Source organism: Strongylocentrotus purpuratus, unplaced genomic scaffold (genome assembly GCF_000002235.5).
Source record: "Strongylocentrotus purpuratus isolate Spur 01 unplaced genomic scaffold, Spur_5.0 spur5_scaffold_6, whole genome shotgun sequence".
Lineage (NCBI taxonomy): Eukaryota > Metazoa > Echinodermata > Echinoidea > Camarodonta > Strongylocentrotidae > Strongylocentrotus > Strongylocentrotus purpuratus.
In genome coordinates this window covers 33,011,671-33,144,258 of record NW_022145612.1, presented here as the reverse complement: position 1 = coordinate 33,144,258, position 132,588 = coordinate 33,011,671, and the positions used below count along the sequence as shown (strand labels likewise).

Here is a 132,588-nt window from a genome sequence, read left to right as displayed (position 1 = left end):
TTCTTTAAGTTAGATGGCGATAACATAAGGTCTGATTCGTAACAGCTGCACTGCTAAAGCCAGGGTAATTATGCTGCATTATTGTAGAGCTCTTAGAGACTTCTGATAAAGTAAGTGTTAGGCGCTATATAAGCAAATATAATTATTATTATTCGTTACCAAACCCTCCCGCTCTTTTATGGAAAAATGTCATCTTTGGGTCGGTTTTATTCAAGGTGTTTGAAAGCCCACTTGTTTTCTAAAAACAGATTTTTTAAATATATTTTGTCAATTGTTCCCTTTTGATTGATCGACTTTCACGCCATTTTTAAAGGAAATGGACATGTAAGAATTGGTTAAATTTTCTCTAATTTCACGAACGCATACAACAGAAAATATTTTTGTTTGCAAAACTGCGTGTAATCTTGTGTAAACAAAAATATCGAGAGTAGTTCACATAAGCAGTCATCAATTATTGCAATTTTGTCACGAAATATTGTGACTTTCACGACTGCAAAACTGTACAAATCTCTTACTCTAGTTTAATTTCTAAAAAACTTATATTGGTCAGGATTTTTGTTCGAATCAACTTGTTGCAGGGTGTACTTATTCTTCAACTGAAATAAAATAAGCACTATCTCTTCGCTTGATTGATATACCGTTTTACTAACATGTCATCACCTGCACTTTATTCAGTATCTCAAAATGAGTTCATCTGTATTGAGAATATTACGAGCGCCAATGGAAAAGTAATATATTTTGTTATCACACAAAATTATATAAAGACTGTATTATGTGAATATCTATTTTTAATCGTCTGTATTATAATCTAGGTCACCTTCGTCATTAACAATTGATCCTAATAATCCAATTTATTTATTACGCGCGTTTCTGGTAATAGCTTCAAGAACAATATCGAAGAAAGTCAAGTGATGTTACAATCAAACATAACAAGTTATGATTACTTACTCATGATGTCACTATGACGCCTGTCTGACCAAAACAAATGTGTTTGTGTAAAAGTATAAACAAAGTACTTGGGCCGAGAATTGCATATTTTTAATGATCTGATCATGTCTAAACTTTAACTACGATTCTATTTGGTTTGTTAATATAAGACACACACACACAACCACACCCTCACAAACAAACAAACACATACACCCACACGCACGCACACGCACACACACCCAGCCTTAGGCCTGTGTGCGTCAGGTTCATACTCTTCTCATTCATTTGAATTAGACAAACATGATGATTTACATTAGTATCTCAAATGTAAATAAAGAGAATGCAGATGCGGAAATATCAGCAATCAATCGATTTGTTTATTATTTTGTTTCACTATTTACATCGTAAGTGATATGGATCCATAAGTAGTAGGTAAACGCTGTAACATTACTGCGCATAGCGCTATATTTTTTATAGTGTGTTTACATCTTGTGCAGATCATTGTGATGGCATGCAGGAATCAATTTGTTTATTTCATTTGTAAAATACTAAAATAGTGTAGATTACCATTTATTTACAGCCTCCGTGACAACCAGAAAGCGTTTAACATAGTGACATTAAGATCGCGGCCAGCAGAATCTTATTATTTAGTGAGATTATTGGATTTACAAGCATAAAAAAACCCGAGATTTTCATATCGATTGGAACAAAAATAATAATATCAAATTTTAAATCTCACAAATAAGTTTGCATGTAAATGCCCCTATCGTTAAACTTTTGAATAAAAGGAGTGTTTCTTCATATGTAGTTACATAGTAACATATGTGGTGAGTTAAAAATTACGACGATTGGTTCATTAGTCTAGGAGGCAGAATTTAACAATATAACTAACAGTAATGTTGTGTTTTTTTCACTTCTAAGTCATATTCATATTTTTCAAACGTAAAGTCAATAAATGTTAACTGTAAATGTTCATTATTTTCTATAAAAAAAGTAAATTGAGTATAATTTAACTTAGATATGCCGAAATGATCTATTTATGATTATCATTTTGAATTTGATTGAAATGAAATGCTGAAAATTGTTCAACCAAATGTTACTTCATATATAGTTTTAAGTTGCGAAAAATGTAATCCATTCTAAGCTGTATTGACAATCAACCATGTGTCTCTTTTTGTCGTATTACTATTCACTGTTGAAGACTGAGTTTCAAATTTCCCAAATACTCAATGTAGACGTTATATTGTGATAACATTCGTGATAATGTTATTAAGAATCATTAGGATTATAGAAGATAATGCGTTCGTCAACTGCACCAGATGGAATGAATAATTGGCTCATCTGACAATGTCAATGATAAATGGGAGTCGTTACAACTACCAACTATTTCGACATTTTATAATATGTATAATGTATCAGTAAGGTCGTAGTTTATTTTTGACAAAAGATTTATCTAAATTATTAACTTCCTTGAATTAAAATCTATTTTTATATAATCAATTTTCCGGGCAACTTATATATATCAATATTCTCTAACAAAAAGAATGTAAAAATATGTTTAGTTTAACTTAACGACTGTGATTTTATGAATGGTACATTTTTACAAATGCGTGTTTTAGAGCCGGTATTTTGTTTCACCTGAAAAGCTGTTAATGTAAAGGGACAGAGTAGGGGCAAATCCTCGGAATACAAAAAAAAGAAGAAGATTATTATTTTGTCCATGCAAATACTGATGGTTGATTATAAAGACTCAGGGTAATTATGGGCCTCAAACAATAACACCATATGGGATTTCGGGTATTTTTAACGTCTCTAGACTAATATGTTTAGTACTCATCTCGTACTCATTTTACTTCTCAACTCCGTCATAAATCACTGCATGTGATTTTAAAAGATTGCTCAGGTTCATTCCCTATTCGTCAAAAGAATCATCGCTATGTATGTGGAACTATAATCCATTGCTTTGCTCTGAAAAGCACAATACAAGAGACGATATATATATATATATATATATATATATAATGAACCGATTTGATTTGAAGAAAAGGAAATGAGATGTGGACGGTTGTTATGTGATTCGTACAGTCTCGATTGAGTGAGTAAGGTTTAAGTTTAAGTAAGATAAGCTTTATGGTGATAACCATGAATATTTGATAACAGCCATGATCACATGCTGGGGACCAGTAGAGGAGACAATTGCGATAAGAAAAAACATCATGATTTGAAAACCTTAGGTGAAGATCAAAAACATATATCTCATCCGAGGTGAAGTTCACCATCTTCTGAGCAGAGGCGGATCAGGAATTTTCAGAAGTAGGGGCGAACATTTCCGACGATAGTTCTCGCTGGAACATAAAGGGGAAGGAACGAGTAAAAAAAAAAGGAAACCCCGAAAAGATATTCCAAAAACAAATGTTTCGAGGACAAAAGTAGCCTTCTATACGTTCTCTTTGCCGGAAATGGGGGAGGGGTGGTTGGAATTTCCTTGCCTATGTGATTCGGGATTCCAACCATTGAAATAAGTCACGTTGTACACAATACAAGGTTCTTTTATATCACAAAGTGCCAACGCCAATGATATGTAAAGATGAAAGTTGCGGATATTTGGAGACAACCTCCTGGTGATGGGGAAAGCCTGTGAAAATTATAAAATTGTCCTTGTTGTTGTGCTCATCGATGTACACCAAATACATGGAACGCATTTTGTTCCAAAGCTTCTAATATTAGTTCTGTAAATCTCTTGTGATGATACTAATGATGATGTTAATGTATTTTCATCTGCGAGGAATAAATATTTATTCACCAAACTACATGTACACCCAACTTAAGTATGAGACAACTGACCAACACAAATAAGAATATTCCAATATTAATTACCTAGTGTATAAAAATGGAAATATTTTTCTGCCATCTTTTCTGTACTTCCTTCTCTCTCTCAAATATCCTTTATTACAATTAAAACTAAAACTTGTTATGATATAACCCTTACCTTTTTTAAACGATAATATACATCAATGTGATTACTAAACGTTCAGCTTGTCGTCACATCTCCATGGTAACATATTCCAAAGCCTTCCTGCCCCTCCCCCTTTGCAAAAGGGTAAACACTTGACTGTTCTCCAGTCCTCACTCTTAATTATGGAGCGTTCCTCCAAAGTTGCCGCCTTGGGGCTCGGAAAACACTACTCGCAGTTTGTAATCTTTCAGGAAAAGACATTTTCTTCATGCGGAGAAGTAAAGTGCATTGCTTATACTGACAAATCTGGTCAAGAGAACACGTCTGCATTAACCAAATCGTTCCGAATGAGGCTGGACTATTTTATGGTCATATTTATTTTATTTCATTTTAGGTGATGTTCAATGTATTAATACATTTGATGAATTCTTTTTAAGGAGCATAAGTCTCTGTAAGTTCTGAAAGGTATACATGTACTTTCTACATCGATTTAAATGAGAAAAACGTAGAAAACTTGCAAAGAAGAGGGAGTCGTGTTCCCAGAGAAACAGGGTAATATTTAGTGTATGTTAATCGTTACTCGTTACTCATTTTTAAAAGCTTCGTAATTCCAAAGATTCATAAGTTCCCAAACACAAGTTTTGCATAATCAGGAGGTTCATAATTCCGAACATTTGAATCATTAGTAGTTATTCCGAAGGTCCGTAATTTCTGCAAATTATACAGCGTTTTGTTTCCGAAAAACGGTACAGGGTTCTTTTTATTATGTATATGAAGTTGTATAGTTAATAGCCTGCTCTGGAAGACTTCGGAAAATATAAAACACAAATTGTAATAATATATATATCACATCACTTATTACATAACAAACTATATAAGCCAACAAATTCAGAATTTCCCGCTAGTCGAGGTTGGATAATAATTCTAAGTTTGGAGGTTAATATATGTAATATTGAACGACGTAATGCATTCAATATTTGTTATATGATTGAGGGTATTTGCGAATCAGCCAAATTAAAAAAAATGAATGATTCCGTGTAAGTTAAAAGTTGGAATCTTCGCTTATAAGGCTTAATCGGGAAATGAACGCTTCCAACATAGTCCATAATTCTCGCTGGCTTTCTCATACATCGTTTAATGTGTTTTCTATTTTAATTGATGAGCGGTTAAGAGTGCCTTCTTTAGTGGTTATAACTTAAAAGGCAATATATCCAAACCGACCCTGAATTTAGGCCTGACCTAGATTGTATCTTTCACAGAATGTCTGATTTCATAATATGACACTTTCGCTCAAGATAGGAAATTCTGAGGACCTATCATCTTTCTTTATTATGTTAGAAAATATCCCGTCAGTGGATTGAACTGTGAAATGTGCACCTCACCAGCAGCTAGAGTGAAGCGTAATCGCGAGTCGAAATAATGGTGAGAAAAAATGTTAACATCAAACCAAACTATATTTAGAAATAATTAATGAGCTATATTTGCCAATTCTTATAACTGCTTTTTAATGAGCAAAATCAAGCAAAACGACTCAACCCACAAAAATCCCACACGGTCTCATACTGAGCATATACATTTTTGCTTGTCAGTGAATGGGACTTTATTATTTCTTGTGTAGGTTGTCTGTTCAGACGAAAAATCGACTGGATGAAACCAATCAAAATTAACATTACGCCATGCATTCCTCTCAAATCCGAATTCCATTTCCAGAACTGAAGATTAGTTTTAACGTATGTCACATGACCGATGTAAACCATTAGGTCAAAGATATAGTCATACTTCGTGATGGCTCAGATGTGCAAAAATGCTAATTACACGAAAATGATTCTTTCTACCTTTGAATTAACGTTATACCATATCAAGTATCGCACTTGAGTTCTGTAGTTGTTATCAATACGGAACCACAGCAGGAAAGGACTGTAGGAATGAAATCAAGCCTTTTCGACTGATCACATAGATACAAAATTTCCAGAAGTGGTCCGTTTTTATCCCACTGCGTGTAGAAATGAAATCTAAAACTATCATGATGCCAGCATAGTTTTCAACCAATAAAAGTAGCTTGCTGCAGGTAGATCATATGATTAGTAAATGGTGTCGTATATTCGCATCATTGTCATTTTATGAGAAGAAAAAAGGGAATAAAAGAATCGCATTCATATGTTTTAATACAGGAAATGATTTATTGTGCTAGTAAACAATGCCTTGTAAACGAGGAAAGCTGATTAATTTCTTCAGATTATGAACAAAATATAAGAATAGCACGATATAGAGTAATAGATTAATAGATCAATGTATCATTTATATAATTTTACGATATCAAGTGGAATTTTTGATATATCCTTCGTTTTGAGAATCCTGCCAACAAGGTCAATTTCGTAATTTTAATAGACTTTCTGTCAGGAGCGACGTAGTTCGTCCTAGTTCTGTGGTGCTTCGATGACAGTTTGCCCAAACAATCAAATTAATGGGGGAAATTACCGCTTTGCCAGCCAAACAATTCAGGCTGGGTTCATGGAAGAATTAATACATTAATACATCGGAGGTCCAAATCAACTGTCTTTAAACAAAAATGATAATAGAAAAAACTTCGTTGGTGCTGGGTCATGTTGATAATGAAGTCCACTCCTTTTTATTGATTGTTATTGAAGTGTATGATACATGGATCTTTTTAATATCTTAACATTTATCTAGATTCAGATACATCAACACACTTCATATACCAACTAGGCCTAATCATTCTTAGTAGGTCCATGGCCTAATACAATACCAAACTGGTAAAGGTGGTTTCCCTCTCTCATGATGTATTGGCGCGTCCAAGAAGGCAGATCAATCTCTTATATCCTTGACATTGGTCGCTATTGCTAGCCGATAAACGGATTTACCAGGGATTAATCGTTCTTTGGACTCTATATCAAGTTATTTCTGGGTCAGTGTTTGTAAGTTTGTCTTTACGTGACCTGGTCATTTACACGCCGTTCACGGTTTCCCAAATCTGATTGTCTATGCTTTGGTTATTTCATTATACTTGGTGTAATGTGTTGCATCCAGAATCGAAGCATCCCTACACCACTTTAATGTAAAACAATGGCATAAGGCGTTAACAAAAGATGTTGTATTGCTCTTTGCGACCGACCCCAAAATCTTAAAATCTACGGTCGGCTTTAAAAAAAAAAAAAAAATTACCGATTTTTTTTTTGAAAAAAATGTTTAATGAATAAAAAAGAATATGTATTAAAGCATTCAAAACTGAAAAATATCAGACCAAAGAGGGGAAAGAGGGAAAAAAGGGGGAAAAACCCGACCGACCCATGTTTTGGCACCTAAAAAGCAATACAACATTTTTTTTGTTTAGGCATGTATAGTTAATGCATATTTACCGTAGTCCTTTAAAAGAGTAACTGCGTCCGATCTTGTATTTTGAAATAGTTTGTATGACTTTTATGAACATGTCCCCCCAAAACGGCTACAGCCAACGAAGCAGTCGCAACGGCTCAAAAGACCAATATTGTTGGTATCGTGGGCTGTTGGTATACTGGCCCGTTAGATAAACCTGATGAAAGCGATAACTCGTGATTACCCCTCCTGATGTTTGTCATAACAGATTTATGCTGTTTGACGATATAAATTCACGACTTTACCTGAAGTTACCTTTACCTGAAGACACCCCCACATAGTATTTTTTAAAGAAGGAAAGGAAAAATAAACAACAACAACACCCGATATGAAGCAGATAATTAGGATAATAGGAACTTATGATATGGTAAACCCACTATACTTCTAGGCCCTAGATACTGCTGCTACTACTACTACTACTGAGTACTACAGACATCCAACAACAATGATGATTTTGATGGTTAATGATGATAATGTTAATAATATGAATAATAATACTAATGATAATAATAATGATAAAAGTAATAATGATATTAATAATAATAATAATAATGATAATAATAATAACAAAAATAATAACAACAATAATAATTATGATTATCATAATGATAACAATGATACTACTATACTACTTCTACTACTACTATAGTCTACTACTATTAATAACAACATTGATAATAATAATAATAATCAGAAGGATAAAAACAATACTAAATAATACAGCAACGTGAGTAAAATCCAATAAAACTTTAATACCCGCAAAAAAGATTCATACAATCTTGTAAATGTAAAATCGAAAGTTCTGCTGATTGTGATGATATAGAAGAGCCAATAAGCTATGATATTTTAGTGAATAGTAGATCGTAATCCAGTTAGAACCGTAGGAGTGTTATACAACACTGATGAATATATAAATGCAATTTAGAATAGTTCCTTCGTATTACGTATAGGCCTATGTGCTTGATTATTGTGTACAGGGTGTATATTGCTATAGCCTATTTTAGTTATAGTGATATTCATGACATATTTAAAGGTTACAGTAAATAGACGGGAAAGAAAAAAAGTTAGATATGAAACATGGAAAAGATAGAGTGGGATAGAGAGAGGGGTAGATAAAGATAGATAGAGAAAGAGGGGGCCGGGGGAGCACAAACACTTCATACAGGGAGTTCTTCGACTCTTGTAAACTGATTTTTTTGTTTTGTGTGTGTGGATTATTTAACGCATTTACAATTATTCTTTACTACCCATTTCCCCTCTTTTTGGTATATAGGGAGAGAGAAAGAGAAAGAGGGAGAGAAAGAAAGAGAGAGAAGGAGGGGGAGGACTAAGGTGACTGAGAATCGGTCCAATGGAAATCTATAACTACACATGCTGATTAATCTACGGGGGAGGAACACGAAAATAAGAGAATAATTTCCAATTCATATCGAGAACCGAATGATTTACCCCCAAAAAAGGAAAAGAAAGAAAAATGAAAGTGATAAAGAATGATTATATTTTGAAGCGCGGTCAAGTGCTTAATCAGGGATCCATGTAGCCGTGAAATTGCCCGTCGTAGACTGCACTTCACGCCAGACGGAGAACAAGTCCAACTCTCTGATTAAAATTTCATATTTTCCTACCCGATTTTCCCTCTTTCATTCAATAATTGATAATATTCGACGGAGTCGGAGCAAAGCCATCGGTTATCGAATTAGATTCTTATGTCTTTCTATTTTCATACCTGTTTACAATGAAATCTCTTTGTTTATAAACTTGAAGCATGCACGTCATACAAGTAGATTGTTTTTACATATTAGTTTTTGTTAACTATAACTGCTTAGAGTAAATTTTAAAACTGATAAGAAAGAACTTATAGAAGAAAATACATTGACGTATCATGTGCAGGTTTAGAGACATTTTTTAAACCAGAAATTTGTGTTCGGATTTTGGCGCTGTTCTCTCGACATTTTCTTGAATGGTATAAAATAAAGAAATATGCATTGTGAGACGTTTTACATGGCATCAACAGTTGTTAAAAAGAAACTTGGGAAAATATAGCGAAGGTGGAGGGGTCCTAATATTGTAACAATAATGATATTTGATCTTGTTCCACTTCAATTTAAATTTACACTTGAAATATTAGTTTTCTTAATTATGGCAGCTGCTAATTTGCATATTATTTAACTTTTGTTTCAAGTGACATATTTTCCCATAAGTTTAGCAAATTGTTAAACGGAAACAAATCAAAATGCACTGCAAGGGATTTAGATAAATCATATTGTTTTAAGATTTGGTGTAATTTTTAATGGATTAATTTGTCAATTTTCTGTATTAGAGGACATCACTGCTATTTATGATGTATATAATGAATGGTAAAGAAATCTAATACTGTATAATAATTATGGTAATCGACATGTTTGAATGCGACTTCGTTTGCACAATGAATGAACGTGTTTGGGTCCAAGTTACAGTCTGCATCATGCTTTTACAATTATGTTTCAACCCATCTGTTCATCTTTGCCATTTAATATTTATCACGCTTCATTCTTATCAACACTAATTTGATTTTTCTCTTCTTCCCTCCTCTAGTAAAAAAAATTACCATGGTACACGGTTTTTTGGCCACGGTAGGTATATAAGGTACTACATTCGGTAGTAACATTACAATTATTACGGTAAACTAATAGAGCCACGGTACTGCCTGTAGCATAGTAGTATTGTACCATGGTAATACTATGGTAGTACCACATTTTTTTGCAAGGGTAATTTCTTTCTTTCCTATTATATTATGATAAACATTTTTCTTACTTCTCGCGCTCTCTCTCTCTCTTTCCTTCTCTCGTTTCTTCCCTCACTCTCCGTCTCCATCCATCTCTCTTTCTCCCTTCCATATCTCTCTTTAACCCCATATCCGTCTCTCTACTAATCTTGTTTACACAGCATGATACATGTATATGTACATCATGACGGTTCTGAAATTCATTATCTCTTGCTACCTCGTTTTCATTTTGGGGATCAGGTGCACTTTTGGACAATGGAATAATCCGCGATTTTTTTTTTTTTTATACACCGAATACGCTATATCATAATATTTAAGGGTATTTTTGTTATCCAATTTACTTTCACAAATCAATCAAAATACAAATGATACATTGTCCAATTGAATAATATTGAATTATCAGCCTCTGTAGAAACTCTGATATAAAAAAAAAATCGAAAGTTTCCAAAACAGAAAAAAATTGTGTCAGATTTTTTTCCCTTGAAAGCCTATAACTAATGTCACTTATTGTTTCATCTCTTCCTCCACCCGAAAGTTTGTAGCTACCAGCTGTATACGCGTGATTTGCTGAAGAAGACTGTTGTGTAAGAAGAAAGATTAATGTTATTTCATGAATATTAGAAAACAATGAAGCGAGTCATATCAGTCTAGTTGAACATTATTTCAATGCGTCGATTGCCATTTTGAGGTTGAACAACATTTTATAAACAGGCAGAATGATCAATAATGCTCTGCTGCCCTCTTCGTCCATGTCCAGGATATGTTTACAATTATTTTTGCGAACCAAAAACGGAATCGTCAGCCACCAAAACTCTGGTAAGCTTAGCTGAGCTTAAAAACTTGAAACTTGAAACATTAAGCAGCATTACAGTTTTACGTAATGTTGAAAGAGTTGTATGTTTTGTTTATAGTATAATTACTAGCTGTTTCATACACCATCGCTACTTTGTTAGTGACTCGTCGCGCGAGTCTTTTGACTTTTGACTCGAGTTCCGCTGGCCTCGGCTCTGGCCCTGTTGTTCAGGGAAGTTCGCTCGGCCAGCACTGGTATACTAGTGCTAACAATACCACTATCAATACCAGTGCCAGAGCCACCCACTTGCCGCTGTCCTTCAGCGGCCGCAACCGCGAGCCAAGGTAAACTTCGATCGCACCTTTTTGAATAGACACTATAGTACTCTGTGGGCGGGGGACCAGTAGCTCCATGTTTGATTTCCATTTTTGATGGCTAAACTTTTAGAATCAGAAACTAATTGTCTGGTCCTCTGCATGCGCATAGAAATTTAGAATTATTTTAATAGCGTAGGGTAACGGTTTATCTAAAAGTTAGACCTCTAGGCAATGCCAGAGTTAGTGTAAGGTTTTGAATTAGAATAGATCTAGAGATGGAAAGATTTAAAGTTAAGACACAAGGATGGTTGAGTACTTGTCATGATTGTGCAGAAAGAATACCACCAGGCACCAAACAGTAAAATGCAATCTTTTCTTCCACATACATGTAGTCATAGAGACCTGGTCAGGGATCTACATGTACATCTGTGGTACCGTAAACTCTCTCATTTAGTACTGATATGACTTGGAATTATTTTTTGCTATACCGGTAAAATTCTGACAATAAAAAGGGGAAAATGGAAACCTGTTGTAGATGTGAAGTTTTGATTGGATAATATTGAATTGAAGGGATGATCTTGTGCTTGTTAAGATATAATTCTTTCTTAATCATTCAAGGATCACCAGGGTAACTTTTTCAAATTAAATATATCTTGTGAGCACCATGGATGATATTTCTCTTTAATCATTCATGTTACAACATATTTGTGATGATTGATTAGATCAGTTTGACTTGTGATCTGAAATCATCTGACAATATTTCACAATTTTATACTTCTACTTCTACGTTGGAACTTGACAGGATCCATCAGTCAGGATATAACGTCAAGGTTCAAATGTCTGGCAAGGTGCTCTTGTGCAGTGCAGTCAGTTGGTGTATTATGTACGGAGTGCAAATAAAAACAATTCATTATTATTTCTGCAGTTTTCTGAGGAGCCATCATCAGTGGGTGATAGAAGCATTAACCTCCTGGAATCCAACATGGACGAAGAGCATATATAACATGAATGGAAGTACTGCTACATGTAGTCATGTGATGAGCTTTTGGGGGCATGTCACTATCACACTTGACCATGGAGCATGGTGATGTAATCGACATTGATGACCTCCTCGGGGAGTCATCTCCAGAGGTCAGTTCTGATACATACATACTTGAGTGCAACTCATAGTCTTACTTGGTACTTGGTATTTTCACTTAGGAAATAAAAATAGCTTTTGTTTTCTTCAAAAGACTTTTATTTTGAAGATATTACATGTACTTGTTCAGAAAACGTTTATTGTGAGGAAATTTACATGGATTGCATTTAGTGTATGAATTGATATCAACATTTTAACTAATATGACCTATTGTTACATTTAAATACACCATTATACTAGTAAAGCATCTCAAAATGATGGGAAGCCTTTTGAAAATTGATACATTGAAGAAAAAAATGACTGGTACATGATATACTGAGGAGGCAAGTTGGCTCAGTTGGTAAAGCGTCTGCCTGTCAAACCAAAGGGTTCAAATCCTACCCAGACGGATGACTGAAGCCTGCGTTGTGGGTTAACGTCCCCCTCCTCTTGTTTCATAGACGCGGGGCTATGTTAAACACTATGTGAAAACACTGCATCTTACATCTGCAAGAATCTTCAGTGTTGAAGGAGGCAGATTATCCATAAGAATAAGAAGATTATGTCACTGATTTATAAATATTTTCATGTTCACTTTACCCACTTAATTTGAGCTTGTGTCGTTTCTAAAAATTCAAAATGATTAACCTTCATGGTTATATATTTAATTTGACAGCAGTCATCCCTTCCCTTAGAAGAGTACAACCTTGATGACTTCTTAGACACTGCTCTACATGAAGGGGACAATGGAAAGTCTGGCAAACAATATTCAGGTAAAACGGGGTGTGTTAATTATGTTGAATGCAGTTGGTCTCTATATATACTTCCTGATTTAGTCTCACATGTATATATGATTTATGGAAGTTGGTTTTAAACAAGTGAGCTGTCAAAGGTCCTTAAAATTCATCTGATATATATACTTTTCATAAGAACTTAAATTGTAAAAATTTAGGGGGTTCATTTTATGCATACTTCTGAGTAAATTTTTCAAATGATTTTTACTCTTGTATAGTCACGTAAATGAATATTTAAATTTCAGCATCATTGATAAAATAGAATTGATGTATAACCTATTTTTTTTTATTGAAACAGGCAAGTCCCGGCTCCATGCTCACAAAAGCAAAAGAAATCGATCTGGACAAAGTGGCACAGAGGAAGGAAAGTTACCTCAATACCAGCAGGATGATGCTACCGAGGTGTTCCTAGAGTCTCTTCTGAGTACCATCAAGCCATGTGGTGACAAGAATGACGTCACCTTAGACATCAACTCAGACGAGCTGAGGAAATTCATTGCTGAATATCAGGTACATGATGGAGAGTTGGTCACCATACAGTTGGATGGGGCAAGGCGGCCAACAGAAGACGGGGCCTCACTTAGTTCAAGCGCTTCAGAGTCACTGGACAGTTCACTCTCCGGAGAAGGAGTTGGCGGGTCGAAGGTCAAGCAGAATAAGAAGATGATGAGAGGAATGAGGCTTCTGGTTGCCAACCTCCTCCGAAGCAAGACAACGGCCATGGCCAGCCCGACACTGGGGAGTGAAGACGAAAGACAGAAGGAGATACGTCGGCAGAAGCTCAAGGATAAAAGCAAGCGGAGGGAAGAGAAAGCCTTTATGAATCATAGTAGTGATGGACAGTCATCTCAGAGTGATGTCTCGATAAATCACACCACACCTGCTGTATTGAAAAATCCCACCAAAATAGATGCTACTACTGCTGTGTGTAATGCAGGTGGAGTGAATCCAAGGAATAGCCAATGTACTGACAGACATGAAGCGTATGCATCAAGAACAAGTGAAGAAGTAGCCAAGGTCTTTACATTTGCAGTTGAAGAGGACAAATCGAGTTTGGTAAGAAAAACTTGGTGAATAGGGAAATAATTGTATTTATTTGATGACTTAGAAGGAAAAAAACCTGTAAAAACTTAATGTGGAGTGGAAGTGGGTTAAAATTTGATAGCCTGAAAATGCAGACATATGAAATGATTTTATTGAAAGAAATAAATTCATAGTAAAATCTGATTGTATCAATAACAATCTAAATTTTTAAAGAAAATCAGTATTAATCTTTTTGAAAAATTAAAAATATAAATGCTCTTGTTTGCTAATGCAGAGGGTAAAATATATTCTATATTAAGAGGGGGACTACAATTTTATATTTTAAATACCTCTATCAATAGGAACACTATCTTAGAAGCAACCCTAGCATCAGGGACTCACGGGATTGTCATGGTAACATGCTCCTGCATGTCCTGTGTCGTCATGGCAAACTTGAGAGCTTACAGTGGCTGGCGTCTGGACTGTGTGGACATCACGTCAGTCTGGAAAATAATAACTGCTTCACACCAACTGCCATTGCTGTCAAAGTAAGTGGTAATTGGGTTTTAATCACACATTGAGGCCTAAAAAAGAACGATGTTGAATTGCCCTTTAGGAGCCAAAACATGGGTTGGTCGGTCAGAAATGTTTTTTTTTTTTCTTTCTTTTTTTCCCCCCTCTTTAGGCTGATATTTCTCGGTTTTGAATGCTTTAATATTTTTTTCTCTAAAAAACGGTAAAAAACGGTAAAAAAAAATAATTTCAAGATTTTGGGGTCGGTCGCAAAGGGCAATACAATATCTTTTTTTTTTTAGGCCTGATGAAAAGTATTATTTAGTCTTTTCAATTATGGTTATTGATATACATTGGTGTCCTTTTTTGTTTGTTTTGTTAATTGTGATTGATTTCAACCACACTGAATTTTGTAGTATCACTACAAGCTACTGAATATTTTTTTGTGCAATGTATAAAGTTATAACTTTTTATAGACAGTCCTGATATTTAGATTATTACAGATGTGTCTGAAAAATCCTGTTGTCAATTGAATTATCTTATTCTCCTGAGCTCAATACAATAAGCACCAAATATTGTAGGTAGTATGTTATACAGTTATATTCAAGAAATCAGAATATTCTTGTTTTACATTATGGCAGAATACTGCTGTTTTGAGTGTTTCATTAACCTTTAGTTGTATTTCTTATAGTTTAACAGACAGAGTGTATCGAGTGGTTTTTCATTTCTACATGAGAGACCTAGATTTTGTTTGTGAATCGTGATTGATGGTAACAGTTTGGCAAGCCAGAATGTATAATTTATTATCACCTGTATTTTCATACAGTATGGCAGACTGGATTGTGTTGAGTGGTTGATCAATGAAACCAAGGCCAAAGATGAGCTTCACTCTCAAGATAATAGGTGGTCCTTGCTTCATATAGCATCCCGTTATGGACAGGTGAGATAGTTTGTCATGTAATCATTGTCAAGAGTAACCTTTGAATTGTCAAGGGATTTTGGAATGGGAACCTTGAGAGAAAATATGATGCAACATCTATTGAAATCTAATAGACCTTGCATATGAAAACTTGTATCGTTAAATGTATTTGGTTTGACATAATGCATTTATGCTCATCATCATCAAGTGATACATGTAGGTCTGTTACAGACATCGGCAGTCAAGGCCCTCCATTTCTGTCTATTGTCTGCTATTCTCGGAAAGCTGATAGTGCTGATTTCATTTTAGTTGCTCATTTTTTTAGGCTTTGCATACTACATGTATGTGAGGCGTTTCCTTCCCTGCGCCTATTTACCTGTTAACATTGTTTTTTTATGCCTCCGCCACCGAAGGTGGTGCCGGAGGCATCATGTTTTCGGGTTGTCTGTCCGTACGTCCGTCCGTACGTCCGTCCCGTTTGACCGTTATCACAATATCTCAAGAACCATTTAAGATTTAAACTTAAGACTCGGGAATAGTATTTATCACCATAGGAAGACGATCTGATTAGATTTTGGAGTACGTAGGTAAAAGGTCACCGGTCACAGAGGTCAACTTATGAAATTCCTTGTATTGAGTTTGTTAGCGCGATATCTCAAGAACCATTTGAGATTTAAACTTCAAACTTAAGGATAGTATGTATCACCATAGGAAGACGATCTGATTAGATTTTGGAGCACGTATGTCAAAGGTCAAGGGTCACAGAGGTCAACTTATGAAATTCCATACATTGAGATTGTTATCATGATATCTCAAGAACCAGTGGAGATTTAAACTTCAAACTTAGTGATAGTGTGTATCACTATAGGAAAACAATCTGATTACATTTTGGAGCACGTAGGTCAAAGGTCAAGGGTCATAGAGGTCAACTTATGAAATTCCATACATTGAGATTGTTATGATATCTCAAGAACCACTGGAGATGTAAAAACTTCAAACTTAAGGATAGTATGTATCACCATAGGAAGACAATCTGATTAGATTTTGGAGCACGTAGGTCAAAGGTCAAGGGTCACAGAGGTCAACTTATGAAATTCCATACATTGAGATTGTTATCATAATATCTCAAGAACCACTGGAGATTTAAACTTCAAACTTAATGATAGTGTGTATCACCATAGGAAGACAATCTGATTAGATTTTGGAGCACGTAGGTCAAAGGTCAAGGGTCACAGAGGTCAACTTATGAAATTCCATACATTGAGATCGTTATCGCGATATCTCAAGAACCACTGGAGAATTTTCACTTCAAACTTAATGATAGTATGTATCACCATATCATAATATCTCAAGAACCACTGGAGATTTAAACTTCAAACTTAATGATAGTGTGTATCACCATAGGAAGACAATCTGATTAGATTTTGGAGCACGTAGGTCAAAGGTCAAGGGTCACAGAGGTCAACTTATGAAATTCCATACATTGAGATTGTTATCATGATATCTCAAGAACCACTGGAGATTTAAACTCCAAACTTGTTTAAATTGCTCTATGGCGGAGGCATCATTTTCGACTGCGCGCAGTCAAAATTCCATCTAGTTTCTTTTCTAGATGATCTTTTCTGATATATGACCAACAATTTGCATTTGCCTATTTCTCATTGTATTGATGAGTGATGGTTTACTCTTGCTTTTGTGAACACTTCTTCATTTGTTATCTATTCTGTCCACGATATATTGATAATTATTTCTCAAGGTCAGGTCTATGTAGCCTCTAATCTTCTTTCAAACTCTTTGTTTATTGTTTCTTACATGAAATATTGAATATGTATTGAGAGTTACAGGATTATTTTGATTAAAATCCATGGCAGGAAAAGATATACTGTTTATGCTTGCATTATAAATACAGTTATTACATAACATGAGATTATATTATTGTACCCAATTTCGTACCAGGAATCATGCTTGCGTTGGTTGCTCCAGTTTATGCAAGATACCAGCATCGATCTTGACTGTCTTGATCGTCATGGCAACTCGCCTTCCCACCTTGCTGCTCGACATGGTCACCTGACATGTCTACAGGTATGTAATCAACGCTCCATTCTTATCATGATCTAGTGACATATAAACATAATCATTCTGTAAGAGCAGAAAGGACGTCGTAACTGGAGAAAAGTTTGTTGACCTTGCACTCTCCCTGTTCCTGTCAAAGTAATGACAAACCCATTTTCATCCTTGATTATGCCATAGAACCATGAAAATGTTTCCCTTTCTGTTTACCTTTACAGACTCTTGTGGAGTTCACCTGTGATGTTACCATGGTGAATGGTAAGAAGCAGACTCCATGTAGCCTAGCAACCAAGTATAATCACAACACTTGTGCTCAGTTCTTGGTGGTGACTGAGACGTGTGTCTCATTGTCTGATCAAGTCACTCAACTCAGAAGAGACCTCAGAGAGTAAGTGCATTTCTGCTCTTCGCTCTCACAGATTTGTTAAGGGATGAATAAATCATTATTTCTTCTCCAGAAAGGCAATACTGATATTTGACTGCTACACTGTTCCGAAGAAAAGTCACGCATCTGAAATTGAAACATAAATGAATGTACATATGTTACAACAGTGTTGAAAAGTTTTGTTAAATCCTTACGTTGCTTTCTAATATTTTCTACATTTCTTTTTGAACAATCCATTTGACATATAATTATAAAGAATAAATTTGTGAGACATACCTCGACCTCTATAATGAGAAACCTTTTCTTGTTTGATTTTTAGGTACCACCAGGAAAAGGTAGAGCTGAAAGCAAGGCTAGATGATGTAAGTTCTTATGTAGAAATCCTAGTATATATTAGTAAATATCTTTGCATGAATGAAAACAGAAACTTCTTATTGAAATATACTATTTTTCCAGCAAATTGAGACTACTTTCAATACTATCTTTTGATATGCATGGACATTATCTTGTGTACAACCTACAATGTAATGTGTGAAAGTTAGTCAACCTGTGGAAGTGTCCTCGGCCTAGAATTGATTTTCTTGCATGTATCAATAATACAAATATGATCTTGTCTATTGTCCATAGGCCATACTATGCAGCAAGGCCCTGGTGCGCATGCATCCCCGGGATACCACCCAACGGATAGAACAGATCCAACTACAGTATGTGGATCTGACTAATCTCTTGGTGAGAAGAATCGATGAAATGCATCAAAAGAAAGAGAAAGAAGCGGCTCACAGGGAATCGTCATACGCAGAGAGTGGTAATGAACTAGGGTAAGTTTCTTCTCTGTAAACTGTTTATCAGTTCAAATGCAGTGTCACAAAGCGAATTGTAAAAATACACAATATTTGATCATATAACATTTTTTGTTATTGAATATGAACATGTTTTTTGCTCAGTGATAGATAAACAATATCCGCACCCAACTTGGTTAATAAACTTAACATATATTTGAAATTTTTTCTTGTAGTCTCTATCATACAACATGTGTCTACCTTTGGCTATAATATTCTAAATTCTAAGACATTTTTCATTGATAATACGATTGTCCCTGGTGAATCATCAATCATGACTATACCACCACAGCAGCCAGACCTTAAGAATTCTTCATTGAATTTGTTGATTCTTGTACAGTGATGGTGACATAGCGTTGTGTAAGCAGCGTGCCGAAGAGCTCCAGGACTCTTGCTCCTGGCTCCTGGAGGAGGAGCATGCTCGTCAAGCATCCAGTCAGGAGGGGGAGCTCTCCAGGATCCAGGAGACTCTGCACAAACTCCAGCAGCAGCCTCAAGGGTTGCCAAGCCATGTCGGTCAAAGGTCACAGCTAGAGGATCATTACAACTCAGAGCCTCTCAAAGACATGCGGTGAGTTCTTTTCAAAGATATATTTTCAAAACATTTACATAGAAAGAAATTTTACTTGTTCATTGCCAAAGGTTTATGAAGTGCAAATTTGATGATTCCTTATATGGTATAAATTTGTGATTTTTTTCTCCATGATAGCACCATTACCCCCTGCAAGATATTTGAATATTGACTGTACTCATGCTTTTGTGCTTTGTTTTGTTTTCCAAAGAGATTTAAAAGATTACAAGAGTATGTCAGCATTATTTTGAAATACAAACCCTTTCATTTTGTCTGCAGGAAGCGGCTAAATGAAGTGAGTTTACTCCGAGCTGCAAGTCCATCTGTAATGAACGTACCGCTCTCTGAGAAGCAAGACAGTGTTAGTTTGAGCAGCAGTTATACGTCCCTCAGCTCTTCATCATCATCCATCTCTGTGATGACGAATGGTCCACTGGTACCTTCAAGGCACACACTTCAGAAACAAGTATCATGGGAAGATCAACGACATCATATGGGTGCGTCAAGTGATGTGAATGGAGGGACGAGTCACAGTGAAACTGGAAGCTCGGCCTCAAGCGTAAGAAGTATAGAGCAGGAAGATCTGGCATCCAGAGTGAAAAGACACTTGAACGATTTAATCTCAGGGAAAAGTAATAGTCAGACGGATGCCAAAACTGTCAGTCTTCCCCAAATAATCAGTATTATACAAAAGATGAAAGAGAATATCGAACACCAACCAACCCTTTGCCGACGGATGGTGTGCCAGCAGCCAGGTTGAATGGATCTAATACTGTGACATCCGCCAGGATCAGCACACAACAGTCGCACATGAAGCAGAATCAAGTAAAGCAGTCTCTTGATGCTCTCATGAAGAGTACTCTACCAGACTTAATCAACTCTGGGGATGCTAAGACAGGTCAGGTTTCCCCGCAGAGTGATAGCAAGCTATCGACCTCAAGTGAAGATCTCTCCCATTCTTGGCATGGTGGTTCAGGTGACCAGAGTAGGAATGGTAGACCACTCCTCTCTAGATTAAGAACATCTCATTCTACCGACTATGCAGTGCAAAGTACAAATAACATGAAGCATCAAAGGCATAGCAGTGAGAATAGCCCACTGAATATGAAACTATCGTCATCCATCAAGAGCCAAGATGATGAGGTTCTTCATAGGCCTTTATCGAGCAGTAGAAGCACCGTCTTGTCTATGCCAGTCTTCATGCGGAAGCTACGACCAACAGGACATGTTCCAGGAGGAGAGGTATCCGTTCACGTTGATCTGATAAACCATCATGATGACATGGAAGGAGAGGTTGATTCTTTCCTACCTAGACTCAACTCAGACTCCAGTCTCAGTAGCACCACGTCATCTGATGTAGTCTGGTCTGATGTTGATCACCAGGACGGTCCAGATGTAGGCCCTATGTACAAACGCAGGGCTGGGATACTCAATCGAACTCGCAGAACCGGAGAGGGTTACCGCAAATCGCGTAACCGTCACATCAAATTTGCTTTGGATGAAGACAACTGCCCCTCAAGCCCTAGCTCGGATGCATCCTACCATCGTAGAGATCTCTCTCCAATCTATGAGTCTGAATCCCATCGGCAGCAGCGTGAGCAGAATGCAGCTGAATTCCACAGTCCTGTGAACAATGCCTCTCCTTGTGAATATAATCCTCCTATGCTTGGTCATCGTGAGTACAGAGTGAACTTCTACAGCAGTGATGATGATGATTATGAGACAGAGTCACCTCTGCCTCAAGACAGTCCGCCCATTTCAGGATCTAACTTATCACATGCTCAGGTAAATATTGATGGGCTTCATTTATTGAAAGTATTCCAGAAGTGTCTCTTCATATAATTAGTTTCTCTATCTTCGTTTTCAATTTTCTCCTCTCTCTCTCTCTCTCTCTCTCTCTTTATATATCTCTCTCTCTATCTCTTTCTCACTCTCTGTAATCTGTTCACTGCATTTTAATCTTAGATTCTATTCATAATTGATTGTTTGATTGATTGTCATTAATGTTACTGGAGTGCTAAGAATAAAGGCATTTGCTTTTATATTGATATTAAAAACTTGTAGCTAAAACTCTTTTCTGATGGACTAGTTAGATTAGAATGAATGATTTATTCAAGGGCACTAGTCTTGTGATTTTGTCTCAAATCTAATTCCTTGTTTTTAAGACCAGCTCTCTATCCAAGAGCCGTAAAATATCAAATAACATTATTCAGTAAAACAAGAAAGAAATAGGAAAAAGAAGCGCAGCAGCGACTTTAGTATTGAAATCTTGCAATCATTTTGTTTTGTAATAGGATCGTCCAGTTGATGAGATTCTACAAGATTCTGTCCTTGATGGTCAGGAAGAAACTGACAAGTTTTGGTAAGAAGCAAATATTATTTCCTTATTTTAAAATTTTGTTTTTGTTGTAAGTATAGTTATTTTGTTTTGAAAGGTGAAGTTCTAGTTGAAAATACAAATTGAATAGAACATTTTCAGGATAGTTTCAGATTGTTATAACAATTGAAATATCTTTATTTAGGTGTTTGAAATGTTCACGCATTCATCTAAAAAGAAACCCCATTTCAAAGCCCAAAATCAGCTTGTAGGGTATCACTAAACCCTCTATACTGTACATACATGTAGTCTGAGCTGTCTGTTGATACAGCTAGGCCCTTCCTGGCTAGAGCTCTTTACTGTCAAACATATGAACACTGCTATATTCTGTGTGACACAAGTTCTAACACATTATGGTACTTACACAGTATGGCCTGATGGATTTTCTCTGATGGTCTTTTAAAATATATTGAAATCTTTTTTGTTGTGTGTGGTTGTTGTTGTAACATGTCCATATTAAACAAAGAACGTCATGATCTTGGGATCTGATGACCTAGATTTCTGCTTTATGTATATAGCAGAACCTTGACTTCCTGTGAAAATGCTGCCATAATTACTTCAATAATTATTGACAATATCTTTTGTTCATATACTATGCTACATGGCAGTTTTCAAAGTGCATTCACCTGCATACATGTATGTTTACGTATTTCTGAAAAAATTGAAAGGTCACTTTGGAAGGTCTTTACAATAATTTGAAGTAATGAAACTTCATGGGAAATGTGTTGTTGGTAGAGTACCAGTGGAATATAATGTTGGTATCCTGTTTGATAATTTGCCTACCTGTTTTGGGCTTGAGAATGTGCATGCTCTAGTCTTTTGGAAGATGATTACTTACATGATTGGAGTACAGTTTTGACTGATGTGATAAGAGTAATATAGTGAATAGGATTATATTTGATTGCCTAAATTGAATAAGATTAAACTTGGTTAGATATACGTATAGGTTGAAAGTATACTTTCAGATTTTGATTAGTTAAGGATGGGACTTGCAAAATATGTATTTCATGAGAAGAGAGAGAGAAAGAGAGATTTTGATGTCTTTAAGAATTTGTACTCTAATCTAAATTTTGAAAATGTACTAAAGTATGAATAGGGTTCTCATGCTAATTATGTATCAACAACTTTGGGGGATACTCTACTTTTCTTTTTATTCTAAGGCAGATTAATCTAGACTATTCAAGTACTTTCTCAGCAAAATGATTAAAAATATAAATTGTAAAACAGTGTCTCTTTGACGGTTTCAAAAAACAAGAGATGCTGTTCATTTTACAAGCTACACGTAGGTTGTTGTTGTTTTGTGATTGGATGTTCATTTATTGAGAATATTTACGCTTTTAATTTGTTATTAATTTGCATGATAAAACTGTGGTTCATGCCATTTCACACTTTTTAAAATTATTTTCATGAAGACATTTAGAAATATATATAACTTTTAAAAATATTTTGGGGAAATATAAAATAGAATAAAGTGAGATCTTAGATCCACGGTCCATAGCATTCCAGATCACCAGGGGTGGACAAGTTATTGTATTGCTACACTTGTACATATAGACTACAATCCCTCAGAGACTTATTCAGTCTTCCGGAGGTTGTACACGATTCTTTTTATTGGTGTGGTCAGGGAGGTTTAGATTCGCTTAAGATACCCCTTATACCGTTCATTGATTCTGCTATTGTTGAGAGCTTAACTCTGAAGCAGCAATTAAAGATTTAAGTCCTCACCTACATTCTTAGATGGTGGATAGTACATTAGGTAGCCTTGTAGCTCCCTTTTATTGATTTTGTTATCTTGCTTGTAAGCTATAAAGTGTAAGCGCAGCTATTTCACGAATGCTTTTTTCTGACTAAAGAACAATTTTTTTCTAATGTTCTGCTCTTAGAAGGCCTTGTATGTTATAATAAGGCTGAAGAAGAGTGTTAAAGTGTAATGAGAAATAGATTAACAGGCCATGCCATTGAGTCATTGAGTCATTGAGAGACATTATGACAAGCATAGTAATTATGTTTTTCTTGTTTGGTACCTATTTCAAACAAAATCAATATTGCGCTATATTTGCCTGGAGCCTTGTTACAAACAATATAAAGGAATTTCTTCCATTTTCTTGAAGACGGTTTATCTTAGTAAAGCTACATGGAGTGCAAATTCCTTTTTCTAATAACTGTCTATCTTCTGTTTCTGAGAGTGTTCACAGGTTGCTTCAAGCATTAATCAATCACGTTGTCTATCTAAAATTGATTGTCCCTAACCTCCATTTTTTCTATAAAAAAAGTTAAACATTCCATTTCCATTTGAACTTTTGAAGAAGGACAAATTTACAGAATGTAAGAAAAGTAACATTGACATGGATATATTTTCATATGAAAAGCAACTAACAATTTTTTTGGATTTTTGTTGTTGCTATAATTCATGCGTACATGTTATGTATTTGATTACATGGTTGAATAATTGTAAGAGGACTTTGATCTTTGATGTGGACAGCTTACACAAAGGAACAGGATTATATTTGAAAATTAAATTGTTTGCTTTGTAATGACAAGAATGTCAAGAATGCTAAACTTTCACGGTCAATACCAACAGCTTACAAAAACATTTTGATTGCACTAAACAGTACATTTTACATGTACATGTATGTTGTTTGTATAAAACAGTGATTTCAATGTCACAATGAAAAAACTTTGCAAAGTATAGGCGTGGGTTTATATAAATTAAATGATTGAAAAAACAAAGGCGTAGTAAAGGATGCCAATCAAACAATGACTTATACATGTAGCAGCATTTTGAGCCAGGTTTCATACAGATTTTCATGCATTTGTTTCACGTTTATGGAAGAAAAAAAAAGTATTTTTCACGCCCTATAATTTACTTTGAACTTTAAAAGGTAAATCTTGTATACTGGTAACCACTGGTAAGGACAGAAAGGAAATTCTCACAGAATCAAAAGAAAATTATTGTGAACGTTCAAAAATACATAAAAAGGTACATATATGAATAGATTATATCATATATAAGCCAAACGATTTTGGAAGAAATGACCTCAGGAGCAACGTAAGATTAACAAATTCAGCTAGTCATCTTCACCCATTTCCAATTCCATGTACATGTATGTGCTTTCTGTTGAATTTAATTTCCAGTAAGTTTTGTGAATATATTGCTGGTCTAAAAACCCACCAATTGCCTTATACTTTCTCTTGAAATGTAATTCTATTATAACAAATAATCATAATTTGAAGCCAGTACTGTATGATTGAAACACATGAGAACAATGACGAAATTTTTAAGAGGAATCTTCAACATCGTATCCCAAACAACATGTTTATTCCCCAAATCTTTGGAATTTGTTTTTTGAAGACCCAGAGGCAAATAATTGATTTCCCAAACTCAAGAGGATGACACAATAGGTGTCAAGAAATTTGTGCAAAAACACTTCTGAAGTCTTCCTGTTTGAGGTTGAAACTCCTACCCGAGAATTACATCGCACTTTCTCATTTAAAATAACTGTAGGCCTGCTTTACAATTCAGTGGAATCATTTGCTTAGGGTTTTGTTTATTCAGCCTCCCATTACTACTCTATCAATTCTAGAATAAAAGGGGGTATACTGAGGGTGTATACTGAGGGTGTATTCAAGCTACCCACTGCCATTGTGAGAGTAGCATTCCATTGTTATTGAGTAGCCTAATCTGCTTTGATTGTTATTGAGGCTTGATGAATAGACTTCTTTTCTTTTTATTGAGTTTTCTATTCCTAGAGAGAAATAACTGTCAAATGTGAATACAATGACTGTGTACATAAGGGATGTAGAGGGAGGCAGAGGTGATCGTTTACTCGCTAATTGCTTGGGGTCACAGAGTGCATATAATGCACGCTTGTACATGTACATGGCATAACATGCATATCCAATGTAGAAATCTCTTTTATTTCTGTAATTGTTCACATCAAGCTACCATGAAGACAGTTGACATACAAATGTAGTTACATTGTATATGTATTTCTTTCATTTTTTTAAAGGTAACACTGTTTAGTTGTTAAATAGAAACAATCCCAACTCACTTTCTACAACATAAACTGTACCTTTGTTTCAATTTTACAGGCCTGATATACTCTAAAACTTCTAATAAGATTTTAAATTATGTTATTTTTATTTTGTTATATTATATATATATATATATATATATATATATTTTTTTTTTTTTTTTTTTTTTTTTTTTTTTTGGGGGGGGGGGGGGGGTTCAATTTAAAATAAATCAGAAAAAAGCAGTTACAAATTCAAAGTGATTACGGTAAGACTTCAAATTTATAGGATCCAAGTGTGCTTTGGGCAAATTGATTTTTGCTTTATCCTACGTTGTATTCACTGCATATACAGTGTAGTCTATATAATTTTTGTTCCATCCTGGAAAAAAAGACTGTGACCCATCTCACCTAGAGATATTTTCCATGATATGTGGAATAGATTTGCAAATGTTTCAGAAAAAAAAAAGTAATTTGCAAATGAGATGTCATAGGATTTAGAAATGGTGAAAAAGAAGGAAAGCCCTTTTAGACTGTGAAACCTTACCAAAGTTCTTCTAAGTAGATTACTTAAATCCCTACACTTTAATCTATAGTTGCGGAAGAAGGCCCTTCAGATCAGATATTAATCTAAAGTAGTTTTACCTGAAAATCTTGGCAAGACGGTCAACTACCTCTACATGAGGTCCAAATCCCATGTGAAGGGCTTCTCTTTAAAGGTAAAGACCAGTATTGGAAACGCCCCACTTTCAAAAAATGAAATGGAAGCTCTCATTACCAATCATGTGAAAGAATATGTTTTGACTAATACATGATGATAAAAAATTTGCCGGGAAACCGCCTACTAATTCATATATTTGGTAAATTTGTTTCTCTCATGGTCTGTGAGAGATATAGGGTAGTCCCATATACATCTTTCTGTGTATAGTGCTTGTAACTTTACAAAGAATGGGCCAAATTTCTTATCATTTTGATGATTCCAGAACCTTGCAGATGCTAGATGCTAGATGATCAACCTTTTCTGATCGATTCCACAACGTTTCTTTCACAATGCAATCGCATGACCATAACTTGTCTTTACCTTTAAGAAATGGTCCACATTCATACACGGAGCAGCAAGTAGGCAAGGTGTGCATGTACATGTAGATGAATCACTTGAATGTGCAGTTTGATTTTACTTGATTGGTATAAACTTGAGAGAATAATGAAAGGTTAGAAAGATTTTTCATGCAATTGTGTTTGATGAATTCATTATCTAACATGAAAAACATGAAATCAACTGAAAAATAGATTGTAGAAGCTGCAATTACAATGAAATTTAGTTTTCATGAATCCCTCAAATCCAGTGTACCATTCATTTCTGACATCGTGGCATGATAATGATTTTGCACATTCAATCTAAAAGTTTTGAACAGGACATTGCAGACATGTCTCCCAGTCTCATTGACTTACTTTCGATTCTTAGAACAATTAATTAGTTTATTCCAAACACTTATTGACAACCTATTTGAAACTGAAAGGATCTTTTGTGTTTGATTGGCTACATGTAAATGTTTATGATGTAAGCCTTCTGAAGTTATAACAAATGTTTATACAAGGTATCAGACTTCATAAGTGCTGCCATTAACTAACACATCTCAATTGCATCTAATCGAAACGACATACAATATACATGTAGGGGAGACCATAGAATTGTCTAAGAATTTAAAGTCAGTGATGACAATTTTCATTCAATTTCCCCATTTTATGATCTGTCCTCTCTCTATCAAATGGTATTTCATGCTTCTTAGAAATGTTGTAGTCAAGTTGTTTGAGCGCTTGCCTGGTTGTGGGTTCGATCCCTGATATGGCACTAATGTCCTTTGGGAAGGCATTAATCTACATGTACATATGACACTCCATACCCAAGAGAGAAATGGGACCTGTTACATGTACATATACATGTAGGATGACAAAATCCCATGAGTTAGTAATTGCCATATGCCATCAAGGTGACCATAATTATGATAGGAATACACCCCAGATGGTGGAGATGGTGCACATTTTGTGTCTGATAACTGGGTTAATAATATTTGAGTATCCCATAGATTTAGTGATCTCATATTCCAAACATTCCTAACTTTTATATTATTGCTATTTCAGAATTTTGCCATCCTGTACCTCTGATTTTTGTGCGAATGAACTTATTACAAGCTCGGATTGCCCTTTAAATCATCTTATAGCCACACACCTACTACGGTCTCAGATGTCCCACATCTTCAGAAGAGTGTAGTCAGTTTTGGAATTGAATTCCTGCTTGTCTTTATTCTATCTCTAAAGAGGATTTTACAGATTAGACAACTGTTCTGAATACCAGTGTTATTTTTTTCAATGATTCTGTTTCAGTAGAGATCTGGGCCTGTGCATTTTAAGACTGATTTACTTATTTAATCCTTTCTACATTTTGTATTCAATCTGATTCTATCAGAGAGCTGCTAAAAGGATAATACAAATAAAAATCTCTTCTCTATACTAATTATTCGCCCCTGTTCCATGCCTCACACCTAAGCTGCTTTTCCCTTTTTCTACAATGCATGGATTGAAGCCCTGTGAGATTTTTCCTTATCCATGATTATCCTTTTGACCTTTTCTTTCTCTAAATTTTATGGCTTAGATTGGAGATGAGTCATGAAGAACGATGACTAATGGACATGCGATGTTACATAATAAAAATAATGCAACAGACAAGATCATTTTCTAGTGAATAGATGCATCTGTTCATGAGAGTAATTTCTTCTGTATTGAACTAGAGTCTTGATCTATAATAATAATAATAATAATAATAATAATAGTGGGTTCTTGTACAGCGCTCATGTCTGTCAGACTTGACACTTCTGGCGCTCCATATTATTACCCTGGCTTTAGGATGGCTGTCATTACGGCGCTTTAGCATTTCAAGGAATTAATTCCTGCCAGGTACCCATTTACATCACCTGGGTTGAGTGTGGCAAAAGTAGATCAATGTCTTGCCAAAGGACATTAGTGCCGTGGCAGGACTCGAACCGTGGACCTTGTGATCGAAAGTCCGGTGACATATCCAATCGACCACAACACCTTGGTCTATAGCCCTGTTAAAGATATTTGTGTGCTCAAATTGCCATTCGATGTCAAAATCATTCCGCAATTTTTAAAATCCCCTCTCTACACTGATTCATAGTCAGAGTTAAATTAGTAAAATTCCATTTCTGGCACTTACTTATCAATGTCTGCGTACAAGTGCAAATTAAAGAGCTCTTCAAGTCTGTGATACCACTCCATGATTATTGAAGTAGATTTCCAAGCACCCTATCATTCCATGTTCAAGCATTGCGTTTCTGATTACGTGTATATTGAAAAACCCCTTAACCTTAGATTCTTCTCATTTTGATCTATTCTGCAGGTATGAGAGTTCTGAAGAGGATGATGAAAGTGCAAACGGGCAAAGCTTGAGTGCTTCCATTGGAGGTACAGCAGAGAGACACATCTGCTATCTCTGAAGACATCAACGATCAGGACAGAAAGCACCACTCAATGCACCTTGCTTCCTGGAGGGTTGTAACAGGAAGGGCTTAGGTGCATTCCATAGAAGTACAGCAGAGAGTCGCATTGTACTCGATCTGAAGATATCTTTCATCGTGTCAGGGGAGACCGCTGTACACACGTCTCGCTGTCTTCAAACGGTACAGTAGGCACAGCTTGAGGTAGTCAAACAGAAGTACATCACTCAGACACATCAGACATCTCTGAAGACGACATCATTCACCAAGTGTGAAACTGTTACTGGAGTCTACCGTGCAGTAGAGAGATACACACCTACTACTTCCTGATGGCCTCCTTCATCAGGTCAGAACTTCTGAAATCATGTTGCCCCCTCAGGGATGAAACTGGCAGAGGTGGAGTGCATCCCTCGGAGGTGCAGTGGAAAGACACATTTAATGTCTCTCAATATGCAGAACCCAGGTCCAAACATAAGCATTAATCTCCCCAACCATATTTTCTCTTATTCCTTGAATCTTAGATACCATCTGTTTGGAGCCAGTAGGACGTTAAGTATATGTATGTTTTAAGTATATAACACCCTTCTGGCTCCAAACAGACGATACATCATTTACAGGTGATAACAGTAACCGTGACTGCCTGCTTCCGGTATCTACAGTAAACATGCATGCCACACTGAGACAAGGTTACTTGGCAGGCCATCTCCTGAATGACATGAATCCACAGAGTGTCTTCAGCCATCTCCCTTTACCTTGAAGAAAGATTTGACGTGGGTTGAGAAGACCTGTAGCATGTAATGTAGCTACCATCAGTAAGGAATGACTGTGTTTCATGTGAAGGTGTACTGTAAATGTATAGGTATGTCATTTTGGAAAGGAGCGTATATCTATGTTGAAAGTTTGTTCCTATTTCAACCTCATTTGGCTCCATACTCTGGAGAGGAAACCTCATTTGTTTACCAAATTCCATTAGGTAAGAAACAGGTAGAGCACATTAAACCAATTGTACAGGTACAAGGAGTAGGAAACTGAAAATCAAACTAGGTATTAATTTCTAACTTTTGTTCCTACAATTTCAAATTATAGCTATAAGGGTAATCTTATGTTCAAGTTTAGCTGGTTGGTTTTGACCTGACTGCTAAGAAAGCTTGTTTTTGCTTGTGAGTAAGTAAGCAACCAGGGGACCTCTCAGATGGATTTGAAAATGAGGATTAAATCCTTACCAAAAGGCACTACCACCTTGACTCGGTTTCAAACCCGGGAACTCCCAGTTACGAGAACACTGCTTTACTACTGAGCCATCATGCCTTCAAGTACTGTGGGGGGGGGGGGGGGGGGGGACATTTACATAGAATTTAAAAAGAAACTGTATGAAATCTTCACAATATGCAAGCCTACAAATAAATGATATCTACCAATGAATGATTTTGGTGGAGAACAAGAGCAAAAAAATAGAATGAAATTTAGTTAGTGGTTATGACCACAAAAACATGTGCATACCATTGGTCCATCTCAAAATGCACTTCTATCACCAGAAGTCAAGATTAACTTGATTGACAGATTCAAAGGGATTTTATCATTGCCATACAGCCTCAAATAATGTCTTCAGATTATTTAGCACGCTGAAAACAGTTATCCATTTGTTTTGTACTGAGAATTATAAAAGAATACCGTTCTTGTTCTTGTTGGAAAAATGTCTGTAAACAAAAAATACCCAGTGAAATACGGGAAAATTGAAATTGAAGAAAGTTTTAGTATAAACCAAAATGTGAAGCAATGGAAATGAGAAAGGTGCCTGTTTGTGTTTGATAACTTTAAATCTGTATCACTTTCTTTTTATTCTTTATCAGATTCTCCTCCTACATTCAGAAATCTCTTGCTAATATTTTCTGCATTTTGAAGCAAACTTGATGTCAGGATGGACTTGCACCTTTAAGATTCAATTCACAATGTAAACTGATACTTTCCAAGATATCTTCCATTAACAATCCTGAAAAGGCATATATTGAATTATTGTTTGGGAGGAAGGATGGTATTGATAGACAAACAATATGATAACCATTAAACTCATTGTATGAAGTATCCCAGGGACCTATACTTGATATTGAATACTTAGGCATACTGGTAGACACTAAACAGAAACCAAATACTCTCATCTTTCTAAGGAGATAGGAAACATTGCCACTCAAAACTATACAACAGAGAAAGGAAAGAAAGAAAGAAATATCTGTGGTGTTGGTTCAGTTGTGCATTGAGTTTATCCAATATGAAGTGCTTAAAAAAGGTAGATTCAAAAGTTTACAGCAAAAATATTGACTTGTAGTATGTAAAAGAGGCAAGCAAACACTTATGAATTTGAAAAACCAGTGCAAGATGGAATACTCCACAATGTGCTATATTTAAAGGTAATATGAGTGGAAGCATTGTAATAGGCTAAAAGCACATGAAGCCGTAAGCCAGGAATTCAGTGATAGCACTGATTGTTAAGTGTGTATAGTTACATTGTCAGGGTTATACGTACATGCACACAGTCAATGTCATACAGATGCATCTGTTTAGGTTAGAACACTGCATATTAGGCTGAACTAAGTACTAATAATAATATTCCGCTTTTATATAGCGCTTGATACAAATGTCTCTTAGCGCTTTACAGATACTATTAACCCGGTCATTGGATTCAATACTTGCCTGCACACAGTCAATCTCCACTCCCTGGGGAGCATTCCAGCTAGGCGTTCCTTGACGCTCAAAATATGTTTGACCAACAATGACTGTCGCATCCTACCTATGCATCCACTCTTAAATATCCTTTGTTTCAAGCACAAATATCAAATCTACTGGATTGACTGATTGGCATGTCAAACTTATAATACTTCTGTAATATTACATTATGTCTTAATATCAATACAGCAGGCACAGCAATTTTTCTTTTAATGAGATCACAAGCAATATCACTGTATATCTTCACCATATTCCTTCATATGGTCTAGATGGTATAAAAGTTATCTTGTTTTCTTTTTGAAGGGATATTTTACTAGGTTTAGGAGATGAGCTGAGACCTTGATTAAAGGTAAAGACCAGTTATGGTCATGCGATTGCATTGTGAAAGAAACGTTGTGGAATCGATCAGAAAAGGTTGATCATCTAGCATCTAGCATCTGCAAGGTTCTGGAATCATCAAAATGATAAGATATTTGGCCCATTCTTCGTAAAGTTACAAGCACTATACACAGAAAGATGTATATGGGACTACCCTATATCTCTCACAGACCATGAGAGAAACAAATTTACCAAATATATGAATTAGTAGGCGGTTTCCTGGCAAATTTTTTATCATCATGTATTAGTCAAAACATATTCTTTCACATGATTGGTAATGAGAGCTTCCATTTCATTTTTTGAAATTGGGGCCGTTCCAATACTGGTCTTTACCTTTAACCTCAACATTTCTAAAGGAGAATTTTACTTGTAGTTCTATCTTTAACAGAAGAGCTACATGCATTTGATGGCTCAGTGATAGAGCAGTAGTCTCGTAACCAGGAGGTTCCATGTTCAAAATCAAATCAATGCGCCAGTGAATAGGAGTCAATGTGCCCAAGACCAACTTCCAATACTACAAGACCAGGGGGGTGTTTCACAAAGACTTAGATCAAATTTAAATTGGACTTAACTATGGCAGGCTGTTCATGCCACTAGTTCCTCTAAACCATTCCTGGCATTGGTTTCTCAAGGGATGTACAAATCATGGTCACAAATCTACAGAATTTACATGATTTTTTGATAGTTCATTATTGAAGGAAAAAATATTATCTAAAGATCATAATTGATGGACCAATGGTGAGAGCAACCAGTGCCATAGTTAAGTCCGACTTAAAGTCGATCTTAGTCTTTGTGAAACACCCCCAGGTCCCTTGGATAGGATGTAAGAACATATCTCCATTGGTTGCTTAAAGGCATATACTAGATTTCTAAACGGACTGCTACATCTTTCTTAAATGTAAAGCAAACATCATATAAATAAATTTGTATGAAGTGTCAGGGTTATAGGATCATGGTGAACTTGTGCTGAATTTTCATGTGCACTATAAACATAAGGAAAATATAGCATCATGCCAGGACGTACAGGCTTTGGAGAAAACTACCAGGTTAATTCTGCATTGAATGCATTGTCATACATAATGTTTAATACACATATTCATGAGGGTCCTTCAACTTATCATGAATACTGGGTTCGATTGGCAGGGAGACATAAAATTGAACATGCAGGCTATTAATAATCATATCAAAACATTTATATGCAAACTGCTGTGTCATGTAAAGGGTTAGGAAAAAGTATCCACAGTGTATATATACATGTACTTCATGTTTGTAAGTGCCTTAGTAAATATGAGCTGCACTCAGGTTTAAGCTACAGTCTCATAATGAACAAGACATGTTGAGTTCATATCTGTCTCATTTGTGACTTGACAATGTCTGAATGGGATTGACCACTTACAGATCTCACACCTATTGTGCATTCTCCACTCCTTGGGGACCATTCAATCAGTCTTCCTTCAAAGGTACTCGCATGCTAATTCAAACCATTCTTATGGATAGAAATGGAAAATGCGCAAAAACATATTTTAGGCTAAGGATTTGGAACAAAAGGTTGATGAAAAATTTATTCGGAGTTGAAACTATTTTTTTGTTTACTGTTGTATGTTTTGACAAGGGCAAGCCTATGCAAACGGGAACCAAAGGTCTCATGTTGGTATGTGAATATTACCATCGTATTCTTCTGCACTATTTATATGACATCTATATTTTATATGCTCACAATGATTTTGACATCCATTTCATGTGTAGCTAAGTTACAATCAATTCTTTATACTTTATCATGATCAGAGTTTGTTTTGATCAAGATTATGTAAGTAAGCCCACCAAGTATATGAGCTCTTTTATGATGAAAATATCTCTTACTACTGGTATATTTTAATATAATTTATTATTGCAGGGTGGTCCACAAGGAGTTTAAACATGAAAGAGCAACAGGTTGTGAAAATCATATAAAGGTGTTTGTTTTGAACATTAGCAAGAGGTTAATATTCATTCTCAACCAAAATTATTGAAATGTTAAAAAAATTAGTGCATCTAATAACCTTAGAACCCTTCAGCAAGGGCACGAGACCAGCACAAGGGGCTTTGTGATTCGCATACATCAGTTTATACTCCTTCCACATTCCAGTTTTACTTGTTTTAATTTTTGTGTGTGGACTACCCTGATGATTGCAATCAAGAGTTAAAAGATTACATTTTTAATGTAAATGACACATTTTGTTTTGAAGCTTTCTTTTCGATATACTATGAGTTTAAGAAATATGAATTATGCATTTGCCAAAAAATCGGCCTTGTAGAAAATGTTATGATACAATAATGATAACATATTGTTTTTTGATTGAATGGTTATGATTCCGCTTTGAATTGTGCCCACGCCATCAGACAGTGTTCAAAATACTTTTTTGTTTGCAGGAGCTCTTTTAGTATCCGGTGTTGTATAAGTGCGATTTTCTCACATTATTTTATTGTTATATTACCAGAGCTCGTTTTCAGTTTATCAGAGCTATTTTTTGATCTTTCCAGAGTTAAATCACTCTCAGATCCTGTGTATCTTTTTTTGCTGCCATCATATCATTATTTGTTGTTTATATGCAGAAAACTAGGTCAGTGATACACCTAACTCACACCGATTTAAGAGAGCCCAGACTAGATAATCACGGTTTGGGAATGAATCCTTTTGGAATGTAAAGAGTCAGGAAATGGTACTTTGTAACATGATACTTCAGAACTAGTGTGTTGGCCTCTTAATGAACTTTAGTCATGTGAATTGTGACATTCATCCATAGTTCAAATTGGAATTATTTGTTTGTGGAAATTGCTCGGTTACATGTAGTGAAATCTACAATGGATTTTAAAGTGTACAATCATCTATTTGTATACAGGTAGAATGTATAAAATCAGCCTTCAATATAGAAATTAACCTGGCATTCTATGGGTTAGCAGTTAAGAAGCATGAAGAAATTAGGATAAAATTAACCCTGACATATGCAACCCAAGTCTGACTTGAGTTCTGTGTGTGCACTATTCTGCTGTAAGCACATACATACAGGTATATCTATCAGTCTATTTACTAGTTGCCTTTGTGAGTGTATATGAACTTACAATGTTTCTTTATTGAAGCAATATCTGAGGCTCAAATTTTGAATATAGTATAGCAACATGGACCCCTGACTTTACACAGAGCAAAACATTTCCTGGTGATTGATACACCTTAAGGACATGAGAGAGATTCATTTCACATTGAGTGTGGAGATCAGGGGAAACACATTATGAAAGGTTGACAAATACTATCATGACATTAGGGTACATCAAATCAGCAGATTATTATTGAAATGTATGAAATGTTTAGATCGCCAAGAATTGACTCAATTCTCAGTCAATCTTCTTTTACAGATTAATTTTTTTCTTTAATTCAGGGAGAAATGTGTATAAAGTTATCTGGATGGCAGTGTTGTTCATGTTGTTTTTGGTTTTATATGTGCTTTAAGTAGACATGCGGTCATGCTGTAGCAAGTGGGAAGACGTTTGAGGCTGAAATTTTGAGTTGAAAATCTTCTTTTGAAATATATATTCCATACTATGTTCATCAAAATGTATTTGCGTTTGTTCACAATCATATATCATTTCCAACAGTGTATTCAAACTTTGTGAAAAGCAAAGTAATAATTGTATAAGTTGTATATGTACATACTTTATATAAAAAGTGCTCTTGTAGTGTACCATATTGACTTCAACCACCAAAGGTTTTCAAATGTTTGAAATTATACATGATTTGTATTTTTCTACTTTTCTACTTTTCTACTTTATAGATATATATGTTTAATGTAAGATCATAATGTTGTTTTATGATCATCTTTGATGTAATTGGATATGTTAGGAGGAAGAAGTTAAAATATTATTTATCATCACTTAGTCTGTAGACACCAAGACCCATTATTGGCTTGTAAGATTTATGCACTGCTCGTTCAGAATTGTTATGAACATTGTAACGTTGATCAATATTTACGACCCTTGTTATCTATTTCAAGGCATCTCACTATGTATGTATCTTAACTATGCACATTGATTTATTTAAATGTAACCAAGTATTAATTGTTGCAAAGTGACGACTATGATAATTCACATGATTGTGAATAATCATGGATATAAACTAATTAAATGAAAGAGCACTGTATTTAAGAACAGTATCAAATTGAAATGTAATCTCAACAAAAATATTATTTGTCATGTGATGATGAAATCAACAAATTCCTACTCCCGAAATATTCGTTTTTTCTTCTCAATCAAGGAAGCATACAATCATAATCATTATTTATTATAAGATGATAATCATCCCTGTAATTTTGATCTATGTTGATCATGTACTAAATCTTTCCTTCAAGAAATCAATATATACATGTATATGTCAGAATTGATACTGCGATACAACAGCATTATATAAAAGGCAACGTTATGTATTTAGTGTTGGATTTTATTATTATAAACAACATCAGGTTCAAGGTTATTAGGAATGTGTATCACTGTTTGTTCATCTTCTTCCTCCTTCTCATTTTAATCATTTTCATCTTAATGGTATTCATTATAGATATCCTCATCTTTATCAGCATCAAAATGATAATCAAAACTGTTATACCTTGTTCATCATCATCATCATCATCATCATCATCACTACCAGTGTTGTCATCATTATCACTGACATCATCATTATCAATATCACCATCACCATCACCATCACATCATCACCATCATCATCATCATCATCATCATCATCATCACCACCACCATCTTTTCTTCATCATGAAAATCAACAGCATAACAAATCTTTGCCACCTCTAACAGTGAAGGACATTGTACACACCAACCTTTATGAACCTCCTTATGTCTTCATTCATCTGCTTTTACAAACTTTGCATATTATATTTGCTGTTAAGATATAAGTATCTGTTGTTTCACTCATTACCTTTATAGAAGTGACCTTGAAAGAGTGTATTTCTTCTCTCACTGGGGGAATGGATTTACATGCAACAAATAACTGTTTACCCACCTTATCGAGCTAAGAAAATTACTGGTATTTATATAAATGTTTTTTTATCAAAGTCACATTGTAAGCAGCTGAAATTTTGTTTGAATCATGTGTATTCACTCGATGCAAAATGTTTCGTTTACTTTTTCACAATATATTTTATACGTATGTGCACAGCATTGCTTATTTAAATAAAATATTGACCATAAGGCGAATTCGAAATTTGTGTTTTTTCATTCTATGAGGAAAATGTTAAGTGTGTATTAGAAGTGAATTTGATGATGATATGAAGGAGAATCATTTGATACAATGAAGAGGGTTAACAGGGGCATAAATGGACAGAATATTAAATAGTATGGAATTATAAAAACCGCTGGAAACTATTAACTCGGCCCCTGATATAGAAAGCGTGTACATGACCTGTGTACCTCACACCGTAGGATATTTAGATCAAGCCAGGATTTTAAAAAAAAAATGTAAAGGGAGACAGGGGGAAACTTGACCCTCTATACCCCCCCCCCCCTAAAAAATAAAAAAAAAAAAAAACCTGGCACTTTAATAATTACCTTGTTAATAGCCTGATATCCCATTTTTATTTTAGAATCGTTGATATCAATAATCTAATAACTCTACAATAAAAATATATAGATTCATTATGAAAAAGTCTCCAGTCACAAGTTCGTCAATGAAGATATGATTTTTATTAACAATATAATTTGAGTACATACATTTATTTTTCATTTCAACATTTTACTGTAAGAAACATGTGCACCTCTTCAATCTGTGATAAATAAAAATGATTGCATTTCGCTCGATGTATGTACAATACATAACAATAATGTACACCAAACTATTGAAAGAAAATCTGTTCATAATTGCACTTAACTTTCCATCCCCATACTTATTGATTATCGCCTACTCGATGTTTCATACAAATTGTTGCAGCTCTGGATACATAAATAAAAAAAAACATGACGAAGATACATAAATACGTAGGTAATTAAATTCATATTGCTTTGTGACATGCTAACGACATATTAATATCCCATTACCCCGACCAATTAACGCATCAGTGTGGCACGTATTTGTACTTATGTCGAATATGGATACCCATAAAAATGTCATTTCAAGGTAACACTTTAAAAGTCTATTGTAAATTCTTTAATTACTTTTTTACATATCTATTGTAAATTCATTAATTACTTAATTAAGATATCTATTGTAAAATTTATTATCATATTTTATGCAGCTATTAACATAATGTGCAGCTTATTTCCCAGTACTTATACAGTGAATGAACCGATGTGAGTGCTTGCCATTTTTATGCCAATATATCTCCCTGTTCTTCCTTATGAATTGCTGTTATTGGCGATACAATATATTTTACTGAAAAGACACACCGCTTTAAGTGACCATTTGCTCCAAGATTGACTTTCGAATAAACAATACAATCATTTTATGCATTTGTTTACCGAAAATCGGTTTCCACTCATTATTATTCTCATGACCATCGTATAACAATGCACGTGCCATTCTTGGATACTACATCCGTTCAAAGCGGAAAGCCTATGAAAAGATCCAATCCTTTTCTACTGAAAATATGCCTTGTATTCCATGAGATTCAGTGGTAAATTAGGCGATCGGCACGATTTATAAATAAATGACTACGTGCAAGAACAATCAACTAAGAAAATGTTGAATCAATCCTCATTTAATAGCACAAAAATGCTAATCACAATAGCATTGTTGTAAGTTTCGTATACGTGGTAGGCCTACTTCTCTAGTCTTGTAACCATACTGGATCTCATATGACAACTTAAACATGTAAACCTCTCCAAAAAAAAGTATGATCAATCATATCTCTCTCGTCGTGGCCTTATCGTCGAAAGAAAAAAAGAGTGCTCTGCATTACAATACCAGTGCTTACCAGTTTATTTTGCAATTTTTGCTTTTGACCCTGCCCCTTATTCTGATGTACTGCTCACGCCATGGCTGCAAAATCATAAAAAATATGGTATTACTTAAGAGAAGAATAAACACACATTACACACTTTGTAATGATATCAATCAAAATAATTATTATGCCTTGAAAAGAGAGCTATGATCAAGCCAACTTTCGTTTCCAAACTTTCAAGCTTGCTTACAAAATAAGTAATGTGTATTATAACTGATTACCTCCCCTTGTTTTTAATTTATTTGTTGAAATATTTTAAATACTTTTGATCTTTTCAAAAAAGTAAACGAAATGAGAAATTGTAAATAGAATACCACGGGTGGTGACGATGTTGTCAAATCCATACAGAGACAACGCAGGAAAAGAAACAGTATTTTCATACGATATGACATAACGAATGAAAATCATTACTGCAGTCTGTAAATTGCCTCATTGTAAATAAAATGATATAAACATCCGTTTATTTTACATTGTTTATGCTATCCGGCGCCATCGAATTTTAATGATGACATACTTTTTACACGCTTCGTACAATGTATAATTCGACACTGCGTTATACACCCTTATTATCTTGCAGCCATGCAGGGGTGACGCCAAAATGCCGAATGACATTCCTCTTCATAACGTGACAAAGCACTTTAGAGTACTCCTAACCCTTCGTAAATCTCAGTGATGTAAAGGGTTATTTTAGCCTTTTTAAAGCTTACCAAAGACATCTCACTTTTTACCGGGCCATATGGACTCATATTGATCATCACGGGCTCTGAATTGTCTGTGTAGTAAGTCGTACTCCCCGTCCATGGGAAGGTTTTTACGGTTCTCAACTTTCCCATCAGATCTCTGGGCATTGCCATTGGTCTTGGTCGAATCGGCTTTATGTGCTTCTAAGTAGTCGTAGTCGTCCTCCTCGTCGTGACGTAGAGTTGGAGCTTGAGCTCGCTTGGTAGGAATATGGGTTAGTCTCTTTGCGGAGCGGTTGAGATGTGAGTATTCGCCATCAGTCTCTGCGGCCTTCACGGCGCTGCTGTACCCCGTGTTCCCTCGTGACGTCTTCTGCTTATCATCGGGACCAAGTCGACTACCGGTGTTCACACCTCTGTTCAAACAGCTATACTCTCCTTTCTGACCTTTTGACGGGGCCGAGTATGTATACGACCTCGTGAACCGGAACTGCTTGGGTTTGTCCTGATCCACCACTTCCTCTTCCAACTCATCATAATCACTGTCTTCTGTCGGCTTATACGATGTCCTGTTCGACGAGGCGTTCGAGCTGGATGAGGTGTACAAAGATTGATAGCCACGATCGCTACACTTAGAATCCGAGTTCGACATCGTCAGAGGCCTTTTAGATGGGAATTCTTTGCTCAGGGTCGAGACATGATCTACCGGTTCGGCGTAGTCATCAAAGTCATTATCGGGTGTGACTGTCTTCGTAACATACGGCTTCGTAACCGTGTTTGAGCTGGATCTGCTTCGAGATGAGCCTGGAGATGAACTCCCTTCATTAAGTGAATTGGTGGATTTGTTAAGACGGAGACTGTTGGCCCAGTTAGCAAAGACGTCGGTGGCCTTACTGTCTTTCCTTGGAGCTTCCAAGGTTGTCATGTTACTCAGTGATGACGTACGTAGCAGGTAGATCTCTTTAGTGATGGAACTAATGCTGTCTTGAGCTTTGAAGGACTCGGCTCGTTCTCGGGCTTTCTTTGCTAGCTTGTCAATCGTCTTGCTATTGGTTCTGTATCGACCTACAGTGAAGAAGAAAAAAGAGGAAAAAATTATTATAGTGAAAGTAATCACTGTCTTGTTTGATAAATGAAGAGTGAAACGTCTAGTCTGTTGAAATAAATGTGCTCTTAATGCATAATAATGTCACATATTCAGCTACATATACTTCATATGTCCCTTGGCACACAATCACGAATCAACGTTAACAAAATATTGAAAACTAATTGTGTTAAATGTGTCGCCCTCAAAACTGCAACATGGCGGCACATTCGAACAACAAATTATTGAATCTTTAATAGTAAAAGTTACTTCCTTGGGGTGATTTATCAATCGTATGATAATGTTACATAGACAGGGTGTGATCAGTGCATAATAAGGAGCCCGTACTAAGTGGGAAAAACATGATTAAAGTTAACATACCTTCATTTTCTATAGAATTGTTTTTGTCTGCAATGACGTGAATGTATTGGAATGCAAATAAAAAGTCATCAGGTTTTTCCATGCAATTTAATGCTAAAAAAATACGGGTTGCTTTAAAATGTTACGATATATCCGTTTAAAACCACGTGCTGGTATGGGCTTTAACTTCGCCATGGATATGCCCCCCCCCCCACACACACACACACAGATCACTGCCAGGCACAAGCCCGGATAGAAGAGGAGGATTGGGCAGAGAGCTACTATACTATCAATCATACCTTGTACTATTGTATTTGCTACATTAACATCAAGTACAAGCCCCCTAAATGATTTTTTTTTAAAGGCTGCCCTGTGAAACTATATTCCTGTGAAAAACATGTAAAGTATAGCAACTGATCCATCATAGCATCAGCTCTAGCGTTGTAGAATTTGTATAAGTCATAATTATTTAGGACAAAATCTCCTTTTAATTTGATTATTAAGTGCTACGCTACATGACTGTAAAATAATTATTATAACTCTAAGAAAATCCTTATTAATAAGTTGATATACAATTTTAAAACATATTCATGGCAGTATCAAACGAACATATTCACTTTTTCAACACAGGGAAGTGTATATATTAAGACCATAATACATGTGCATATAGCTTTGCATTGCCACTATCGTCATTAGCAAAGATTGTGATTGAATTTCGGAGAATGTACAGGCCCTTAAAATATTGTCTATTGACTCTATAACGATAACATTAGGAAAACACTGCAACTAATGTTGTTTCACAACATCGCAAGCTGGATGGCAAAAGAAAACATGAAATCTACAAATATTTAGGCATATATTATATAAGGCTCACCAACAAACGTGATCTTGATAGTAGAGAACTACAACGCAGGAAACTTTTTCTTTCCGGTAGGTGTATTTTTTGTTAAAGGACTTCCGCAATATATCAATGCTTTCTGCCTACACTATCTACCTGCTTTACACAATAGGCGCAATATTCATCTAATCAGCCTGTCATGTTAGATACGTTTAGATATATCATATTTAAGGGGGGGGGGGTATATTAGAAACGATTTCTACCTATAATGCACCCCGCCCTCTTAATTACAAAATTATCAGCCCAACCTCTCCCCAAAGTATCTCGCGCAAGGCTACACCAAATGTCAGCACTGCACTGTCATCATTTTGATATCATATTTTGTTATTAGCGCTTATCTTATATAGTGAGGTATAGACGGTTATTATCAGCCCCTTCGGAGCTAGAGGCGCATACTGTAAAGCCCCTTGAGCATCCCCGCAGAGATGTGTCTCCATTGGTATGTTAAAATGCCCCGCGCAAGCAGCGTATGGATATTAATTAAAGAATTCCTGCAGGGAACGTTATGGGAGAGGATAAACCTACATTAATTGGATGGATGGGTTTATCACACTATTAAAACTCAGACAGAATGACTCTCGTGTGTCTGCTACCACATTAAAACAAATAAGTTATACAGGGGCGGAGGAGCGTCTTTCAAAGTGGGAGTGCACCAGCAAATCAAAGCGTCATAACATCAACAGTACAAGGGGAACTTATCATATTTGAAAGGGGCACTTATCAGAGGTGAACAGGGGAATTTATAAGAAGGGGTATTCATTAAAAGGAAAAGCGGCATCTTTCAAAGTAAAGGGGGCACTTATCAGAGCTGAAAAGAGGTATTTTTCGTACCTATAAAGGGGCACTCATCAGAGATGAAAAGGGGCACTCATCAGAGATGAATAGGGGCACTTCTTGAAAGGGAAGATGAACTTATTACGAATTAAAAGGGGGACTTTGGGATACTCGAAAAAATATTGTAGGGGGCACTGTGCCCCCAGTCCACTTCCCCGCGGAAGCGCCGCCCCTGAATTTACAAACTTTTAAAATCAAAACCATTTGAATCCTGGGAACAATAAAAGACTGGTTTCTATTTCTCTGTGGTTGTAGGACACATGCTCCTGGGACAAATCCTCCGTGGTCCGTGGTGATTTCGTTCACTCATTGAATTCCTAACTTCAACCCTGAAACCAACCAACCCTATAGGACCGTTCACACATAAACATTAGTGCGATTTGTTGCAAAGATCGATTTCGTTTGCTACCGTTCATACATACAGATTTAGTGAGAACTGGATCGGGATGCAAAGATCGATTTTTAAATCTCACATATTTCTGTATAGGTGTAAAACCCCCAGTACCTCATCCTAAAAAATATAAGCCTAATCCTAATCTAAAACTAGATTAAAACCCTTAACCCTAACCCAGTAATTCATTTGACGAAATAAAACCTGGAGTAATAATATTGTAGCCTGAGTAAATGTCGGATCAACCTCACGGAAAGGGAGTAATTCAATGATTTAGGTTACCGACTGAACATTTCATCAATCTTAACGATTGTATATCAACTTGAAATTCCATTTACATCATCATCTCTATACGCTTTGAGACGTCATTAGAAATGATATACTTTTCTTAGTGGCATGATCAGAAATTGATGAAATATACAAAAAGAGGGTAGGGGCAAACTGTTTTTATGGGGGTGGGGGGTCAAATAGCGACGATATTTAGTTTGTCTTTTGTCTTAATCATTTTTGTTTATTCAAACTGCAACATTATTTTAGTTATACTCAACCCACACACCCTCCCCCACATTGATTGTTCTTTAAATTCCGATACATGGCATTGGTTTTAAATGGTAAGTGTATCTCCCGGAAACATTGCTTTCTTGTCTCGTATCCAATGACGGACATGGGTCTAAACCAGGATATGGGAAAGGAGACAGCCGAAGGGGAAAAACCGCACACTTCATAGAATACCATCGAATTTCGATGTGAAACCAACTCAAAATAATATTCCCATGTTGTTCGATAACCATTGACAATATACTTCCAATATTTCAAAAATCTTGTGATCACATTAGCAGAGTAGCTAGCTCAGAGTCTAAGGGTGATTTTTGTTTAATAGCAGTGCATGCTTGAATGACATCTTTCATAACATTTATACTTCGGAATCAGAAAACTGAATTGCTTTATTATTTTGGGTACCCGATTTTTACATATCATTAGCATATCATCTAATATATTGCACTTTTGTCAGTTGATTTGCAAACAAAATAAAAGGAAGCCGAAATTTAATGATCATTCGATAGAACTGTGGGAAAAGAAAGAAAAAAGATTACAAAAAGAAAGGGAAATCAACTAAGAATTAAAGAAGAGGAAACAACAAAATCTTTTTACAAATGATAAGGATGTAATGATTTAAGAGGAGAAGCAAACATATAAGAAATTATAGAAGTGAATCTGAAGACTGTAACTTATTTTCGATTCCCTATGTGATTATAGGACATTTTAAAATCTTAATATACCAAATATGGTTAAATGATTTTTATGTGGTTGGAGAAAGGGAAACTGTCGATTGCTAAACAGGAATAGCACAGATTTAATCATTCTCACGGATGGTAATACTGGCCTGGTAAAACACACGTGACAAAAATCATATACAGCTTGAAACCACGTTTTTCCTTCTACACGACCACCACCATTTCCGCACAGCAGGCCATCATTGAATTCAATTAGCAATAGAACCGACGTCAATCATATCAGGAAGATATAGTTTCCAACTTTTAGGTACATAGTGAAATATGGGAGAATATTCCAATGAATAAGATAAATGCGATAATAATGATATGGAATGTATATATCCGAAATAGAAAAAGACAGGGCAGAGTTATGAATCTGTGTAGATATAACCATGCATTAGTGAGAGTCATCTGACGCTCATTCAAGAAGGTTTGGTGCTTGCAGTACCATGATAAATGGTATAATTAGAAAAATCTAAATATAAAATATAAAGAAATCCTGAGTAAAGTCATACTGACGATGTCCAATCAAACTGAATGTATTGCTAAAAATAAATAAATATATAAATAAATAAATCTTTAGTATATTTATACTGATAATTTCAAATTAATTTCAAATGTATTACCAACTTTAAAAACAACTATCAAAATATAATAATGTTTTTTGAAACTTATACGGACAATTTTCAATCATTTAGATACCATGACAATTTATAAGAGTTATAAGTTTTAATGAATGTTACATTCATTAAAACTTCTATCTTTGATTGAGGTTTTAAGGGTTTTATGAATAATGTTAGTTATCTTTAGCGCAAAATGTTACAAATGTTCAGAGATATGATGAATTTGATCAGGAAATAAAAAATAAATGCTTCTCAACAGTCTAGTAAACAGAAAAAGAAATGGCTAAGTCACTATTCCACTTTCATCTTACACTATATTTTGTTGCAATACTTGAGCCTAAACGGTTCCACCTCTTTTTTTTACACAATTACAATCCATGGCTAAAAAGACAGTGTTAAAAAATTATAATACTTCCTCCGTATAATCATTTATATCTTATCCTATATATACCCCGAGACGCCAACAATCATATTGTTTACGTCAGAAATTTGATATCATATATACCAGGAAGCAAAATCCGATCTCGGCCTTCGAAGCAATGGGGGAAAACATAGGCGTACGGGATTATTCTCGCGAGGGGAGGGTGGGGGGGGGGGGGGGTGTAGACCCTCTTTTTACTAGTGTAATTTTGTTGACACTTTATTGTAAAGAAAATAAGAGAAATTATATACAGACATCTCTGTCTCAATATCACTGCCTCAATATGAGGTTATTCAAGAATCTCGCTGTCCGAACATCGGAACTTTTAAAATTCCTGGGATCTGTAGCCTCCTAGCTTGCCTGTACCCGCCTAGTACGCCTGAGGGGGAGGCCTATACATTTTCTTTTTTTCTTCTTTTTTACGTTTTTAAAATCCAAAATAAAAATGTTATTTCCTGTTCGCCGTCGTTTTGAATCTATCATTGTTGTAAATGAGTGTAAAATTAGTATAAAAGATAGACCCGCATGCATCCACCATTGAGTAGAGTAGGCGTATACCACCCCCTATCGTTCGAAGGCCCATGGAAAATGAAAACGATTTGTAATGGGTTTACAACACTCGCGGCCACCCTATTAATTAAAAATGACGTCGTCCGAAATAGATTCCCGACCCTAGATACAGGACTATCTTTCTACCTGGACGTTTAAATATGAAACCCCTGATGAAAATGAAACACTATTTTCATTGAACAAGCTCTCGGTGCCCCCAAATCGTATATATTTCAAAAGAAAACGAGACTTCATTAATAAAGTAAATAAACAATGAGCTACAGACTATACATTTTTATTTTGACGATGAACATCTTACACGCCCCCACCGCAACTACCCCTCGTTTCTGGATACACGACGATCGATCTATACATGATTTCTTTTCTTTTAATTTTCAAATCCCTGATTTAAATGAAACGGCTTCATTCATTTATCCCCCCTACACTTCAAATCATGCACATTTCACAAAGAATACGAGACCATTTATAAAATAAATGAATATTGAGCCACAAACTTTACATTCGTACTTTTGACAATGAACACTTTGCATTCACCCCCCCCCCCACTTCCACAAGTCCAGCCGCCACCATGCAGAGTGTGGCAAACAGGAAAAGATAGGACTTAGAATCACTCTCAACTGGAAGTGAACTATGTCGGACAACAAAGCTCTACCCAATTTATTCTCAGGAACATTAACATCACAAGATAAGATTGGAACATGTGGTTATCTCATAACCAAGGACAAAGTTTATTTCCCAAATTTTATCCTGTGAATTTTACTTTTGAGTAAGATCAAGAGCTAAACTATATTAAAGGTACTGATATTCATTTTGTCAGCCTTGATATAAGTTTCATAACATATGTAAAGCCGAAATATTAGCAATTAAAACCGTCACTTTCTCTACTCTGAATTGAAACAAAAATAACAGGTTTTTTCAATCGATGAACAATAGAATCATAGAAAATCATTATATAATCCAGGAATTTTCAAACGAAGCAAAATGATATTCTGAATATTTTTCAATGCAGTTTATTTTGTTATTTGGTTAACACTAACCGAGCGCTATCAAAATTTATGATAAAATCGCAGTTTACGGGAGAAAAGTCATCCAGTACGTTTGTTTTAAACCCATCTGCCTACAAGCCACAATATAGATAAAATAACACAAAATCCGAACTTGGAAAGTGTCTAGAATTCTTGATTGTGTCTAACATTAAGAAATTGCTTTAATGTCAGACTTTTATCTATAAAACAATCAGTTGTCTTTACTTATAATTTCCACAAGTTTCCTTTGTTTTAATAAATGTATGTCCCATATATTTAGAATGAAAACACTGCTCAAAAACTGAGATACACAGGTTTTAATGAAATTTGATCTAGAACCAGGAAGATTCTGAACGCCAAGTAACACTATATTCTTAACCCTGACAGAGGTTTTAATCACTCAGAATTTTAATTGCATGGGACAAGGCCTCGCATACAGCCTGCACGTCATCAAATTATTGCCCATATTCTTACAGTTTAATGAGGTGTAAATCAGTAATCCTATATGGAGATAGTCCCTCACAATGTAGAACCAGAAGTTTCAGGTATTTTCTCCCATTGCGTTAAGGTCTAATAGCTTTAGATTTTAATAATTTTGTTCGCCTTATCATAGCGTAGATCAAACCGAATTCGAAGGAAAATAATACCTCCGATCTAAGTTCTGTTCAGATTTTCGTTCAGTTCGGTAATGTATTTGGGACACAGAAGTACTACATAAAAACTGAACTTGGCTTTTTCTGAAACGATTTCCTTGTAATTTATTCTTTGTGCATTCTTTTTTTTCTTTAGTACAACTAATTATTATAAAAAAATGTCTTCGCAACTCCTGTGAATTGAATTATACACACAAAGGTTAATGATACATAATATCGTCTGAGCAGCAGTGAACCAATTGGATTAGCCTATGTTGGGCTCTCCACACCATCGGTCTATAATTAGTTGTTGATACCTGGACAGGCTATTTCGCAATTGCACAATAAATATGAACAATGTATACATTCAAGGTCTGATCTAAGGAAAAATGCATAAAAACGTCACATGGTACTGTGCGTAAGCCTAAATGTGGTATTTTAAGATCGTCATATTAAAAGATAGTTTAAAGACAAGTATCACCCTTAAAGCGTCTAAAGATATGAAAACAAAAATTATACTAGAAAATAAAATGAATTACTGTTCAATAATGCTTACCATTTGTAGATTCGACGATCTCATAGACGTTTGTATCTTCCAGTCTTTTCTTGTGTGTTCTGGGCAAACAGAATGAAAAACAAGAAAATAGATGCCTGGTATTAATACCAGTAGATTTATTGGACGGACTCTCCGGTTCCAGACCTCTCTTGTATGCCATTTTGATGGCGTCAGTTCTCACTATCAGATCCAAACGACCTAGAACCCGCTTCTTACTATCTCCTTACTTCCAACGAACCAATATACCAGTAGAAAGTGTTTTAAGAGAACTTTCAAGTTAGTTCCTCCTTCTGCTATGGATATGCTTTCGATCACCAATCGACAAAGGCCTTTATACCACAGGAAAACACGACAGCGCGGAAATGGTCGTTGGCATGGCGACAGCAACTTCCCGCCTTTTTTCTTTTTTGTTGCTATACCGGTACAATATACTTCAATAGCTGTTTTGGCACCAGTATATGCAATTCATAACTTTTGTGAAGTGTCAATGAAAGAAAAAGAAAACGAGCTTTCGATTTACTATTGGTTGTCATAGATGATTACCAGGCAACGCAAGTTTTGAAAGTGTACATGAGAGAAGTTTCTTGGCACTCCACAATGATGTATCGCTAAATGACGCAGCGCATCTCATTCTTTACAACGTCAATTAACATGGACCCTAGAGACGGTTTCGGTCTGCTCTGTTTGTTATTCAATTTCAGAGTATGATTTGTTATCGTATATATCATAGTTACGTGTATTTTAGTTTTGGTATGCTACATCTGTTTTGATATTATTGTGTCTCTTTGAAATTGAAATTCCGGTTGATTAAATACAGTCTCTTGGGTCATTACAAGTCACAATCATGAATTCAAAACTTCGAACTTATTGGAAGGAATAATTGATATAAGCGAACCCTAATTGTGTAAATACTACTTAAATAGCAATGACGACCTCCCCCCCCCCCCCCCCCCCCCCGTCGGTTGATCACCGCCCTGTTCTCTTCAACTTATAGATGAACCGAACATTCATTGTTTGCCTCGATCCACACCATCAATACTTAGGCTAGTACCAATGACAGCGATATGTTCATATTGCATTGATCAAGGAAATGGAATAAAGGAAACAGAATGATTGATTCGTAAAAATCTATACCACATGCACGAGGAAAGGTCAATGACATATGGTTATGCAGTTTCCATTTTTTTTAAAAACACGTAATTGATAGTAAGTGTGAGCTGTTTTGCGTAAATGAGTAGAGATTTGACATAAACAAAGTCCGACCTATATTTTTTGAATACTTGAGATGACTTTTCTCTATTATTTGAATAATTAGGTATCAGTGATTTTCTCTTTCTTTACTTCCTCCAAAATTCTCCATGCTTAAACAGTAACTGGAAGTGTTCCAAAACAAACCGAAAGATCGTGTCAGCTTTCGAGATTACGACATAATAAAGATGTCCAGACGTCATGGCATAAACCCCGTCTTTTGTTTACGACAATTAGAGACTTTCAAATAATTGTTTATCCAGTTTATGGTCCGTGTCAAAAAATGTCAAACTAATTGATTGTTTTGTGGTTTTGAATAAAGATAAATGTTACAAATCATAAGTACATAATCGTACTGATGGTTACAAAAACACATTTTTTTCTTCTTTCTTGTAGAGTGTTGGTATATTGTTTGCAGTACACTAGTGAGGTGCACTAGAATGAACAAATATTTCATTAGATATAAAAGACTAGACAATGAAAAATAATAGAACTCTGTAAACGTGTTAATTCGTCCAGATCACTACCAGTTCCTTTATTTGAAGACTGCGTCATTCCCTAAAAAATGCAGGTCATTAGATTTAACGGCTGTAGAATCTGGACAAGCTGAAATAACCATAAAGTACAGGGTTATGTCTACGTTTATGCTCAATTTTGAAGGCAGAATGAGCGATTTGAAACGCTCATCGTAATCGCAGTTCCACGGTGTACTGTTTATGCGCACTTCTCTGGCTCCTCCAGGCATGATTCTGCCTGGAGGAGACACCAAACATGGGCAGTAACGCGTGAAGAAAGTCCTCACACTTTTATTCGGATTAACGACAAAAAAAATCCAGTCTTTTTTAAGGGTTTCAGAAGCTTTTGAACTAAATCTACATCAACCAAGTAACACAGGTCAAAGTTAACAAATTTCCAACAGCCAGAAATGTAGTTTTGGGGAGGGTTACATATCCTTCTACCTACTGCTGTGGTTGAAGACTTTACTGTCCGTATGAATTGGGATGCGTGTTAAATATTAACAGTACTAGTTGTGAGAGCCATCTTAAAGACTTCGAAGAGGTCATTATGACTAGAGACATATACATATTATAAAGATCTGTTGAATAAAGCCCGACATAAAACTAAGTGTGATGGACCTTCTACACACTGTATATCGAAAGTTAATTCTCAAGAGCCTATACAAACTAAATAGTTTATTGAGGGCTTGAACATGGATCAATAGAGGATAGCGATAACTGCTTTTGTTGAAATATCATTATCAACTGGACACATCTTATCAGATACATTACAACACAAATGGCTTTGTTTAGTTTTCTCAACTAAGGAATTCATTGAAAAGTAATTAAAAGTGAAAGAATGGATCGAACGAGGAAATTGACGATTTGGATTTTGTCCAATAAAAACAATGCGGTTAATAAATGAACTGCTTTTACTGTCTTGTTTCGATACGGTCATTGACTTCAATCTTACCCTTCCACATGAACTGTTGATCCTTGATGTTGTCTCTTGATGAGGATGCCGATGAGTACGGATGCGACCACGAGCAGCAGGAGCGACGACACTGCGATGACAGCCCATAACGTCAAGGTCTCCCCTCTAGCAAGCCTCTCCTCTGACGTCGCCGTGTCACCCCCTTGGAGAGCGATCTCGGGTTTCGCCGCCTTGCTCGTGCTCGTTCCGTCGTTCGGATCCGCTGCAGGGTACTTGCTACCGGTCGTTGATACGGAGTGGCTGGACGATGAGGAGGAGGAGGAGGAGGCGGTGTCAGATGCGGTATCAGTGCCTGTACGTGGTCCTGACGGAGCGGGCACTCTTCCCGATGATCCTTTAGCTGGGTTAGCTCTCGCTGGAGACGCGGTCACGGGTAGTTTACGTCTTGGAGGTGACGCCACCACTGAAATAATGAATGTTAATGAAAATGTTGCCATTAGTTTGTCTACCCATACAATGTGACAATAATTCTGAAACAATGCAAACTCGACCTTTCTGTTTTTTTATATACAGGATACAGGATGTTATAGCCACAATCGCGTACCTTGGACAAAAATGCAATAATAATTGAGAACAAACAATATGTTAACACCGGCTTATGATCTCCTCTGCATAAGACCCCTCGCCGTCAAAAAAAAAAGAAGTAAGATATAGAGTGCATACCTTTGTTTGAGTTTCAACAGATTTGTTTAAAGAAAATGATTTAGATCATACTGGGCAGTGTTCAGCACTGAAGATAATATCTATGGTTTTCTAGGAGGAATGTAATACATTCGAATAGTGACTGCTAAAGAACAAATTATTGAGATAATAACCATGGAGATGTAGGAAAGAATTTGAGGAAATCTAACCTTTAAACCACCTAGTACCACATTACTTGCTTCTTAGTGGTATGTTAAAAGTATTTCTCACCTGGGTCTCTCTGAGTCGTTGTCCTGCTCGATCCGTCGCACACCTCCCCCTCAGGACATTCACAGTTCCCGCTGACGTCATTACACAGCAGTCCCGCGGGACAATTACACGTCTGCCTGCAGTAAGGTCCATACAGTCCAACGGGACACCGCCCCGTGCAGTGGTACATACTGTATGATGATGATGACGATAGAGGGTTCATAAATTCGTCTATGTCACTATCGGACGAGTCCTCATCGTACTCGGAATCGGACTCGTCCTCGTCGCTGTCCAGGTCACCACCTGATTGACTTGATCTACTTTGGGGAGGTTACGGTTGTGAAGGTTGAACGATGTTTTGTATTAGTTGATGGACGGGGTAGGTGCAGAGGTAAGAGGTAGGGGTGGGTGTAGAGGTAGGGGGTAGGTATAGAGGTAGGGTTGGTGGAGGGGTAACGAGTTGATTAACAAAGAGGAGGGCATGATGGAGCGAGAATTTTAAGCAAAAAGTTGTCTTTCGATTAATTATATGATAATCATTAGTGTGTACAAGAGTGGAATAAGAGAGGGCCAAACGAGAAAAGACTCGCTCAGATATGGCGCGGGAAATAAGCGTTAAAGAACCACAGCGGTTAAAAAAAAAAAAGCTCTGCGTTATAAGAAACAGAAATGGTAGGGGATACAATTTATGTCATCATTACAAATACCGCCGCGGTTTCGCAACGTCATATCGAGATGTGACAAAATAATAATTGTCGATTCATGTGAGAGCAATGTTACAATCTAGTTTTTAGGCAAATGGTGTTCGTCTAATTCTCAAAACTTCACCAGTGAATAGAACTCATATTTTGCCGTCTGTGCTTTGTTCTACATTATAGGATTATACTGAATATCGCTTATACGGTCATTTTAAAACATAGAACTATCAAGTTAAGACGCAAGCCAAAACATTAAGATATTCACAAAATAACACAACAATTAATTGCAAAATACATTAAAAAAAGTAACGAAGTATTGGTGCACCCCATGCACCAACCAAGCATCGCTTCTTACAGCATGCCCCTTCGTCCTTACGCATAGGTTTAAGGCAATGATGATCTTATATATAATTTCAATAATTTGTTTATTTTGTTTGAGAATTTAAGACATTGTTCTATTAAAGTTTAATTAATAAATCGATATGTACCATGCAACGGAAGCAAATCGAATCATAACAATAATAATACTACAGCATTATTATGCGCCATCGATCTAGTAAACTATTCTGAGGCGCAGAGGGAGATGATTACCCTGGCATTAGCACGGCTGCCATTACGGCGCTCTAGCATTTTAAGGAATTAATTCCTGCCAGGTACCCATTTACATCACCTGGGTTGAATGTGGCAAATATACATCAACGTCTTGCCAAAGGACATTAGTGCCGCGGCGGGACTCGAACCGCGGACCTTGTGACCAATAGTCCGGTGACGTATCCACTCGACCACGACACCTCTACAATAATAGATTAATATATTTTTTTTAAAACAGTGTACAACTTACGATGCGGCATATCCTGGGCACATACAGAGCCCTGTATCAGGCAGACACTTGGCTGTCGAGGAGCACTGACACCTCTCTTGGCAGTTCCTACCGTAGGTCCCTCCTGGACATGTGCTGTCACAGAATGTGCCGATAAAACCGTTACGACATCTGCATACTCCATTGGACTTACAGGTACCACCATTCATGCACTCTCCACCACAGACATTGAGAAAGCCTGCTTGGGTCAACGCACCCAGGTACATATCTAAGGTAGTTAGAGAGTGAACAGTAAAATGAAAGTTAATCATAGTTGGACAGGTCAAAGAGGCTGAGGTCTTTTGCCGAATTTCAGCATTTCTGTATCTGTTAGCGATCGAGTGAAAATGAAATTTCATGACCAAATATCGGCCTAATAGATCATATATACAAAGAACAATACAAATAGTTCAAGACCTATACCAGAATTATATGAGGTGACGGCTGCCGAATATAAGGTTACGAATGAAGAATGCCCAATTAGACAATTTCACAATAATTATGATGCTCGAGGTGGGGCTGTGACCCGAAGCCTCCCCCCTCGTGCGTAAAATGATCACAATGTTACTAATAGGTTAGTAATCAGCCTACGTCGTCTTCCAGACAAGTCTTTTCAAGGGGTTCTCCTTGATCAGATACAGCCTAGCTATACTCACTTGCAGGACTGGACACTCTGTTCCTTGGAGGCCTAGATCTGCACAGGCACTCTCCGGTATCTGCGTCACATTGGCACCCGGTCTTACAGTTACAGCGATGCTGGCATGTTGTACCCCAGTAGTTCCTCCTGCAGCGAGAGACACACCTGTGGTTTCGTAATAGAGGGCAGAAGAAAAGGAATTATGGTAGATTTTAAACTGGAAGAATGGAGACGTGCGGACGAGACTTAATAATATCGGATCAATGGTGTAGCTTGGGCCAGGAGTTCGACAGGCAATTATGGTCTTATTAGTAGATAACACACGCGCAAGAACTACCCGACAATGTTGAGAGCGAGAGAGAGAGAAAGAGATTAATCTTCCATATTCTCTTTTTCTCTCCGAGGAGAAGTGCCCGAGCCCTCTCCCGTATCTACGCCAAAAAATGGCAAGGGAACGCGGACAAATAAATAATGAAATGAAATGCCGTGGACAGGAACGAAAAAAAGTCTTTGTAATTGCCTTCTTTTGTAAATGATAAAAGAACTTTTCTTTTTCACATTAAGGCTTGTTAGAACAAGTATAATGGTTCAAAGAAAGCTTATTTATACCATTTAGGTATACGTACGAATACTTATATGTGATCTAGGTTTTTTTAAACTATTATCTTGCAATAAATAGTATTGTTCAAAATGAAACTCAAGATGAAAATATTTTCTTTTTAAGCGTCGAATGTGAATCCAAACTGAAACATAACAAGCAAGACTAAAAGTGAACCATGACTTTTAAAATCTGAAACTATGATGATCATCTGAATCAACGACATGCAACACGACCTACCTGTCTCTATCTAGACATGAACACACCCCTGTCATGGGGTCACAGCCTGCCCCCTCGCCACATTTACACCTCCTTAAACAACCCTGTCCGTAATACCCTACAGCACACGGCATGAGACAGCTCAATCCTCTCCAACCAGGTTTACAATAACATCGACCGCCATCTCGTGTCACAACTCCTCCATTCCGACAGGGGTGCGCTGATGGGGGAAGAGAAAGGAAAATAACGTCCAAATCAACTTAGTGCAGAAAGTTCGCTGGTTTTTAATTTGTTCACCAAAGCGCCTGGAGCTGCTAATGCCTCCCTGACATATACACTCTCACTACTTGGGTAAAATATTAACCTGACCCATCAATAGGTAAATGTTATTCCCAAACTTGGATACATTTTAGCCAATATTACGAATATACGATCTTACCCTACAAACATACCGGTTCCTACAGTACCCAATACTGAATGAAATTTTACCTAAATGTTTTTTTAGTGTAATGATTTCCTTGCAAATCATGGCATTTCTTCGAAATTCCTGCAGTTATATCTTTAAAAAAGCTTAGGGGCCCCTGGCGACTTACCCAGTCTACAGGGAGTGTTCGGGTAGAGCAGAGAGCAACACTCGCGGTACATTCGCCAATCGTTACTCAGGTAAACCGTTTCATTCCTGTTAGGAAGAGAACAAATACAAGAAAAGTTCGATTTAAAGGAGAAAGAAACCAAGCAAACATTAGCTCATAATCTTATTTGAATAATTCCAGATAAAAATATATCTAGAAATTACTTGTTTTTGATTATTCAGTCATTAAAACAATAACTCCAACATTTGCAGTTTCCTCGCTAGTCATTCTCCAAAAGGAGTCGCCATTTTGATTGAAATAGTGATGTCAGAGTAGTACAACTTGTGAGGTACCAACCGTTACCCATTGGTTACACCTATGGAGATCAATAAACAACTAGATGATTTGATCTCATCTTAATTTATATCACAGTACATGTATTCGTCAATCATGAGATAGTATATTGACAAGTGAAAACAAAAACGTATGACTTGATATATAACTTTAATAGCTCATGATAAAGTATTGAGATGATAAAAGTGTGGAATACAAATATTTCAGTTATCGACGATCTTTTTCATGTAAGTTCAAGTAGACTCATAAATTATACTATATATAGATCTTATGGATATTTTTATCGCATCATAAGCTTGTCCTTGTTTACATTTCAGTGTTTACATATTGTTGTTTATTTATCTAAGTTTGTCAGATCATCATGATGCCCCCCAAAAAACTAAGATTGATCAAGCATGGTTTGTGTATATACATTCCAGAGTGAAATCGCGTTTTTCATAATCGTACTTCGTGCTAATCGTCCATGTATTATTAGATTGAAGGTCCTCGCACTCGCAAAATACCAATTGATTAATAAAAATAGATCGTAGTTCTCAACACGGCTATCAGCTCTCCGACAGCCGATCCTTTAATTGATCGCCTGTAATTACATGCTCTCCTAGCTGCATAAACCCGTCTTAATAAACCCTCTCCATTTCTGTCAAATCACCGTTACCAGTGAAGTCTAGACGTAGACTCTAGGAATAAACCGCACAGGTGTGTACAAATCCTTATCTTAACCTTCCCCACGCAGTCTCAACCAATTGAGTGGGAGTAAACTTGAAAACAAAAATACTCCAATCGGAAACCAGGGCTGACAAAGTTATCACATCTTCTTTGCTGCAATATAACACCTTTGCTGTCTGATTGGTATTTCCGTTATTTCTATTTGTATAAATTAATGTGCAGATACTAGAGAGTAACTATCAATATAAGTCCACTTTTGAAGTACTCGATAATTTTTTTCCTGGCGTTTTCCTTCGATTGACAGTGACACCTTGTCGACTTGTTTTGATGCTGAACAAGCATTGCGGTTGATCGTCTGAAGACAGTATTGTCATCAGGCTTCTATGGTCAGACAAAAATGGGAAAAGTAGCAAATTATCATTTAATTTACCATCTTGAAAGAAGACAGGGAAAGGAAATGACATCAACTTTCGGTTTATATCTTTTTATCGAAAGGCTACCTGTCTATCCCATCCCTGATATTGCTGACCACAATGAGTTCAACAGAAGTAGCCGAACTCATTGGGTCTTCTGGACATAAAGTCATTCAACTGTTATAATAGAGGTGTCGTGGTCGAGTGGATACGTCACCGGACTGTCGATCACAAGGTCCGCGGTTCGAATTCCACCGGGGCATTAATGTCCATTGGCAATTCGTTGATCTACATTTGCCACACTCAACCCAGGTGATGTGACTGGGTACCTGGCAGGAATTAATTCCTTGAAATGCTAGAGCGCCGTAATGGCAACCGTGCTAGAGCCATGGAAATAATCTCCCTCTGCGCCTCAGAATAGTTTACTAGAAAGATGGCGCATAATAAATGCTGTAGTATTATTATTATTATACTGACAATGGCCATGTAGGCTCAGAAACTACATTAATTTATCTCACCACTTTAACCAATTACCTACGGGAACAGGATCACACCTGTGGGAATGAGAGTATTCGATCAGTACTCGATGGGTTAATATGTCATATTAATGATGAAGAATAACGTTCTCATTTGACCCATCATTGTGTCCCTTTTGCAGCCAACATCAGATTCTGTAGAACTTTGCAGGAATTATGAATATGTCATGTATGTCCTATCTGTGGAATTTAAACATTAGCAGTGTTCTAGTATTCAAATTATGCAAGAAAATCCGTTTACCTTCTATTCTTTACTGCCAGACACTATTGAGTGACTGACTGACGTCTTTTTTCTTTGGTGCTATCATACATTAAATGAGCTGTAACAGGTACATGAGCATTTGTTTACATCAATAACTCCCTACTTGTAATTGCCAATATTAAACAGATTGAATCTTTGTGCAGCACAAAACGTACGACCATTCGGTAAAAGGGTCTGAACATCAGACTATTACTTAAGTGATTGCAGTCACTTAAGTCGATTTGACAACAAATAGTCGTTATTTTCCCACTAAAAGCTATTTTCAAGCCCTTTCGTTTTGAGAGAAGTTCTAAATTAGTATTGTCTTTCAAATGCCGTTGGAATTTATCCTTTTCACTTTTTTGGCCTGTAAATGGGACATAGTACCTTTAAGTAATCCTGCAATCACCTCTTGCAACCAAGCATGTAGCAGGCGTGCGGAAGATCCCCATCAAGACCTTGATCATCCAGGTGCGAAGCGGGTTTAAGTCATGGAGGGGCCACTGACGTCATGGCAAAGGGGAAGGTCTGCATGTCTTACCAAGGAGATCTCTTTGGTCTTATCAAGGTAAAATGTATGAGTGTTTGGGAGAGGTCGTATTCTTTTGTTTTCACGTTGCCTCCCCGTCACTTTCTTTCCCTGTATTTGGAGGGATGGGTGTCATTCGATTGGGGACATGTGCCCCCCCCCCCACCCCCTGTTCCTGCATGTCTCCTCATATCCAAACCACCAGGAGGATATAGGCACACTGGTTCTCACCGAGGCGAATGACCCACTCGAAGATGGGATAGTTGTCAAAGAATTCACTGGGTGGTTGTGAAGACGCAAAGAAACTGAAAACAACTTTGCTTAGAATTTCCGACTTATAAACACATGGCTTAACGACATACACCATGCAGGATCTATCTGACCCGTCCCCTGGTTAGATAGGAGTGATATAATACAAAGAGGAACTGAAGAATCGAAAGTGTATGAAAAATATGTTAAAGGTATCAAACTACAGATTGATATCTTTAAAAGGTGAGGACATTGGGTCAACTGAATGGGGGACGGGGTCAAATAACCACTTGTGAAAAATCATAATCATTTAGTAATCAATATCGACTGGGAGTCATTGATTACAATGACGCGGGAAAAGAGATGAAAACATAGGCAACATGAACACAATGAGGAAGTTTACTATGCTAGTAAAATCACACCTTCAACCTATAAAAGTTTGAAATACTGTATTCATCGTAGATTAAGCTCTTTAATGAAATCCAAGCAAGAAGCAGATCTTTGTTTTATTTCTTATAAATCGGTTGAAAGTAATAGAATATTAAGTGGTATTATAGTAATAAAAGTAGTAGAAGTATCAGTGGTTAAGGTAGGCACGTGTAGCAGTATAGCGGTACTGGTACGGTCATGGTAGCATGTATCAACAGCAGCATCATAGTATATATATATATATATATATATAGCAGCAACATAAAAAGCATTTGTAGAGATAGTTAGGTATAGATGAGAGTATGAAGACGAAGACGGGGATGAAGAACAAGGAGAAGTTGAAAAAGAAGAAGAAGAAGAAAAAGAAGAAGATGTAGAAAAAGCAGAAGGCAGTAGTAAAAAGAAGAAAGAAACTATTTTTGTTAGGAGGATGAAAAAGACATACAGGTAGAACAAATAGAGAAAATATGATGCTATAAGCGTTTGTATCAGATAGAAGAGTCAGTGATTTTAATACCTCTCTTCAAAGGTAATTTGAGCATCGGCAGAAAAGGTGAGGTCACGTAATGAGCACTCTTCCAGTTTTAATCTAACCTTTTTCCGTTTTACCAGGTGCGCATCAAAACGGTTCCTCACACGCTCCGACATGGATTTGTAAAGATTGCTGTTACACATCAATTTACTTTCAATTTAGTTGACATGATTTCGGAATTAGTGAGCCATTCCGATTCGACATGAGGAAATTAGATAATATAGCCCAGCATTTCCCTAGGATTAAGATTTTAGAATCATAATTTATTTAGGTAAAATCGAATTATTCAGTTTAAACATTTAGTACGTCCGGCTGTCGATGTTTTTAATCAACGCTGTATAATAATATCTCCTATCACCTGTAAAGAGATTTTGCGCAATCATGAATGCAATTAGATGAAGGTAGAGAATTATGTACGACTTTAGTCGAATTATTATGGATATAATATTAGATGATTCCCGTCAGAAATAAAAGTCCAAATTATTTTCTTTAATTTGAGATGTGTGAGAGGCATTTTTCCCTATGATAATTTACTATGAATAATGTATTGGAGGTATAATAATGATAATTGACAATGATAATGATGGATCCCAAACCTTAAACCCCTTTCCAAAATCACTATCTTGTAAAATGGTGATAATCTAGCTTCCAATCTGCTACCGTTTACAACTGAATTTTCCTCAAATCTACTCTCGACCGAGAAAATGTTAAAAATATACAGTTATCGAGTGCTATATTGTAAATTGTATATTTCAAGTGGTAAAACAATTCTATATTTGTCAGATCTCAAGTGTAATATGAGACCATCAGATTATCCTAGGTATTGACGTGCATTTGGGTCACACTCGGACATTACTACAAACCTTGACTTAAGAAACAACAACCTCGAATAACATTAATATCTTATCGGTGTCAAAATCATATAGCGTTCTAGTTTCTGTAAGTTGCACACCCTGAGAAGCTTCAGAGAGGGAAGGTGAGGCAAAATGTAGTTTTATGCCCCGAGCTGATAAAATTATGTTGACAGAAATTTCCATACAATAGGCATCCATAATATTTCATCATGACGGAAGAGATTGATCCCTTAAAGTGTTCTTCGGGATATTGATATGAACATTTACGTAGAGGACGGAAGTATTAAAATGAGACGCTGATAAACTGAACCAAAGTTTTAAGTGGTGATTAAGGAAGAAAAAGTGATTCCATTTTCTTCTCAATAATTGGCCTACTATTGTTTTGACTATGCCAGCTATACCATCTTTGTTACATGTTATCGCATTGATGGTATTTTCTTGAATAATTGATTCCTCTTTGATTTCTATCCCATTACAAACAAAATGTTTCGAACTCAATAAAGACGAAAATATGCAAGGATTCAAATGTATACTTGAACCAACCGTCTCCTGTAAATGAGTATAAAGACTTAAGAATGAGGGTTATTTCACAACATCGTATTCCTTTAAAATCACACCCTTATTTTCCAGAGGTTTTTATGTTGGTTTCGTTTTCCTATATCATTGGCAGCTAAGATGCCCAAGACACTATTGTAGGCTTATATTGAGAATGATGAGGCAAAATAAATGTATGAGAAAGGGAAAGCGCATGTTTTTCCTGAGGTCTATCACTTTGATCACGAGTTTCACTTAGGAAAAAGGATATCCTACCAGTATAATAGGTTTGCACAAGATCACATTAGGGACTGTGATTATGATGTAAGTATGTATTTGCAGGATTGATACAAAAACTACATCAAACGCGGTTGATGGAAAGTTCATAGTGGAGGGGTGCCCTGGAAAACAATCACAACTCAATTCACAACAACTTGAGACTATTGACTTATTATAAAGTCTGTATAATGAATAAAATATGTGAAAGTATTCGCCTCTCTTATACTTCATCCAAACACATGCTGGGTATTGAGAGCTTTGGTGGTCCAAACATGAGACACATCAAAAAGTAAAATGAAAGAGTCAAACGAGTCATCATAACTCTAAACAATGCAGCCAAAAATATGAGAAAAATCTTTTGGTTTGAATTGTTATTCATATAGAGATGTAGAAGATTAAAGGCCTATTAAGGGATATACAAAGTGCCACTCCCAAATGAATTGTTTAAAGATAGAAGAATTCGTCATCCTTTTTAAATAGAGATGGAGAAAATTAGAACAATCTGCAGCTTAATATTTGACCCTTTTGTTGATAAGGTCCACAAAAGAACGCCTATCCTATTTACACGTAGCCCGGAAGTACGACATGGGTATAGACTAAATACATGTATATTAGTGCGCACACCTTGTTATTACCTTAGGGCATTTCACTTCAAGACAGACGTGTTCCCTAAGAAAATTAGATTTTATCACATATACAGATAATAAGCCTCATGCCCTCATTTACAAAAAGAAAATGCATTTAAACGAGTCACAGGACAATTCAAAGAACAAAATAAACACTCACTATCTCCCCCCTCAAGAAAAGGAGAGAGTTATATCCCCTATTGTTGTAGGAAAAGGGACGATGCGTTCACAACTTAAAAAAAAAACTGGGTCAAGAAAAGTTTGTCATTTATGTCAAAGTAGGGGCAATCTGATACGGTGTGAACCCTTCACCGTACCCGTCCGTCTTCTACTTCCTACAGACAATGATGGTCGAATTGAGCCAATATCCGACTGATTTATATAAACAGGCTTCCATGGAGGTAGATCAAGTTTCGTCTGATAATGGACATCAACAATGAACTTGGAAATACACCGTGACTGCGAGGCCCATGAGAGTTTCCCATTCACCCCTTTCCCCCCTCTCCTGGGGGCAAGGAGGGGGTTCACCGTGAATTTTTACCTTAAAACAGACGAGAATGAAATAACAATTCATATTGCTTTGCAAAAAACACCATGTGTCGCTCTATATCAATATGACGAATTCGTATTAGATTTCATTAAAAATTACCGATTGAAATTGACGGGTGTTATGGACTTAATCATTCTGTAATTAGCATGACAGTTGCATTATAAAGTAGTTAATCTTATTCACACACGTGCAGTCAATCAGGTTGTCGAATAATGACATTATAATATGATGTAACATTTGTGTTTACTGGACTGTTGTTGTTTTTAATCATTAGGTGCAACAGCCGGTCGGGGGGGGGGGGGGGAAACAAATTTAAAAAGCGCAGTTACTTGTCTTAGCCCCTTATCCTCCATACAATTTAACAGCTATTACTTCAAATTAAGCTAACCGATATAATATGTATAATACAACACTGTATAAACCTGATATAATTTTGTATTCTAGGACCAATACCCACTGAACTATTACCCTCCATTGACAGCAGCCCCGGAAAGTTACAGCGGAAAAGAAACTACCTATTATTAGGATAACTACCCCTGGACAACATTACTGCCACCTATATAGGTCGTTCTACGGCAGTAGTACTTCGGACAACTACCCCTGAACTTATAGTCATAGATTAATTTTAAGTACTCAATTGATAGTTGGGTATTGGGGAGTTGTTAAAAGTCCAAGCTAAGTGTCACAGGAATACTTGTTCTTGCCGGGGACAGTTTTTAAGGGAAAAGTCGCTCAGAGGTAATTGTCCCTGGGGTAGTATTCTGGTGGTAATATTCTAGGAATAGTCGTCCTGATAAATTATGTATTGCTGTTATACGTTGACAAAATTAACATCAACATCTTATAATACGCAATTTTTTTAGGGGGAGGGGGTATTTATCCTTTCTTTCAATGACCAGTAGTATGTGGTTTTATTATGAAAATACGCCAAATAAAGGACTTGCTATAGCAGCAAATTCATAGAACAAGAAATAATGCAGCTAAAATTATGAAAACTGTAATCATTATGGAAGTCTCATGAGTGTTAGATGTAAGACACGAATGCATGAAATATAACAGATGTATTGGAAAGAAGCACACGAGTGTAAGAGCGTGACAAAAAACGAAATTAAAAGTTTCAAACGAAAACCATCGAATTCAGATACGAAATATATGAGAAACTGAAGATTTCTTTTTTTTTCCTAAGCGACTTAGAGCTAAACATTGGAAATCAGATATTCCTGTGCTTTTAGGATTATTCTTATATCTTCTTCTCAAATCAAAGATTTGCTCTTGCAAAGAATAAACAAAAAGTATCTGCCCAATATCAACTCGGATGATTAGAAGGAATTGAGAGGAAAAAATGAAAGATTAAAACGCAGAACATTTTCAGCGGAAATTCAATTAAAGTTTCCTGTGCAGTCTCATAGTTGAGGAAAGACATTTTAAAGGAACATTTTGAAATACAGGCAGGAAAAACGTCTAAAACTAAGTACCTTGTGAAGCTAGACAATATACTATTCCAGACTAATGGATGGGGCTTTAACAAAAATACATTGCGAATGTCCTCCTGCATAAATGAACGTGAAAGTATTAAGCAATGCAATGGGGTGTAAACCATTCAATTAACATGGGTAATCAAAATGAATGCCAAAGTATATTCTATTGTATATTGAAATTGAATATGTCCTTTCTACTGTTACGTTCTCAAACGTTCGCTTTTATCTGTATGTATAGAGCGCAGAATGGCTTCTTGATAATTAAAAAAAAAATTATGTTTCTTGTCACACAGAGTAGTATCTCTATCAAAGCTTCTGATAAGGTCCCCCCCCCCCCCCACCTGATTTTATGATCAAATTAGATATGAACATATCCATTTAATAATTATTTTAAACATCCTCTAATTTGTGCATTTCTTTCCTATCTGCTCGCAAGCAGAAAAGGGCGCCCCTTTTTAATACTTGTGCCCCGGTTTCCAGGCCCATGCATGCTCGCTTACCTTGCATTAAGGTAGTCATTACGTTTTTAGGTCATAATTCTAAATCAAAATCAGTTTGCGTAAAAGGGAAAGTGCTTTTATGTCTTCGATCTAATATTAGACTACATCATTACGTTTTTAGGTCATAATTCCAAATAAATATCAGTTTGCTGACACCCCCACCCCTCTCTCTCTCTCTTTCTTTTCACAATCATTAAGCACACTTGCTCAACCAAGGAACAGTGCACGTTGTTGTCTATTTCTGGTACAGAAATGACGCACTCATGTTTCTTTTAAACTTCGCATGTATTCAGACGGTTGAGAAAATAGATTAACGCTTTCCGGGATAGGTTCATGGTCGTGCCACTTTTGTTCTTTAATTAAACAAAATCATAAGTATATTCTACTCTCTCCATTGTAAGACTAACCAGCGTATTTTAAGAAAGATATCAAAGTGGTATAGGTTATAACTTTTCATTCTATCAAATTTGAAGATCAATAATAATTACAATCTTGAAGATGCTGTAAATTTGGGCGAGCACCTAAACACTGAACGTTTTATATCAAACTAGACTAATACATGAGAAGATTACATGAAAATCCCATTGATATTTAACAAATATTAGGAGAAATTAGCGTGGCAAAATGATCGATTGAATCCATCTTCATCATGATTGTTTCTTTCTCTACTCAGCAACCAACTTCCATTATTGCATAGTCATGAACAGTGATATACACTATTTGGAAGTCAAGGAAATAATAGCCAAAATATGGGAAATAACAACAGAATGAATCCCTCGGAAACGGGGCATGACTAGGATATAAATCAGACGAATCACTGACATCGAGGAGACAAGTAAACATTTACTACAACCAATTAAGAGACCTTACTATTTCGTGTTTCTATGGTTACAGGGGATGTAGTGCCTCCCACATACCTCATCTACCAAGAGGCGAATGTTCCAGACCTCGGATGTGAATCACTTTCGCCGGTGAGGCGGGCGAGTTCTAAATCAGTCAGCGATTTACAATGGGCTCATGATCAAAACCTTGTCAAGGCTGGTTGTCTTTCTTTATTGTTAAGTTCTCGTTGGTGTATGACTCTGTTTCTTACGGAGGATGAAGCATCATTCATTTCAGGCATTTCTCAAATACTTTAATCACATAACAGACAGGTTACATTATCACGGCTAATACTATGATGACGTGCCGTCATGTTGCAAAAGAACGATCAACTATAATATGCTTTGTGTGCTTTTAATCTTTAGGTTGTATAAAGAATCTTATCTAATTTTGATAATGGACCATCCAGACATTACATCACATGTGTACAGCTTTCATCAATGATTGCAATTGGGGGAAAATTGAACAAAGAAAAAAGATTAAAGATACTTAAAGAACTGAGGAATGTATCATTTTTTAAATTAAATTTTTATTAACATCCTTCCAATTCGGAAATTGAGATTGATATCTAGGCCCAATGATGGTGAAAGCTATGTATGGTATGATAGGTTGTTTTATTTGATAGCGATGATTTTTCTGTATGCATGTGTACATTACTTTCGAAAGAGGACGGATAAAAGTAGGTTTTGTGGTTGAAATTGGAGGGGGCGTGCTGGCCGCGGGAGTGAAGTAAGGAAATGAATTTTGGCTGTTCTCAGTTGGTGAAGCCATTGCGTGAGAGAGCAAAAGTGGAGAATGCCAAGTTCGGGCAGCTAAATCGAGCTTATCTAAGCTGTTAATGGTTCTCAACTCTCAAACTTTTGCTCCTAAAGTTGGACACAACATTGACTTGGGTGGTCATCAATGATCACGATAATCTAAAGCACCCTGGATGATAATGGTCTGACCCACATTGACCCGGATGGGTATCCAGGGACGCTACCGGGATCACCAGGGAGGAATGCTGTCAGAGAAGGGGGAAGGGGGAGAAGCGAGGAGAAAGAAGGGGTTGGGCGTCGGATGGGGGTCACATTGACTCATCCTTCTACACACTCAGTTAGTCGAGACATAGACGGTGAAGAGATCACTGACAATGCAGACAATTCAGAATGAGGGCCTCTTCACTCAAGACAAGTTGAGATTAAACGCAACTCAGATCAGGCGGCTACACTCCTCAATTAAAGAGGCCACAGATTCTGTAATGAGCAGCTGAAACATTTTATCAGTCAAATGTCTGCATATTTGATTTCGTTAAATGATACCTAACGACGATATTACTAAGTGTATCGATTTTAAGAACAATCATCAGAAATGTTGTCGAACTTGAAAGATTTAACCCCTTCTATACTTAAATGAGCAGTTATTTCGCGCAGTTATAGAGGCTACCCTGGGTAAACAAGCCATATTAATACTATTAATATATTTGAGACATGGGGCGCAAATTTGGACAAACACACACAAAAAGAAGAATAGATTACTCATAGTTACAACTATTAGAGTTTCATCCACGTTGGACACAATATGAATACAATCATGGCTAAATATTGAGATCTCTCATGAGGCATGCAGGGGTACATCTGGGTTTTCTGTGAACTCGGTATGAAACAACCTGTTGACAGAGACGAGAGTGTGTCATGCAGGTTTGATGAACGGTTGTCAGCATTTGTGAATCTCATAGGATAAGATGTAACCAGGTAATCCCTTCTAGTCAAACTTCATAACACCAATCATGAGTGAGCAGAAGAGAATCAAACTTGGCACCCCCTCCCCAGTATATAGCCTGAGCTTATTTAAAGTGACCCCTCCCTGGGAAGGGAAAAATAATACGGACTTCGGTGCAGTGAAGGCATTTTATCAGCTAACACGGCTGCAATGATATAGTTAAATGCGTGAGCTAATAAACATTTCGTTAAAAAGATTATAATTACTTATGATGTTTTTTTTTTTTGGGGGGGGGAGAGGGAGTTAACTGCGAGTTTTGGGATGGCACCTCCCCTATCGTTCTAATTGCCTGTAGTCGTATAGAGAAAAGAACATGGGAAAAGAGCAGTTTAATTCAATGGAATTACACTGTTCATTTATTGACTTATCGGAGTAAAAAAAAATGATCACATAATTAAAACATCTACATAGGCAAAAGTTAAAATGTATTGGGTACAGTGAAGAACCCAAGAGAAACAATGTGTGTGGAGGGTGGGATGGGCGAGGGTAAGGAGCCTTATACTATGAGAATATAAAGTGATAAATAAAAAAATTAAAATTAAAGGCAAAAGAGAGAGTGCCTTCCAGATGATCATTGAGTCTCTCCTGATCGGGTGCCCCTGCCTGCCTGGAGTGGGTATAACCATGACCTCATAAGGACAACGTTTATCTACTAGGTAATACGAGACGCGATGTATCTAGGCGATGTTATTAGTCAGACTACTGCTGAATCACCCTTTAATGAAAGCTCGGGGATAGGTAAGATGTAAACGGACCCAGGAGAATGACATCTGAGGGTGAAGGAAAAATCGATGATCTACAAAGCTGCGCTTCTAACTTGTCGAATTATATACAAAACGAATTACAACTAGGAATATTAGTCACAGACTGAGGTCCAATCGTCCTTGAACAAAGAAAGCGGTGAATCAAAATGCTATAAAGAAAAGTTGAGATGTAATTACTTCTGAGTTTAATAAAGAGTTGGATAACGAAAAAATACATCGTCCTGCCTACAGCAGTTTCGATTATTTGATTGTTCTTTGTCTTTGATATGATCAAAAGTATGCTTAATCGTATTTGATCCTCAATCTTATCGAGTAAGATCACACTCACGTAGCCAACCAGAAATGGGTAGGGGTGGCCACACCCTACCCCTTACAATATTGCCCCCATGGGATAAATATAAACATTTTGTCAATCCAGTGAACATGACAATTTGGTCGGTTGGCCTTAACTTTCGTCGGAAAATGTTGAGTGTGTAGTCTCTACCTCATGCTATGATACGGTACATTACTTGAGCATCCTTTCTACAGTTATGAAATTAAATATTAAAGCCTGAGCTTATATAACACTATGACCAAGTGACTTATTGTGTCTCTATTAACTTCATTACCCGTTTTTAATCGAGCTTTTCGTCATATTTCAATAATGATACTCGATGTCTCTCATCAAATGAGGGTGGTGATATTTGCTCAACCCTGGGAAGACACCGTCAAAAAACCCCACCCTAGTCGGTATCCAAACCTGACCCCCTCATCGATTCTTTCTTACTTTTTACCCGTATCTCCTTTCTGTTTTTTTTTCTGTCTCTCTGTCTCTCTCTATCCCTCCATCTCTCTTTCTCTCCTACGGTTGTTCTACGGTTGTTCCTCTCCCTCATCCTACCATTCTCTTATTCTCTCTTCCTACTTGTTTCCCACCTTTTTTCGACTCTTATAACGTCCCTGGACAGGCATAATCGGTGGGATAAATCCCCTGTCGGAAAAGAAAAAGAAAAAGAAAAACTGAGGAAGAGAGGGTTTAGCTCATTTCAGCTTCACCCCTTTCCCCTTGTTTACCCCCTTGAGGTTCCCCGGGGCTGCCCCGGCTTCGATGAGCTCATAATCCAATTCATGTTCACGAATCAAGAGAGAATAAATGAAATCAAGACAATAATGCAAAGGTCAATAGAATGACTTTAATGGGTTGTCAGAGATCAGTCACATCCCATTAATGTGTAGAGTCGTGAAGTGATCTACGTGTTATAGGACTGCTTTCTAGCTAGTCAAACCTTGCATCGAGAGTATGAAATGACGGTTATTCACTTGATCAGCTCTGATCGACGATGTCATCAAGATTGAAAGTGATGTTATCAAGTCGCCTTGCTCACTTCTTGAGACTTTTGTCAGAACTGTCAAGAAGAAAAAAAAGACAGTCATCGCCTCTTTCCTCCTCGATTTTGAATATCATCTTGCTTCGCTCATCTCATACTCCAATGTGGATACAGAAGAGAGGCGAAACGACTGCCCCCATTATTGACGAGTAAAAAGAAAACATTAAAAGGCCTTTTCTGGTTCCCGCTAACCCTGGATCCTGTACAATTTTACTCGGAAATTGTGACCCCCTCATATTAAAAGAGCCTGGGAGGGCCAGCGGGATTCCCAAAATAATATTCCCGGAGGAAATATTCATGAATGTTGGGAATAATTAAATTGCTCGTAACCACATCACTCTCTCTTATTCTGCTCTCTATGGGGACCGATTGTTGGATGATTGCCACCAGGAAAGTGTGAAAATTGCACAAAACGCTGAAAATTAGTTTCTAATTTCGCTGTAAAAGATCACAAAATGTTGCTGCCAATTTCTCAACTTAGAACTTAATAATTAGAATTGGCAACTCGGGGTGACCCATTGTCTGTTGCTAATGACATTAACTTATTAGTAGTTTTACATATGTTTTATTCATTTCAGAATGCATTAAATTGCACAAAACCATGATGACGTAAAAAGTGATGATTTTTTGCAATTTTTTACGTTTCATAAGAAAGAACAATACTACAAATTTAATGACTGATTTATATTATCAGATGTTTAGATCAACACTAATCAGTATAGTGACAGTTGTAATAACAGCGTATATATAGGCCTACATTACGATATAGACACTATACTGTCGGAAGATTATCAGCTGATGTACAAACGAACAACGGTCATCATGGCACTAAAATAAAGTGTTGTATTATAATATTTCCGGATCAATTGGTGGCGAATAGATTTCCGCATGAACCCCCCACCCCCCCCCCCGAACAAAAGAAAAAACAAACAAAACAAAACACGATGTTATGATATTACATGAACATCTACTGGTATTTCAGGAATAGCATGCACACACAGACACACAAAACATATCCAGCAGAAAAACACGAAATTTGAGGGAAACAGGCTGTAGGCCTGCGATGGGAATACCTTTATTTTTCATATTGGGGGTGGCATATTTGAACCCTTCATAGATCCACGTTTGCGTGTCACTGGTTTTTCGACATAATTTAAAGGTAAAGACCAGTATTGGAAAAGCCCCAATTTCAAAAATTGAAATGGAAGCTCTCATTACCAATCATGTGAAAGAATATGTTTTGACTAATACATGATGATAAAAAAATTGCTGGGAAACCGCCTACTAATTCATATATTTGGTAAATTTGTTTCTCTCATGGTCTGGGAGAGATATAGGGTAGTCCCATATATATCTTTCTGTGTATAGTGCTTGTAACTTTACGAAGAATGGGCCAAATTTCTTATCATTTTGATGATTCCAGAACCTTGCAGATGCTAGATGCTAGATGATCAACCTTTTCTGATCGATTCCACAACGTTTCTTTCACAATGCAATCGCATGACCATAACTGGTCTATACCTTTAAGAAATAGATTCAATATCAAACTGAGATCTCATTGTTCCTATACGCTGATTTAAGTATAAATTATTGGCAGAAAAGGGGAGAATCCTAATGCACATAATATTTGGACGAGGCTGCTTTCTTTGGTTTTTCCTTGTTATAAAGGAGCACGGTAAAACGGGGTATACTGGAACAAACATTGGAAAAACGGTTGTTGATATCTTACTTCCAAGGAATAATGCAGACTGACCCTTGCCATTTGTAATTATGATGATAAAAACAATAAGAAAAAGTATTTTAAAAATAAAATCATCATGTAGTGTCTGCTATAAATGCCCATTCTAGAACTAACACATCCATTATCCACGATATCAGACCGTTTTCTGAAATATTTAAGAAGCAAGGTTTTCATGTCCAATAGAGGAGGAAGCTATTGTCAGCAGCTAGGATATGAGAGGATTTACGCACTTGCTAAAACAGAATTGACCGTAGATGAACCGATCATTAAAATCCCTTATGGTTTGATTAGAAGCTTACTCGAACGTGGCTTAAATATAGGTGTAGAGTTTTTGAAAGTATGCCAACAAAATGGTTTTAAAGTTGTTTCCGATAGCGGCTAATCTTTTTGGGGAGATTCCCTGTGAAACGGATCGACCGATGATTATCAGAGATCCTTAACAAAAGTGGAGTATATAATAGTATCTGTCTCAATCTCACACTTTGCACATTTTGACAAGATTCCGGAGAAAGATTAAGCAGGGAAGTGGAATAGATGGAGAATGTGGGAGTTAACGGGTAAAAACAATGAAAAGATCATGATGATTATTTGAATGTCAAATGTGCAGATAGGGGAATGAGAATGAAAATATGGAAAAGAGCTTATAGGTATGAGGGAGAGAGAGAGAGAGAGAGAGAGAGAAAGAGAGAAACACACACACACATAGAGTTGTGAGTGTGTATGTGAATGATTGAAAAACAAAGATACATAAAGCCAGAGAGACAGAAAGATATATAGATAGAAAGAGAGAGAGAGAGAGAGGGGGGGGGGAGAGAGCATATGTGTGGGAGAGAGAGCATATGTGTGCTAGTGTGTGTGTGTGAGGGGAGGGGGAGGGTTGAGAGACAAAAAGACAGAGAGATGTAGATAGAGAAAGAGAGATTGAGGAGAGAGAGAGAGAGAGAGGGGGGTGCAGAAAGATACACAGTTGAGACATCTCTCTGTTATTGTCCGATGTCACTTATTTCCGCATTTAATTTCAAGAAATTAAGCACTTTAACTGACAAAAGTGAGTTAAGTTAAGACGGACAGGCGACTTTAAAAAAAAGGGTGCACGTACCATATGCCAGTTCATGTCAAGTCTTCAGGAACCTTAACTTCATCTGATACCAGAAACTGCACTTAGCTCTCTAACAGTGTCTATGCATGGAGAAGGGGTTAAGAAGCACTCTCTGGCTGGTTATAATTTGAACTCTGTATATACTTCCGATTCCCCTTCCACATGACATTTCAAAATAAAGTGATCGTACATGTCAGACCAACCAACCTTTGAATTGCTGGTAGTAATCTGTGCAGTGAACTTAAAGTTCATCCATCATTACTATATCATTACTATATCATTATCACTACTGGATGAAGTATTCTATTTCCCATTTTCAAGTCTGCCATGTTTCGTAGACAAATACTAAAAATGATTTTCTAATCATTAATAGATTGAATTGCTAACTTACAACGATTACTCCACATTATTTTTCACCTTTCCGTAATGCTTGTTCTGTGAGTGAGAATAAACAAGTCTCTAAATCAAATTGGATCAAAAGATGCAAAATAGTACTTAAGTAAAATGTAAATTTAATAAAATATGTTTCTACGAGCAAAATGAATATGAACGAAAATAATAACTGTTAACATTGCGTTTATAGAGCAAATAGCACAGAATATTTATTTTGTGCAAACAAGTTTATAAAATTTAATGTTGACGAAACCTAATAGTTGACAATCCATCTAAATATTTCAGAAATGTTCCTGTTATGAATCTTATTTCCGTGATTGGAAGATCCTTTCTGAAGCAATACGGCGTAGCTAAGCCAATTAATCTTCTTATAGAGAACGAATACTGGTATTTTCTATGGAAGTATTTCCTGGTATAGGGAAAAAAAACATCTTGATATCCGATACTCTGCCCTTGTTTTCAACTTTATAAGAGACAGAAACAATAGGCATTTGAACTCAAAAGTACCAGTCGAAAGTAAGATGTATGGCCTTCTAGCATGACTATCCACTTCAAGGTAATAATAGGCCTATATTAGATGTATGATCACGTATTGGTCTTTCATTCAAACCCCATGTTCAGTTGCTAAAGCATTCGTACAAAATTGTTCTCTTTTGTTTTAATATCCATTGTTTTATTAACCCCATACACTCCGATTAGCGAAAACTAAGCTATTAAATATGATGCCATTGAAACCTATTTTAAAAATAATGTTTAGCAGAAATGATTATAACTTTTTTCTCATTCTTTTAAAGGCCCACTGCACTACTTGTAGCTACTTGAGCCCTCTATACAACAAACAATGCCTAATCGGTGACCATTGGTCCCCCATGATCCTCTTTTTCTTATGTTAACCGAGAGCTGAGTTGATGAGATAACCACCTGTCCAGTGACCTTGCAGGGCAGGCTAATCCCTCCTGTAAACTATGGCAGATAAGCTTTAAAGTAAAAGATTATTATTGTCATTCGAAATGAATGCTCAAACGTAAAGAGGTAGTATAGGTGATTGAGATTGTCATAACTGTATTTTTACGTTCAAGATTCCGGTCATTGCATGCATGACAGACGACCTCGTAAACCAACAAAGATCTCGAGAAGGAAACTAACGATATCCTTTGCAATTACCGTGAACGTATGGACAAAAATACAATTCAATTAGTAAGAACAAGGGAAGCCGAACATAACTCGACGGAACTTCCGAATTTCTTCTCCTGCCCTCTAGCCCCACACTACCCCCCGCTCACCATCAAATCACGAGTAACTAATTAAAAGGCAAACACGAGATAGTTTGAGATAAGGAATTCTTTTGAAAGTATGCGGTATTTCACTTTTCCTGACGTGTTAAGTACAGCTTTTTTCCCCATACTGATAGGAAGGTCACTGTACTTTTATGACACATTTGCAATGTTTTCGATTGGATGTATTTTTCTTCAATATTCAATGGAAAGGTAAAAAAAAAAAAGGATTTATTTGCCTTGTATTATAGTATTACTTGTTTGAAAAGTGAAGGAAGGGGTTATGACGGAGACGAAAGCATGTTTTATTCTTCTTTGAATATTGACTCAGCATATTTGATATCCGAAAAAAATTAGAAACAGAAGACATCATGAGGTTGATAATCATGGAGGCCAATTTGAGGATGACTGGAGGATGGGGTTCGACTTCTGGTTGAACTTTTGCAGAGGGTTTGGTTTGTATATCGAGGTGCAGAAGTAGGCATATGCATTATAGGGAGAAAGGGCAGTCGAAAAGATTTTACACAACGTTTACCAATATGTATGTATGTATGTTTGAAGCATAAGCCAGACACCGGACAGTGATTGACAAAATGAGGTTTTCAGGTTAGTAATTGAGAGGTACTCGAGAGCAAATTTGAAAAAAATAAAGAAGAAATTGCAGAATGGTCTACACATTGGAGTGAGACTGCTCAGATAATGCTTTCTGACCTTGTATCACTCACTATACCATCGAACAAGACCAGAGGGCTTTCTGGGTCTCACAAATTGTGAATTAAGAACAACCTGAACACTTGGCTTACATTGTTCCAATGTGTCAAAAGCTAAGGGTCCCTCGATACCATAACGAAATAATTTGTACCTATCACTCTAGCCGCCCTGATCTTCAATCGGCAATAACTCGATAAGTTGGCGTCTAGACAATCAGAATGGTTTCATTCGGTTAGATAACTTTCAACAACTCTTCATGATGGCTTTTCTGCAATTTGGCGCCTCGCGTGATCCAGTGCGCGTATACAAGTCTGTATAGTTCGTGAAGAATCCTACCACTTCTCTGCATATAACTCAGTTTTCTTATCATAATTGCCTACTTCCTGCAGGAGAAGACAGACACGAACAAATGGAGAGAGAGAGAGAGAGAGAGAGAGAGAGAGAGAGGGAAGATGACTATCACAACCCGATGAGCATTGACGGGATGAAAAAGATCTCTTTTTGTGAGGAAATGAGAGCTTAGCCTTAAACCGCCTCAAAGGCCGCACTAAACATAATTTTGATTCCCTTGCAGACGATATCTATCATTGAGTTTTGGTTTTGTGTATCATTTTAAGTGCTAAGAATTTAGTATAGTGATGCATCTGAATATTGCATGCTTTGTATACAAAATCACGTCTTATAAGATCAGTTTACAACAAATCAGTTAAATTGGATCATAAGGATATACCTAATAAGTGGCTATACATCATTTGCTCACGAAACCGTTTTCATAAAGATCGAGAAACTTCCATTGGCACCGGTCTCGTTGTCGGAAGTGGTCATGATGTTTTTGTTTTTATCATCTCTGATTATCTGACCAAGTATTTAGGAATTTTACCATGGTTCTTTCCTATAACCACTACCACCCACCAAAATATTTTTAAAAATGCGTGGAATTTGCATTGTTTCTTCGCCTTGAACATTTTGTTCGGACATTCTCAGTGTCTAAACTCAGCTGGCAAACTATATACTAAATAAATGTATTGTATTCTATTTTCATCTAGCGCAATTTTGAATAGAACATTGTTGCGCGGGCTAGAGGCCTATATAGAGCAGAAACAGTGTGGAGGAAATCTACATCGACGCTGTACATGCTATACGACTGGTAAACCTGGATTTAGATTACATAATCAGGAGCAATTCGTTACATCAGCATGATCAGAATGACGAATTGATCGGATGTAAGAATTAGTCATCACACGAATAGAGAATGCCTCCTCATGTAGGTCATTACCATTCTTTGACAAAAGTGAGTCATTTCTCTTAATTTTGTTCAAATAACTTTTTTAATGAAACATTGAGGCCCCGTCTTTGTCTGTATACGATGATTTTAAGATTTAAAAGATATGAAAGCATTATCTGATCAGGGGCATGATGTTGGCATAATCATCAGACGACTGGCACCTATTATGAATTTGTTTTCATTGATAATGAGGGCATGACATCACTGAAATCTGGTTTATAAATCAAGTAAGTTTATACAGTGTATGCTGGTAAGTGGTGGAAGCATAGAGAATAGTGTTTTTAGACATTGCATTGTTGTGAAACTTGTATGCGCGATATCCGGTGCATGCTATATTTCCAACAACGGATGACGTATAGAATAAATTTCTAAGATGTACATGTAACGGTAACTCTCGAGGTTTTTTTTTAAATGAATCGGATTTTGCCATTTTTTAAATCTTGGCGAGGATAAAAGAGAGAAAAAGAGCTCTACTGATTGCTCTCCATCGGTTCTATATGAGGTTCAGAGAGAGAAAATGGATGAAACAGGACAAAATAATGGGTGCCGAAAATAAAATGAAATTAAACTTTTGTTTACGAAGGGATGAAGGAATGTACAGAATGAACAGAGCGTATATAGAATCATTGTCCTTTTTGGGAAGATAGGAAGGAAAACATTACTGAATGATTTACCAATGCCCACACCCTATGTTGTGGTTCCATCCTGTGTTTAAAGATGAAGTTGAGTTCTGGTCATGCGATTGCATTGTGACAGAAACGGTGTGGGATCGACCAGAAAAGGTTGATCATCTAACATAATTATAAGAATTTGTGTGTATTGCAAGGTTCTGGAATCATCAAAATGATGAGAAATTTGGCCAAGTCCTGGTGAAGTTACAAACACTGTACACAGAAAGATGTATATGGGACTACACGAACACGTGGCGTAAAAATCCTACCCCCGATTTTTACGATGTTACATGCCATATTTAGAATATGAAGGCATTTGAAGAGCCATGCTTTTCAAGGAACATGTCTTATCTGATGTTCTTCCACACTTGCATAATAAGAATGATAACGCTCACAAATTATTTTCCACCTCTTCCCAGAACTCAACCTTCTCTTTAATGTTAGATTTGTGGTAGTGCTCATGGTTTAATATTAAAATCACACGACGAGATTGGAAGGGGTAGAGTCGAGGAGTTTGGCCGACCCGGTTAGTTACAACATGACCAATACTGCTTTGTTGGGCAAGCACAAAACAAAAGATATACGACATACTGTGATCAACTGAAACCAAGTCGGCAAAAACTTTGCAACAGAAATATTTAAAATGGATTGCATATCTTAATGTTAACCAATATTAAACAAATTCACGAAAGGATTCCTTCAACTAGCTTTTTAGGGGTAATTACTACATATTTGCTGTACTTTTTCTCTCTCTAAAATTCATAAAGTGGACAAGATTCATTTTGAAAGATTAATATCCTTTCCAACGGTCATAATCTGTTATTCCTCCTGATACCTGAGTATGATATCAAAGATATTGGTTTGATTTTTTTGTCGAGATCCGATGACAAACTTCCTCACGCTGGGTTTATATCCGTTGAGAGAAAGAAAATAGTGCCGAGGTTTCTACACGTTGATGGCTGGTCACTTATCTGTGATTTTTCTGTACTGAATCCTTTGTAGGCATCTCAAGAGAAAATGAGATAAGTGTTGCATATAAAATTATTTTAGACGCGTAATTCATAGAGTACACTAATCAAAATTTATAAAATATAACATGTTTGCTTGTCCTATTTTTATATTAGCTTGCTTCTGGACCCGTAAATCTCTTGGATTTACGGCTTGAATATTTTCCGATTTTAATTACCTTAAGTTCACTTTCGTAATATCACAAGCGTTTTTGAAAATAAACTAATTTCAAAGCAATTAACGGGAATAATGTTGCATAACAGCATAATACCACATTTATACAGTTTATCAAGAAATTAATCGCTGGCTTATAATCTATATAATTCCTATTTGAGAACACTTATAGAAAAAAACTAACTAATTTTGAGATACAGCTATCTTGATAATAATAGAATGCGGGAGGAATTCATTAAAGACAGATAACGAGAGAGAGAGAGAGAGAGAGAGAGAGAGAGAAAGAGAAAGAGATACAGAGGGGGAGAGAGAGACTAGGGTGGTGCGGAGTTGGGGTAAATAGAATAGAGAGAGAGAGAGAGAGAGAGAGAGTAAGAGAGTGAGAGATAAGAGAGAGAGAGAGAGAGAGGAGGGAGGGAGAGAGAGAGAGGGGGGTTGGGGGTGGGGTGGGGTAGACGGGGTAGAAGCTGAGAGAGCGGGGGAGTGAGGGTGAGACGGAGTAGTAGAGGGAAAATGGTAGAGGGAGAGAGAGGGAGAGAGAGTAAAAGAGAGAGAGAATGCATTTTCCCCTATAACAAGAAATTAAAATCAATCTAGATTTGGAATCATGCAGCTGTTTTATCCACCAATCGCCTTTCAATGTCGTGCTAATTATTACAAGAGATGTCAGACTTATTGTATTTGGATGAAAACATAGAGACAAAAATGACAGCCATTCTTTCATTACAGTTCTTGGATTGTTATCAATTTGTATGCACTTTAGATTGCAACGGGTATTAAAATGATATGGAAATTTTCCAAACTGTACACGCATGTTGCCGTCAATGAGTGTTTAAATGAATGGAGAAAATTTTGAACAGACGGATATAATTGTGGTGATATGACACAGCTTTATAAAAGTTATGAAAATCTTTTCTAAGAACAAAACCCAAACAACATGATGAACAATAATAAGTGTTAACAAATACCAGGGGGAGGGGGGGGGGGGGGGGCTTGCATGAAAATTTGGTGATCTACAGGTTGGTATTCCGCCTTTGGGACAACTTTGTGAATTAAGGGCAATACTGTATGCTTTCATATTTGTCTGTTAAATACTTGGTGTATAATCCTCCCCCCCCCCAAAAAAAAAAAAAAAAAAAAAAAATGATAATAATAATTAAGAAACACTTTCCTCTTATTTAACAACAAAATAAAATGTCAGACAAAAGTCAGACATGGTAATGCAAGCATCGATGGAATGAATCTTTAAAAATAAAGTTGTTTACAAATCATTTTGTAATGCGACATTATGCGAGAATGCCCTCAAAGTTTCTTGGGGTTAGATAAAATTGAAAATAACTTAATGTGGAGATTAATGTCTTCTAATCTTTAATTTAATCGTTACATCATTTTCATATTAATGCCCTCATTTCTTCTTTCTGCGGGTCTTTAAATAATTCAGAAATCGATAAACGCACAGATAGATTACGTCTTCCGGAGTGTTTTGAAATGAATTGATCTATATTTTGACTGAGGTGACCATGACATGTCTATATAAATTTTAAATCATGTATGCTATGCTACTGCTAAAATGTAATGTTCATTTATATGTTTGCTTGGAAATACAATAGATTGTGAACATAATATGAGTTCATAGTGTAGGGATTTTAATTTTTTATGTAATAATGTTTCCACCTTACCCCTATCTCTCTATTTATCTATCTCTTTCATAATGGTTTCATAACGATGTCTAAACCGGAACAAAAAAATAATTTTTTACATTTTATTCATCGCGCAGGCAGAGTACTTAACAATATATAAAAAGTGTCATGTATACAAACTATCGATTTTCAATCTTTAGTTTCTTATTCAAATGAAAGTGAAACCCAAAAAAAATCAGACTTTCTCATATAGAGCCACTGATTCTTAAAGGTAAAAAACTATCGATTCTCAATCTTTAGTTTCTTGTTCAAATGAAATTGAAACCAAAAAGAATCAGACTTTCTCATAGAGTCATTGATTCCTAAAGGTAATTGTTCTTCATTCTTTTTCTCTTAAACAAATAAACAGCCAAAGGTGCTGAACTCCAATCTCAAAAGTTGGTGGTTTTCCGAATTTAGGATAAAGGCGTTTGGAAGCTGGCAGCAGTCCCATCTCTTGGTCTAATGAGTTCCGAAATAAAACCAATGGTTTCCTTTTATATCCTCGAATAGAAATTTATGGGGATAATTCCCTTTACCTCTTCCCCTTTCCTTAACTGATTTGGTAACCTATCTTTTGTTTTACTGTTCATGGTGATGAATTGCCACACTCCTAAAATATACTGAAAATTATTTTCCCCGAAATTAAGGTGTAGAAGAAACTTTTATATTCAACAAAATATGTGGTAACATTTGGTGTTAATTTTGTACCACTATATAGATCGCCGACTCCGACCGTGCAGTGTCACGTTTTTACTTTAACATGAACATATTCTTATGTACGTCATTTATCACGTCACAATAAAAACGTAAAATGTCTTGATAATCATGTCTTTAAAAAGCATAGCGGTAATATGCTTCACACACCCCCGTCACAAAAGATTGAAGGGGCAATTATTGGGAGGTTTCTCTGAAGAAGAAGAAAAAATCAGTCGAGATAAGAATTACTTCGATCATGTGGGCAGAATATATTCCGTGTAAGATTTCTTTGTTTTATGGTTAGGCAGAGGATGCTATTCTGAATGGTAGTGAACACATCTTGGGAACAACTAACCCATTTATCATCAAACTCCTCTCTTTTTCTACAAATTATATTGATACTTTTCATATGATGTTTGGAGCAATAACACCTCTTTACGCCTCTTCTAAAAAAATATCGTTCATCTATTATTTATTTTCCTGTATGCCCGGCTTGTGTGTAAAAAGTAAAAAAAGGCCGTCCCTATCCCTCGTTCCCGCCCCCTCCCCCGATCAGAGCACGATTAGTTGGTTGAGTGCATTGTTATGTTAACAGGCTCTAGTTAATGGATTGTGAAAGATATAACTAATTCATTTTTCATGGGGTGAGCTAAACCACGCTTTTTCCAATTTCAATTGAAACATTTGATAATTTTTTTCTCAAATATCTGTAGCCTAAGGCCGTTCCACCATTTTCACGCACCTCCCCATCCCATAAGTTAGACCAACGAGGTAGGAAGTGCATGTTTCCTGTCATTTATCTATAGTTAAGTCTATTCTCAGTTACTGAAAAGTACAGCTTTTTGGTGAACAGACAAAACTGGGAAGGATTAACAGTTAGCCCTTCTTTTACCTTATAGCTCGTGCTGCCATGTAATGATCCGGTTGTGACTCAGAGGTATCTGAGAATAGAGCATGGAATCATAAAATTTCACTACGCTTGCCAAAATTTCAGAGAGGTGTCCTCTGTTTTCCAGGGTGTCTTCCGTTTCTTTACTCCAGGGTTTACCAACTGTAGTTCATGAGATTTTCATATCAGTACATTACAATAGGGAATCGAAGAGGGGGAAACCCAGCCTCGTATTAAACTTGCCTAAAATTTAAACCTACGGGTCTTTATGACTGTCAGTATACACCTGAGATTTTAATGGTAGTGATTTTACGGTTCTGACGTGCTGAGATTTTGTCTGCTATACCCCTCCCCCCTCCCGCCCGCCTCTCTGATACATAATCGATCATGATGACAATATTTGTTTTGAAAATGATGAACAATTAGTATTTTCCTAATGGTGAAATATTATTTTCATTTCAATTTGTTTCTGTTCAAATCGAGTAGAAGTCACAACCGAGCGATGAAAGTACAAGAGGAAAACCTACAGAGGTCGATTTCATAAAAAGTTACCCAATAATGTTCTCGATTAAACCAAACAAGTCATCTTTTGACCTCGGTATACCATCTCATGCACACAGTCGCCAATGTTATACATAGGGACATATGATTTCGGACAATATACCTCTACATGAAATAAAATTAAGATATCTTGAAAAAATGAAATTGCAGGGAGTACAGGGATTATAAGTTACATGATAACAAAAAAATGTGCAAATGCTACTATCACTTTTAAAAAAAACTTGATGGTAGAAAATACGATGTAAAAGTAAAAGCATTCAAACTTTCGATTTAACAAAATAAACAAAAATTAAATATAATATACAAAAATAATTCCAATATTCAACTTTACATTTCGTTTCCTAAGAGTCTGTGGATCTTGAACAATATTGCATGGAAGAGATCAGTTGATAATTCATTATACGGGAAGTCTCCTATGACAAAATAAAAGATAATATTGAATTGAACATTTCTGTTTAATTCCCTTGACGCCTGGAGACAAGCTGGATAAAGATGCTATCAAAGAAGGGATCACAGAATGAAGGCCAATGATGCTAAGCTTTCTGATCCGTCAACGCTAGGAACCCATCAATGTAAAACATTTCTTCGTCAAAGTTCTAGCAGATTATATACGATTTCTCCTAGGAGATAATCGTAATTTACTGTATCCGTTTCGTACGATTAGTTACTGTTACAGATTTTTTTTTCTTTCTCTTTCGTAAAGTAAATGTGGCATGTTTGTGGTAGCATTTTTCATATCCTGATGTAGCTTTTAAAACCAAATGGAAAAAGGAGAATCATATGTACATAATAATCCATGCCGATCTCGTTAATATAGTTCTAAACAATATTGTGTTGATATTTCATTATGATCCTAAATGGAATAATGATAAGGTTCGTTCGGACAGCAATAAAGTTTTATGAAGTTGCATGAGGCTACACAACAACTTGAAAAAGCTGGAAGAACTTAAGACTTGATTCCCCCCAATGGACCAACCCTTCTTGCATGTTCCCAGTGGTTATTTTAATGTTTAAACGTCTGGAATGTGATCATTTTGATCTTGATTGATCACAATGTGATCTCTAAAATTCCAGGTTTTACGACTAACGTCATGCAAAATGGTCATGAACATGTGACATGGTGTTTAAGACAACACATTGTTTATTTCAGAAGATGGATGGACAAGTTGACCTCGATTGATTGATTGATTGAAAAATGCAGGTATTTAGACCTATGATCTCTCGGGAAGGAAGAGATTAGGTTAATGAACTTCTTCTTTTTTGTCGGTATAGACCGACTCTTAAAGAAAGAAAATGAGCTATCATTCTGTATGGAGTAAGGTTTCAACCTTTTGCGGACCACTTTACTTTCTGATAGGATTTTTTCCTTTTTTTAATTTGAAGAAAAAAATAAATTTCGATGGGTGAAGTCTTTGGTATAGATTGTCTAAACCTCCCGTATAGAAAAAAAAAAGAAAGAGTGGCAATTTTTCGAGAAAAAAAAATGATATACAAGTTCTACCGTTCATTGCAAGAATTTCATTCTTACGTGTAACAGGCAGTTTCGATAAAGAGTAAAGAGAGTAATTTGCTATAATTGTTCGAAAAATATGATATGTATGGGCACTATGTTACACCAGCTCTGGGTTACATCATGACTTAACTAAGGGAGAAGAATGATAAATCCCTAAAAAATTGAAACGTTTAAAAAACACCTTATTTGGGGGAAAGGGATACATATTGGTCAGATAATGACCTTGTAGAAAAAGAAAACCAAAGGATTAATTAAACGACATTACTTTGCATTTGATGATTAAGAAATAACAATTTAGTAAAAGATATCAACAAATTTCTTTCAACAGTTGTGACCATCAATGAATGTACCATGACTTGACAATTCGCCTATTGCCTTCACATAAATCGAAGTATAGCACCTCGCAGGTTAACAATCAAACAAACAAAAGTCGTAAATAAAATGTATACCCCATCAAGCTATGGCACATTCCCTTTCCCCACTTTGCTTCAGTAATAATAAACGAAACGATGCATGCAAGTTTTTTAAAAAAAACTTCTGTGTTCAGATATCTACTCTTTTGACACATCCACATTATAAAAGATATCGATAACATTGTCAACTCTGTAATTTGTTTTCTTCACAAGCTAAGCTTGCGCCACATAAGAAATCGCAATGAATTAAGGCATTCAAATAATGGTGTGATATACTTTTGTAACGAAATAAGAAGAAACATACAAGCCCATCGAAACAATCAAATCCTGAAGTTTAAAGGTGAACTTGACGTCAACAGGCCAAATCACCACCAGAGATATGTTCACTAATGTTATGTAACTTACGTGGATCTACGAATAGTGAATACTATTTTAAGCAATGAGTTTTGAGATATGACTGAGTATGATAATGTTCTATTATCTTTGAGCAGATACAGGATAGCGAGATCGGTCAGTAGTTTGAAAGCTCAGATCGTACTCTAGATGTGAAAATGGGTGCGAAATATAATTAAGCCTATATCTTGAAAAAAAACACATCCTGACGTTTAAAGGTGACGTCAATAGGCCTAAACACCATCAGAGATATTTTGACTAATGTTATGTAACTTACGTGCATCCACGAACAGTGGCTGTACGTCTGGTCCCTCTTCCGTGCACCATCTCCACCTCAATTAGGAATATCATTGCAGCTAATAGTAAGATCCAGGTTAGAGCGTTTGAAGTGTGTGACGCCATGCTGTGACCCATCCCCCCAAAAAAAACTTCTTCAAGATAAGTTCAAAGACGATTATCATCCGAAAGACAACTTCATTCCAAGTTGGCGTACGTTAGTAATTCCCTGCACCATCAGCTTTTGTCGGTAGAAAGTTAGAGGCACAGACATTCATACGTTTACCCCCCGCAGACACTGAGTAGAAAATGAGTTCATAAAATGACGCCAAGCGGATAAAGCTCCGCTACCGAATTAACGCGCGCTTTCACTTGAGCAGTTAGTGTACGCAACGTTATTTCCGCCTATTTCCAACACGTCTTGTGCTAAATTTTTGAAGGATGCACAGCAATCATGACTTGTCATGCATCTATGTCGTTAAAATTACTTTACAAAATTGTGTTCTAGAATGTTTGCAGTAATTATATACCTTTTAACGCTTTTGGTTAATGATGATGAGGAAAGAAAAGGTTTACATGTATTTGTATTTTTTCTGTGCAAGGTTAATCAGTAGAAATTATTAAGGCACTGCTTCCAACCAGTTACATTGTACAGTGTAGTATATCAACTTTTATCCTAATTCGAGATAAATATGATATAATTAGGCCTACCATGAATAGGGCCTACAGTATATTGGAAAAATATTGAAATTAATCAATGTTTATCTAGCGTTTTGTCTTTCATTTCGATACGGTGGTCATCGTACAAGTAGCAATTTGTTTGATGTATCGTATAATATTATAACAGTAACATTTTGTCCAGTCAATGGTGTTCAAGTATTGCGTGAGAGTCATGACTCTAAAACAAAAAGCGATATTGAAAGCATTAGCGGGGACACCCCAGTAGACAGACAGCCCACGAGACAGACGATAATAATGTCGATCTTGGCCCCGTCTTATAAAGAGTTGATATTAATCGAAAATTATTTGAACTAGATGGCGTCTATAGGTCAACCTTCAAAGAAGTTTTCAAAAGGCCCACGAGATGTTCCCATTGGTTTTCGGTCTCGTCGGGGTCTACCCTCTTCACTGATCAGAGAGTTTACTAGACCGACATTGTCAGTCCCTCGGGCTGTCGGTCTCATGGGCTTGAACCCTGAACTTTGCAGTGCAGCTCACTCCGTGTTGGGCACACTGGGCAAATTACAATGCCATTAAACATTGGAATTCCCTTCCCAATGGTGTACAAGAAATAGGAAACTATGATCATTTTAAGAGGAAATTAAAGGAATACCTAATACTTGACAGTCAGAGAAGAGAAGTGAATGTTATATGATTGAAATTTTTATTCTTCTGTCGGTTCATACTTTTTCATGTTGTATATACATGTACTTATGTTTTCGTACGTTATAGAAATTCTACAAATTCATCATTATTTTCCTCTTCTTCCTTCTCCTCTTTTTCTTCTTCTCCTTCTTTTTCTTCTTGTACTTAATATCATTTCTATCATCAGTTTAATGTTGTTATTATTATCTTTAATAAGTAGTTTAATTTTAAGTTTAATTTTCTTATCTGTCTGTAAATATTACTATTTTAACTTATTAATTTTATACATGTCTGTAAGGGACCCCACTGGAACTAAGCTCTCGAGCTTTGGTGGGTTATCCTGTTCAAGCTGACTTATGTTTGATCTGTTATTATTGTATATTGTTGTATGGTGGAAGCTTTTCGAATAAAAATCAATCAATCAATCAATCAAATTCTTCCAAGACGAAAATTGATTCCATACTCAAAATACAAAAAAGAGCTGTAAGGATCATTTCTTCTGCCGATTTTTTTGGCACATACAAATTCTTTTTTTTTCTTTCTAACAAGTTTGGGGTGCATGAGAGCAAACAGTGGCATGAACGACATGCCATAGTTAAGTACAGCTTAAGTCGATCTTAGTCTTTGTGAAACACCCCCTGATGTGGTAGCCGATCAAATGCTTTCTGGATGTCCATAAAAAACACATCGGTTTGGCCTAGCAGATGGAGGGTGTGAGCCCAGTCGTGATTCGCTGAAAGTTGGGTTGTTGTAGAGGGACGAAATATGGCTGGGCGATTTCGGTTGCAACTACCTTAACCAGGCGAGGAGGAACTTCATCAGGCCCACATGTTTTATAGATGGATTCACACATGCCGATAAAACATGGAGTGGTGTCAGGGATGACCTCTTCCCATGTTGATGGCTAGCAGTTACCTGCAGCTAGTTTTAGCATAAACAGTATAACATGGCGCAATAAAGTATTACAGGCCGATACCATCATTAATGCAAACAAAATTACACCTTATTTTGAACGTGTATCTACTAATTTTGCTATTAATATATTTTCGTAATATTTTTTGAAGAAAGTAATGGAGATAATTAGCATTATTTTCTAATTATTACTTTGCTAACTTACCTGAGTTAACTTCAGCTGGGGAATTCGAAAGACCATAGTCGGGTCGCTTCATGTTTATACATGGTACTCTCGTTTTGCGCCTACTCTTGTTGTGATGTGTAGGTCTTTTAAATAAACTTACATCATTGAAATGTGTAATAAAGTCAATTATATAGATGAGGCCTTCCTAGTCAGATGAGGTTCTTGGGGGCCCGGGGCAGTTCATTCAGACATGTATGACTTTACTAGGAAATAGTTTCACTTCGTATAAAAATTTATCGTCAGTTAATGTTGAACTTTAAAAAATAGAGAAAGAGAGAGAGAGAGAGAGAGAGAGAGAGAGGGAGAGGGAGGGAGAAAGAGAAAGCGAGACTGCTCACCACTTCATGGCGGTATATACGTATGCGGAAGATTGGCGTTAATGTGAACGCAACTTTCGTAAATTGTTTGTCGCTGCCTCGGTGACCGCTAACGCAGTAACGGAACGGCTCTATGAAAATAATTTCTAATTGAAATTTCATAATGGCAGAGAGTAGAGGGAACAGTCGAGCAAGTGGGACACGACCATCATCAGCAGTAAGTAACATTGCGTGTTTTTTTATAGTGTATTTTTGGTTCATGTTCCCAATCAACGATGTGGATCGTGGATAGAGGAGGAATAAAATAGTAGATTAGTCCCACGCGTTACAATTCTTGCTGGGAATCAGTGCAATTGTGAAATTGTCATAGAAAAAAATGTATGCGGCAGGACCAACGCATAATCAGGGGTAGGCCTATAGGTCTAGTTAGATTTAGGGTTTCAGACATTCACACAAGAAAGTGTTTACCTTGGGATAACCTTGAACACCATGACTGCAGCAAAACCCTGAAGGCTGAATAAAAAGTGTGCGTTCATTCTCGGAGTCGAACTCAAAATCAAATCAAAGACAATGCAAATCACAGTCTGATCTCTAGAGTCTGCAGGGGGCTGGTCTGAGAATTAGGATCGTCTGCATAAAGGAGGATATCCTCATAAATGCAGTCAAATTGTGTCCTAAAAAATAAGGATCGTCTGTGGACGTTTTGTTTTTCAGCGCTCTGTGGGTTTGGGGTCAAAGCCTTTTCTTAACCGGGCGCTGGGCGATTTTTACCCAACGGTCCCTGACTTTTGGCGCCCGGTAAGACTGGAAAAATGAGTACCGGGCGCGGTCATTTTTTATTTTTGGCGCCCGGTCTGGGAGAATTAACATTTTCTGTTTCAGAAACTTCCACATGTCTAGCACTAAATGTTCACAAATGTGACAAAAACTTACTTGATACGAGTTAAACGTGGACTGAATGAACCCTAACAAATCATTTTATAATGAGAATCCTAATTAAAATCGCCCAGAAACAATTGCAGCACGAATACGAGCGGCCGCTATCTCCTACTCCTAGCACCACCGTGCACCGCTATGGGGGCTAGCCGCTGCGTGCAGAGCGCTAGCGGAGAGCGAGAGTGCGCGAACAACACTCTCACTCCGTCTACAAGTTTGACTGTGCGAACGTGGTTAGCGGCTGGCTGTGAGAACGAGCGTATGCATAGTTTCGCTATTACAGGATTAATACAGATAATTGGTGTCGGTGTTAACGATGATAACGTGTTGGAGAAGTTGACTTATGTTTGTAATAATAAAGTATACAGTTAAACAATCCATCGTTTCATAACGTGTAATTAGTTGAGTCTCCATAGACTGATGTAATATTATCTCTCGAAATTGTCATAGAAAAAAATGTATGCGGCAGGCCCAACGCATAATCAGGGGTAGGCCTATAGGTCTAGTTAGATTTAGGGTTTCAGACATTCACACAAGAAAGTGTTTACCTTGGGATAACCTTGAACACCATGACTGCAGCAAAACCCTGAAGGCTGAATAAAAAGTGTGCGTTCATTCTCGGAGTCGAACTCAAAATCAAATCAAAGACAATGCAAATCACAGTCGGAGTCGAACTCAAAATCAAATCAAAGACAATGCAACGCGCACTCATGTACATTGCACACAATACAGGGGATGTACACCACTCAAAGACGAGCACATTTCCCCAGGCCATGCATACTCACGCAAATGACTATATCGGTGCACTGCACTACACACACAGTGTCAGTATACAAGAAAGATCCGATGTTACTTCCAAAAATCCACCCCAAAAGCCAAATTTTGCTGTCAAAAATGCGGAATCGGAGCCATATTTCTAAAGCTCATGGGGGTTTAGCCCAGTTTTAAGAAACAGCTTCACCGAAAAAGTGATAAAAATTAAGAAATCAGCGATTTGGTTACCATTTTTTTCGCTAATCACATGCCCTTCCAATGTGATGGTACATGTATCTTCAAAAAGCCAAATGACATTGACAAACAAACACTGGACCTGCTGATGCATTGACTTTATGTACAAAGTTGATTGCAACTCCAGACTTGAGATTCAACCGCAATTAAGCATCAAAGGGTGCCGCAACTTCGGCATAAAACTTCTGATAAAAAAAAATGATTTGTTAAATATATTTATATTTAACAAATCATTTTTTTTTTTTTTTTTTTCAAGTGATAGGTCGGCTGCTCTCAATGATTGAATGCGTTTTCATTCAAAGAAACATGATTGCAATAGCATTTTATAGGGAAAAAACAGAAACGTAAAACAGTCAAAATCTGTTTTTTCACCTAAAAATATGCTTTTTCAAGCTGAATAATATGTTTTTTGAAAGTAACAGGTTGGCAGCTCTGCATTGTCATTATAGATGGTTTTTCTTAAACATTTTTTTATAAAAATAATTTAATTCCCTCTTCCTAACATTTTATTTTTGACATTTAACGGCATGAAAATAGTTTTAAACATGAACAACAACTACAAATGACAGATTTATCCAAGGTATGAGTGATTTAATATTATTGAGTGCTCAAAATTTAAACTAGAAATTAAACTATATATGTATCAATAAAAGGTAATGGTTAACAAATAATTTAAAAGAATACATATTTTCATCAATTTTGGAAACGGCTCCTGGTCCTGGAAAACGGCTCCCGGTTCTCTAAAAAATTGAAGGACTGGGAGCCGCTTTTTCAGATATTTGGCTCCCGGTCTGCTTTGTCCTTAAAAACGCAGACGATTTTAGAGGATGCTCTGTCCGCTTTCCGCGTTTATGTGGATGATCCTTATTCTCGGACCAGCGCCGCTTCTGGTCTGGAGCAAGATTGCTGGTCTGCCTGTGCAGTGTCTCACAAAACTGTCATAAGTTCACTGACATTCCATTGAAATGCGTGTATTATTTGTTTAACACGCGTTTCAATTAAATGTCGGTGAACTTGTACTTTTGACGGTTTCGTGAGACGCTGCCTAGGCAAAAACTATTTGGTATAGGACTAGGGGATTCAAGAAAGTGACATTTGTTAATCTTCTCCATGCACAGACAGCACTCTCACCCGAACCGTGTAGGGTCTAGGGCGGAATGTGAAAATCATGAACTTGATACACTGTACATGTAGATGTAAGTTCACTTGAATACCTAAATTGTTTTTTAGATCATTTTAGAAATACAAAGTGTAAGACTACTGCCAACGGAGTCTGATCAGACCAAAGATCAATCATATGTGCAACACTGTAGCAAAAGAGACCATGATTATAACTACTATGTAGTAGGAAGTTTTCCGTTCCATACTCAACCCTGCATATGTCAACAAATTAAAGTGATGAAATTTTATGTATCACAGCACATCCTCACTGATATTTCAAGCGTCAAGTGGATGTCCCCACTGCCAGGTTCTTTTTCTTGAATCGCCATTATTAGTGATCTGCTACTGTATGAGTTTCATTTCATTTCATTGCTGATGTCTAGCAAAAATATTCATGGGAGAGAGCGAGAGAGCAAGAATGAAGGACAGGAGTGTCGTGGGAATGTTGACAAATGTCAGTTTTATTAAAGAATGACCCATTCTAGACGGTTATTTCTGTCTACTGCACTCATATCTTTTCTTAAATCCCCATTTCTCATTCTGTCTTCTTTGATCACATCTTAGAGTTAGATAGCTTGTTGATATCATGCTTCTGCTACCTGACTCAAAGAATGTAATTTGATTTTGGTATGATACACAATTTTTATAGAATTCAGCCTGAGAATTCAACCTATCATCAATAATTTATTTAGTGAAGCCTGTATTATATGAAGTTCGCTTAAGGGAGACAAGAAAATTTGTCTTTATATGCAGGTGCTCTGGAGGAACAGGTATCTTTTGTAAATCTGTCAATGAAAAACACTACTCGAGGGTCTTTATAGATGGGTGGTCTGTCTAGATACAGGTGAGCCCAAAAGCAGGTTTCACAAATCGTCTACCGGTAGTCCTTCCCATAGCCAAGGCCTTTACATAAATGTAGCGTCTCATAAGGTTGCATGTGCCTGTCCATCCAGGGGAGCAATATTTAGTTTCATTCTCCAATTCTTTATAAACGTCTTTTTTTTCTTTCTCCTTTGAACAGAGGAGTAGACCATCTACTGGAGGTGCGGTTGGAGGTCGAAGGTCAGCAGCTGGAACCAAAGCTGGTGGTACAGGATCCAGACCATCATCCAGTGCAGGTGTGAACAAGGATCTTGTCAGCCGTGAAGAAGAGTATATGTAAGTCTATGAAATCCACAATGAAAATGTTGAAAAGCAATAAGCATTAGGCCATTTTTGTAATGTAACCAAAATCATGCATATATGCCTTTGTGATGTGCTTCGATTATGATTTATTTCATTCACCTGTTCAAAATAAATGTATCTTGATAGTCAGAATTCAAATTGCATACATTTGTTGTTGCTAGGTAGGACAAACATTATGGCTTGCCCTACCTTACAACATGTAATATATATGCAATTTGCTTTCTGACTTCTGAAATGCAAGTATCTATGACAGGAGAATGAAATCATTCCTATCAAGTATAAATTAGTTTACAAATATAAATTAGGTTTTAATCATACATCATAGACCCTATGTTTAGCTGAAGAATTGGAGTATAAAAAGCCTTTTTAGCAAGTGTATTTAATTCATGCACAAGTGATGTTACTAGGCGAGTGATCAATAAGTGTTTGGCAAGATATGTAGACCACCTCATACATGTTCATGTTGTATGTCTTGGTTTTGTGTGAGTGGGGATACTTGAACTTCTGTGCCTTTCTGTTATATTTCTATTACCCTTTTATTTATTACATTTTTGAAAGCAAGTATGATAAAAAGCTCTTTCATGACAACCATTACATGTATTAACTTTTGACCGATGTGCCAGTCACGACTGTGTTGCCATAATCTTATTTAACCAATCATGTGCATCTTTTCATGTATGCAGGCGTCTGAATGCTGCCCTCGAAGCCAAGACCGCATCACTCATACAGGAGGCTGAGACGGTCATGGTAAGGAAGTGGGATGGGAAGTCTGACTAATTCCTCAACTCCTTTTTAAAAGATTAACAAAACAAAAACAAAACATTCTTGACTCCTTGATCATGGTATAAATTGTCTTCAGGAAAACATTAGTCTCATTTATGGGTTTGATTACCTTCACAGGTGTTTGTTTTGAACTATCCAGAGGTAAAGGTAATTATTTCAGCTCATTTCAAGTTTGGGATGGGAAGTCTGACTAATTCCTTGATTCCTTGAATATGGTTTATAATGTCTTCAGGAAAACATTGTAGTGTCTTCAGGAAAACATTGTAGTGGCCTCAGGAAAACATTGGTCTCATTTTGGGGTTTGGTTAACTTCACTGGTGGTTGTTTTAAACCATTCTGTGATATACATGTAGGTAGTGATTTCAGCTCATTTAATGTCAACACTTTGAAGGGTTGTTAATCTGTTCAAACTACCTTTCTGAACATATGACAAGTTCATGCATGCACTAGCAGTGTTCATAATGAAGAAGACGCAAAGTTTTGTATAAAGAAAGAAAAGTAGGGAAGGATTAGGAAGAAGAAAACAAAATTTGGCGGTGTCAAGTAATGCTTTTAATGTTTTCATTCCTTGCTGACTTGGGTTCATTGTAATATTAACAATTATTATTATGATAATAATAATAATAGTGTGTTCTTGTATAAAACTCAGTCTGGCACATAGCCACTCATGGCACTCCAATATTATTACTTTGGCTTTAGCACCTCTTCCCTTACAGCATTTTTAAGGATATACCTTGCCATGGGACATTAGTGCTGCACCAGGGGTTTGAACCCGTACCTTATGGTTCACAGTCCAGAGACTTATCCACTAGACAATGTACCAGTAATGTTAAATCGAATTAACTCATTTGATAATACTATTTTTTATGAACAGAGAGAGCAAGAGGACATCTTGACACGTTCTTTCAATGGGCTTGATCTGAGTGGCGAGGAGGAACGGCAAGCCATATTCAATACTGAACCAGTCGTCTCTGATGATATATCAAAGGTAATTAATTATTGCGAATGATGGTTTTTCTGTTATTAATACAAATGGGATAGTTTAACCAGGTATATATAAGTCAGTATTCCTTATGCAGACATAATAACATTACACATGTAGGGTTCTTAGTACCGTATATGTTATACTGAGACAGAAATTGTTTCATTTATATTTGTATGATATTGTTGAGAAATGTATTTAATTCTGTGTTTAATTAATGACTTAATACACTACTTGCATTTTACTCGGATAAATAGGAAAACAAACAATATAAGTACTTTTATATCTATAAAAGAATTATGCCACTATGGATAACACAATTTATTTTTATTTTTCTACAGGTATATTACAGCTTATTCAATGATCTTGCTTGTAGCTGTGAATATCATGTAGACATGGTAAAAAAGATTATGAAAAAGATATAGATAGGAATATAGATAGGATTTTTTTAAAAATTAAAGACAAATTTTAAAAGGAAGATAATCAAAAGTATATAATGACATGACCAATGTACCAATGGCTCAGACTGGTAATCTTTTTTCTACTTTGCTTCCCAAGCCTTCCCTTATTCAACCCACAAACCTCGCATCAGAGAAGAAACCTCCCTCTAGAGGCAGACCTGGGTCAGCTGCAGGTGCTGGCAGACCCCCATCGAGGACTAAGTCAAGGTAGGAAAGGAATTTCTTGTTCGATTTAATCTTCTAAATCAAAAGTTTGTTCACTGTCCTACAGGAAGGAATAGTGTTTCCAATCCTAACAAAACAAAGAGGGTTACGAACGTACAGGTATGTAAAAGGGACATAGAAAATACAATTAATACTGTAGCTTAGGGTAACTAGCTACCATGGCAGAATTTTTTTTTAATGGCAGTTCTACCAAATATTGAGAACTGTAATAAGTTCTTGTATAGCACTCATGTTATTCAGAAATGACACTCTGGCGCTCCACATTTATTACTTGGGTGTTTAGCATTTTGAAGAATTTTAAAGAATTATTTTCTGCGAGGTACCCTTTTAATTCACCTAGGTAGAGTGTGGCAAATGTAAAGTCATGTCTTGCCAAAGGATGTTAGTGGTGTTGTGGCAGGATTTGAACCCTGTCAGCTGTGGTTCACAGTCCAGTGACTTATCCACGAGACCACAACATCTCTGTAGAATATGTATTGCCTCGGTAGTAGGTGCCCTTCACTAAGTTCAATCAACTGATGCAATAGGATACCTATCATGTAGACCACAAAGTTACGTTTAGTGGCAAACTTTTTGTAATTCCAAATCTAGAGGGAGCCATTCCCTTTTTTGTAAAAGGAAGGATTAGTTGATACTATGCTGGCATGTTGAAAACCCAGTGACATACTATATTTCCTTGAACCCCTTTATCCTTTTCTTGGTTGTTTACTTCATCCTTTTCTTCATTCTGTTTTTATCTTTTTCTATTCACTTTCTTTTTATTGTTGTTATCTTCTAAATAATGGTATACTTTTTCATTCTTTTCTCTCTCTTTTTTTTGTGCACCCCATTTACCTGGACTTTTGGTTGTTGAGCAAATTTGTCTCCTATATTTTACTTGTTTGTTCATTAAAATTGTGTTGACAATAACAATGAATAAATCATGCTTGTGTTTGTTAAATTCCTCTAGTTTTCTTATGACAGGTATAGATAACATCCATGTAAGGGCAAGTCAAAGCTATTTTGTCCCATATGCTAAGGACCACATCCAAGATTTCAGTTTATCTGATGACTATCTTATTTATTATTTATTTTAACCTTTCCATAATATATTTAATTATACTTGTATAGGACATATCTGGGACGTGTCTGTATAGAAACATAGTTTAGTATTGATCAGTGTCTTTCACACAGTCCTCTAACTAGCCACCACTAATGGGGAAAAATATTAACCTTACATTTTTCAACTTTTTCAACATGATATACTACATGTTTCTGTTAAGTACTTAGAGCCGTCATAGATTATTAAGTACCTTATTCAGTACCTGCCACAACACTAACATTCTTTGGCAAGATGTTGATCTACATTTGCCACACTCCACCCAGGTGAGGTAAATGATTACATGGTAGGATTATTCCTTGAAATAAACTCTGCACTGATATCAGCTGCCAGAGCTAAAACTAGGGTATCAATTCCCAAAGCTCTTTGGAAGCAACGTTACATCATAATGTGTTCTGTACATTATGTATGTATGTATGTGTTATGTATATTTTTGTAATGGCTTGAATGGCAAATAAAGTTCTTGGTGGTTTTAATTTAGACAGTCTCTATATATCTATTTACACCCCGCCCCCCTCTAGAATCCCGCGGATTTCCGCGGGTCCTGCTAGTTACTATTATAAATCCTGAACATTCTTTTCTTCTTTTTATTTGTATATTTTCAGGACCAAATCTCAGACTTCGATGTCCTCTAACTTAGCTGATGATGTTGCTATTCCTGATGCTGTCCAAGCAGATTACTCCTTAGCGGACACATTCTCAGCATTTGATAAACAGTATGCTGAAGGGAACCCTGCAGCTGCTGGAGAGTATGATGATATCCTACCTCAGGCTGCAGAGGGCATGGGATCAGGTATGTATAATTGATAGCAATGATTTTGTTATCTTATCTCTTTTTTCTTTCTCTCTCTCTCTCTCTCTCTTTCTCTTTCTCCCTCTCTCTCTCTCTCTCTCTGTGTCTGACTATCTGTTTCTCTTTCTCTCTCATTCATTCTCATTTTCTTTATTTCCTGTCTTGCTCTATCAAATGCTGTATTTCTTTTATACTCTCTCTCTCTCTCTCTTTCTCTCTCTCTCTGTGTCTGACTGTCTGTTTTTCTTTCTCTCTCATTCATTCTCATTTTCTTTATTTCCTGTCTTGCTCTATCAAATGCTGTATTTCTATAATACTTTCTCTCTCTCTATCTCTCTCATTGCCCTTCTCTCACCCTCTTTCATTTCTGTTTTGTCTTTGTTTCTTTTGTTCTTTTGTTCCATCTTTCTTTGCCTTGTGATATATATCAATAGCTATGCTTTTATTATATAATTCTTAGGAAAGTGATTTTATGGATGGTGCTTTAAGATACATTTTATACACACAATATAAGTGAAACCATGTGCTTTAAATGTAATAACTGCTCAAGTTTGATTTAGGATGTCTTAATTATTGTTAATGCAATTGTTTTTCTGTTCCCTGTCAGTCATGTTGTCTCAATGTATAATTGAAGTGTAAAAAAATGTGATAGCAACTACTTTAGAAAAATCAACCTAAGGCAAGTTTCTTAGCCTTTTACATCACCTATTGAAATGTGCAAATATGACAATTATGTATTATGTAATCCGAACATGATTTATATCAGACCTAGTCGACCTACAATAGGGTGTTGAAATTGCCCTTTATTTGATTTTTAAAAATAGTCGCGATCAAGTTACTATCAATGTATCTTACTAGTTTGAAAACTACCACAACTTGTAAGATGAAAGAGATATGTATGAAATGCCTTTTCACATTATCTTCCTTGTCACGTTTCAGAGGCTACCATTCGTTTCCTGAAGGCCAAGCTCAGGGTCATGCAAGAAGAACTGGACAGATTAGCTCATGAATGCAATCAGAAGGTATTATTTAGAGTAGATATTTAGTACAAATGGAGTGCTTTCTCTTGCAATCTTTCATCTTTGATAAATTGATATATGTTATATCAATGTGGCGTTCTATATCATCGCAATGTCAAAGTATCTTTTTGAGTTATCATGGGAGTTCTGTAAAATTGTGAATGCCTCATTTGCTCTCATGTGTCACACACTGTTTGTGTACCATAATGTTTGAAATATTCTATTATGACTATTATATGTAAGTCAATTTTTATAGAGCTACCGGGACAATGAAACATCGGTGGAGAGATTTTAATCCTTCCTGTACTGAAAAAAATAGACCCTATAGATTTTCTGGCATTCTCTCTCATCTCATACTTAATGAAAAAATCTCTGTTTGATGATGAGAGATGGATCTATAGCTCATTCGATAAATATGAAGGTGTCCAAAGAAATATGCTATGGGACATATATAGTTAGAGAGATAGATGCTGCCATACAAGTGTTTATATTATTGTTGTAAAGACACTTTTAGCTTTTAGTAAAGACACTCTTAGAATTGAAAACGAGTCAGACAAAATCTTGGAACAGGCAGGATCTGAACCTGCCATCTACTAATTGCCAGGCAGCGACTTCACCACCAGGCCATCACTGGTCCATGGCACAGTCACGATGAACTGGAAACAAATACCTTAGCTCTCCTGGTTCATTCTGACTTATTAATATTCATCAGTCCGCCATTAGGACAATAACCTTGAACGTTCGGCTTTCTTGGAGAAGTTTCAATTGTTGTAAAGACATGTTAATACATATATATTTTTTATTTTGTATTTATTTGTTTCATTCTCCATTACAAAACGTTATTAAACATACAAACATAATATACGGTACAGATAAAAGATTGATTACACATAAAATACAAAGGGAAAGAGCAAAAAAAAAATGATGGGAATGTGGGGTTAATAAAAAGGGCAATTAGCCTTATGAGCGTCAACCATTTAAAAAGTATTATATGATCATTGTTCTATTATATGACAGGATGAATCGTTGGGTAAGCTTGAGGTACGGGTGAAGGAAGCAGAAGAGGAGAGAGCAAGGCTACAGAGAACCAACTCATCTCATCAAACACAGATTGATAAATACAAGAGATTGGCAGAGGATACCAAGAGGAAGAGTGATGGGTTGGAGAATCAACTCACTGGACTCAGGAAGGTAAGATGCAAGGGATAGGACGCTTGCTCCAGTGACGTTTGCCCAGAGTGTAATTACCTCAAAGATATTAGGTTAGGGTTTAGGCTAGGTTTGTAGTTCAGGTGAAGGTAGGGTTTAGTCTTTGGTCCATGGTTGAAGGAAGGGATTTGGTCAGTGTAGGTTATTTCAATTGTTGCAGAACCATGTGCTGTACAACTGAGATGCCTTGTTTTTTAATGGTGTGGTCAACAGAGGTAGTTTTTTTTTCTTTTCTTTTTTTCTTACTCTTCTCTTCTCCCCTCTCAGAAGTCTCTCTTTGTCTTCCCTATTCTCTCTTTCCATTTCTCTCTTTCAGGTACTCTCTTTCTCCTTCTTTGAGCAGCTCATCTTATGAATAATTTAAACCAATCGAGGTGTAGGGCTTAGACTCTTGTAAAGGCCTGTGATTTTGTTGCTTTAAGAGAAGCAACAAGAACTTTTCCTTGTAGTGTACTAAAATCATCTGCTTCTCACTGTTTTACAATTGAAAGATATTTCTGTAAACGTTATCATTCTTGGGCTTATTTTGAGCAGGAGTTAGATGAACACAAGAGAAACCAGAAGAAATCTGCTACAAGTCAGAGTGCCACTGAAGTCAGATTGAATCGAGCAATGGAGGAGGTCGAGAAATACAAGTCAGATTTACAACGGATGAAGACATCTTCACGGGTAAGCAAATATTTTCTAGAATAAGTAAGTTTTGTACTTCAAAATCGAAGAATAGCAACAAACACAGACATACTAAAGATTCAGTATGTCTGTATTTGTTGCTACACTGTAATTCTATGTTTTTTCATTTGTTTAAAGCCATGATTGAAGATTTGAAGGTTTTTATATTATTTGTGCAAAATGTTGAAACATCAATAAATTATGAATAGATAGACTCTTAACATTGATGTTACCCTAAGTTATATCTGACATTTTCTTACAAAAATATGCATTTCTAGATTATAGCTGGCATGCCTTGATATTCAAAAAGTATATGATGACTTTATATCCCCTGTGCAAAATGTTAAAACATAAAATTGAGCATAGATAAACTCCTAATAGTAATATATGAAATCTTAAGGTGCTGTAACATTTCATCAAAATTGAGAACTAACATGTTATAGTGTGTGGCTGACGTATCAGTATTACAGATGATTATGTTGTTGCATATCAATTTACAACATTTAAGCTATTTTATAATAGAATACTGCCTGTGTGAGCAAGTCTGTGTTATGTATTGCCAGTATTAATCATTTGAGGTAAGAGGGAAAAGAGGTAGTATCCACGTAGTAGCAACTCAGTAATCAAAAATTCAAAATAAAAAATAAATGTTCTTGTTTTTGTGTGGCATAACAGGAATCGTCTGAGGGGGAAAGAAGGAGAGTCGAACAGCTGGTTGCAGAAAACAAGCGTTTAGAGAAACAGAAGAATGAACTCATGTCAGGTTTCAAGAAGCAGCTTAAACTCATTGATGTACTGAAGAGACAGAAGGTCAGTTTTTTTTCTTCTTTGTTTTAACAGAAGTCATCGATCATTGTGTAATAAAATGATTCAGTATTTACCTTTGTCTATTCTCTTTCTTGATTCTTGCATGGCTAGTGGATAAGGCACATGTATATGGCTTAGCTAAATGTAAAACATCACAATAATGACAGTACATATGAACAATCATACAATGCAAAAAATAATATAATAATAATAATAATTATGTATACATAACATAAGAGTAATGTCGATTGATCAGTAATGTTATGAAAGACATGTCCAGAACACAAAAGGTGTAATAGATCCATGTGATAGATCAATGATATTGGTGAATTTAAATGAGAGTTTAATTAATATTAAGCATAATCAAGATGGTACATGTCTCCACAGCTCCACATTCTAATGATGTGGTACCATCTCTATGCGATAAGGTTTTTATTTTCAACAAATATGCATTTTGCGTTCCGGATATGTCTTTTTCTGACATTTCATTTTGCTAAAGTGCCTAGGAAGTAGCAAATAGAAGGACAGTTTATCCAGTTTAACAATCTGTCTGAAAAGAGTTATGGTACCTCCTATGTCAATAGTGTGAAAGGAACCTTTAACAGATAATTCTTATGGCAGATGAAGAACTGCTTGTTTTGAAAGTGCAAAATTAGTATAGTGGAACTAATGTCCTTTGGCAACATATTAATTTACATTTGCCACTCTCCACCCAGGTGAAGTAAATCTGGTAGGTACAAATTCCTTGAATGCTGTAGCGCCTTATGCTCGGCTACAGCCGGGGTAATAAACTAATGATATTATACTTTGTGTTAAGGGCAGTAGAGTATATTCATATAGAAGCTGCGCTCTATAAATGGACCTATTATTATTTTTTTTTTTACTCTTTTTTCTTTACACTCAATAAGCATGTTACCATTGTTGATTCCTTCAAATGTGGACTGCACACACAGCTCACTTCAATACCTCAGATACCATTTAATTCACTTCCATTTAATTTGCTTTGCTTTGTTTGGAAATTTGAAAGGGGTAGGCAATAATCTATTACACAAAATTTAATTTTTCTTCCCTATCTTCCCTATCTTTCAGATGCATATTGAAGCTGCCAAAATGCTTGCATTCACAGAAGATGAGTTTGTGAAAGCCTTGGAGTGGGGAAATTGATGAGGAATGGGGTTGAGCTACATCCTATGAAGCAGAGATGACAATCTCTATGGAAGCTAAGCTGATATAGCTTCCGCCACCCAAGATGCAGTCAATGCTATGCTGAAAATGTGATGAAATTGAGTGAGGTTATAGACTCGTACATGACTGCTGAGAAATAAGTACACCATCTTGAAAGAAAGGTTTTCAATTATCTATTCTTTCATGTCATGATTATTCCAAGGATGTTTAGAAAGTAAATGGTTTCTTTTGCAAAGTAAATAGTTTGTTCTCATGTTGTCATGCAGAGCTGCTCTTACAGGTATACCTTTCTTCTCTGAAATAGGCATCAATTGAAAGCCATAGCTGCTAAACATTCCTATTTTGGAGGGATTATTCCTATTTTTAGCCTTCAAGCTAATATTTCAAACCCTACATTCCTCTCTTTTCCTGAAATATTCTGTTTGAAAAGTATACAAATTACTGTTGAAAAGACATGGCAGTAATGCAAAGATCATCATTGTGTATGTGTTTGTGTTTGTCAGTAGATTGTATGTAGAGCTACATTAACTTCTATATCTGACTGTTAGCATAGCACATATGATGCCGATAAGAGCGGGTTTTATAGTGTGTGAAAACGACTTTATATTATGTGTGGTAAGTGATCTTATCTCATTTCCCAGAAACATTTGTTATCTGGGAAGTACTAAAGCCCAGCAGAGCTGGCCTGGGATGCAGCCATTATTCATGTACATGGAATGAAATGAAACCATTTCCCAACTGATTCAAGGTGATGTTGTTGATCCGAACAGGCCTGTCATTTCCTTTCATTTCCTTTCATTTTGATAATCAAATTAGTTTTCCAAAATATTTTTAACTTAGAATTGTTTAGGTGATCTGAGTGATCTGAGATATTAGTGAAAACACATTTGTAAAACATTATGTTTTAATGTGCATCAGAAAGAATATAAAAGATAAGGAAGAAACATTAAATCTAAACTGTCATTAGATTCAGACTGTTAGCATACCATTTGATGAAGATAAGAGCAGATTATATAACATGTCGAAATTACATTATATTATGTGTGCTTACAGGGATCTTATGTCATTTCCCGGAAACATTTTTTATCTGATTATGTTCTGTTACCTGTGAAAAAAACTAATGCCAGAGCTGGCCTGGGATTCATGTACATTGATTTAAATGAAACCATTTCCCAAAAGATTCAAGGTGATGTTGTTAATTCGAACAGACCTGCCATTCCCTTTCATTTTGATAATCAAATTAGTTTTCTAAAAACTTTTTAAACTTAGAATTAATAAAGCGATATCAGAGTGATCTGAAATATAAGTGAAAATTCTTGTACTACCTGTTCTCTTCAATTAATTGACATATTCTGATTATAAAAGCATTACATGAATTTCATTAGTTTGCAGTGGTATTTGGTAAATATTTTTCAAATACTGGTTTTCTAGCGAAATATATAATTGTGAGAAGTATTTCAAAAATTGCTATACTGGTTATCACCAGGCATTGTTTTATCTCATATTAATTGTTTTGGTTTCTTAATTTTAAAATTAGTGGCCTCTAGTGGGCATGTTTTATCTAATTGTCAAACGTTCAAACCACCGCCAGATAAGGTACCGTTCTGAGGTGACCTTTGGTCATCGCGTTAGGACGATACAGGTTTATCTGATAAAATCTCTTTCAGGAGCTAATTGCCTGTCCAGACTATAAGAGTTCTCTTTGAATCTTGTATAAAGAGACATCATATAAAGACTCATTGTATAGTGAAAGGGGAGTACAGCTTGTATAAAGAAACATAGTAAAAACAGGTTTTGAAGGGGTCAAATGACATGACAGCTAGCCAATCATCAATGTCTGCCCACAATAAGCCCCGCCCAGTTAAATGATTTTTGTATGATTTGGTGTTCAGACTAGAAAAGTGACCCTGATTTTTGAAACAATGCTCAAAAATGCGTTTTTGCTTCACAAAGTTATGTTAGATGACATTCAGACTAGAAAAAGTACCTTGCTTTATAGCTATACGAGTCTTGTATAGCGATGAATTCTGGTAGTCTGAATGAGGGTTAGAGAGCTTGGATGATGAGAAGAACCCTGGAGCATGTTTTGTTTGCTTCCTTAAAGGCCCTCTGCACTACTTGTAGCTACTTGCGCCCTCTACATAACAAACAATGCCTAATCGGTGACCATTGGTCCCCCATGATCCTCTTTTTCTTATGTTAACTGAGAGCTGAGTTGATGAGATAACCACCTGTCCGGTGACCTTGCAGGGCGCTCTAATCCCTCCTGTTAACTATGGCAGATAAGCTTGAAAATTAGTTCAGATAAATTGGTTCAGACAAAATCAACTGAACTTTATCAGTGTGCAAATAGTATGCTTCATCTGTTACGTTAGATGTAGATTTGTACACCATGGTATGTTTAGAAGACTGTTGCTTTGTAGCAAGGTTGTAACTGACATTTGTACCGACAAAGTAGTCAATAAAACTTTGTTTTATTCATCAGCACTATGAATAGTCCTTGCAATATATGCATTGAGTTGAGTTGAGTTGAGTTGAGTTTATTGGTTTCACATTTCACATATTATTCACAAATATAATACAGGTAACAAAATATACATAAAAAGACATATTGTTTCATAATTTAAAAAAAAAATGATTATAATAATTAACAAGGTAATCAGACTACAAAGTTACATGTCATCACAATTGTTTGACAACTAATATCATTTAAAGGAAACCCAGACAAAAGTACAAACTGTGAAATGTGCAGGAACCTGTAGAAAAGCAGAGCTTGTAAAGAATACACTGTAGCTGTTCCTGCATGGGGGACTTAAAAAATGACAGGGACAGAAAATGTTTACAGTAGAGAGAAGTACACAATTAAAATTGGGACGGCAGTAATTTGACAAATAATTGGTTGGAGTTCAATAAAGTACATACAAAAAAAAAAGGGGAAAAAAGAAAAAGAAATTCACTAAAACGAAGAGAAGTAACGAGCCAATAAATAGCAGAGTATGCACCTATTTCCACCACATTGCAGGGACCACTCTTATGTACTGAATATACTCAAATGAATATACTCAAATGAATATTAGAATCTGGCAGGTTTTCTTTTTATTTAATTGCAAGAAATAAAAAGTGTTGACCTCTTTAAGAGTAAATTGACCTGATACACCCTTAAGTAGGGTATAGTCAATTGCACTGGGAGATATTAAGATTCATGTTAATAACTGACCCGCATCTAAGCCTCATTTGTTAATTTAGTGTGTCTCTTAGCTTCCAACAAAGTTTGTGCAGATTTTGTATTTCTTCAATTGCAAGAAATAAAAACATGCCCCCCCCCCCCCTTAGAAATATTTGAACTGGAACAACCTTGAGTATTGTACAGCTAATTGAGTTTGATATGTTTAGGTTTATGTTAATAAATTGACCCGCATCTTAACCTCATTGTCAATGTATAGTGTCATTCAATATGCTTCAGCACAAAAAACATAAAGCCTCCAACAATTTCCTTGCAGATTTTGTATTTATTTAATTGCAAGAAATAAAAACATGCCCCCTTTAGAGTCATATGAACTGGAACAGCCTTGAGTATTGTGCCGTTAATTGCGTTCGATATGTTTAGGTTTATGTTAATAAATTGACCCACCATCTCGACCTCATTGTTAATGTAGAGTGTCATTCAATATGCTTCAACACAAAAACATAAAGCCTCCAACAATTTCCTTGCAGATTTTGTATTTATTTAATTGCAAGAATTATAAAAATTACCCCTTTAGAGTTATATGATCTGGAACAACCTTGAATATTATACAGTTAATTGCATTTTATTTGTTTAAGTTTATGTTAATAAATTGACCCACCATCTCAAACTCCTTGTTAATGTCGAGTGTCATTCAATATGCTTCAACACCAATACATAAAGCCTCCCAAGATTTTTTTTGCAGATTTTGTATTCATTTAATTGCAGAAATAAATGCAGAGTTATTTGAACTGGAACATCCTTGAGTAGGGTGTAGTTATTTGTATGTGATATATTTAGACTCGCATATTTTGACTTGACCTGCATCTAGACCTCATTTGTTAATCTATAAAGTGTCTCTTAACTGCTTAAAACAAACACATACAGCTTCCAACAAACAGACCAGTATTTGCCAAGACCATGGAAATGGTTGATACATTTCATCCATCTATAGTCTCGTTTAATCTTAAAACAATGGCTATATATTCTGGACAGTAAACAGTATTACCTTTTATATATCTTACTCACGTGGAAGGACATGCGTCTGTCAAAGTCTATATGACACTTAGGAGATGATTACACAACATTTTATTTACCCCTGGTCATTATGACAACTGTTTGATTGCCCTGGTAACTGTTGCCCATATCCAAAGAACAAGAATGATACGATATGAAATCAGAAGCAAATGTATTGATTAATAACTTGAGGTATTGGAGGAGAGGATGCTTACAATTTCTGCACAGTTCCTTATCTTTTAGTCCATTTCTGCCCCTATTTATATATATAAATATAAATACAAGAAAATCTATTATTTCTTAAATATATATATATATATATATATATATACAGCTGCGTACGCAGGGTATTTTTCAAGGGGGACTTTTAAAATTGGATTGCATCATTCAGTTTCGGATCCAAAATTTTCCAATAGGAAGGAGGGGGGTGGGGGCCTGAAAATCGTGCCGACTGATATTTCGCTCAGTGGGGGTGGGGGGGGGGTGGGAGGGCGTAGTGACCACTCTTTGGAAATGTTTGTTTCTATACTTGCACAAAGAGGGACCTTAGCATATTTAAATATGGTTATTGTTATCTATTTGCAATCTGTGCAAGCTCCAAATCGATCTATATTTAGTGCCCCTATTTGAACACTGCTACTTTTTTTCTGGGAATCTTTATAACTATGTTTAAATAACCTTTACAATGGAACGAAATAGTATGATATTGATTTCTTTATAGCATTTTCTTGTCCTTCACAAGTACTTAACAATCACAATAAACAGATAACTATAATTTTGAGAATCAACTGAATAATGCTTACACGATCAGCATTTATATTTATCAGTCTTACATTCCACCTACAGAATTAAGAAAAAAGAAAAAAAAAAAGCAGAAGTAGAATGAGGAGAAGAAGAAGAAGAAAAGGAAGAAGAAGAAGAAGAGAAAGAACAAAAAGTAGAAGAAGAAGAAGAATAAAAAGGAGGAGGAGAACAAAATAAAGGAGAGGAAGAAGGATAAGAACAAAAAGAAGGAGAAGAAAAAGGAGAACAAGGAGAAGAACAAGAACAAGAAGGAGGATAAAAACAAGAAGAAGGAAGACGAAAAGAAAAAGAAGAAGAGGTAGAAAACATGTCAGGGCAAGAGTTACTTTCAACTCCCACCCTTATCATCTTCTTGATAGGGTATTTTAGTTATACTTGGTATATAAATGGTAATTAACATGTCGCAGCAATTTGGGTCAATAAATAGACAGAGCAAAGGTAGACTTGGAGTGTTTGTCGTTTATTTTCTCTCTGGAATACCATGATGAGATATAAATGTAGATGATCATTATCATGTTTGTGTCTGTTAGTATAGTTATGTTACTTGATATATCTTGTCATTAACCAGCAGCAGAAACTGGGTAAAAATCAGGATCATTGACTCATCAGTCCAAGCTTTCAACCCTTGGGAATAAATCACACCATCCCTTTGTGTTAAAGCTACGTCACATATTTATATCACTGAGGAATCCTACTTATGTTGAAGTCAATTGATTTAGATTTTGATGTTCCAACCGTTAATTCTGTGTAATGATGGTGATATTGATGATGACAATTGTCTTAAGGATATAATAATATTCGGTTCTTGTATAGCGCATATCACATTATACAACGTCTCTATGCGCTTTTAACCCCACGGAAGACCAGCTTTCCCCATGTCGGGTAAGCTGAATGTGGCCAACCACCGTATCTCATGCTTTATTATGTTTTTATACGGAAATAAATACTACTACTACTACTACAAAGAGCTTTAGAAATTATTACCCTAGCTTTAGCGCCAGCAGCCGTTTTCACCGCACAGTGCATTTCAAGGAATAATCCTACCAGGTACCCATTTACCTCACCTGGGTCGAGTGTGGCAAATGTAGATTAATACCTTGCAAAAGGACACTAGTGCCGTGGCGGGACTCGAACCGTGGACCTTGCAATCCATGCAGATTCTTAGAAAGATGGTAATGCTAACAGAATAGAGTAAACCAAGAAGGACCTCACCAGCTTTTTGACTTTTGTAGTGTACATAGGTAACAGATGATCATCCAACAGAGGACTCAGACGCTCCCCACCCCCCCCCCCGTTATGACAATTAGCCCTCATCCCAACTAGTCCATTTGACAAGAAGGCCTTAGGTAATTGTTGAAGGGGTAATCTGGATAATTTTCCTAGGGGCTAATTGTCTTTGGGAAGATGTCCTATATGTTGGTTGTAACCGTTGTTGGAAATGGGTGTGTAGTGGTTAGATGGGTAGATGGCTACTGCCGGGGATGTGGAGGTTATACTTGAGTGGAAGTTTTCAGAAGTGTAGGTAATGTACCACAGATCAAACAGGTGAAACAAATTAGCATTTTAGTTCATCTGCTTATTTGTAAGGGAATATTAGGAAAATGGCACCTGCACTCAACAAGAACTTGGGTTGGTCAAAACTATGACGTGTTTCTTTTCTGTGGCATTTTTTGCACACTACAGAAGGTAAATGTTTAGCTACGATTTTAATAGTGTGGTCATTTTTTTAATCAGAAGATTGCGTTTAATGACATTGTTGTTTTTAAAGAACAGCGAATTCTGTGAAGTGGATGACTCTATGAAGTACCCAAGTGTACCGCCATACTGAGCAAGTTGTCAAGGATACTGGTTCCCAACAAATTTGTGCTAGACAATAATAGGGACTTTTAGATTTGCACAACGACAACGTGAATTGCTACGATCGACGTCCTTTTAATGCACTGCCTTGAATGGACGTCACACGTATCAGTCCACGCAAATCTAAAAGTCCCTAATAGCGTAGTGATCACGACAGCGCCATTGTCTTATTTTGGATGAAAAACCATCTCTCTGTGTGATATTTAATTTGGTCAGAAATGATGAATAACACTATTAAGTGCAAAGTTGTAAATCTAACTGACCGGTACTTCCAACACCTCGTGAATATGCCATTTTCGTAATGCAATCAAATTTAATGCACAAATCTTTATTAAGTGCCTTGTTTTAAATTATTGAATTCACCTGTTGCGAACAATTATATTTCAATAGTCAGAATGAGAATTGCATATTATTAGGACAAGCCATAATGTTTGTCCTACCCAGCAATTGGTTTGTAGGTGGGAGGGGCGATTACATATGATGACATTTTTTTTCTCATCAGTGCAATCACTGACCTTGTGTATTATCAAAGTCTTATCATCTTGACCACTGCCTGTTTAGGTAGGGGTTTTCGCATCTGTAATGTATATGGATAGTTTTCTGGGATTAGAATTGAAGACCTTAGTGTATGGCCTCGGGTGTTTATCTCTAAGGTTAATGTATTTACTGCATAATTTTGTTTATGGTTAATTTGAAATTAGTGACTTGTATACAATTTTCCGATTGAATGTGTGCTTTTTTCTTAGTGCTATTTGGCTAGTATGGTGTCAAATGTGGATTATTGATTGGAAAGGTCTGTAATTTAAATGGCATGAGGCTGGTCACGTGTTTTAAAGATCTCATAGTTGCAAATATCCCGATTTTGCACGATTCCCTTTTTATGCAAATGATTGAATGAGTTACAAAGCATTATCCAAGAATTTGTTTTTAGCTGTGATACTGTCTAAATTTTGAATGTGTTTTTGAAGTATTGATATCATTGAATACATTCCATGTAAAATGTATAAATTTGAGCGTAAGTAAAGAGCTAGATTTCTTTTATGAAAGAAAACACACTAGCATTATTTTCTATTCTCTATTCTCTATTAATTTAGGACAGTGAATGAAACTCTATCTTGAAACGTTTTATCAAGAAATTGTGAATAAAAAGACATAAATTTGAAATGAATGAATGTTTCTGATTATTGGTGTATGTGTCACTCACAAGTATTAATTATAATTTGATATTGAATATATGCTAAGATTAATACGTATGTGTAAAGGTACACAAAACTCAGTTTTAGTAAATGTGAATTATCCTTTCCAAAAGATAATAATAATAATCATAATGATGATGAGGAGGATGATGAGGAAGATTGTGATGATGATATTGATGATGATGATGATGATGATGTTGTTGATGATGATGAAGATGATGATGATGATGATGTAGATGAAGATAGTAATAATGTTTTGTTTGTGTGCCCATGGTAGCTTCATCAGTATTAATACTGTTCTCCATGAGGGCCCTGCAATCATAAGTTATGATAATGATGATAAGATGATGAAGACGATGATGATAATAATAAGAAAGATCATGATAATAATGTAATGTAATTGACCTTACAGAGTTGACGCAAGAGGAGAGTCATAAAATACAATCGACACACGTCACGGTTATGAGTGATAATGTATGTTTATTTGTTGCAAGGCAACTATATTTCTTGAATATCACATATACCAATGATAGAGATAAAGGGTGTGTACACCGGAATAAACCGCAATCCCACAAAACAAATATCCTTTATCCTTGGTCTGTCTCAACCATAATATTCTTCTTATTCATACCGAGTCTTTGAAATGTGTATTAGTATGTGGCTTACCTTTGTATACTTAAATATGTGACGTATATTTGACTTCAAATATTACAATCTGTATAGAAAGAAGTAATGCTTGATATCAATTGAAAATAAAACTACTAATATAAGCGGAGACGTTGCTTTTATATACCGTGGACTTTGGTTTTGCTGCCATACTCTATACACCCACTTACTTATAATGCAACACACCTATTCCAAAAATTAAACAAATAAAAAGGAACTCAGTAACCTCAATTCTTTTTGATTTTCTCTTCTATTTCTTCCCAAGCGCATATAGAAACATACTTATATATTTTGTTAGTTTTAGCGACTTTTAAAATCACTTTTTTCAGTCATCGTGAATTATCTTAACACGGTTGCGCAATTAAACAGTTGAAGTAGTGAAAGAGATTTTCGATTGCCACTTCCTAAGCAACTCTTGAAAAGTTATCTCTCATGTCTTTATATAATGTTTGTTTGCAAGAGTGAGAGTACAAATATAGGACATGGTTCTATTTTAATTCAAGTGCGGAGACACAGCCCTTTCAATACTTGATACTGATACAAGGAGGCTACATTTTCGTTTTCGAAATGTTGAAATTCATTCTACCGTTAAGGAAGCATTGCAAAATGAAGATATTTTTCTACGGTCATTTGAAGATACTTGTATCTTATATCACGTGTAATTTTCTATCAAATATAGCGCTTCGTTTAAGACATAAAACAAATTGCTTTGATACATTCTATTATAACTTATTTGCATATATGCTTTGTTCAACGACGTCAAACGTCATACTTCGCACTAAAACATGTAAAATTGTTCTTACCAGGGCCGTGAACAAAAGTCTATATACAAAAGTTAACAGTTTTACAAAATATAAAAATTACATTCAAATGAACAAAATTGGTGCAAAAGGTAGAAAATAAACATAACAATTGTAATATCAAGCGCAGTGTTTGCTTTAAGATACTTCTATACTTCTTATGAATGCTGCCAAATGAGTCATTTCCTCGAGAGCCATCATAAACTTTGTTTTAAAGAAGGTTAGGCCTGCTATGGATTATTAAAGCTGAATGGTAACTCCACTGAAAACAGATTATGGCACGCATAATAAAGTAGATCGCGTGATTTGTATTTGAATAAGCCAGTGAGCATAACAAAGATTGTGAGGAATATAGTATTTCGTCTATTTGTAGTCCATGATCAAATCTTGAGTTCTGATAATGGTAGCTCAAAACTATTCCGAATTCCTTTTATGCATTTAGAGAGTTTTAGACCAGCAAATCCAGGGAAAGTTAAACGATTTTTGCCAGAAAAAAAAGTTTTTCACTGACAACATTTATTTGCACCTTTATAATTATATGAGACTCCAATTACGTGTATGTATTTCGGATCGACTGGCTTGATTTATCGAAATATTTCTTACTCTTTCATTTATAACAGAAGTGTAATGTATGTATTTTTATATCAAAATCGTTTGGCAGGAATCATTTTATTTGTATATTTTTGGACGGTTTCGATTTGAATTCTGTACAAATTCACTTTGCGTCATGATCTTAACTCAAGGAGTACTTTCGATTAGTCACTACGGATAATTCAAAACGACTTTTTAAGTATAAAACAATCAGTTATTTATATTCTGTAATATTTGGCTCCGATTTAGTTTGCCATTTACCTAAATTAAAATATATCCATCAATTCACGTATTAACGTATCGATGCTACATACTTGCTACTACCTTCTACTGAAACATTTTATTGCACATGCACATAAACAGAAAAAGAAAAGAAATATTAAATAATAATACTCGAGGGTGAAAACCTTGATGACGACAGTTTCATTTCAAAATGAAATTATCTGATAGTGACTGTACAAAATAAACATCCATGCATTTTAATACCGGAAACCCAACATTTTATTATCTTGATATTAACTTGAACTCGTAAAAGATACCACAAGATGTCTATTTGATAGTAATAGTGAAATAAAATACACTGGAATTTGGAAAAATATTTCTTTCTTAATTTAAAACTTTACTGGGTCCTTTTGAAGGATGCCAATAAATATTGCAATTAAACGAAGGCAACAAAGGCACTTAAGTGAGTTGTATCAATATCACGGAGAAAATAATTTGCCTTTTAGTCACGTAATTGCTCGTCGTAAGAAACTAGATTTATCTCATCTTTTTTATAACACATTTGCTTCATTTACATTCTAAAATATAATATTGAGCTATAAGTAGAACTTTGTCTTCTGAGTTTAACAGCAAAAAGTACGCCAGTGTTATAAAGTGAAAAAAAAGCTTTGAGTGACGTCGTGTAAGACGTCATAGAGCTGCAGCGAGTGAAGAGAACTGGGTTATGAAGTGGCACCTAGGCCATGCTGATGACGATACAGATATCTTTCGCTCACTATAGCTGGTCCTTAGATGATTTCTAGTAATGAAGATGGTAATTCGAATGTGTAGATACTAACATCTCGGCCATACAGCAGTCCTCTTTGATGTTAGACATTCGAGAATCTGGCCCTTGGCGTTAATTCACTTAGTTATTTTCACAATATTATAGAAGGACCACACGCGTGTACATGCAGGTTCCGAAAGAAAGAAAACATTGTCACGTTCGCAAACTGTTTCCATCCACCTCTTTGTCTTTCAAAGAAGTTTGATCATTCAGCGAAAAGTCTTTAATACTGTTCAATCTACCAGCTTTCAAGAGACAGGCTCAATCGACCTGTATCTGCGAAGATCAGCAAGTTTTTGAATTCTTTCAAAACACAACTCATATCTGCTTTCAGCAGGAGCATACAGAAAATGTGCTCTTTTTCTTGGCAAGTAGTTCAATTTTCTCTGTTGTCGTTGGGCGTGCTATAAGAGGTCGGTTTGTATTCATCTGAAGAGGAAAGTGAATATTAAAAAATTCTGATTAAACTGGGAATAATGAATGAGGTGAAAATACGAATTCTTCATAAATCTGCTTTTAATTCTGTTCGGAAAACTGAATCAATCACGTCGTTCTCTTCCAACTCTATCAACTAAAAAAAGTACACTTTCAAAGACTTATAGTCACAGCTGTATTATGCTATTGATATGATAAAATCATTTAAATATGAAATGTCACATCTTGATTTTAGACACCATTTAAAGGAAAACCTGTTTTAATAGCCTTCTAATTCCAAGGAGGAATTAAACCAAGTATTTACTATGTTAACATATTGTTTCTCGCTGTATTGATAAATACATGCCTAGACAGGTCCACTTTAGTGATCTTGGCATACCTTTTTGTTGTACCTATCAAGCATCTGTCTTGTAAGAGTCTCGAAGACGTTCTCAACATTTTCACCGGTCTTCGCACTCGCCTCGATGTAAGGAAAGTTAAATGCTTCTGATAACTGTAAATTAAGAAGAAGAAGTCAAGGAATATAAGCAACCAGCAATCGTAGGATGGTATTGATATTTGAAATGCACTTTATCGTTCATACCACCTTCAAAACTAAGAATATGAAGTAAAATATATTATATAAAGATGTTTTTTATAATTATTATATCCAAATACAAATGTTTCTGAAATGAACTGGACGTCTCAGTATAGCGACATTTCACGAGACTGACGACTCATAAGACCGACCGATGTCGACCTCGTGATTCCTCAGAAAAGTCATACATTTTGAAGGCACGCGAGACTGACATTTTTAATCTCAAGGGCATTCGGTCTCTGGGGCTGTACCCGAATGAATTAACTGCCACAGTTCAAATATACTACATCCCACACTGATTACAGTTCTTTGTCAATACAAACCAATTTGAGGGTTTTGCAGTGAGGTTGTAGAAAATAATCTGAGCAAACCTTACCCTCCCATTATTTAAAAAAACCTAGCTCGCAATATTAACGTCGGTAATAGTTACGACGTTTATTGATTTCTTGCTATGACGTCACTGGGAAGCTTGAAGGCAAATATTTTCATTCTCTTAGCCTTAGGGTTTTGAAACCATCGTCATTAAGCTAATATCCACCATTCCAAGATATAACAAGTGATGCAATATCAAATTCGATGGCACTTTGCCAGTGCTCATCACCTTGAAGCATTATGTATTACTATAGTTTAACCGCGTCCTTCAAAAATATCATTCTGGTCTTTTAATTGCTGACCACTCGCATTTTCCCCAGAAATGATATGTCTAAATTCAAACTCAAATATAGTGAGACGACATGAAACGGTATCATCACCTCTTTGTCTTTCTTTTACGGATGAAGTGAATTCTTACCGTTATTGCTCGTTTGCTCGGCACTCTTCTTGCTCTGGTGAAGTCGCTCTTGTTTCCAACCAGGACTTTGCATATGTCGGGAGAAACATTCTGGAAAACATGAAATAATAAACAATTTATTGTCAAAATACCATTCTTATATTTTGAAGAGGGGGATAACAGAACAGATTGTAACTTCTTGGTATAACTGCAAGTAATAACATTGTGTATTTTTGTAGTGATATTTGGTATGTTATATGAACATTGCATCCCTGCATTTAATAGCTTTGCTGTTTCGATTGTTTCTTTTTTATCCTGTATAAATATTTTTGATTTTGACAATTTACTGACACCTCTGTAACCTTTTTAATATACTTGAAGAAAATACTAGAAACGGTCGCATTATTATACAGTTGTATACATATGTACTGTGCCAAGATACAATAGGCCTATACATATTTTCCCATTTATCTCATTCCATTTATAAGAATTTAAAGTGATTATTTAACCCATTGTTAACCTCAGTTTATCGTTTAAATGCAATGAACTCGCTATTTTGATGAGCTTATCTTGATTTATCTATCACCGTACACTACAATGCCCTTATACCAGGTACGTGACTATGGATAGGCCTATTTCATGAGATACTCGTCGTAAATTATATGCTCACCGTACTTATGTCAGAAACATGTCTGGTATTATCTGTATAACCAACAAATAACACTTAACCTTTGTTTCTAAAATGCCACTCAATACTCTTATTCTTAATTTTTGTTATCTTAAGGTGATTTGCAGAACTGAACAACACTTTTGTCAGGGTAATATAATAACATATTTGTTCAATGACTCATGAATAAGTAAACAGGGGTAGTTTCTACCGTTTGAAAATAATATTTGTATTCAGTTGAGAGCATATAGAGACAAGAAATAAGCCAATTAATATGCTTATACAAACACTTGGAAAGTATAAAGTGTAAAACAAAAATAATTTTGATATATTTCTGGCCGAAAGAGTTTCTCTTTTATTGAACATTAATGGGAGAACGTCTGTTCACGTGACTATAACAATAACAGAAAATATGAAGAATAAAGAGGTAACAGTGGAGACAAACATAGACGATAAAAATGATTTTACAATTCATAATATTCATCCATATAAATAGTATCACCACGTGCAGCATCATAGCCTGTTACACATGTGCAAGTGAGACAACTACAACTTACACCCGCTATTAATAGCCTATATTATGCCTTGCGAGTTGTGAAACATGCTGAAGTCATTTTGATTTCTATATTAAGTAGACTATATCGGTAATCGAAACATTCATCAATCTAGATCGAGATATAAGTAGCATGGGAAGTGATTCTCGGGTAAGGCGTATTTCACTGTTTAAGAAAATGGCAGTAATAGCTTGGCCATGTATAGAGCACGTGCGCTTGACTGCCACACGCTTGGCTGAAGCTGACCCGATATACACTGTAGCACCGAGCGACGTAGAATAAGCATCATGTATTCTTGTTCTTTACTCGATTTTTCTTAGCTAGGCACTGAAGTTGATCTAGCATGAGCTAAATCATTGATTTTGTTTTGAGTCCGAGGCCTATTCAGCTTTTCCCTTTAACAATGTTATCAAAAGTTTGCACATTGAAATGGAAGCAAATTCATGCCAGTGCAAGTCAGTGGCAAACAGTTGTTCAAACAGCATTAAACTGTTTCTCAGAAAAGCTTTCATGTCTCTTTGGTAATCCAAAGTCAATGTTTACTTAGAGCACTTTAAGCTTGCATATATATATATATATATATACACTCTGTTGCCCATACAGATGGAATAATGTTTCCTTATCCGTTTTCATGAAATGATTATTTAAAGACAATATCATTTACTCTTGATAAAGTTTGTATCTTCTCATAACTTTACTGATCAATTTAAAGTGTCGTAGATGTTGATCGATAAAGTTCTGAGAAGATATAAACTTTTTGTGGCAAGAATAAAAAAATAATATTGTGACAATCACTTCATGAAAAGATGTAAGAAAAATTATTCCTACTTCATGAGCAACAGTGTATGTAGCGAACAATTTCACTTTACTGCTAAGAAACATTGGCGTAGGTTGTTTTTTCTACCTAAGGGGGGGGGGGGGGTTGACGTCTCCTGCCTGGATTCAACTTTTCAATTTTTCGCAAGAGCAGATATTATTATCAAGATATGGTTTTCCAATTAAACTACACAAGATAAGATATACAAATGACATAATTAGGGCATCTCGCTGCCCGAATATGCGGATAATTCGGAAAGTGGGCTCTTCAACGAATATTTACATTCGAGTTTCGTTCTGATAAGTAAATATGAATCACGATCACGTGCAAAAGAGCTTCTACTTCAGCCATGTCTTTCTTGACTCTGTTTACTCAGATCTCGAGCTGACACAGAAGGTTATACGATAAACACCTATACCACTATAGCATGGACCATATGAACATGACTGACAAAGAAAGCGGACAAAATATACAGTTCCTCAGTTAGACAAAGGAACATCCCTTCACTGTTATTATGTAAAAAGGTGAATATGCATGTGACACTTGTTCTACACATTTGTACATAATAGCAGTGAAGGGATGTTCCTTTGCCTACCTGAGGAACTGTATATTTTGTCCGCTTTCTGTGTCAGTCATATTCATAGTGATAGGATCATATTCTCTGTCCATTACGTCACATTTTTTTTAAAGATTAAGTCCCGCCATTCCCACCAAAAGAATGGAAAAGAAGTTTTTTACTCCAAAAATAGTAGAAGAGAAAGAGAGAGAGAGAGAAAAAAAGAAAGACGGAGAATAAAAAGGAGAAATAAACAAAGATATAGATAGGAGGAGATCGAAAGATGGAGAGGGTGGGGGTTCAAGATACTTACACGGGCAATATCGTCAAGCCAACTAGTCACATGATCAAATGAAGTCTCTCTCGTCACATCATAGAGAATGATGATGCCCTGATATTAGATGAAAATAAAGTATCATAATGAAACTACATTTCAGCATTTTAAAATTATGACTCTTTGAAAGAATTAGTTTAAAATATATTGAATATTCCATTAAACATAAGTTAATCGGCACTTACAGCGTCATGAGTCAATTTTGAACGATTACTTTTCATCAAAATATACATTAAAACATACTTTTTAAAAAATCGTATACGTTCAAGTATTACCACGACAGAAAAAGAAACCTAAAGTAGATATAGCTTCACACACAGTTTAAAATTTTAAATTGGTATTTTATCGAAGTATCATTATTATTATTATTATTATTATTATTATTATTATTATTATCATTATTGATTCTTGATAAGGGAAAAGGAAAAAAAAAGAGACGTTTCTTGTCAAACAGAGTATTTATGCGAGCAAAGGTATATAGTCAACAAAAGTAAATAAGAATTTTAGTTACGAATCCCAGCTACATTTAATTATTAACATCAACAATAAATCACTTAAATTATTTCATATCTACAAACATCATTATTATGTATTATCAAATACATTATATTATACATATATGTTATAAGGTTATTTTTTCAAATAAATAGCAAATTATAATAATCAAATAACAAAATAAAAAATAAAAAACTAATAAATAAGACGGAGACTCACCATGGCGCCTCGATAGTACGCTGTTGTAAGAGTTCGAAATCTTTCTTGACCTGCTGTGTCCCTGTAAAGTTTGTTGAGATATGAAGAAAATTAATGATATAAAAATCTCCTTCTACTTTGAAGGCATTGTATTCTACTGACATTACCTTAGATTTACGTCTACTGCCATATGCTGCCCAGCAGTGGTAGCGATGTCGGTAAAATACCCCGCCATAAACCCAAAAATGAACAAACCCACGTGATGTATTAAAGCTGCATGAGTTTATATCATACGGGAATGTATTTTTCCCACATGAACATGTACATGTGATAATGAATTTTTTTGGAATTTTCATCATAGTTTAATTTTAATGTTATAATTTTGTCAATTTTAAAAATATCTTAATATCACGACGTTTTGAAGCCGGCTCTGGATTATTTACTTCCCTCTTTGCAATTAATATAAAGGAACCCCCCCCCAAAAAAAAAAAAATAAAATAAATAAATAAATAAATAAAATTAAAAAAAAAAAAATTAATAAAAAAAAAATTAATAAAAAAAATATATATATATATATATATATATATATATATATATATATATATATATTATATCTTCAGTTATTTTGATACGTTCATTGCATTTTTGTTTCCAATTCATCTACAAGATTTCCCACCAGAGTGTATGAAAGAGGTGTAAAGCATGATGTTCTTAGCATGAATTACAGATTTTCAGCACGACACGGGCGTCGCCATTTACTTGATATCATGCCAAGAATATCTTCATTTTATTTCTCTTGTACATTTTCGTAAGGAATAGTGTACATCAATAGGCAGCGATTAATAAATCTCATATTTCAGTGAACCTACACTTATTCGTTGGGGTGAGGTTTCCATTAAGAATACTCCTCAACGATGACATGGTTTATTTTAAGGTCGAAATTATTCAAATTTCATCACTTTAAGTAAGGTGATCTGAGATGGAACACTCATCCCATCTGTATAAATTTACTTTGAAAGGGAAAACAATTGCTTAAAACATTTTGAAACTCAACTTTATGAGTTTTTGTATTTTATAAAGAATAACAATCAAATGCTGTAACTTCCACAAACATACGTACATACACACATAAATACGTATATATACTTAAAGATAGACCTGAGTCTGTTAATGGAAATTCGAAAAGAAAGCAATAACTAATGAAACGAAATTGTTAGAGAAAGCTAATATACGACTGTTCGGCTATAACCAGGCACGTAGCCACGAGGGGCAAGTGCCCCCCCCCCCCAATTTCCAAGATCGGTTGAACTTTTTTAGACCCCTCCCCAGGACGTCGATCAATTACATGTATGTGCCCCCCAAACATCAAACTCTGGCTACGGGCCTGGCTATAACCCTTTGTCAAGTGATGGCAAATTTCATTCAAAACCCCAAAAGGGCACCACAGTTTAATACTGAGTGCGCGAATTTTAAGAAAAAAGGATGCCAGCAAATATGTTTTCGTGAATTAGTTTGAAATGAGTGTACATGTATTATGTAAAACAGGAGCTTGCACCATATTCTATAAATTCCACATACACGTAAACACACAATACACATGTATGCAAGAATCGTGCCCTTTATCGTTAGAATTACCTCGCCCTCATATCGCGTGTCTTAACACGTGATTGCAATACAGCAATTATTTTGTCCTGTTCAAACATTGTACTTCGGGATTTCAATCTGAACATGTCGAAATCGCAAGATGGAGGTACCCATACCCTGTCGGCAAATAATAACAGATTCTTGGGTCAATATTTGAGATAATTTTTGGGGCCCTCTCTCTCTCTCTATCTTTTTCTTTTTTGTTTTTGTTGCCGCTGCCGTTATTTTCTTATCAACCCCTACGCCCTTTGCCCCTGCCCATCTAAGCTCCTTGATTTGACAGGAGGGTTAGTTTCAATATTATTTTTGTTACAGTGTAGTCACTGTAGTGCACCCGTCTATGTACTGATTAATTGCATTGTTTATTCTGATAATTACACCATATTAATTCGATACAAACTTTCGAAAATAACATGTTACGCTATGTACGAAGACACTAACATCTAACTGTCTTACAAACTAGATACTGTCATGTATCAATAGATTAAAATCGAAGAAGAAAAATCTTTCTATCACTTTATACAAATGATATTAAAGATGATATTTCAAAAGTTAGATAGTATTTTAAATTCACTTACCATACAAGTAACCTGATTTTCTTTCCATCAACATTGATGATGTTCTTTTTTAGGTCCATTCCTAATCAAATTAGAAGAAGATTAGATACGGGACATGAATTAAGAATCATGTTCAAGTGCATGATCACAATAATCAGTTGAATCATTAAACTCTCTTGCTCAGCCAATTTTGGAAACTTGATATGCGCTGAAACGAAGTCTTTCTTTCGATATCCAGTATTGGATTTTTTAAAAATTTAAATAGTGCTCATAAGCATCATGCAATGTGCTCAAGGCGCTCCAACATTACCCCGGTTCTGGTATTGCTACCAATTTCGGTGCTGGAGCATTCAATGAATCACTCCCTACCAGGTACACATTTTAACAACTCGGTAATGAGTAGATGCTGAGGGGTGGACAAAAAACGAAACACAAAACAAACGCAACAAACTACACACTACAGTGAAATTGCAAGCATGAACAAGAAAGGGGGTTGCTTTCCCAGTTTTGAAAAGTGCAATAATGAGCATTATAATCTAACAGCAATATGCAGTTTTGGACGTGTCAGCACATGTGTGCGTGCATTATTTTCCTTGTCAATCTATATATCGGCACTTTTACATGGGCTTATCCCCCCCCCCCCAATTGGGCCTAAAAAAAGGATGTTGTACTGCCCTTTGCGACGACCCCAAAATATTGAAATCTGCGGTCGGCTTTTCAAAAAGGGCAATACAATTTTTGTTTAGGCCTAATTGTAGTAATTTTGTACGAGACGATCTAAAATGATGAAATTAAAAAAGTGGTATACTGACCTATCGTTCCTGTGCCATTTTCTTTAAAAACGTGTTCACAGAACATATTGATGAAACTAGTCTTGCCGACACACGTATCTCCTATGACGAGTATCTTAAATGAAAAGTCAGCTGGATCGTCAATGGGTGGACAGAAATGAGGGTACGGTGTCGACATCGACCGTGGTCGATGACAGCCTAAATCATGGCGCTGCTGCCAGTTCTGACAGTTCATGATGGCAAATGAGATGAGTCATCAACGGCAAAACAACAAAATCAGCGGCAACCCTTGAAGTCCGGACCGCAACTATCGTGGCTACTGTTCACAAGTTTTTCTTCGTCTTCTTGTTTTGGTAATCTCCGAAGGGCTGTACAGCCTTTAAAGAGATGCAGTACAGGTAGCGAGGAAGACAGATGATGTTTTAGTGGGATGAGTGCATGCGATGCCTCAGGAGTAGTCCCGCCAAGTTCTCTGGACTGTTTCAAAACATCTCGACAAGGTACCAGACGATTGCATTGTCTTCACCGCAGACAAAGAGCAGCTCTGCTAACAGTGAGCTTTGTCAATTGCAGCACATGGATGCAACGACCTATCGATCCCGTAACGTCGATTTCAATTGGTTTATTTACACTAGCTCAACAATAGATATGAGATTCCGTTAGAATCGGTCGCAGTTAATCATTGAAGAGTGTATTTATAACCAAGTACACGCCAAGTTTGGACGAAGGCGAACTTGTTTCTGTGCAGCAGGGCAGCAGAATAAAGATTTTTATTAATATGAGGCATATTGGCCCGAGGTTTGTCGACAAACCTAGGTTCATATGACGCGTTTCGATGCGTTTCAGACCAAGGTCCAGACAAACCTTGGTCTGAAAAGCGTAAAAACGCGTCATATATGACGCACCGAAACCTAGGTCTGTCGACAAGCCTCCTTTGTGAATTCGGGCCACCGTTTCTCATTCATTTTGAGGAAGATATAACGGGAAATTATGATCTATATTTAAATAAGTTAAAGTGATGCCGCACGTAAAATCCTTGGGGATATTAACAAATGAAATTTACGTTTCGGAACATCACAGTAGACAGCCCGAATAAGGTTGAGACAAAATCTCAGAAGGCCCACGAGACCAACATTGGCTGTTGGTCTCGACGGTCCGTCGGTAGCGTTTACCCTCAGATTATATTTCGAAAGCCCATGAGACGAACGTCGATCTCGTGAGCTGCCTTAACGCTTGTTATGTGCTATTGATCCCGAAGACTCTTGGTCGTCAACTTGGCTTTCGTTTTCCACCATTGAGTGTGTGGACGTACTATAACTATGATGGTAATAATATTTATAAATGATAATGATAATCTACCTATCTAAAAACAAAAACAAATTAATAACAAATTAGATGTACAAGAAGACTAAAATACTATTTGATGGACTGACGATAGAGGGCAATATTCCACATAGGGCATACTTCGCATACAGGAGCTAGCTATGAAACTTGGCTTCGATAACATTGCTCCCTATAGTTTGGTCAAGGTGTCTGTGAATATAGCTAATTGATATATAATGCATAGCACTTCAGACTTAAAAACGCAAATGGCAAGTCGATTGATTCCTTATCTTTAGGAGGGAATATTATGTAAATCGATAAATTCTGCGAATCTCTACCGGCCCACCCCCGCGAGTTCTATGACCTTGTCTATTACATAATCAAGACTAGAAAGTTTTTTTTTATCGATATTTAAAGCAATAGTAAATATTGATCTGGATCTAAACAAATCGGTCCCATGTTGCCCCTGGTTGAACATTGCATCCCAAAAGACAGAACCAAATAACAATTATGTTTTGGGGATCTGTGTTCTCTTTCAGCTGAACGTTTGTGTACCCGCGGCTTATTATGTAAAATCAAATAAAGTTATTGAAATAAAAATCAACAGTTTCGGATCATCATATTAATATGCAGTAAAATACCACCCAAAATCAGAACAAGAACAAATTAAAAACTGACACAGACTGACAACTTATCATAATTTCCTCGGTTCAGTTTGAGACAAGTTTTTTTTTCTCAGTATTTGAAGGATATTTACATCACCCCTATAGTCGTATAGGTTTATAGTGATGTATCTTTGGTCTAATCAATGGAGGTATAAGTCTTCCTCTGTATTTTACATTTCTTTGTAATGAATTAATAACGTGTGAATCAGGAGAGCTGCAGTGTATATGACCTTCTCAATTCCTGTTTATTTCCTTGTTTGTTTCCATCTCTTCCTTCTCTTTAATGCGGGGTGGGATGGGTGTGCAGGTCATGAGCCCTCTCGTAGTTACACCATGTTTCATTAGACCATTAAAAAATATACATGTTTAGCGTCCCCGCCCGCTTCCTTTTTGGGGGCCTTATAGCTCGAAGCAGGCACCAGTAGATATAATGAGTAATATTAATCACGCCATTTCATCGTAACTTTTTTTTTTACCCGGGAAAGCCACATTAGCATTACTCTCTCTCTCTGCTGGTCATTTAATGCACCATCGTCATGTGTCCATTTCGATACACCTGGCTAGAAAGGAACTATTGTGCCTTGGACAAAATACCTTGTCCAAGGATGGAAGCACCAAGTGAGGTTCGAACCCGGAACCTCTCGTAGAAGAGTCAGGGGCTTTCATCGACAAACCAAGGTGCTCCCATAATTAAATGATATTGCTTTGAGCGCAGTCTCTTATTTCATTCTGAATTTAAATGCAACTATTCAGTACTGATACAGAATTCGTGAGGGTTTTGCAAAGTAACGCTGAAGAACATTTCGGTAAATGGTAACACTTATTGGTGCTATCACATTCTCAGGTTTTTTTAAATACCAACTTAGAGTGTACTTTTCTATTTCTTAAATAATTTAACTAACAGAACCTACGTCAGGCGCGCCGGAAGCAGTTTGGGATTGGGGGAGGGGGGGAGACAAAAATTCCAAGGGGCTCACCTACCAGGGGCAGTGACGAAAAGAAAAATCTGCATCACCACCTCTCTTACACGTTACATGCAGGCCCAGCGGAACGTTTTTCAAAGTGGATTATGAACGATCAGGTAGAGCGTAAATTGGCGTGGGGTCCAGGGGCTGAGCCCCCAGAAGCTCAGGGGTTTTAGGCATTTAATTACGCTCAGATGAGCATATTTTGATACCTTATTTTTGAGCCCCCGAGCCCGGCCGTTCTGCAGACCCTGACATAAAGGCTTCTAAATAAGCATATTTGCCGCCCGACTGTAAATTTGGGAATTTCTAATTTTCCAACAAACGCATAAAAAGGTATGACTTACAATTTTTTTTTAGAAAAAATACCGGAAATCATGTCATTTCAGCAACATTTGTAAATCACTGGTATCGAATATAAAATACCCCCATCAGTACGCCAGCGTTCAGGGGCTCATGAGCTTCTCACCCCTATAACAAAAAACAGACACGCTTTCCCATTCTCTCACAATTATGCCCACGATATGCGCGTATCGCTATTATAAAAACCTCCATTGATAAATATAGGTAGCATGCGCAATGTTTAGGAAATTTAATTCTTCTTAACTTTCCTTTTCTCTGAATGGAGTTTTTATACGACATTTAATTCAGGTTTTTATTATTGTTATGTTCTTTTGGGTTAAAAATACAAACCATCTTTACTCCTTTACTGCGTTTTTTTTTGTTTTTTTTGTTTGTTTTTTTAGTTTTTTTTTGGGGGGGGCAAAAATGCTCCCCCCCCCCACTTCCGGCGCCTATGGTCTACGTGACCCCTTCCTCTTTTATTCTTCTTTCGTGTATACCCCTATACCCCTCTTTCTAATAGAAAATTAAGTTTTCACGTGATTATTTGGTACTATGGTAGTCTGAGCTTTTTATCTGACAGTTCCGTTGGCTTTCTTCCTTTATAATCGGACTTTGAGCGCTATATACTATGTTTACACTCTGTACAAGGTCTTTGCACGAACCTAGTCTGTCCCCAGAAACACGCATAATGGACTTTGACATGTGAGAATTAGGATTACCAAACATCTGATCGAACAAAAAGAATTTCGTTACGTTCTGATTCCCAAAAGTATTAGGTAATCTGGAGTATATATAGACTAATGATGCTAATAGCGTACTACGATAACATCAGCGTTGAGCAGGGCAGCATCATTCTGGTAAGTTACGATTAAGGTTTATAAGTTATTATTTTATATCCAAAAAAGACTCAGTAAGCAAAATATATAACATTGGCTACGCCCCTTTTACCGTCCATTATAAACGATATAAACCAGGTCAAGTTAAGTCTTCTTTTTTTTCGTTTTCCAGCGGGAAAAGTGTAAGTCTTTTAAAATATAAAATTCCATACAGTAGCCACGCAAATATGAGCCATGCAAATATTGAGGCAACAACGCGGAAAACAATATTAAAATTGTATACAGTAGCCATGCAAATATGAGGCAAACAAGATGATGCAATGTACTGTTATTAAAAAAGTATTTTCTGTAATAGCATACCATTCGTTCTTTCTGTTGAAGAGGAATAAAACCACAATCATATTGACTTTCCAGAAATCAATTCAAGAGCAACTTCCGGTTTTAGAGATCATGCATGGTTTACATAATACGTCATTGCAATGCCCGCACATGTAAATAGGTGATGGGCAACGTGTTAGTTTGTCTTAAAGCGGGACTACACTACTTGTAGCCAGGGGCGTACGCAGGGGGGGGGGGGGGGGGTAAGCGGATACTTTTTTTTTTTTTGGTAGTCCAAAAAAAAATCGCAACGACTCAGCCAACCGAAAAGTCGCTCAGTGTGGGGGGGGGGGGGGGGGGGGGGGGGGGGGGGTAAGCGGACACTTTTTTTTTTTTTTTGGTCTCGAAATTTAAAAATTTGACATTTTTTTTGAACCCCCAACCCCCCCCCCCCCCCTGCGTACGCCCCTGCTTGTAGCTATTTGCTTCCTCTCTATAGCAAACAATGCCTACGTGGTACCGCTGCCCCATAGTCCCATTTTCTTATGTTAATTGAGAGCTGATTCGATGAGAAAACCACATGACAGTGACCACGCAGGGAGGTCTAATCCCTCCTGGCCAAACTAGTGCAGATAGGCTTGAGCCTTTGGGATCATGTGATTTCCTTCGACAGGCTTAGACGTTCTAAATCTGTACATTATTAAACAATTTGATATTGTTTAGTATTTTAATTGATACTTAACGATTAGTATACTCTAATGTATTTCAATTATCAATATTTCAATAAATCTACTCAATTCAGTAATTTAATTAATATTCTCAAGAATCATATCGAAGCCCCATGTATACTGAGCACCTCCAAGAAGCCATCATCATGTCTTACCGAGTCTTTGAGAGTTCTTCTATCGCCAAGGATTACGCCCTCTACCGTCCATCTATTCCTGATGATGTCACAGATGCTATCATTGGCAAACTAAAACTTCAGGTGACATTTTTTCTTTTTTATAAGCTTGTATTACATTTAAAAACACATTTGAATAATCTCGTGATTAATCTAAGGTATACATTCTGTATAATTTTGTGACAAATTACAAGCCCTAAATGCTTTTATTTTAGCTGATATCATGGTACATGTATAAATAAATCACAATAAACACTGTTTAAACATAATCTTACTTTGTGAACGGAATGTGATTCAATATTTAAGTTGTTCACCTGTGTATCACTGCCGTCTTTTATATAGTTTTTTAAAACGGTTATTTAGTAGGAGCATAAGCTTTTAAGGACCAATAGTTAACCTATTCGTAGAATAAGAGCTGATTGTATTTTAAGATATTTTGACATGATCGCAAGAACTTCCAAACAACCATTTAAATAGCTTCCTGCATCACCTATTGAAATGTGCGAAAAAACAATGACATAATGTAGAAAATGATAATAATCCAAACGCTCTTCGTTGGAACTGACTGATTTCTGATTTCTTGAACGTCTTTTGCGATCGTGTTTTAGTTTTTTATAACTATTACTTAAAGGTAATACAAAGTTTTGGTAAGGGGTCATGATTTTGGTTCAAATTAACAAATTGGAAGCGTATGCGATCCTACAATATTCAGTGATCTTTATCGCAGTTGAAATCGAGTCTAAAGTTATGAAATTATGAATAATAAACTCTTTATGTTGTATAGCTCCCTCTCAAGGTCAAGATATTAATTAAGCTATAAAACAATGTTTATTGACTTAAATCTACCGATTAGCTATTCCCGTTTGGAAATTATATATCACAACTACATATTCTGAGATTTTCATTGTCGCATCTACCACTGTACGGCCGTAGGCGCTATTTGAAATTTATCAAAATTTACCGGGAGCACCGGTAAATTTTTATATTCCATTTTCCTCGAAAGCAGAAGTGTTTTAGGGGCTTAATTTTCTAGTGCTTATAATACATCCACAGGGGCATCCAAATATATCAAAATTGTAGAAATTCACTATCCACCCAATTTTCAAAATTTCCCAAAACTTTGTATTACCTTTAATACTTTCTGAACAGAAAACGGTTACTTAGTTTCATAAGGGTCCTTTGACTGATTTATTTGTAATTTGTTATATTCAGTCAGTACCCTTAGCTAATTTTCTTGGTCGCTTTTTTGGTTCAGAAATCAGACGATCACGAATCCTTAGTGGTCGACATTGGCTGTGGGTCTGGTCAGTTTACTCAGAGTCTCGCTAGACACTTCGACCGCGCCATCGGGTATGATATCAGTGTAGCCCAGATCGACGAAGCGCGGAGTCAGAACCAGAGAAAGAACGTAGAATATGGGCAAGTAGAAAATTGTAAAACCTATCTTGAAGGAAATTGCAGTTTATAATTTGGTTGCAAAATCAGAATAATATTGTGGATAGCATCGGCATAAAAGGTCGATGTGTTCTAGACCTCACCTTTGTACTGTCAAACTTATGGGGGGCTATGTCCACTATTTCGAACCGATGAAAAGAAGGATAAAAGAGGGAAAGAGGGGATGATGAAGAAATTGAATGTGTTGATACATAGGTATTCTCCTCGGAAATAAGTTTTAAGCAGAACTCACTCAAAAACTATGAATGATGCAAGTTAATTTAAACCAGGGAGCGATGACATTTTTCTCTATAATGCTTTTCTCTAAGCAGTTAAAGAAAAGGTCTGTGCACAATATATTGGTTGTTTCTTGTAATCGTATGTAATCTCTTAATACCAGCAATCGACAACTAGTCATTTGATTGGTGCTTTTTTCATGTATGTAAGACATGTGTATATCTCTCGTCATCTATATCTTATTATATTATCATCCATCATAATTTATGTTGATACTATGTGATGTTATTTTGAAATGAAAAAGATCAATATAACATGAAATACAAAAGAAAATAAAACAATTAAACTACTTTCGGGGGGGGGGGGGTATCGAAAATAATAAACTTGTAGTTCTGGTCTGTTCTTGGTTTATTCTCAATTGTGTTCTTAATATTTTGTTAACTACAGTTTGTTGTAAATATTCAAATGGATATCATTTTCTTTTGGCAGGGAAAGTATACATCAACGCGAGTTATATTTGTTTATAAAATCCATAAGAGATTACATGTAACACTTTAAAAATAATAGTTTGTACTTCAAAATCGAGCATTGTTGTATTGGCTAAGCAATTACAAGTCCTACTCTATAATTATTTCCGAATATTTGTTATTTCCGACCCTTTATAGAATTTCATCAGCTGAGAAGATTCCTTTGGAATCCAAGACGGTAGATGTGGTAGCCGTCTCTCAAGCCGCACATTGGTTTGATTTCTCAGCCTTCTGTCTGGAAGCTGACCGTGTTCTACGACCAGGAGGACACGTCGTGATCGTATCTACCATAAGGAAGACGTTACACCATGATGATCCCGTCATGGAAACCAAGATCAACGAATGTAATGATAGATACGTGAGTGCAGACATGTGTCGTCAAACTTACAAAGAAATAATAAATAATACAATTTCAAATACGAATGAAAACTGTGACATTAGTCAAAATTTCGTTTTTGACTAGAACGCAATTGCAAAGTCTTCAGGAAATCAATGAAAGGTCAATTTTAATACCATTGGGCCTATGGAATTCCGTGTAGGAGTAATGTTCGGATTGCTAGTACATCATTGTCATGTTAACACATTTCAATGGGTGATACAAAAACATCACAAACATCATAAGGGTATCAGAGGTTTTGATTGTTTATTCAAATTAATTTTAGATGACCAGTTCATTAACAATACGAATCAAACACTTACTTCACCTGCACACACCCACTTGCACACACTTGCACATTTCTTTTCTTTCTTTAATTTCTTTCCACTTTTTATTCAGATACTTTCTAAACAAAATCTTTATACGTGACTCTCTATTCATCTACATACTCCTATAACAGCGCCATGTACCCCCCCCCCCCCTTCCCGGCTGCTATCGACTCAAGCATCTTTGCTTATGATAGTTGGCCTCTGCAATTATCTTGATTATTTTTACTTACCCCATACTTTCAAGCTTTCAACTATACATTTTTATTTGTGTGTATTAAGTTGTCACTCTTTATGTAAATCAATTATATTATATACTATTATTGTTATTTGAATGTTTTATATTCGATGTATTAATAAATGCAGAAACATCTGCTAAAAAAAATACACAAGGCTATAAACCTACCGGAAGTTGATTTAAAAAAATCAAACCAGACGACTGCAACAAGAAGAAGGAAAGGGGACGGTTTGGTGTTCCCAAGGGTAACAAGAAGTAATATAGGACAGTTTATGGAACGACAGAGGTTTGTCACAAAGAGTGATCCTGATAGATTTGCCAACAAAAGTTTAAGATATTTGGAGGAAGGGGGGGGGGGGGGAGGGTAGACCCTTAATATGACGTCCCTGAATAACAGGTTTTCACTGATTTTCCCTGTATTGTATAGTAACCCCCCCCCCACATCCACCCTTCTCTTTACCACATTCAACACTATTTCCAATATGAAGCAAATTAACTTCTATCGTACATTTATTTTGTAGATGAGTATTCTAGATACCTATCGGCTCGTCAGTCATGATGATCTAGATAAGTTCTACATAAACCTCAAGAGTCATTATCCTGAGACAATAAGGTATGTACATGTAGAATCCTAGACAAATAACAGGTGTATCCAGGGTTGTCAGAAAAGAGGGGGGGGGGGGGGCGGCGGCGAAATGATTGAAAACTCGAAATCTATATAGCACTCGTGGGAAAGAAAATGACTTATTAATTATGATTCTATTCGAATATCAAGAAACGGATGATTCTAGATAAGCAACCAGACTAATTTTGGCCTTAATTTTAATCAAAGGTTCTTGCTGATCAGAAGGCACTAACCTGAACCCCGAGCCACTGAAAAAAAAAGGCCGCAGTCGATTTTGTCATCCGTTGATAAGCTCCAGCAAACGTATCAGGTATTCTCAGGTTAAGATTATACGATATACACGGTCATTGATTTGACTGCCGTAAAAATCTATAAGTAATTTTTCCATTATGACGGAAGAGTTTCATCGAGATGGTTGTAGTACTGGTTTGAAAGATCGTATATCACATCCGTAAGTAAAAATGACCTGTTACCGTTTCGATGTCTAGAGTTCAGACATCTTCCACGGGCGCGAATTGGCAGACTCATTCTGCCAATAAACTTTAGACTTTTAAGCTGTTTCAGGTAATTTTTACTTTTGGATGTTCAGGCCTACATGTATATTACTATGATTTGATGAATGCTCGTATAGATGATCTTGTAATGAAATGCAGTGGGTAATTGCTTTGTTCACTCACACGAGTCCATGCTCATCTTCCTTAGGCTGACTTTATTGATAAGGGCATCAGATTCAGTGTCCAATGGTAGAGAGAGAGAGAGAGAGAGAGAGAGAGAGAGACGGCGGAGGAGAGCGAGAGAGGGAGACGAAGAAGGAGGGAGGAGAGGGAGGTAGAGCGAGGGAGAGAGAGAGGGAGAGAGAAGGGGGAGCCATAAAGTGATAGGGAGTTGACTTTTGACTTGGACGGTGATTCCTAATACATCCGTTTCCATTAAAAACCCAATATAGCCTCGCTATATTCCTTCTTTCTTTCCCAAAATAGTCAGTTGCCAGACACTTCGATCAATAACTGGAAAAGTGACTACTGAACATATAATAATTATTCCTATTCTCCTTCTCTTTCTTTCCGCAGGGAGACCATTGGAGTAAACGTTCAGTATTCGCCTGTTGATTATCTGAATCTGACCAAGACTATGAGTTACTCTTTCAAATACAAGCAAAATAATCCAGACGGTAATTTGTTCGAAAAATTTCAGAAGAGGTAACGATTTTTCTTATCATGGTTGAACAGAAACCTGAATATACAGATTTCCTTAGAGAAAGGATGAAAGGTGTTAACACTCATAAGCCAAACTAAGATGCGTTTCAGATTTAAAAGGAAAAAGACTCATCTTGGAAGATAAGCGCCAAAGTTATTTCTTTTTCACACTATCCGACTGTAGTATCATAAAAAACATCAATATTGAAAAAAAGACAATAAAATGTATACATTTTAGTCATAAATCTCAAAGAAATCAATTTTAAAGAAATCAATTTAAAGAAATGCCGTCGATTAAGCGGTCTGTTTACCAACTGAATATAATCAAATGTATACATTTTAGTCATAAATCTCAAAGAAATCAATTTTAAAGAAATCAATTTAAAGAAATGCCGTCGATTAAGCGGTCTGTTTACCAACTGAATATGTTACTGGCACTAAATTTGTAGTTTGCATTTGAATGTATCCATGATTCGAAAGGAAATGATTACCTGCTGAGGTGAGAATCAAAGGAAGTCACGACCTTGGAGGAGAAAAAAGAAATTAGCACAGAGCAAGACAGAAACATAAACTAATACGAAAGAACCTTCGTGTCTCGGGGGAAATCAACACCTGAGCATCGTTTATTATTTCTTTGCTCGTCTTTACCTCTCTTTACTACGGTATAATACTGTCATTCTACTGGGACGAGTGTAACAGATGAAAACCTCTCTTATGTTAGCACGGTTGATAAGGTTCAAAACCTTTCCCCGCCGGGGAATCGAGCACAGGTCACTTACGTCATGAAGACGAGAAACTATCATACAACACGAAACACAATGAATCAATTACGATACACATCGCAACCTGTAAAGCACTAAATAATATACGAGAGCAACATCATTCAACTAATTTTAAACTATTTAACTATCGCCACCCTCGCCAAAAATCGGAGGATGCAAAATGAAAAAAACAAACAGATGCAGATCAAAATAATGTCGTGCCGTATCGTATCAACTCTCAACGTCTATTATCCAGTGTTAACTTTTTCTTGTTTTCTTTTAAAGGTACTGTGTCCCATTTGCAGGCCAAACAAATGAAAAGGTTAAATTCCAACGGCATTTGAAAGATAATACTAATGTAGAACTTCCCTCAAAACAAAAGGGCTCGAAAATGTCTATTTGTGGGAAGATAACGACCGTTATAGTTGTCGAATCGAATTTAGGGATCGCAGTCGTTTGATTAGATCTTAATATCCTAATATTTATTCCTATGTTGCTATACATGTAATATGAAGAGTTGGCAGAGGTGATCATCTCGGTAGACCGACATCTCGCGAAACGACACTTCATTTCACGATTTAAGAAATATGATCCACCTAAACTATATCGGGGTGACTTATATCCATCGTAATGCCTCCATTACTTATATACAATATGTGCTATACAAGTGATGTAATAGGATAAACTAGTCTTGCTTTTGCGATTTAAACGAGTTGGCAAAGGTGATCATCTTGGTAGACCGACAGCCCACAAAACAAAGATTAAAAAGTAGTGGGTCTCATGAACTTGTGGCATACAATACTTGACACTTTTCCCCTCTTTTCTCCCCAACTTGTTTCTAGCCTTGAGGACGTTATGGAAACCGGAGGAGGAGCCACAGATGGACGATTCCGAGTCACTTTCTGGCATGATATATCCATTGGTCAGAAAGGAATATCGTGAAATCAGTATCAGTTAGGTTAGGCTAAAGAAAGGATAACATCAATATCTGGATTTATTAAAAATAGGTCATATTATGTCCCCCTCTCCCCCCCCCCCAAAAAAAAAGAATCTGTGTCTTTTCGTCGACGATGAGGAGAGTTACAGATTTAAAACATAAAGCGCCTTCGTTTTACGATATAACAAATATGCTCCACCTAAACTATATCGGGGTGACTTATTTCTATATTAACGTCTCTATTACTTATTTACATATAAGTTTGAAATTTGAATGTTATTGTTACAACCATTTTGATAATAATCAAGATTATTCCCATGGTGCACTGTAATGGCAAGAGAGACGGACGATATTGACGCATAGAGACATGCATTTGTTATTTTGATGCAAGTAT

The 132,588-nt window shown here is 36.2% G+C and overlaps 6 protein-coding genes across 9 annotated transcripts; 4 read left to right on the top strand and 2 right to left on the bottom strand.

Moving 5' to 3' along the window:
* The first annotated feature begins 12,156 nt into the window (after positions 1-12,156).
* On the top strand, positions 12,157-20,174 carry LOC115919231. 2 transcript variants are annotated; one of them, XM_030972508.1, is made up of 11 exons: positions 12,157-12,284; positions 12,950-13,043; positions 13,363-14,120; positions 14,450-14,635; positions 15,427-15,540; positions 17,476-17,601; positions 17,808-17,977; positions 18,294-18,336; positions 18,602-18,792; positions 19,154-19,384; positions 19,664-20,174. In XM_030972508.1, the coding sequence occupies exons 1-11, from the start codon at positions 12,207-12,209 to the stop codon at positions 20,142-20,144; spliced, it is 2,472 nt and encodes an 823-aa protein (XP_030828368.1). In that variant the 5' UTR covers positions 12,157-12,206; the 3' UTR covers positions 20,145-20,174. The 2 variants fall into 2 exon arrangements, with proteins under 2 accessions (XP_030828368.1, XP_030828367.1); XM_030972507.1 differs by having other exon boundaries at positions 12,947-13,043.
* Positions 20,082-29,549, top strand: LOC115919232. The gene is made up of 3 exons (XM_030972509.1): positions 20,082-21,169; positions 21,679-21,746; positions 29,193-29,549. The coding sequence occupies exons 1-3, from the start codon at positions 20,195-20,197 to the stop codon at positions 29,287-29,289; spliced, it is 1,140 nt and encodes a 379-aa protein (XP_030828369.1). The 5' UTR covers positions 20,082-20,194; the 3' UTR covers positions 29,290-29,549.
* Positions 29,550-38,086: 8,537 nt separating this feature from the next.
* Positions 38,087-84,576, bottom strand: LOC577267. 3 transcript variants are annotated; one of them, XM_031000447.1, is made up of 9 exons: positions 84,248-84,576; positions 55,945-56,030; positions 55,373-55,571; positions 54,554-54,699; positions 53,880-54,126; positions 52,362-52,660; positions 51,429-51,852; positions 48,711-48,769; positions 38,087-41,107 (listed from the first exon to the last, which is right to left on the bottom strand). In XM_031000447.1, the coding sequence occupies exons 1-9, from the start codon at positions 84,382-84,384 to the stop codon at positions 40,080-40,082; spliced, it is 2,625 nt and encodes an 874-aa protein (XP_030856307.1). In that variant the 5' UTR covers positions 84,385-84,576; the 3' UTR covers positions 38,087-40,079. The 3 variants fall into 3 exon arrangements, with proteins under 3 accessions (XP_030856307.1, XP_030856308.1, XP_799949.4); XM_031000448.1 differs by having other exon boundaries at positions 52,362-52,657; XM_794856.5 differs by having other exon boundaries at positions 52,362-52,531; positions 84,248-84,575.
* Positions 84,577-87,124: 2,548 nt separating this feature from the next.
* On the top strand, positions 87,125-101,901 carry LOC100892369 (testis-expressed protein 9). Its single transcript, XM_003725954.3, has 11 exons — positions 87,125-87,283; positions 91,193-91,329; positions 92,040-92,103; positions 93,014-93,127; positions 93,680-93,789; positions 95,512-95,699; positions 96,639-96,721; positions 97,736-97,909; positions 98,462-98,596; positions 99,272-99,406; positions 100,493-101,901. Exons 1-11 carry the CDS (start codon positions 87,230-87,232, stop codon positions 100,565-100,567), a joined length of 1,269 nt encoding a protein of 422 aa, XP_003726002.2. The 5' UTR covers positions 87,125-87,229; the 3' UTR covers positions 100,568-101,901.
* A 9,120-nt stretch (positions 101,902-111,021) lies between these two features.
* Positions 111,022-121,083, bottom strand: LOC575964 (ras-related protein Rab-8B). The gene is made up of 7 exons (XM_776321.5): positions 120,206-121,083; positions 119,415-119,475; positions 117,214-117,274; positions 116,479-116,556; positions 113,593-113,682; positions 112,605-112,718; positions 111,022-112,219 (listed from the first exon to the last, which is right to left on the bottom strand). The coding sequence occupies exons 1-7, from the start codon at positions 120,417-120,419 to the stop codon at positions 112,121-112,123; spliced, it is 717 nt and encodes a 238-aa protein (XP_781414.2). The 5' UTR covers positions 120,420-121,083; the 3' UTR covers positions 111,022-112,120.
* Positions 121,084-125,510: 4,427 nt separating this feature from the next.
* Positions 125,511-132,199, top strand: LOC100893113 (putative methyltransferase DDB_G0268948). Its single transcript, XM_030999981.1, has 6 exons — positions 125,511-125,621; positions 126,793-126,945; positions 127,776-128,093; positions 129,197-129,288; positions 130,371-130,499; positions 132,100-132,199. Exons 1-6 carry the CDS (start codon positions 125,511-125,513, stop codon positions 132,197-132,199), a joined length of 903 nt encoding a protein of 300 aa, XP_030855841.1.
* The last annotated feature ends 389 nt before the right edge of the window (positions 132,200-132,588 follow it).

Coding starts and splice junctions, on each gene's coding strand:
- LOC115919231 (XM_030972507.1), top strand. CDS start 12,207: ATGTCACTATCACACTTGACCATGGAGCATGGTGATGTAATCGACATT. Junction 12,285..12,946: donor TCGGGGAGTCATCTCCAGAG/GTCAGTTCTGAT, acceptor TTAATTTGACAG/CAGTCATCCCTTCCCTTAGA. Junction 17,978..18,293: donor CTCAGAAGAGACCTCAGAGA/GTAAGTGCATTT, acceptor TTTGATTTTTAG/GTACCACCAGGAAAAGGTAG.
- LOC115919232 (XM_030972509.1), top strand. CDS start 20,195: ATGAAGCAGAATCAAGTAAAGCAGTCTCTTGATGCTCTCATGAAGAGT. Junction 21,170..21,678: donor CTAACTTATCACATGCTCAG/GTAAATATTGAT, acceptor GTTTTGTAATAG/GATCGTCCAGTTGATGAGAT. Junction 21,747..29,192: donor GAAGAAACTGACAAGTTTTG/GTAAGAAGCAAA, acceptor TCTATTCTGCAG/GTATGAGAGTTCTGAAGAGG.
- LOC577267 (XM_031000447.1), bottom strand. CDS start 84,384: ATGGGTCACAGCATGGCGTCACACACTTCAAACGCTCTAACCTGGATC. Junction 52,661..53,879: donor TGCCCAGGATATGCCGCATC/GTAAGTTGTACA, acceptor ACCTCCCCAAAG/TAGATCAAGTCAATCAGGTG. Junction 48,770..51,428: donor TCAACAGTTCATGTGGAAGG/GTAAGATTGAAG, acceptor CTGTTTGCCCAG/AACACACAAGAAAAGACTGG.
- LOC100892369 (XM_003725954.3), top strand. CDS start 87,230: ATGGCAGAGAGTAGAGGGAACAGTCGAGCAAGTGGGACACGACCATCA. Junction 91,330..92,039: donor AGCCGTGAAGAAGAGTATAT/GTAAGTCTATGA, acceptor TCATGTATGCAG/GCGTCTGAATGCTGCCCTCG. Junction 92,104..93,013: donor AGGAGGCTGAGACGGTCATG/GTAAGGAAGTGG, acceptor TTTTATGAACAG/AGAGAGCAAGAGGACATCTT.
- LOC575964 (XM_776321.5), bottom strand. CDS start 120,419: ATGAACTGTCAGAACTGGCAGCAGCGCCATGATTTAGGCTGTCATCGA. Junction 119,476..120,205: donor AAATGGCACAGGAACGATAG/GTCAGTATACCA, acceptor TAATTTGATTAG/GAATGGACCTAAAAAAGAAC. Junction 117,275..119,414: donor AAAATCAGGTTACTTGTATG/GTAAGTGAATTT, acceptor CAAACTTTACAG/GGACACAGCAGGTCAAGAAA.
- LOC100893113 (XM_030999981.1), top strand. CDS start 125,511: ATGTCTTACCGAGTCTTTGAGAGTTCTTCTATCGCCAAGGATTACGCC. Junction 125,622..126,792: donor TTGGCAAACTAAAACTTCAG/GTGACATTTTTT, acceptor TTTTTGGTTCAG/AAATCAGACGATCACGAATC. Junction 129,289..130,370: donor CATTATCCTGAGACAATAAG/GTATGTACATGT, acceptor TTCTTTCCGCAG/GGAGACCATTGGAGTAAACG.